Raw genomic sequence first — 144,179 nt, forward strand, 5'->3', positions numbered from 1 at the left:
CGGATCTCAAACCCTAGCCCTCAACATAACCTTAACCCTAGGTCCAATCGGAAATCTAAACGGATATCTAACCCTAGCCCTCAACATAACCCTAACGCTGGTCCAATCGAAACCCTAACCGGATATCTAACCCTAGCCCTCAACATAACCCTAACCCTAGGTCCAATCGGAACCCTAACCGGATCTCTATCCCTAGCCCACAACATATCCCTAACCCTAGGTCCAATCGGAACCCTAACCGGTTCTCTAACCCTAGGCCTCAACATAACCCTAACCCTAGGTCCAATCGGAACCCTAACCGGATCTCTAACCCTAGCCCTCAACATAACCTTAACCCTAGGTCCAATCGGAACCCTAACCGGATCTCTAACCCTAGCCCTCAAAATAACCCTAACCCTAGGTCCAATCGGAACCCTAACCGGATATCTAACCCTAGCACTCAACATAACCCTAACCCTAGGTCAAATCGTAACCCTAACCGGATCTTTAGCCCTAGCCCTCAACATATCCCTAACCCTAGGTCCAATCGGAACCCTAACCGGATCTCGAACCCTAGCCCTCAACATAACCCTAACCCTAGGTCCAATCGGAACCCTAACTGGATTTCTAACCCTAGCCCTCAACATAACCCTAACCCTAGGTCCAATCGGAACCCTAACAGGATCTCTACCCCAGCCCTCAACATAACCCTAACGCTAGGTCCAATCGGAACCCTAACCGGATATCTAACCCTAGCCCTCAACATAACCCTAACCCTATGTCCAATCGGAACCCTAACTGGATTTCTAACCCTAGCCCTCAACATAACCCTAACCCTAGGTCCAATCGGAACCCTAACAGGATCTCTACCCCAGCCCTCAACATAACCCTAACCCTAGGTCCATTCGGAACCCTAACCGCATATCTAACCCTAGCCCTCAACATAACCCTAACCCTAGGTCCAATCGGAACCCTAACCGGATATCTAACCCTAGCCCTCAACATAACCCTAATTCTAGGTCCAATCTGAACCCTAACCGGATCTCTAACCCTAGCCCTCAACATAACCTTAACCCTAGGTCCAATCGAAACCCTAACCGGATCTCTAACCCTAGCCCTCAACATAACCCTAACCCTAGGTCCAATCGGAACCCTAACCGGATCTCTATGCCTAGCCCTCAACATATCCCTAACCCTAGGTCCAATCGGAACCCTAACCGGATCTCTAACCCTAGGCCTCAATATAACCCTAACCCTAGGTCCAATCGGAACCGTAACCGGATATCTAACCCTAGCCCTGAACATAACCTTAACCCTAGGTCCAATCGGAACCCTAACTGGATCTCTAACCCTAGCCCTCAACATAACCCTAACCGTAGGTCCAATCGGAACCCTAACCGGATCTCTAACCCTAGCCCTCAACATAACCCTAACCCTAGGTCCAATCGGAACCCTAACAGGATCTGTACCCCAGCCCTCAACATAACCCTAACCCAAGGTCCAATCGGAACCCTAACCGGATCTCTACCCCTCGCCCTCTTCATAACCCTAAACCTTGGACCAATCGGAACCCTAACCGGATATCTAACCCTAGCCCTCAACATAACCCTAACCCTAGGTCCAATAGGAACCCTAACCGGATCTCTAACCCTAGCTCTCAACATAACCCTAACCCTAGGTCCAATCGGAACCCTAACCAGATCTCTAACCCTAGCCCTAAACATAACCCTAACCCTAGGTCCTATCGGAACACTAAACGGATCTCTAACCCTCGCCCTCAACATAACACTAACCCTAGGTCCTATCGGAACCCTAACCGGATCTCTAACCCTAGCCCTCAACATAACCCTAACCCTAGGTCCAATCGGAACCCAAAACGGATATCTAACCCTAGCCCTCAACATAACCCTAACCCTAGGTCCAATCGGAAACCTAATCGGATATCTAACCCTAGCCCTCAACATAACCCTAACCCTCGGTCCAATCGGAACCCTAACCGGATCTCTACCCCTCGCCCTTCACATAACCCTAACCCTAGGTCCAATCGGAACTCTAACCGCACCTCTAACCCTAGCCCTCAACATAACCCTGACCCTAGGCCCAATCGGAACCCTAACCGGATCTCTAACCCTAGTCCTCAACATAACCCTAACCCTAGGTCCAATCGGAACCCTAACCGGATCTCTAACCCTAGCCTTCAAAATAACCCTAACCCTAGGTCCAATCTGAACCCTAACCAGATCTCTAACCCTAGCCCTAAACATAACCCTAACCCTAGGTCCAATCGGAACCCTAACCGGATCTCAAACCCTAGCCCTCAACATAACCTTAACCCTAGGTCCAATCGGAAATCTAAACGGATATCTAACCCTAGCCCTCAACATAACCCTAACGCTGGTCCAATCGAAACCCTAACCGGATATCTATCCCTAGCCCACAACATATCCCTAACCCTAGGTCCAATCGGAACCCTAACCGGATCTCTAACCCTAGGCCTCAACATAACCCTAACCCTAGGTCCAATGGGAACCCTAACCGGATCTCTAACCCTAGCCCTCAACATAACCTTAACCCTAGGTCCAATCGAACCCTAACTGGATCTCTAACCCTAGCCCTCAACATAACCGTAACCCTAGGTCCAATCGGAACCCAAAACGGATATCTAACCCTAGCCCTCAACATAACCCTAACCCTAGGTCCAATCGGAAACCTATCCGCATATCTAACCCACGCCCTCAACATAAACCTAACCCTAGGTCCAATCGGAACCCTAACCGGATCTCTAACCCTAGCCCTCAAAATAACCCTAACCCTAGGTCCAATCGGAACCCTAACCGGATATCTAACCCTAGCACTCAACATAACCCTAACCCTAGGTCAAATCGGAACCCTAACCGGATCTTTAGCCCTAGCCCTCAACATATCCCTAACCCTAGGTCCAATCGGAACCCTAACCGGATCTCGAACCCTAGCCCTCAACATAACCCTAACCCTAGGTCCAATCGGAACCCTAACTGGATTTCTAACCCTAGCCCTCAACATAACCCTAACCCTAGGTCCAATCGGAACCCTAACAGGATCTCTACCCCAGCCCTCAACATAACCCTAACGCTAGGTCCAATCGGAACCCTAACCGGATATCTAACCCTAGCCCTCAACATAACCCTAACCCTATGTCCAATCGGAACCCTAACTGGATTTCTAACCCTAGCCCTCAACATAACCCTAACCCTAGGTCCAATCGGAACCCTAACAGGATCTCTACCCCAGCCCTCAACATAACCCTAACCCTAGGTCCATTCGGAACCCTAACCGCATATCTAACCCTAGCCCTCAACATAACCCTAACCCTAGGTCCAATCGGAACCCTAACCGGATATCTAACCCTAGCCCTCAACATAACCCTAATTCTAGGTCCAATCTGAACCCTAACCGGATCTCTAACCCTAGCCCTCAACATAACCTTAACCCTAGGTCCAATCGAAACCCTAACCGGATCTCTAACCCTAGCCCTCAACATAACCCTAACCCTAGGTCCAATCGGAACCCTAACCGGATCTCTATGCCTAGCCCTCAACATATCCCTAACCCTAGGTCCAATCGGAACCCTAACCGGATCTCTAACCCTAGGCCTCAATATAACCCTAACCCTAGGTCCAATCGGAACCCTAACCGGATATCTAACCCTAGCCCTGAACATAACCTTAACCCTAGGTCCAATCGGAACCCTAACTGGATCTCTAACCCTAGCCCTCAACATAACCCTAACCGTAGGTCCAATCGGAACCCTAACCGGATCTCTAACCCTAGCCCTCAACATAACCCTAACCCTAGGTCCAATCGGAACCCTAACAGGATCTGTACCCCAGCCCTCAACATAACCCTAACCCAAGGTCCAATCGGAACCCTAACCGGATCTCTACCCCTCGCCCTCTTCATAACCCTAAACCTTGGACCAATCGGAACCCTAACCGGATATCTAACCCTAGCCCTCAACATAACCCTAACCCTAGGTCCAATAGGAACCCTAACCGGATCTCTAACCCTAGCTCTCAACATAACCCTAACCCTAGGTCCAATCGGAACCCTAACCAGATCTCTAACCCTAGCCCTAAACATAACCCTAACCCTAGGTCCAATCGGAACACTAAACGGATCTCTAACCCTCGCCCTCAACATAACACTAACCCTAGGTCCTATCGGAACCCTAACCGGATCTCTAACCCTAGCCCTCAACATAACCCTAACCCTAGGCCCAATCGGAACCCAAAACGGATATCTAACCCTAGCCCTCAACATAACCCTAACCCTAGGTCCAATCGGAAACCTAATCGGATATCTAACCCTAGCCCTCAACATAACCCTAACCCTCGGTCCAATCGGAACCCTAACCGGATCTCTACCCCTCGCCCTTCACATAACCCTAACCCTAGGTCCAATCGGAACTCTAACCGCACCTCTAACCCTAGCCCTCAACATAACCCTGACCCTAGGCCCAATCGGAACCCTAACCGGATCTCTAACCCTAGTCCTCAACATAACCCTAACCCTAGGTCCAATCGGAACCCTAACCGGATCTCTAACCCTAGCCTTCAAAATAACCCTAACCCTAGGTCCAATCTGAACCCTAACCAGATCTCTAACCCTAGCACTAAACATAACCCTAACCCTAGGTCCAATCGGAACCCTAACCGGATCTCAAACCCTAGCCCTCAACATAACCTTAACCCTAGGTCCAATCGGAAATCTAAACGGATATCTAACCCTAGCCCTCAACATAACCCTAACGCTGGTCCAATCGAAACCCTAACCGGATATCTAACCCTAGCCCTCAACATAACCCTAACCCTAGGTCCAATCGGAACCCTAACCGGATCTCTATCCCTAGCCCACAACATATCCCTAACCCTAGGTCCAATCGGAACCCTAACCGGTTCTCTAACCCTAGGCCTCAACATAACCCTAACCCTAGGTCCAATCGGAACCCTAACCGGATCTCTAACCCTAGCCCTCAACATAACCTTAACCCTAGGTCCAATCGGAACCCTAACCGGATCTCTAACCCTAGCCCTCAAAATAACCCTAACCCTAGGTCCAATCGGAACCCTAACCGGATATCTAACCCTAGCACTCAACATAACCCTAACCCTAGGTCAAATCGTAACCCTAACCGGATCTTTAGCCCTAGCCCTCAACATATCCCTAACCCTAGGTCCAATCGGAACCCTAACCGGATCTCGAACCCTAGCCCTCAACATAACCCTAACCCTAGGTCCAATCGGAACCCTAACTGGATTTCTAACCCTAGCCCTCAACATAACCCTAACCCTAGGTCCAATCGGAACCCTAACAGGATCTCTACCCCAGCCCTCAACATAACCCTAACGCTAGGTCCAATCGGAACCCTAACCGGATATCTAACCCTAGCCCTCAACATAACCCTAACCCTATGTCCAATCGGAACCCTAACTGGATTTCTAACCCTAGCCCTCAACATAACCCTAACCCTAGGTCCAATCGGAACCCTAACAGGATCTCTATCCCAGCCCTCAACATAACCCTAACCCTAGGTCCATTCGGAACCCTTACCGCATATCTAACCCTAGCCCTCAACATAACCCTAACCCTAGGTCCAATCGGAACCCTAACCGGATATCTAACCCTAGCCCTCAACATAACCCTAATTCTAGGTCCAATCTGAACCCTAACCGGATCTCTAACCCTAGCCCTCAACATAACCTTAACCCTAGGTCCAATCGAAACCCTAACCGGATCTCTAACCCTAGCTCTCAACATAACCCTAACCCTAGGTCCAATCGGAACCCTAACCGGATCTCTATGCCTAGCCCTCAACATATCCCTAACCCTAGGTCCAATCGGAACCCTAACCCGATCTCTAACCCTAGGCCTCAATATAACCCTAACCCTAGGTCCAATCGGAACCGTAACCGGATATCTAACCCTAGCCCTGAACATAACCTTAACCCTAGGTCCAATCGGAACCCTAACTGGATCTCTAACCCTAGCCCTCAACATAACCCTAACCGTAGGTCCAATCGGAACCCTAACCGGATCTCTAACCCTAGCCCTCAACATAACCCTAACCCTAGGTCCAATCGGAACCCTAACAGGATCTGTACCCCAGCCCTCAACATAACCCTAACCCAAGGTCCAATCGGAACCCTAACCGGATCTCTACCCCTCGCCCTCTTCATAACCCTAAACCTTGGACCAATCGGAACCCTAACCGGATATCTAACCCTAGCCCTCAACATAACCCTAACCCTAGGTCCAATAGGAACCCTAACCGGATCTCTAACCCTAGCTCTCAACATAACCCTAACCCTAGGTCCAATCGGAACCCTAACCAGATCTCTAACCCTAGCCCTAAACATAACCCTAACCCTAGGTCCTATCGGAACACTAAACGGATCTCTAACCCTCGCCCTCAACATAACACTAACCCTAGGTCCTATCGGAACCCTAACCGGATCTCTAACCCTAGCCCTCAACATAACCCTAACCCTAGGTCCAATCGGAACCCAAAACGGATATCTAACCCTAGCCCTCAACATAACCCTAACCCTAGGTCCAATCGGAAACCTAATCGGATATCTAACCCTAGCCCTCAACATAACCCTAACCCTCGGTCCAATCGGAACCCTAACCGGATCTCTACCCCTCGCCCTTCACATAACCCTAACCCTAGGTCCAATCGGAACTCTAACCGCACCTCTAACCCTAGCCCTCAACATAACCCTGACCCTAGGCCCAATCGGAACCCTAACCGGATCTCTAACCCTAGTCCTCAACATAACCCTAACCCTAGGTCCAATCGGAACCCTAACCGGATCTCTAACCCTAGCCTTCAAAATAACCCTAACCCTAGGTCCAATCTGAACCCTAACCAGATCTCTAACCCTAGCCCTAAACATAACCCTAACCCTAGGTCCAATCGGAACCCTAACCGGATCTCAAACCCTAGCCCTCAACATAACCTTAACCCTAGGTCCAATCGGAAATCTAAACGGATATCTAACCCTAGCCCTCAACATAACCCTAACGCTGGTCCAATCGAAACCCTAACCGGATATCTAACCCTAGCCCTCAACATAACCCTAACCCTAGGTCCAATCGGAACCCTAAGCGTATCTCTATCCCTAGCCCACAACATATCCCTAACCCTAGGTCCAATCGGAACCCTAACCGGATCTCTAACCCTAGGCCTCAACATAACCCTAACCCTAGGTCCAATGGGAACCCTAACCGGATCTCTAACCCTAGCCCTCAACATAACCTTAACCCTAGGTCCAATCGAACCCTAACTGGATCTCTAACCCTAGCCCTCAACATAACCGTAACCCTAGGTCCAATCGGAACCCTAACCGGATCTCTAACCCTAGCCCTCAACATAACCCTAACCCTAGGTCCAATCGGAACCCTAACAGTATCTCTACCCCAGCCCTCAACATAACCCTAACCCTAGGTCCTATCGGAACCCTTACTGGATCTCTACCCCTCGGCCTCAACATAACCCTAACCCTAGGTCCAATCGGAACCCTAACCGGAACTCTACACCTCGCCCTCAACATAACTCTAACCCTTGGTCCAATCGGAACCCTAACCGAATATCTAACCCTAGCCCTCAACATAACCCTAACACTAGGTCCAATCGGAACCCTAACCGGATCTCTACCCCTCGCCCTCAACATAACCCTAACCCTAGGTCCAATCGAAACTCTAACCGGAACTCTAAACCTAGCCCTCAACATAACCCTAACCCTAGGTCCAATCGAAACCCAAAATGAATATCTAACCCTAGCCCTCAAAATAACCCTAACCCTAGGTCCAATCGGAACCCTAACCGGATATCTAACCCCAGCCCTCAACATAACCCTAACCCTAGGTCCAATCGGAACCCTTTCTGTATCTCTACCCCTCACCCTCAACATAACCCTAACGCTAGGTCCAATAGGAACCCTAACCGGATCTCTACCCCTCGCCCTCAACATAACTCTAACCCTTGGTCCAATCGGAACCCTAACCGAATATCTAACCCTAGCCCTCAACATAACCCTAACACTAGGTCCAATCGGAACCCTAACCGGATCTCTACCCCTCTCCCTCAACATAACCCTAACCCTAGGTCCAATCGGAACTCTAACCGGAACTCTAAACCTAGCCCTCAACGTAACCGTCACCCTAGGTCCAATCGGAACCCTAACCGGATATCAACCCTAGCCCTCAACATAACCCTAACCCTAGGTCCAATCGGAACCCTAACCGGATCTCTATCCCTAGCCCTCAACATAACCCTAAACCTAGGTCCAATCGAAACCCTAACCGGATCTCTAACCCTAGCCCTCAACATAACCTTAACCCTAGGTCCAATCGGAACCCTAACCGGATCTCTAACCCTAGCCCTCAAAATAACCCTAACCCTAGGTCCAATCGGAACCCTAACCGGATATCTAACCCTAGCACTCAACATAACCCTAACCCTAGGTCAAATCGTAACCCTAACCGGATCTTTAGCCCTAGCCCTCAACATATCCCTAACCCTAGGTCCAATCGGAACCCTAACCGGATCTCGAACCCTAGCCCTCAACATAACCCTAACCCTAGGTCCAATCGGAACCCTAACTGGATTTCTAACCCTAGCCCTCAACATAACCCTAACCCTAGGTCCAATCGGAACCCTAACAGGATCTCTACCCCAGCCCTCAACATAACCCTAACGCTAGGTCCAATCGGAACCCTAACCGGATATCTAACCCTAGCCCTCAACATAACCCTAACCCTATGTCCAATCGGAACCCTAACTGGATTTCTAACCCTAGCCCTCAACATAACCCTAACCCTAGGTCCAATCGGAACCCTAACAGGATCTCTACCCCAGCCCTCAACATAACCCTAACCCTAGGTCCATTCGGAACCCTTACCGCATATCTAACCCTAGCCCTCAACATAACCCTAACCCTAGGTCCAATCGGAACCCTAACCGGATATCTAACCCTAGCCCTCAACATAACCCTAATTCTAGGTCCAATCTGAACCCTAACCGGATCTCTAACCCTAGCCCTCAACATAACCTTAACCCTAGGTCCAATCGAAACCCTAACCGGATCTCTAACCCTAGCCCTCAACATAACCCTAACCCTAGGTCCAATCGGAACCCTAACCGGATCTCTATGCCTAGCCCTCAACATATCCCTAACCCTAGGTCCAATCGGAACCCTAACCCGATCTCTAACCCTAGGCCTCAATATAACCCTAACCCTAGGTCCAATCGGAACCGTAACCGGATATCTAACCCTAGCCCTGAACATAACCTTAACCCTAGGTCCAATCGGAACCCTAACTGGATCTCTAACCCTAGCCCTCAACATAACCCTAACCGTAGGTCCAATCGGAACCCTAACCGGATCTCTAACCCTAGCCCTCAACATAACCCTAACCCTAGGTCCAATCGGAACCCTAACAGGATCTGTACCCCAGCCCTCAACATAACCCTAACCCAAGGTCCAATCGGAACCCTAACAGGATCTCTACCCCTCGCCCTCTTCATAACCCTAAACCTTGGACCAATCGGAACCCTAACCGGATATCTAACCCTAGCCCTCAACATAACCCTAACCCTAGGTCCAATAGGAACCCTAACCGGATCTCTAACCCTAGCTCTCAACATAACCCTAACCCTAGGTCCAATCGGAACCCTAACCAGATCTCTAACCCTAGCCCTAAACATAACCCTAACCCTAGGTCCTATCGGAACACTAAACGGATCTCTAACCCTCGCCCTCAACATAACACTAACCCTAGGTCCTATCGGAACCCTAACCGGATCTCTAACCCTAGCCCTCAACATAACCCTAACCCTAGGTCCAATCGGAACCCAAAACGGATATCTAACCCTAGCCCTCAACATAACCCTAACCCTAGGTCCAATCGGAAACCTAATCGGATATCTAACCCTAGCCCTCAACATAACCCTAACCCTCGGTCCAATCGGAACCCTAACCGGATCTCTACCCCTCGCCCTTCACATAACCCTAACCCTAGGTCCAATCGGAACTCTAACCGCACCTCTAACCCTAGCCCTCAACATAACCCTGACCCTAGGCCCAATCGGAACCCTAACCGGATCTCTAACCCTAGTCCTCAACATAACCCTAACCCTAGGTCCAATCGGAACCCTAACCGGATCTCTAACCCTAGCCTTCAAAATAACCCTAACCCTAGGTCCAATCTGAACCCTAACCAGATCTCTAACCCTAGCCCTAAACATAACCCTAACCCTAGGTCCAATCGGAACCCTAACCGGATCTCAAACCCTAGCCCTCAACATAACCTTAACCTTAGGTCCAATCGGAAATCTAAACGGATATCTAACCCTAGCCCTCAACATAACCCTAACGCTGGTCCAATCGAAACCCTAACCGGATATCTAACCCTAGCCCTCAACATAACCCTAACCCTAGGTCCAATCGGAACCCTAAGCGTATCTCTATCCCTAGCCCACAACATATCCCTAACCCTAGGTCCAATCGGAACCCTAACCGGATCTCTAACCCTAGGCCTCAACATAACCCTAACCCTAGGTCCAATGGGAACCCTAACCGGATCTCTAACCCTAGCCCTCAACATAACCTTAACCCTAGGTCCAATCGAACCCTAACTGGATCTCTAACCCTAGCCCTCAACATAACCGTAACCCTAGGTCCAATCGGAACCCTAACCGGATCTCTAACCCTAGCCCTCAACATAACCCTAACCCTAGGTCCAATCGGAACCCTAACAGTATCTCTACCCCAGCCCTCAACATAACCCTAACCCTAGGTCCTATCGGAACCCTTACTGGATCTCTACCCCTCGGCCTCAACATAACCCTAACCCTAGGTCCAATCGGAACCCTAACCGGAACTCTACACCTCGCCCTCAACATAACTCTAACCCTTGGTCCAATCGGAACCCTAACCGAATATCTAACCCTAGCCCTCAACATAACCCTAACACTAGGTCCAATCGGAACCCTAACCGGATCTCTACCCCTCGCCCTCAACATAACCCTAACCCTAGGTCCAATCGAAACTCTAACCGGAACTCTAAACCTAGCCCTCAACATAACCCTAACCCTAGGTCCAATCGAAACCCAAAACGAATATCTAACCCTAGCCCTCAAAATAACCCTAACCCTAGGTCCAATCGGAACCCTAACCGGATATCTAACCCCAGCCCTCAACATAACCCTAACCCTAGGTCCAATCGGAACCCTTTCTGTATCTCTACCCCTCACCCTCAACATAACCCTAACGCTAGGTCCAATAGGAACCCTAACCGGATCTCTACCCCTCGCCCTCAACATAACTCTAACCCTTGGTCCAATCGGAACCCTAACCGAATATCTAACCCTAGCCCTCAACATAACCCTAACACTAGGTCCAATCGGAACCCTAACCGGATCTCTACCCCTCTCCCTCAACATAACCCTAACCCTAGGTCCAATCGGAACTCTAACCGGAACTCTAAACCTAGCCCTCAACGTAACCGTCACCCTAGGTCCAATCGGAACCCTAACCGGATATCAACCCTAGCCCTCAACATAACCCTAACCCTAGGTCCAATCGGAACCCTAACCGGATCTCTATCCCTAGCCCTCAACATAACCCTAAACCTAGGTCCAATCGAAACCCTAACCGGATCTCTAACCCTAGCCCTCAACATAACCCTAACCCTAGGTCCAATCGGAACCCTAACCGGATCTCTAACCCTAGCCCTCAACATAACCTTAACCCTAGGTCCAATCGGAACCCTAACCGGATCTCTAACCCCAGCCCTCAACATAACCATAACCCTAGGTCCAATCGGAACCGTAACCGGATATCTAACCCTAGCCCTGAACATAACCTTAACCCTAGGTCCAATCGGAACCCTAACTGGATCTCTAACCCTAGCCCTCAACATAACCCTAAACGTAGGTCCAATCGGAACCCTAACCGGATCTCTAACCCTAGCCCTCAACATAACCCTAACCCTAGGTCCAATCGGAACCCTAACAGGATCTGTACCCCAGCCCTCAACATAACCCTAACCCAAGGTCCAATCGGAACCCTAACCGGATCTCTACCCCTCGCCCTCTTCATAACCCTAAACCTTGGACCAATCGGAACCCTAACCGGATATCTAACCCTAGCCCTCAACATAACCCTAACCCTAGGTCCAATAGGAACCCTAACCGGATCTCTAACCCTAGCTCTCAACATAACCCTAACCCTAGGTCCAATCGGAACCCTAACCAGATCTCTAACCCTAGCCCTAAACATAACCCTAACCCTAGGTCCAATCGGAACACTAAACGGATCTCTAACCCTCGCCCTCAACATAACACTAACCCTAGGTCCTATCGGAACCCTAACCGGATCTCTAACCCTAGCCCTCAACATAACCCTAACCCTAGGTCCAATCGGAACCCAAAACGGATATCTAACCCTAGCCCTCAACATAACCCTAACCCTAGGTCCAATCGGAAACCTAATCGGATATCTAACCCTAGCCCTCAACATAACCCTAACCCTCGGTCCAATCGGAACCCTAACCGGATCTCTACCCCTCGCCCTTCACATAACCCTAAACCTAGGTCCAATCGGAACTCTAACCGCACCTCTAACCCTAGCCCTCAACATAACCCTGACCCTAGGCCCAATCGGAACCCTAACCGGATCTCTAACCCTAGTCCTCAACATAACCCTAACCCTAGGTCCAATCGGAACCCTAACCGGATCTCTAACCCTAGCCTTCAAAATAACCCTAACCCTAGGTCCAATCTGAACCCTAACCAGATCTCTAACCCTAGCCCTAAACATAACCCTAACCCTAGGTCCAATCGGAACCCTAACCGGATCTCAAACCCTAGCCCTCAACATAACCTTAACCCTAGGTCCAATCGGAAATCTAAACGGATATCTAACCCTAGCCCTCAACATAACCCTAACGCTGGTCCAATCGAAACCCTAACCGGATATCTAACCCTAGCCCTCAACATAACCCTAACCCTAGGTCCAATCGGAACCCTAAGCGTATCTCTATCCCTAGCCCACAACATATCCCTAACCCTAGGTCCAATCGGAACCCTAACCGGATCTCTAACCCTAGGCCTCAACATAACCCTAACCCTAGGTCCAATGGGAACCCTAACCGGATCTCTAACCCTAGCCCTCAACATAACCTTAACCCTAGGTCCAATCGAACCCTAACTGGATCTCTAACCCTAGCCCTCAACATAACCGTAACCCTAGGTCCAATCGGAACCCTAACCGGATCTCTAACCCTAGCCCTCAACATAACCCTAACCCTAGGTCCAATCGGAACCCTAACAGTATCTCTACCCCAGCCCTCAACATAACCCTAACCCTAGGTCCTATCGGAACCCTTACTGGATCTCTACCCCTCGGCCTCAACATAACCCTAACCCTAGGTCCAATCGGAACCCTAACCGGAACTCTACACCTCGCCCTCAACATAACTCTAACCCTTGGTCCAATCGGAACCCTAACCGAATATCTAACCCTAGCCCTCAACATAACCCTAACACTAGGTCCAATCGGAACCCTAACCGGATCTCTACCCCTCGCCCTCAACATAACCCTAACCCTAGGTCCAATCGAAACTCTAACCGGAACTCTAAACCTAGCCCTCAACATAACCCTAACCCTAGGTCCAATCGAAACCCAAAACGAATATCTAACCCTAGCCCTCAAAATAACCCTAACCCTAGGTCCAATCGGAACCCTAACCGGATATCTAACCCCAGCCCTCAACATAACCCTAACCCTAGGTCCAATCGGAACCCTTTCTGTATCTCTACCCCTCACCCTCAACATAACCCTAACGCTAGGTCCAATAGGAACCCTAACCGGATCTCTACCCCTCGCCCTCAACATAACTCTAACCCTTGGTCCAATCGGAACCCTAACCGAATATCTAACCCTAGCCCTCAACATAACCCTAACACTAGGTCCAATCGGAACCCTAACCGGATCTCTACCCCTCTCCCTCAACATAACCCTAACCCTAGGTCCAATCGGAACTCTAACCGGAACTCTAAACCTAGCCCTCAACGTAACCGTCACCCTAGGTCCAATCGGAACCCTAACCGGATATCAACCCTAGCCCTCAACATAACCCTAACCCTAGGTCCAATCGGAACCCTAACCGGATCTCTATCCCTAGCCCTCAACATAACCCTAAACCTAGGTCCAATCGAAACCCTAACCGGATCTCTAACCCTAGCCCTCAACATAACCCTAACCCTAGGTCCAATCGGAACCCTAACCGGATCTCTAACCCTAGCCCTCAACATAACCTTAACCCTAGGTCCAATCGGAACCCTAACCGGATCTCTAACCCCAGCCCTCAACATAACCATAACCCTAGGTCCAATCGGAACCCTAAACGGATATCTAACCCTAGCCCTCAACATAACCCTAACCCTAGGTCCAATCGGAAACCTATCCGCATATCTAACCCACGCCCTCAACATAAACCTAACCCTAGGTCCAATCGGAACCCTAACCGGATCTCTAACCCTAGCCCTCAAAATAACCCTAACCCTAGGTCCAATCGGAACCCTAACCAGATATCTAACCCTAGCACTCAACATAACCCTAACCCTAGGTCAAATCGGAACCCTAACCGGATCTTTAGCCCTAGCCCTCAACATATCCCTAACCCTAGGTCCAATCGGAACCCTAACCGGATCTCGAACCCTAGCCCTCAAAATAACCCTAACCCTAGGTCCAATCGGAACCCTAACTGGATTTCTAACCCTAGCCCTCAACATAACCCTAACCCTAGGTCCAATCGGAACCCTAACAGGATCTCTACCCCAGCCCTCAACATAACCCTAACGCTAGGTCCAATCGGAACCCTAACCGGATATCTAACCCTAGCAATCAACATAACCCTAACCCTATGTCCAATCGGAACCCTAACTGGATTTCTAACCCTAGCCCTCAACATAACCCTAACCCTAGGTCCAATCGGAACCCTAACCGGATATCTAACCCTAGCCCTGAACATAACCTTAACCCTAGGTCCAATCGGAACCCTAACTGGATCTCTAACCCTAGCCCTCAACATAACCCTAACCGTAGGTCCAATCGGAACCCTAACCGGATCTCTAACCCTAGCCCTCAACATAACCCTAACCCTAGGTCCAATCGGAACCCTAACAGGATCTGTACCCCAGCCCTCAACATAACCCTAACCCAAGGTCCAATCGGAACCCTAACCGGATCTCTACCCCTCTCCCTCAACATAACCCTAACCCTAGGTCCAATCGGAACTCTAACCGGAACTCTAAACCTAGGCCTCAACGTAACCGTAACCCTAGGTCCAATCGGAACCCTAACCGGATATCTAACCCTAGCACTCAACATAACCCTAACCCTAGGTCAAATCGGAACCCTAACCGGATCTTTAGCCCTAGCCCTCAACATATCCCTAACCCTACGTCCAATCGGAACCCTAACCGGATCTCGAACCCTAGCCCTCAACATAACCCTAACCCTAGGTCCAATCGGAACCCTAACTGGATTTCTAACCCTAGCCCTCAACATAACCCTAACCCTAGGTCCAATCGGAACCCTAACAGGATCTCTACCCCAGCAATCAACATAACCCTAACGCTAGGTCCAATCGGAACCCTAACCGGATATCTAACCCTAGCCCTCAACATAACCCTAACCCTATGTCCAATCGGAACCCTAACTGGATTTCTAACCCTAGCCCTCAACATAACCCTAACCCTAGGTCCAATCGGAACCCTAACAGGATCTCTACCCCAGCCCTCAACATAACCCTAACCCTACGTCCATTCGGAACCCTAACCGCATATCTAACCCTAGCCCTCAACATAACCCTAACCCTAGGTCCAATCGGAACCCTAACCGGATATCTAACCCTAGCCCTCAACATAACCCTAATTCTAGGTCCAATCTGAACCCTAACCGGATCTCTAACCCTAGCCCTCAACATAACCTTAACCCTAGGTCCAATCGAAACCCTAACCGGATCTCTAACCCTAGCCCTCAACATAACCCTAACCCTAGGTCCAATCGGAACCCTAACCGGATCTCTATGCCTAGCCCTCAACATATCCCTAACCCTAGGTCCAATCGGAACCCTAACCGGATCTCTAATCCTAGGCCTCAATATAACCCTAACCCTAGGTCCAATCGGAACCCTAACCGGATATCTAACCCTAGCCCTGAACATAACCTTAACCCTAGGTCCAATCGGAACCCTAACTGGATCTCTAACCCTAGCCCTCAACATAACCCTAACCGTAGGTCCAATCGGAACCCTAACCGGATCTCTAACCCTAGCCCTCAACATAACCCTAACCCTAGGTCCAATCGGAACCCTAACAGGATCTGTACGCCAGCCCTCAACATAACCCTAACCCAAGGTCCAATCGGAACCCTAACCGGATCTCTACCCCTCGCCCTCTTCATAACCCTAAACCTTGGACCAATCGGAACCCTAACCGGATATCTAACCCTAGCCCTCAACATAACCCTAACCCTAGGTCCAATAGGAACCCTAACCGGATCTCTAACCCTAGCTCTCAACATAACCCTAACCCTAGGTCCAATCGGAACCCTAACCGGATCTCAAATCCTAGCCCTCAACATAACCTTAACCCTAGGTCCAATCGGAAATCTAAACGGATATCTAACCCTAGCCCTCAACATAACCCTAACGCTGGTCCAATCGAAACCCTAACCGGATATCTAACCCTAGCCCTCAACATAACCCTAACCCTAGGTCCAATCGGAACCCTAACCGGATCTCTATCCCTAGCCCACAACATATCCCTAACCCTAGGTCCATTCGGAACCCTAACCGGTTCTCTAACCCTAGGCCTCAACATAACCCTAACCCTAGGTCCAATCGGAACCCTAACCGGATCTCTAACCCTAGCCCTCAACATAACCTTAACCCTAGGTCCAATCGGAACCCTAACCGGATCTCTAACCCTAGCCCTCAAAATAACCCTAACCCTAGGTCCAATCGGAACCCTAACCGGATATCTAACCCTAGCACTCAACATAACCCTAACCCTAGGTCAAATCGGAACCCTAACCGGATCTTTAGCCCTAGCCCTCAACATATCCCTAACCCTAGGTCCAATCGGAACCCTAACCGGATCTCGAACCCTAGCCCTCAACATAACCCTAACCCTAGGTCCAATCGGAACCCTAACTGGATTTCTAACCCTAGCCCTCAACATAACCCTAACCCTAGGTCCAATCGGAACCCTAACAGGATCTCTACCCCAGCCCTCAACATAACCCTAACGCTAGGTCCAATCGGAACCCTAACCGGATATCTAACCCTAGCCCTCAACATAACCCTAACCCTATGTCCAATCGGAACCCAAACTGGATTTCTAACCCTAGCCCTCAACATAACCCTAACCCTAGGTCCAATCGGAACCCTAACAGGATCTCTACCCCAGCCCTCAACATAACCCTAACCCTAGGTCCATTCGGAACCCTAACCGCATATCTAACCCTAGCCCTCAACATAACCCTAACCCTAGGTCCAATCGGAACCCTAACCGGATATCTAACCCTAGCCCTCAACATAACCCTAATTCTAGGTCCAATCTGAACCCTAACCGGATCTCTAACCCTAGCCCTGAAAATAACCTTAACCCTAGGTCCAATGGAAACCCTAACCGGATCTCTAACCCTAGCCCTCAACATAACCCTAACCCTAGGTCCAATCGGAACCCTAACCGGATCTCTATGCCTAGCCCTCAACATATCCCTAACCCTAGGTCCAATCGGAACCCTAACCGGATCTCTAACCCTAGGCCTCAATATAACCCTAACCCTAGGTCCAATCGGAACCGTAACCGGATATCTAACCCTAGCCCTGAACATAACCTTAACCCTAGGTCCAATCGGAACCCTAACTGGATCTCTAACCCTAGCCCTCAACATAACCCTAACCGTAGGTCCAATCGGAACCCTAACCGGATCTCTAACCCTAGCCCTCAACATAACCCTAACCCTAGGTCCAATCGGAACCCTAACAGGATCTGTACCCCAGCCCTCAACATAACCCTAACCCAAGGTCCAATCAGAACCCTAACCGGATCTCTACCCCTCGCCCTCTTCATAACCCTAAACCTTGGACCAATCGGAACCCTAACCGGATATCTAACCCTAGCCCTCAACATAACCCTAACCCTAGGTCCAATAGGAACCCTAACCGGATCTCTAACCCTAGCTCTCAACATAACCCTAACCCTAGGTCCAATCGGAACCCTAACCAGATCTCTAACCCTAGCCCTAAACATAACCCTAACCCTAGGTACAATCGGAACCCTAACCGGATCTCTAACCCTCGCTCTCAACATAACCCTAACCCTAGGTCCAATCGGAACCCTAACCGGATCTCTAACCCTAGCCTTCAAAATAACCCTAACCCTAGGTCCAATCTGAACCCTAACCAGATCTCTAACCCTAGCCCTAAACATAACCCTAACCCTAGGTCCAATCGGAACCCTAACCGGATCTCAAACCCTAGCCCTCAACATAACCTTAACCCTAGGTCCAATCGGAAATCTAAACGGATATCTAACCCTAGCCCTCAACATAACCCTAACGCTGGTCCAATCGAAACCCTAACCGGATATCTAACCCTAGCCCTCAACATAACCCTAACCCTAGGTCCAATCGGAACCCTAAGCGTATCTCTATCCCTAGCCCACAACATATCCCTAACCCTAGGTCCAATCGGAACCCTAACCGGATCTCTAACCCTAGGCCTCAACATAACCCTAACCCTAGGTCCAATGGGAACCCTAACCGGATCTCTAACCCTAGCCCTCAACATAACCTTAACCCTAGGTCCAATCGAACCCTAACTGGATCTCTAACCCTAGCCCTCAACATAACCGTAACCCTAGGTCCAATCGGAACCCTAACCGGATCTCTAACCCTAGCCCTCAACATAACCCTAACCCTAGGTCCAATCGGAACCCTAACAGTATCTCTACCCCAGCCCTCAACATAACCCTAACCCTAGGTCCTATCGGAACCCTTACTGGATCTCTACCCCTCGGCCTCAACATAACCCTAACCCTAGGTCCAATCGGAACCCTAACCGGAACTCTACACCTCGCCCTCAACATAACTCTAACCCTTGGTCCAATCGGAACCCTAACCGAATATCTAACCCTAGCCCTCAACATAACCCTAACACTAGGTCCAATCGGAACCCTAACCGGATCTCTACCCCTCGCCCTCAACATAACCCTAACCCTAGGTCCAATCGAAACTCTAACCGGAACTCTAAACCTAGCCCTGAACATAACCCTAACCCTAGGTCCAATCGAAACCCAAAACGGATATCTAACCCTAGCCCTCAACATAACCCTAACCCTAGGTCCAATCGGAACCCTAACCGGATCTCTAACCCTAGCCCTCAAAATAACCCTAACCCTAGGTCCAATCGGAACCCTAACCAGATATCTAACCCTAGCACTCAACATAACCCTAACCCTAGGTCAAATCGGAACCCTAACCGGATCTTTAGCCCTAGCCCTCAACATATCCCTAACCCTAGGTCCAATCGGAACCCTAACCGGATCTCGAACCCTAGCCCTCAAAATAACCCTAACCCTAGGTCCAATCGGAACCCTAACTGGATTTCTAACCCTAGCCCTCAACATAACCCTAACCCTAGGTCCAATCGGAACCCTAACAGGATCTCTACCCCAGCCCTCAACATAACCCTAACGCTAGGTCCAATCGGAACCCTAACCGGATATCTAACCCTAGCCCTCAACATAACCCTAACCCTATGTCCAATCGGAACCCTAACTGGATTTCTAACCCTAGCCCTCAACATAACCCTAACCCTAGGTCCAATCGGAACCCTAACCGGATATCTAACCCTAGCCCTGAACATAACCTTAACCCTAGGTCCAATCGGAACCCTAACTGGATCTCTAACCCTAGCCCTCAACATAACCCTAACCGTAGGTCCAATCGGAACCCTAACCGGATCTCTAACCCTAGCCCTCAACATAACCCTAACCCTAGGTCCAATCGGAACCCTAACAGGATCTGTACCCCAGCCCTCAACATAACCCTAACCCAAGGTCCAATCGGAACCCTAACCGGATCTCTACCCCTCTCCCTCAACATAACCCAAACCCTAGGTCCAATCGGAACTCTAACCGGAACTCTAAACCTAGCCCTCAACGTAACCGTAACCCTAGGTCCAATCGGAACCCTAACCGAATATCAACCCTAGCCCTCAACATAACCCTAACCCTAGGTCCAATCGGAAGCCTAACCGGATCTCTATCCCTAGCCCTCAACATAACCCTAAACCTAGGTCCAATCGAAACCCTAACCGGATCTCTAACCCTAGCCCTCAACATAACCCTAACCCTAGGTCCAATCGGAACCCTAACCGGATCTCTAACCCTAGCCCTCAACATAACCTTAACCCTAGGTCCAATCGGAACCCTAACCGGATCTCTAAACCCAGCCCTCAACATAACCATAACCCTAGGTCCAATCGGAACCCTAAACGGATATCTAAACCTAGCCCTCAACATAACCCTAACCCTAGGTCCAATCGGAACCCAAAACGGATATCTAACCCTAGCCCTCAACATAACCCTAACCCTAGGTCCAATCGGAAACCTATCCGCATATCTAACCCACGCCCTCAACATAAACCTAACCCTAGGTCCAATCGGAACCCTAACCGGATCTCTAACCCTAGCCCTCAAAATAACCCTAACCCTAGGTCCAATCGGAACCCTAACCGGATATCTAACCCTAGCACTCAACATAACCCTAACCCTAGGTCAAATCGGAACCCTAACCGGATCTTTAGCCCTAGCCCTCAACATATCCCTAACCCTAGGTCCAATCGGAACCCTAACCGGATCTCGAACCCTAGCCCTCAACATAACCCTAACCCTAGGTCCAATCGGAACCCTAACTGGATTTCTAACCCTAGCCCTCAACATAACCCTAACCCTAGGTCCAATCGGAACCCTAACAGGATCTCTACCCCAGCCCTCAACATAACCCTAACGCTAGGTCCAATCGGAACCCTAACCGGATATCTAACCCTAGCCCTCAACATAACCCTAACCCTATGTCCAATCGGAACCCTAACTGGATCTCTAACCCTAGCCCTCAACATAACCCTAACCCTAGGTCCAATCGGAACCCTAACAGGATCTCTACCCCAGCCCTCAACATAACCCTAACCCTAGGTCCATTCGGAACCCTAACCGCATATCTAACCCTAGCCCTCAACATAACCCTAACCCTAGGTCCAATCGGAACCCTAACCGGATATCTAACCCTAGCCCTCAACATAACCCTAATTCTAGGTCCAATCTGAACCCTAACCGGATCTCTAACCCTAGCCCTCAACATAACCTTAACCCTAGGTCCAATCGAAACCCTAACCGGACCTCTAACCCTAGCCCTCAACATAACCCTAACCCTAGGTCCAATCGGAACCCTAACCGGATCTCTATGCCTAGCCCTCAACATATCCCTAACCCTAGGTCCAATCGGAACCCTAACCGGATCTCTAACCCTAGGCCTCAATATAACCCTAACCCTAGGTCCAATCGGAACCCTAACCGGATATCTAACCCTAGCCCTGAACATAACCTTAACCCTAGGTCCAATCGGAACCCTAACTGGATCTCTAACCCTAGCCCTCAACATAACCCTAACCGTAGGTCCAATCGGAACCCTAACCGGATCTCTAACCCTAGCCCTCAACATAACCCTAACCCTAGGTCCAATCGGAACCCTAACAGGATCTGTACCCCAGCCCTCAACATAACCCTAACCCAAGGTCCAATCGGAACCCTAACCGGATCTCTACCCCTCGCCCTCTTCATAACCCTAAACCTTGGACCAATCGGAACCCTAACCGGATATCTAACCCTAGCCCTCAACATAATCCTAACCCTAGGTCCAATCGGAACCCTAACCGGATCTCTAACCCTAGCTCTCAACATAACCCTAACCCTAGGTCCAATCGGAACCCTAACCAGATCTCTAACCCTAGCCCTAAACATAACCCTAACCCTAGGTCCAATCGGAACACTAAACGGATCTCTAACCCTCGCCCTCAACATAACACTAACCCTAGGTCCTATCGGAACCCTAACCGGATCTCTAACCCTAGCCCTCAACATAACCCTAACCCTAGGTCCAATCGGAACCCAAAACGGATATCTAACCCTAGCCCTCAACATAACCCTAACCCTAGGTCCAATCGGAAACCTAATCGGATATCTAACCCTAGCCCTCAACATAACCCTAACCCTCGGTCCAATCGGAACCCTAACCGGATCTCTACCCCTCGCCCTTCACATAACCCTAACCCTAGGTCCAATCGGAACTCTAACCGCACCTCTAACCCTAGCCCTCAACATAACCCTGACCCTAGGCCCAATCGGAACCCTAACCGGATCTCTAACCCTAGTCCTCAACATAACCCTAACCCTAGGTCCAATCGGAACCCTAACCGGATCTCTAACCCTAGCCTTCAAAATAACCCTAACCCTAGGTCCAATCTGAACCCTAACCAGATCTCTAACCCTAGCACTAAACATAACCCTAACCCTAGGTCCAATCGGAACCCTAACCGGATCTCAAACCCTAGCCCTCAACATAACCTTAACCCTAGGTCCAATCGGAAATCTAAACGGATATCTAACCCTAGCCCTCAACATAACCCTAACGCTGGTCCAATCGAAACCCTAACCGGATATCTAACCCTAGCCCTCAACATAACCCTAACCCTAGGTCCAATCGGAACCCTAACCGGATCTCTATCCCTAGCCCACAACATATCCCTAACCCTAGGTCCAATCGGAACCCTAACCGGTTCTCTAACCCTAGGCCTCAACATAACCCTAACCCTAGGTCCAATCGGAACCCTAACCGGATCTCTAACCCTAGCCCTCAACATAACCTTAACCCTAGGTCCAATCGGAACCCTAACCGGATCTCTAACCCTAGCCCTCAAAATAACCCTAACCCTAGGTCCAATCGGAACCCTAACCGGATATCTAACCCTAGCACTCAACATAACCCTAACCCTAGGTCAAATCGGAACCCTAACCGGATCTTTAGCCCTAGCCCTCAACATATCCCTAACCCTAGGTCCAATCGGAACCCTAACCGGATCTCGAACCCTAGCCCTCAACATAACCCTAACCCTAGGTCCAATCGGAACCCTAACTGGATTTCTAACCCTAGCCCTCAACATAACCCTAACCCTAGGTCCAATCGGAACCCTAACAGGATCTCTACCCCAGCCCTCAACATAACCCTAACGCTAGGTCCAATCGGAACCCTAACCGGATATCTAACCCTAGCCCTCAACATAACCCTAACCCTATGTCCAATCGGAACCCTAACTGGATCTCTAACCCTAGCCCTCAACATAACCCTAACCCTAGGTCCAATCGGAACCCTAACAGGATCTCTACCCCAGCCCTCAACATAACCCTAACCCTAGGTCCATTCGGAACCCTAACCGCATATCTAACCCTAGCCCTCAACATAACCCTAACCCTAGGTCCAATCGGAACCCTAACCGGATATCTAACCCTAGCCCTCAACATAACCCTAATTCTAGGTCCAATCTGAACCCTAACCGGATCTCTAACCCTAGCCCTGAAAATAACCTTAACCCTAGGTCCAATGGAAACCCTAACCGGATCTCTAACCCTAGCCCTCAACATAACCCTAACCCTAGGTCCAATCGGAACCCTAACCGGATCTCTATGCCTAGCCCTCAACATATCCCTAACCCTAGGTCCAATCGGAACCCTAACCGGATCTCTAACCCTAGGCCTCAATATAACCCTAACCCTAGGTCCAATCGGAACCGTAACCGGATATCTAACCCTAGCCCTGAACATAACCTTAACCCTAGGTCCAATCGGAACCCTAACTGGATCTCTAAGCCTAGCCCTCAACATAACCCTAACCGTAGGTCCAATCGGAACCCTAACCGGATCTCTAACCCTAGCCCTCAACATAACCCTAACCCTAGGTCCAATCGGAACCCTAACAGGATCTGTACCCCAGCCCTCAACATAACCCTAACCCAAGGTCCAATCGGAACCCTAACCGGATCTCTACCCCTCGCCCTCTTCATAACCCTAAACCTTGGACCAATCGGAACCCTAACCGGATATCTAACCCTAGCCCTCAACATAACCCTAACCCTAGGTCCAATAGGAACCCTAACCGGATCTCTAACCCTAGCTCTCAACATAACCCTAACCCTAGGTCCAATCGGAACCCTAACCAGATCTCTAACCCTAGCCCTAAACATAACCCTAACCCTAGGTCCAATCGGAACACTAAACGGATCTCTAACCCTCGCCCTCAACATAACACTAACCCTAGGTCCTATCGGAACCCTAACCGGATCTCTAACCCTAGCCCTCAACATAACCCTAACCCTAGGTCCAATCGGAACCCAAAACGGATATCTAACCCTAGCCCTCAACATAACCCTAACCCTAGGTCCAATCGGAAACCTAATCGGATATCTAACCCTAGCCCTCAACATAACCCTAACCCTCGGTCCATTCGGAACCCTAACCGGATCTCTACCCCTCGCCCTTCACATAACCTTAACCCTAGGTCCAATCGGAACTCTAACCGCACCTCTAACCCTAGCCCTCAACATAACCCTGACCCTAGGCCCAATCGGAACCCTAACCGGATCTCTAACCCTAGTCCTCAACATAACCCTAACCCTAGGTCCAATCGGAACCCTAACCGGATCTCTAACCCTAGCCTTCAAAATAACCCTAACCCTAGGTCCAATCTGAACCCTAACCAGATCTCTAACCCTAGCCCTGAACATAACCCTAACCCTAGGTCCAATCGGAACCCTAACCGGATCTCAAACCCTAGCCCTCAACATAACCTTAACCCTAGGTCCAATCGGAAATCTAAACGGATATCTAACCCTAGCCCTCAACATAACCCTAACGCTGGTCCAATCGAAACCCTAACCGGATATCTAACCCTAGCCCTCAACATAACCCTAACCCTAGGTCCAATCGGAACCCTAACCGGATCTCTATCCCTACCCCACAACATATCCCTAACCCTAGGTCCAATCGGAACCCTAACCGGATCTCTAACCCTAGGCCTCAACATAACCCTAACCCTAGGTCCAATCGGAACCCTAACCGGATCTCTAACCCTAGCCCTCAACATAACCTTAACCCTAGGTCCAATCGGAACCCTAACTGGATCTCTAACCCTAGCCCTCAACATAACCCTAACCCTAGGTCAAATCGGAACCCTAACCGGATCTCTAACCCTAGCCCTAAACATAACCCTAACCCTAGGTCCAATCGGAACCCTAACAGTATCTCTTCTCCAGCCCTCAACCTAACCCTAACCCTAGGTCCTATCGGAACCCTTACTGGATCTCTACCCCTCGGCCTCAACATAACCCTAACCCTAGGTCCAATCGGAACCCTAACCGGAACTCTACCCCTCGCCCTCAACATAACCCTAACCCTTGGTCCAATCGGAACCCTAACCGAATATCTAACCCTAGCCCTCAACATAACCCTAACCCTAGGTCCAATCGGAACTCTAACCGGAACTCTAAACCTAGCCCTAAACATAACCCTAACCCTAGGTCAAATCGGAACCCTAACCGGATATCTAACCCTAGCCCTCAACATAACCCTAACCCTAGGTCCAATCGGAACCCTAACCGGATCTCTATCCGAGCCCTCAACATAACCCTAACCCTAGGTCCAATCGGAACCCTAACCGGATCTCTAACCCTACCCCTCAACATAACCCTAACCCTAGGTCCAATCAGAACCCTAACCGGATCTCTAACCCTAGCCCTCAACATAACCTTAACCCTAGGTCCAATCGGAACCCAAAACGGATATCTAACCCTAGCCCTCAACATAACCCTAACCCTAGGTCCAATCGCAAACCTAACCGCATATCTAACCCTAGCCCTCAACACAACCCTAACCCTAGGTCCAATCGGAACCCTAACCGGATCTTTATCCCTAGCCCTCAACATATCCCTAACCCTAAGTCCAATCGGAACCCTAACCGGATCTCTAACCCTAGCCCTCAACATAACCCTAACACTATGTCCAATCGGAACCCACACCGGATCTCTAACCCTAGTCCTCAACATAACCTTAACCCTAGGTCCAATCGGAACCCTAACCGGATCTCTAACCCTAGCCCTCAACATAACCCTAACCCTAGCTCCAATCGGAATCCTAACTGGATTTCTAACCCTAGCCCTCAACCTAACCCTAACCCTAGGTCCAATCGCAACCCTAACAGGATCTCTACCCCAGCCCTCAACATAACCCTAACACTAGGTCCAATCGGAACCCTAACCGGATCTCTAACCCTAGCTCTCAACATAACCCTAACCCTAGGTCCAATCGGAACCCTAACCAGATCTCTAACCCTAGCCCTAAACATAACCCTAACCCTAGGTACAATCGGAACCCTAACCGAATCTCTAACCCTCGCCCTCAACATAACACTAACCCTAGGTCCTATCGGAACCCTAACCGGATCTCTAAACCTAGCCCTCAAAATAACCCTAACCCTAGGTCCAATCGGAACCCTAACCGGATCTCTAACCCTAGCCCTCAACATAACCCTAACCCTAGGTCCAATCGGAACCCAAAACTGATATCTAACCCTAGCCCTCAACATAACCCTAACCCTAGGGCCAATCGGAACCCTAACCGGATCTCTATCCCTAGCCCTCAACATATCCCTAACCCTAGGTCCAATCGGAACCCTAACCGGATCTCTATCCCTAGCCCTCAACATAACCTTAACCCTAGGTCCAATCGGAACCCTAACCGGATCTCTAACCCTAGCCCTCAACATAACCCTAACCCTAGGTCCAATCTGAACCCTAACCGGATCTCTAACCCTAGCCCTCAACATAACCTTAACCCTAGGTCCAATCGGAACCCTAACCGGATCTCTAACCCCAGCCCTCAACATAACCCTAACCCTAGGTCCAATCGGAACCCTAAACGGATATCTAAACCTAGCCCTCAACATAACCCTAACCCTAGGTCTAATCGGAACCCAAAACGGATATCTAACCCTAGCCCTCAACATAACCCTAACCCTAGGTCCAATCGGAAACCTAACCGCATATCTAACCCACGCCCTCAACATAACCATAATCCTAGGTCCAATCGGAACCCTAAACGGATATATAAACCTAGCCCTCAACATATCCCTAAGCCTAGGTCCAATCGGAACCCTAACCGGATCTCTAACCCTAGCCCTCAACATAACCCTAACACTATGTCCAATCGGAACGCTAACCGGATCTCTAACCCTAGTCCTCAACATAACCTTAACCCTAGGTACAATCGGAACCCTAACCGGATCTCTAACCCTAGCCCTCAACATAACCCTAACCCTAGGTCCAATCGGAACCCTAACAGGATCTCTACCCCAGCCCTCAACATAACCCTAACCCTAGGTACAATCGGAACCCTAACCGGATCTCTAACCCTAGCCCTCAACATAACCCTAACCCTAGGTCCAATCGGAACCCTAACCGGATCTCTAACCCTAGCCCTCAACATAACCCTAACCCTAGGTCCAATCGGAACCCTAACCGGATCTCTAACCCTAGCTCTCAACATAACCCTAACCCTAGGTCCAATCGGAACCCTAACCAGATCTCTAACCCTAGCCCTAAACATAACCCTAACCCTAGGTACAATCGGAACCCTAACCGGATCTCTAACCCTCGCTCTCAACATAACACTAACCCTAGGTCCTATCGGAACCCTAACCGGATCTCTAAACCTAGCCCTCAAAATATCCCTAACCCTAGGTCCATTCGGAACTCTAACCGGATCTCTACCCCTCGCCCTCAACATAACCCTAACCCTAGGTCCAATCGGAACTCTAACCGGAACTCTAAACCTAGCCCTCAACATAACCCTAACCCTAGGTCCAATCGGAACCCTAACCGGATATCTAACCCTAGCCCTCAACATACCCCTAACCCTAGGTCCAATCGGAACCCTAACCGGATCTCTAACCCTAGCCCTCAACATAACCCTAACCCTAGGTCCAAACGGAACCCTAACTGGATTTCTAACCCTAGCCCTCAACATAACCCTAACCCTAGGTCCAATCCGAACCCTAACAGGATCTCTACCCCAGCCCTCAACATAACCCTAACCCTAGGTCCAATCGGAACCCTTACTGGATCTCTACCCATCGCCCTCAACATAACCCTAACCCTAGGTCCAATCGGAACCCTAACCGCATCTCTACCCCTCGCCCTCAACATAACCCTAACCCTTGGTCCAATCGGAACCCTAACCGGATATCTAACCCTAGCCCTCAGCATAACCCTAACCCTAGGTCCAATGGGAACCCTAACCCGATCTATAACCCTAGCTCTCAACATAACCCTAACCCTAGGTCCAATCGGAACCCTAACCAGATCTCTAACCCTAGCCCTAAACATAACCCTAACCCTAGGTCCAATCGGAACCCTAACAGGATCTCTAACCCTCGCCCTCAACATAACACAAACCCTAGGTCCTATCGGAACCCTAACCGGATCTCTAAACCTAGCCCTCAACATAACCCTAACCCTAGGTCCAATCGGAACCCTAACCGGATCTCTAACCCTAGCCCTCAACATAACCCTAACCCTAGGTCCAATCGGAACCCAAAACGGATATCTAACCTTAGCCCTCAACATAACCCTAACCCTAGGTCCAATCGGAAACCTAACCGGATATCTAACCCTCGCCCTCAACATAACCCTAACCCTAGGTCCAATCGGAACCCTAACCGGATCTCTAACCCTAGCCCTCAAAATAACCCTAACCCTAGGTCCAATCGAAACCCTAACCGGATATCTAACCCTAGCCCTCAACATAACCCTAACCCTAGGTCTAATCGAAACCCTAACCGGATCTCTATCCTTAGCCCTCAACATATCCCTAACCCTAGGTCCAATCGGAACCCTAACTGGATCTCTAACCCTAGGCCTCAACATAACCCTAACCCTAGGTCCAATCGGAACCCTAACCGGATCTCTAACCCTCGCCCTCAACATAACACAAACCCTAGGTCCTATCGGAACCCTAACCGGATCTCTAAACCTAGCCCTCAACATAACCCTAACCCTAGGTCCAATCGGAACCCTAACCGGATCTCTAACCCTAGCCCTCAACATAACCCTAACCCTAGGTCCAATCGGAACCCAAAACGGATATCTAACCTTAGCCCTCAACATAACCCTAACCCTAGGTCCAATCGGAAACCTAACCGGATATCTAACCCTCGCCCTCAACATAACCCTAACCCTAGGTCCAATCGGAACCCTAACCGGATCTCTAACCCTAGCCCTCAAAATAACCCTAACCCTAGGTCCAATCGAAACCCTAACCGGATATCTAACCCTAGCCCTCAACATAACCCTAACCCTAGGTCTAATCGGAACCCTAACCGGATCTCTATCCTTAGCCCTCAATATATCCCTAACCCTAGGTCCAATCGGAACCCTAACTGGATCTCTAACCCTAGGCCTCAACATAACCCTAACCCTAGGTCCAATCGGAACCCTAACCGGATCTCTAACCCTAGCCCTCAGCATAACCTTAACCCTAGGTCAAATCGGAACCCTAACCGGATCTCTATCCCTAGCCCTCAACCTAACCCTAACCCTAGGTCCAATCGGAACCCTAACCGGATCTCTAACCCTAGCCCTCAACATAACCCTAACCCTAGGTTCAATCTGAACCCTAACCGCACCTCTAACCTAGGCCTCTACATAACCCTAACCCTAGGCCCAATCGGAACCCTAACCTGATATCTAACCCTAGCCCTCAACATAACCCTAACCCTAGGTCCAATCGGAACCCTAACCGGATCTCTAACCCTAGCCCTCAAAATAACCCTAACCCTAGGTCCAATCGGAACCCTAACCGGATATCTAACCCTAGCACTCAACATAACCCTAACCCTAGGTCAAATCGGAACCCTAACCGGATCTTTAGCCCTAGCCCTCAACATATCCCTAACCCTAGGTCCAATCGGAACCCTAACCGGATCTCGAACCCTAGCCCTCAACATAACCCTAACCCTAGGTCCAATCGGAACCCTAACTGGATTTCTAACCCTAGCCCTCAACATAACCCTAACCCTAGGTCCAATCGGAACCCTAACAGGATCTCTACCCCAGCCCTCAACATAACCCTAACGCTAGGTCCAATCGGAACCCTAACCGGATATCTAACCCTAGCCCTCAACATAACCCTAACCCTATGTCCAATCGGAACCCTAACTGGATCTCTAACCCTAGCCCTCAACATAACCCTAACCCTAGGTCCAATCGGAACCCTAACAGGATCTCTACCCCAGCCCTCAACATAACCCTAACCCTAGGTCCATTCGGAACCCTAACCGCATATCTAACCCTAGCCCTCAACATAACCCTAACCCTAGGTCCAATCGGAACCCTAACCGGATATCTAACCCTAGCCCTCAACATAACCCTAATTCTAGGTCCAATCTGAACCCTAACCGGATCTCTAACCCTAGCCCTGAAAATAACCTTAACCCTAGGTCCAATGGAAACCCTAACCGGATCTCTAACCCTAGCCCTCAACATAACCCTAACCCTAGGTCCAATCGGAACCCTAACCGGATCTCTATGCCTAGCCCTCAACATATCCCTAACCCTAGGTCCAATCGGAACCCTAACCGGATCTCTAACCCTAGGCCTCAATATAACCCTAACCCTAGGTCCAATCGGAACCGTAACCGGATATCTAACCCTAGCCCTGAACATAACCTTAACCCTAGGTCCAATCGGAACCCTAACTGGATCTCTAACCCTAGCCCTCAACATAACCCTAACCGTAGGTCCAATCGGAACCCTAACCGGATCTCTAACCCTAGCCCTCAACATAACCCTAACCCTAGGTCCAATCGGAACCCTAACAGGATCTGTACCCCAGCCCTCAACATAACCCTAACCCAAGGTCCAATCGGAACCCTAACCGGATCTCTACCCCTCGCCCTCTTCATAACCCTAAACCTTGGACCAATCGGAACCCTAACCGGATATCTAACCCTAGCCCTCAACATAACCCTAACCCTAGGTCCAATAGGAACCCTAACCGGATCTCTAACCCTAGCTCTCAACATAACCCTAACCCTAGGTCCAATCGGAACCCTAACCAGATCTCTAACCCTAGCCCTAAACATAACCCTAACCCTAGGTCCAATCGGAACACTAAACGGATCTCTAACCCTCGCCCTCAACATAACACTAACCCTAGGTCCTATCGGAACCCTAACCGGATCTCTAACCCTAGCCCTCAACATAACCCTAACCCTAGGTCCAATCGGAACCCAAAACGGATATCTAACCCTAGCCCTCAACATAACCCTAACCCTAGGTCCAATCGGAAACCTAATCGGATATCTAACCCTAGCCCTCAACATAACCCTAACCCTCGGTCCATTCGGAACCCTAACCGGATCTCTACCCCTCGCCCTTCACATAACCTTAACCCTAGGTCCAATCGGAACTCTAACCGCACCTCTAACCCTAGCCCTCAACATAACCCTGACCCTAGGCCCAATCGTAACCCTAACCGGATCTCTAACCCTAGTCCTCAACATAACCCTAACCCTAGGTCCAATCGGAACCCTAACCGGATCTCTAACCCTAGCCTTCAAAATAACCCTAACCCTAGGTCCAATCTGAACCCTAACCAGATCTCTAACCCTAGCCCTGAACATAACCCTAACCCTAGGTCCAATCGGAACCCTAACCGGATCTCAAACCCTAGCCCTCAACATAACCTTAACCCTAGGTCCAATCGGAAATCTAAACGGATATCTAACCCTAGCCCTCAACATAACCCTAACGCTGGTCCAATCGAAACCCTAACCGGATATCTAACCCTAGCCCTCAACATAACCCTAACCCTAGGTCCAATCGGAACCCTAACCGGATCTCTATCCCTAGCCCACAACATATCCCTAACCCTAGGTCCAATCGGAACCCTAACCGGATCTCTAACCCTAGGCCTCAACATAACCCTAACCCTAGGTCCAATCGGAACCCTAACCGGATCTCTAACCCTAGCCCTCAACATAACCTTAACCCTAGGTCCAATCGGAACCCTAACTGGATCTCTAACCCTAGCCCTCAACATAACCCTAACCCTAGGTCAAATCGGAACCCTAACCGGATCTCTAACCCTAGCCCTAAACATAACCCTAACCCTAGGTCCAATCGGAACCCTAACAGTATCTCTTCTCCAGCCCTCAACCTAACCCTAACCCTAGGTCCTATCGGAACCCTTACTGGATCTCTACCCCTCGGCCTCAACATAACCCTAACCCTAGGTCCAATCGGAACCCTAACCGGAACTCTACCCCTCGCCCTCAACATAACCCTAACCCTTGGTCCAATCGGAACCCTAACCGAATATCTAACCCTAGCCCTCAACATAACCCTAACCCTAGGTCCAATCGGAACTCTAACCGGAACTCTAAACCTAGCCCTAAACATAACCCTAACCCTAGGTCAAATCGGAACCCTAACCGGATATCTAACCCTAGCCCTCAACATAACCCTAACCCTAGGTCCAATCGGAACCCTAACCGGATCTCTATCCGAGCCCTCAACATAACCCTAACCCTAGGTCCAATCGGAACCCTAACCGGATCTCTAACCCTACCCCTCAACATAACCCTAACCCTAGGTCCAATCAGAACCCTAACCGGATCTCTAACCCTAGCCCTCAACATAACCTTAACCCTAGGTCCAATCGGAACCCAAAACGGATATCTAACCCTAGCCCTCAACATAACCCTAACCCTAGGTCCAATCGCAAACCTAACCGCATATCTAACCCTAGCCCTCAACACAACCCTAACCCTAGGTCCAATCGGAACCCTAACCGGATCTTTATCCCTAGCCCTCAACATATCCCTAACCCTAAGTCCAATCGGAACCCTAACCGGATCTCTAACCCTAGCCCTCAACATAACCCTAACACTATGTCCAATCGGAACCCACACCGGATCTCTAACCCTAGTCCTCAACATAACCTTAACCCTAGGTCCAATCGGAACCCTAACCGGATCTCTAACCCTAGCCCTCAACATAACCCTAACCCTAGCTCCAATCGGAATCCTAACTGGATTTCTAACCCTAGCCCTCAACCTAACCCTAACCCTAGGTCCAATCGCAACCCTAACAGGATCTCTACCCCAGCCCTCAACATAACCCTAACACTAGGTCCAATCGGAACCCTAACCGGATCTCTAACCCTAGCTCTCAACATAACCCTAACCCTAGGTCCAATCGGAACCCTAACCAGATCTCTAACCCTAGCCCTAAACATAACCCTAACCCTAGGTACAATCGGAACCCTAACCGAATCTCTAACCCTCGCCCTCAACATAACACTAACCCTAGGTCCTATCGGAACCCTAACCGGATCTCTAAACCTAGCCCTCAAAATAACCCTAACCCTAGGTCCAATCGGAACCCTAACCGGATCTCTAACCCTAGCCCTCAACATAACCCTAACCCTAGGTCCAATCGGAACCCAAAACTGATATCTAACCCTAGCCCTCAACATAACCCTAACCCTAGGGCCAATCGGAACCCTAACCGGATCTCTATCCCTAGCCCTCAACATATCCCTAACCCTAGGTCCAATCGGAACCCTAACCGGATCTCTATCCCTAGCCCTCAACATAACCTTAACCCTAGGTCCAATCGGAACCCTAACCGGATCTCTAACCCTAGCCCTCAACATAACCCTAACCCTAGGTCCAATCTGAACCCTAACCGGATCTCTAACCCTAGCCCTCAACATAACCTTAACCCTAGGTCCAATCGGAACCCTAACCGGATCTCTAACCCCAGCCCTCAACATAACCCTAACCCTAGGTCCAATCGGAACCCTAAACGGATATCTAAACCTAGCCCTCAACATAACCCTAACCCTAGGTCTAATCGGAACCCAAAACGGATATCTAACCCTAGCCCTCAACATAACCCTAACCCTAGGTCCAATCGGAAACCTAACCGCATATCTAACCCACGCCCTCAACATAACCATAATCCTAGGTCCAATCGGAACCCTAAACGGATATCTAAACCTAGCCCTCAACATATCCCTAAGCCTAGGTCCAATCGGAACCCTAACCGGATCTCTAACCCTAGCCCTCAACATAACCCTAACACTATGTCCAATCGGAACGCTAACCGGATCTCTAACCCTAGTCCTCAACATAACCTTAACCCTAGGTCCAATCGGAACCCTAACCGGATCTCTAACCCTAGCCCTCAACATAACCCTAACCCTAGGTCCAATCGGAACCCTAACAGGATCTCTACCCCAGCCCTCAACATAACCCTAACCCTAGGTACAATCGGAACCCTAACCGGATCTCTAACCCTAGCCCTCAACATAACCCTAACCCTAGGTCCAATCGGAACCCTAACCGGATCTCTAACCCTAGCCCTCAACATAACCCTAACCCTAGGTCCAATCGGAACCCTAACCGGATCTCTAACCCTAGCTCTCAACATAACCCTAACCCTAGGTCCAATCGGAACCCTAACCAGATCTCTAACCCTAGCCCTAAACATAACCCTAACCCTAGGTACAATCGGAACCCTAACCGGATCTCTAACCCTCGCTCTCAACATAACACTAACCCTAGGTCCTATCGGAACCCTAACCGGATCTCTAAACCTAGCCCTCAAAATATCCCTAACCCTAGGTCCATTCGGAACTCTAACCGGATCTCTACCCCTCGCCCTCAACATAACCCTAACCCTAGGTCCAATCGGAACTCTAACCGGAACTCTAAACCTAGCCCTCAACATAACCCTAACCCTAGGTCCAATCGGAACCCTAACCGGATATCTAACCCTAGCCCTCAACATACCCCTAACCCTAGGTCCAATCGGAACCCTAACCGGATCTCTAACCCTAGCCCTCAACATAACCCTAACCCTAGGTCCAAACGGAACCCTAACTGGATTTCTAACCCTAGCCCTCAACATAACCCTAACCCTAGGTCCAATCCGAACCCTAACAGGATCTCTACCCCAGCCCTCAACATAACCCTAACCCTAGGTCCAATCGGAACCCTTACTGGATCTCTACCCATCGCCCTCAACATAACCCTAACCCTAGGTCCAATCGGAACCCTAACCGCATCTCTACCCCTCGCCCTCAACATAACCCTAACCCTTGGTCCAATCGGAACCCTAACCGGATATCTAACCCTAGCCCTCAGCATAACCCTAACCCTAGGTCCAATGGGAACCCTAACCGGATCTATAACCCTAGCTCTCAACATAACCCTAACCCTAGGTCCAATCGGAACCCTAACCAGATCTCTAACCCTAGCCCTAAACATAACCCTAACCCTAGGTCCAATCGGAACCCTAACAGGATCTCTAACCCTCGCCCTCAACATAACACAAACCCTAGGTCCTATCGGAACCCTAACCGGATCTCTAAACCTAGCCCTCAACATAACCCTAACCCTAGGTCCAATCGGAACCCTAACCGGATCTCTAACCCTAGCCCTCAACATAACCCTAACCCTAGGTCCAATCGGAACCCAAAACGGATATCTAACCTTAGCCCTCAACATAACCCTAACCCTAGGTCCAATCGGAAACCTAACCGGATATCTAACCCTCGCCCTCAACATAACCCTAACCCTAGGTCCAATCGGAACCCTAACCGGATCTCTAACCCTAGCCCTCAAAATAACCCTAACCCTAGGTCCAATCGAAACCCTAACCGGATATCTAACCCTAGCCCTCAACATAACCCTAACCCTAGGTCTAATCGAAACCCTAACCGGATCTCTATCCTTAGCCCTCAACATATCCCTAACCCTAGGTCCAATCGGAACCCTAACTGGATCTCTAACCCTAGGCCTCAACATAACCCTAACCCTAGGTCCAATCGGAACCCTAACCGGATCTCTAACCCTCGCCCTCAACATAACACAAACCCTAGGTCCTATCGGAACCCTAACCGGATCTCTAAACCTAGCCCTCAACATAACCCTAACCCTAGGTCCAATCGGAACCCTAACCGGATCTCTAACCCTAGCCCTCAACATAACCCTAACCCTAGGTCCAATCGGAACCCAAAACGGATATCTAACCTTAGCCCTCAACATAACCCTAACCCTAGGTCCAATCGGAAACCTAACCGGATATCTAACCCTCGCCCTCAACATAACCCTAACCCTAGGTCCAATCGGAACCCTAACCGGATCTCTAACCCTAGCCCTCAAAATAACCCTAACCCTAGGTCCAATCGAAACCCTAACCGGATATCTAACCCTAGCCCTCAACATAACCCTAACCCTAGGTCTAATCGGAACCCTAACCGGATCTCTATCCTTAGCCCTCAATATATCCCTAACCCTAGGTCCAATCGGAACCCTAACTGGATCTCTAACCCTAGGCCTCAACATAACCCTAACCCTAGGTCCAATCGGAACCCTAACCGGATCTCTAACCCTAGCCCTCAGCATAACCTTAACCCTAGGTCAAATCGGAACCCTAACCGGATCTCTATCCCTAGCCCTCAACCTAACCCTAACCCTAGGTCCAATCGGAACCCTAACCGGATCTCTAACCCTAGCCCTCAACATAACCCTAACCCTAGGTTCAATCTGAACCCTAACCGCACCTCTAACCTAGGCCTCTACATAACCCTAACCCTAGGCCCAATCGGAACCCTAACCTGATATCTAACCCTAGCCCTCAACATAACCCTAACCCTAGGTCCAATCGGAACCCTAACCGGATCTTTATCCCTAGCCCTCAACATATTCCTAACCCTAGGTCCAATCGGAACCCTAACTGGATTTCTAACCCTAGCCCTCAACATAACCCTAACCCTAGGTCCAATCAGAACCCAAATAGGATCTCTACCCCAGCCCTCAACATAACCCTAACCCTAGGTCCAATCTGAACCCTAACCGGATCTCTACCCCTCGCCCTCAACATAACCCTAACCCTTGGTCCAATCGGAACCCAAACCGGATATCTAACCCTAGCCCTCAACATAACCCTAACCGAAGGTCCAATAGGAACCCTAACCGGATCCCTAACCCTAGCTCTCAACGTAACCCTAACCCTATGTCCAATCGGAACCCTAACCAGATGTCTAACCCTAGCCCTAAACATAACCCTAACCCTAGGTCCAATCGGAACCCTAACCGGATCTCTAACCCTAGCCCTCAACATAACCCTAACACTAGGTCCAATCGGAACCCTAACCGGATCTCTAACCCTAGTCCTCAACATAACTTTAACCCTAGGTCCAATAGGAACCCTAACCGGATCTCTAACCCTAGCCCTCAACATAACCCTAACCCTAGGTCCAATCGGAACCCTAACCGTATATCTAACCCTAGCCCTCAACATAACCCTAACCCTAGGTCCAATCGGAACCCTAACAGGATATCTAACCCTAGCCCTCAACATAACCCTAACCCTAGGTCCAATCTGAACCCTAACCGAATCTCTAACCCTAGCCCTCAACATAATCTTAACCCTAGGTCCAATCGGAACCCTAACCGGTTCTCTAACCCTAGCCCTCAACATTACCCTAACCCTAGGTCCAATCGGAACCCTAAACGGATATCTAAACCTAGCCCTCAACATAACCCTAACCCTTGTTCCAATCGGAACCCAAAACGGATATCTAACCCTAGCCCTCAACATAACCCTAACCCTAGGTCCAATCGGAAACCTATCCGCATATCTAACCCACGCCCTCAACATAACCCTAACCCTAGGTCCAATCGGAAACCTAACCGCATATCTAACCCACGCCCTCAACATAACCCTAACCCTAGGTCCAATCGGAAACCTAACCGCATATCAAACCCACGCCCTCAACATAACCCTAACCCTAGGTCCAATGGGAACCCTAACCGGATCTCTAACCCTAGCCCTCAATATAACCCTAACCCTAGGTCCAATCGGAACCCTAACCGGATCTCTACCCCTCGCCCTCAAGATAACCCTAACCCTAGGTCCAATCGGAACCCTAACCGGATCTCTATCCCTAGCCCTCAACATATCCCTAACCCTAGGTCCAATCGGAACCCTAACCGGATCTCTACCCCTCGCCCTCAACATAACCCTAACCCTAGGTCCAATCGGAACTCTAACCGGAACTCTAAACCTAGCCCTCAACATAACCCTAACCCTAGGTCCAATCGGAACCCTAACCGTATATCTAACCCTAGCCCTCAACATAACCCTAACCCTAGGTCCAATCGGAACCCTAACAGGATATCTAACCCTAGCCCTCAACATAACCCTAACCCTAGGTCCAATCTGAACCCTAACCGGATCTCTAACCCTAGCCCTCAACATAACCTTAACCCTAGGTCCAATCGGAACCCTAACCGGATCTCTAACCCTAGCCCTCAACATTACCCTTACCCTAGGTCCAATCAGAACCCTAAACGGATATCTAAACCTAGCTCTCAACATAACCCTAACCCTTGGTCCAATCGGAACCCAAAACGGATATCTAACCCTAACCCTCAACATAACCCTAACCCTAGGTCCAATCGGAAACCTAACAGCATATCTAACCCACGCCCTCAACATAACCCTAACCCTAGGTCCAATCGGAACCCTACCCGGATCTCTAACCCTAGCCCTCAATATAACCCTAACCCTAGGTCCAATCGGAACCCTAACCGGATATCTAACCCTAGCCCTCAACATAACCCTAACCCTAGGTCCAATCGGAACCCTAACCGGATCTTTATCCCTAGCCCTCAACATATCCCTAACCCTAGGTCCAATCGGAACCCTAAATGGATTTCTAACCCTAGCTCTCAACATAACCCTAACCCTAGGTCCAATCAGAACCCAAAAAGGATCTCTACCCCAGCCCTCAACATAACCCTAACCCTAGGTCCAATCGGAACCCTAACCGGATCTCTACCCCTCGCCCTCAACATAACCATAACCCTTGGTCCAATCGGAACCCTAACGGGATATCTAACCCTAGCCCTCAACATAACCCTAACCCTAGGTCCAATAGGAACCCTAACTGGATCCCTAACCCTAGCTCTCAACGTAACCCTAACCCTAGGTCCAATCGGAACCCTAACCAGATCTCTAACCCTAGCCCTAGACATAACCCTAACCCTAGGTCCAATCGGAACCCTAACCGGATCTCTAACCCTAGCCCTCAACATAACCCTAACACTAGGTCCAATCGGAACCCTAACCGGATCTCTACCCCTCGCCCTCAACATAACCCTAACCCTAGGTCCAATCGGAACTCTAACCGGAACTCTAAACCTAGCCCTCAACATAACCCTAACCCTAGGTCCAATCGGAACCCTAACCGTATATCTAACCCTAGCCCTCAACATAACCCTAACCCTAGGTCCAATCGGAACCCTAACAGCATATCTAACCCTATCCCTCAACATAACCCTAACCCTAGGTCCAATCTGAACCCTAACCGGATCTCTAACCCTAGCCCTCAACATAACCCTAACCCTAGGTCCAATCGGAACCCTAAACGGATATCTAACCCTAGCCCTCAACATAACCCTAACACTAGGTCCAATCGGAACCCTAACCGGATATCTAACCCTAGCCCTCAACATAACCTTAATCCTAGGTCCAATTGGAACCCTAACAGGATCTCTACCCAGCCCTCAACATAACCCTAACCCTAGGTCCAATCGGAACCCTAACCGGATCTCTACCCCTCGCCCTCCACATAACCCTAACCCTAGGTCCAATCGGAACTCTAACCGCACCTCTAACCCTAGCCTTCTACATAACCCTAACCCTAGGCCCAATCGGAACCCTAACCGGATATCTAACCCTAGCCCTCAACATAACCCTAACCCTAGGTCCAATCGGAACCCTAACCGGATCTCTATCCCTAGCCCGCAACATAACCTTAACCCTAGGTCCAATCGGAACCCTAACTGGATCTCTAACCCTAGCCCTTAACATAACCCTAACCCTAGGTCCAATCGGAACCCTAACCGGATCTCTAACCCTAGCCCTCAACATAACCCTAACCCTAGGTCCAATGGGAACCCTAACAGGATCTCTACCCCAGCCCTCAACATAACCCTAACCCTAGGTCCAATCGGAACCCTTACTGGATCTGTACCCCTCGCACTCAACATAACCCTAACCCTAGGTCCAATCGGAACCCTAACCGGATCTCTACCCCTCGCCCTCAACATAACTCTAACCCTTGGTCCAATCGAAACCCTAACCGAATATCTAAACCTAGCCCTCAACATAACCCTAACCCTAGGTCCAATCGGAACCCTAACCAGATCTCTACCCCTCGCCCTCAACATAACCCTAACCCTAGGTCCAATCGGAACCCAAACAGGATCTCTAAACCTAGCCCTGAACATAACCCTAACCCTAGGTCCATTCTGAACCCTAACCGGATCTCTATCCCTAGCCCTCAACATAACCTTAACCCTAGGTCCAATCGGAACCCTAACCGGATCTCTAACCCTAGCACTCAACATAACCCTAACCCTAGGTCCAATCGGAACCCTAAACGGATAACTAAACCTAGCCCTCAACATAACCCTAACCCTAGGTCCAATCGGAACCCAAAACGGATATCTAACCCTAGCCCTCAACAGAACACTAACCCTAGGTCCAATCGGAAACCTAACCGAATATCTAACCCACGCCCTCAACATAACCCTAACCCTAGGTCCAATCGGAACCCTAACCGGATCTCTAACCCTAGCCCTCAACATAACCCTAACCCTAGGTCCATTCGGAACCCTAACCGGATCTCTAACCCTAGCCCTCAAAATAACCCTAACACTAGGTCCAATCGGAACCGTAACCGGATATCTAACCCTAGCCCTCAACATAACCCTAACCCTAGGTCCAATCGGAACCCTAACCGGATCTTCATCCCTAGCCCTCAACATATCCCTAACCCTAGGTCCAATAGGAACCCTAACCGGATCTCTAACCCTAGCCCTCAACATAACCCTAACACTAGGTCCAATCGGAACCCTAACCGGATCTCTAACCCTAGTCCTCAACATAAACTTAACCCTGGGTCCAATAGGAACCGTAACCGGATCCTTACCCTAGCCCTCAACATAACCCTAACCCTAGGTCCAATCGGAACCCTAACTGGATTTCTAACCCTAGCCCTCAACATAACCCTAACCCTAGGTCCAAACAGAACCCTAACAGGATCTCTACCCCAGCCCTCAACATAACCCTAACCCTAGGTCCAATCGGAACCCTAACCGGATCTCTACCCCTCGCCCTCAACATAACCCTAACCCTACGTCCAATCGGAACCCTAACCGGATCTATATCCCTAGCCCTCAACATATCCCTAACCCTAGGTCCAATCGGAACCCTAACCGGATCTCTACCCCTCGCCCTCAACATAACCCTAACCCGAGGTCCAATCGGAACTCTAACCGGAACTCTAAACCTAGCCCTCAACCTAACCCTAACCCTAGGTCCAATCGGAACCCTAAACGTATATCTAACCCTAGCCCTCAACATAACCCTAACCCTAGGTCCAATCGGAACCCTAACAGGATATCTAACCCTAGCCCTCAACATAACCCTAACCCTAGGTCCAATCTGAACCCTAACCGGATCTCTAACCCTAGCCCTCAACATAACCTTAACCCTAGGTCCAATCGGAACCCTAACCGGATCTCTAACCCTAGCCCTCAACATTACCCTACTCCTAGGTCCAATCGGAACCCTAAACGGATATCTAAACCTAGCTCTCAACATAACCCTAACCCTTGGTCCAATCGGAACCCAAAACGGATATCTAACCCTAGCCCTCAACATAACCCTAACCCTAGGTCCAATCGGAAACCTAACCGCATATCTAACCCACGCCCTCAGCATAAGCCTAACCCTAGGTACAATCGGAACCCTAACCGGATCTCTAACCCTAGCCCTCAATATAACCCTAACCCTAGGTCCAATCGGAACCCTAACCGGATATCTAACCCTAGGCCTCAACATAACCCTAACCCTAGGTCCAATCGGAACCCTAACCGGATCTTTATCCCTAGCCCTCAACATATCCCTAACCCTAGGTCCAATCGGAACCCTAACTGGATTTCTAACCCTAGCCCTCAACATAACCGTAACCCTAGGTCCAATCGGAACCCTAACCGGATCTCTACCCCTCGCCCTCAACATAACCCTAACCCTTGGTCCAATCGGAACCCTAACCGGATATCTAACCCTAGCCCTCAACATAACCCTAACCGTAGGTCCAATAGGAACCCTAACCGGATCCCTAACCCTAGCTCTCAACTTAACCCTAACCCTAGGTCCATTAGGAACCCTAACCGGATCTCTAACCCTAGCCCTCAACATAACCCTAACACTAGGTCCAATCGGAACCCTAACCGGATCTCTACCCCTCGCCCTCAACATAACCCTAACCCTAGGTCCAATCGGAACTCTAACCGGAACTCTAAACCTAGCCTTCAACATAACCCTAACCCTAGGTCCAATCGAAACCCTAACAGGATATCTAACCCTAGCCCTCAACATATCCCTAACCCTAGGTCCAATCTGAACCCTAACCGGATCTCTAACCCTAGCCCTCAACATAACCCTAACCCTAGGTCCAATCGGAACCCTAACAGGATATCTAACCCTAGCCCTCAACATATCCCTAACCCTAGGTCCAATCTGAACCCTAACCGGATCTCTAACCCTAGCCCTCAACATAACCCTAACCCTAGGTCCAATCGGAACCCTAAACGGATATCTAACCCTAGCCCTCAACATAACCCTAACACTAGGTCCAATCGGAACCCTAACCGGATATCTAACCCTAGCCCTCAACATAACCTTAATCCTAGGTCCAATTGGAACCCTAACAGGATCTCTACCCAGCGCACAACATAACCCTAACCCTAGGTCCAATCGGAACCCTAACCGGATCTCTACCCCTCGCCCTCCACATAACCCTAACCCTAGGTCTAATCGGAACTCTAACCGCACCTCTAACCCTAGCCCTCTACATAACCCTAACCCTAGGCCCAATGGGAACCCTAACCGGATATCTAACCCTAGCCCTCAACATAACCCTAACCCTAGGTCCAATCGGAACCCTAACCGGATCTCTATCCCTAGCCCGCAACATAACCTTAACCCTAGGTCCAATCGGAACCCTAACTGGATCTCTAACCCTAGCCCTCAGCATAACCCTAACCCTAGGTCCAATCGGAACCCTAACCGGATCTCTAACCCTAGCCCTCAACATAACCCTAACCCTAGGTCCAATGGGAACGCTAACAGGATCTCTACCCCAGCCCTCAACATAACCCTAACCCTAGGTCCAATCGGAACCCTTACTGGATCTGTACCCCTCGCACTCAACATAACCCTAACCCTAGGTCCAATCGGAACCCTAACCGGATCTCTACCCCTCGCCCTCAACATAACTCTAACCCTTGGTCCAATCGGAACCCTAACCGAATATCTAACCCTAGCCCTCAACATAACCCTAACCCTAGGTCCAATCGGAACCCTAACCGGATCTGTACCCCTCGCCCTCAACATAACCCTAACCCTAGGTCCAATCGGAACTCTAACCGGAACTCTAAACCTAGCCCTCAACATAACCCTAACCCTAGGTCCAATCGGAACCCTAACCGGATCTCTAAACCTAGCCCTGAACATAACCCTAACCCTAGGTCCAATCTGAACCCTACCCGGATCTCTAACCCTAGCCCTCAACATAACCTTAACCCTAGGTCCAATCGGAACCCTACCCGGATCTCTAACCCTAGCACTCAACATAACCCTAACCCTAGGTCCAATCGGAATCCTAAACGGATAACTAAACCTAGCCCTCAACATAACCCTAACCCCAGGTCCAATCGGAACCCAAAACGGATATCTAACCCTAGCCCTCAACATAACCCTAACCCTAGGTCCAATTGGAACCCTAACCGGATCTCTAACCCTATCCCTCAACATAACCCTAACCCTAGGTCCAATCGGAACCCTAACCGGATCTCTAACCCTAGCCCTCAAAATAACCCTAACACTAGGTCCAATCGGAACCGTAACCGGATATCTAACCCTAGCCCTCAACATAACCCTAACCTTGGTCCAATCGGAACCCTAACCGGATCTTCATCCCTAGCCCTCAACATATCCCTAACCCTAGGTCCAATCGGAACCCTAACCGGATCTCTAACCCTAGCCCTCAACATAACCCTAACACTAGGTCCAATCGGAACCCTAACCGGATCTCTAACCCTAGTCCTCAACATAACCTTAACCCTGGGTCCAATAGGAGCCCTAACCGGATCTCTAACCCTAGCCCTCAACATAACCCTAACCCTAGGTCCAATCGGAACCCTAACTGGATTTCTAACCCTAGCCCTCAACATAACCCTAACCCTAGGTCCAAACAGAACCCAAACAGGATCTCTACCCCAGCCCTCAACATAACCCTAACCCTAGGTCCAATCGGAGCCCTAACCGGATCTCTACCCCTCGCCCTCAACATAACCCTAACCCTAGGTCCAATCGGAACCCTAACCGGATCTCTATCCCTAGCCCTCAACATATCCCTAACCCTAGGTCCAATCGGAACCCTAACCGGACCTCTACCCCTCGGCCTCAACATAACCCTAACCCGAGGTCCAATCGGAACTCTAACCGGAACTCTAAACCTAGCCCTCAACATAACCCTAACCCTAGGTCCAATCGGAACCCTAACCGTATATCTAACCCTAGCCCTCAACATAACCCTAACCCTAGGTCCAATCGGAACCCTAACAGGATATCTAACCCTAGCCCTCAACATAACCCTAACCCTAGGTCCAATCTGAACCCTAACCGGATCTCTAACCCTAGCCCTCATCATAACCTTAACCCTAGGTCCAATCGGAACCCTAACCGGATCTCTAACCCTAGCCCTCAATATAACCCTAACCCTAGGTCCAATAGGAACCCTAACCGGATCTTTATTCCTAGCCCTCAACATATCCCTAACCCTAGGTCCAATCGGAACCCTAACCGGATCTCTAACCCTAGCCCTCAATATAACCCTAACCCTAGGTCCAATCGGAACCCTAACCGGATATCTAACCCTAGCCCTCAACATAACCCTAACCCTAGGTCCAATCGGAACACTAACCGGATCTTTATCCCTAGCCCTCAACATATCCCTAACCCTAGGTCCAATCGGAACCCTAACTGGATTTCTAACCCTAGCCCTCAACATAACCCTAACCCTAGGTCCAATCAGAACCCAAATAGGATCTCTGCCCCAGCCCTCAACATAACCCTAACCCTAGGTCCAATCGGAACCCTAACCGGATCTCTACCCCTCGCCCTCAACATAACCCTAACCCTTGGTCCAATCGGAACCCTAACCGGATATCTAACCCTAGCCGTCAACATAACCCTAACCGTATGTCCAATAGGAACCCTAACCGGATCCCTAACCCTAGCTCTCAACGTAAACCTAACCCTAGGTCCAATCGGAACCCTAACCAGATGTCTAACCCTAGCCCTAAACATAACCCTAACCCTAGTTCCAATCGGAACCCTAACCAGATCTCTAAACCTAGCCCTCAACATAACCCTAACACTAGGTCCAATCGGAACCCTAACCGGATCTCTAACCCTAGTCCTCAACATAACCTTAACCCTAGGTCCAATAGGAACCCTAACCGGATCTCTAACCCTAGCCCTCAACATAACCCTAACCCTAGGTCCAATCGGAACCCTAACTGGATTTCTAACCCTAGCCCTCAACATAACCCTAACCCTAGGTCCAAACGAAACCCTACAGGATCTCTACCCCAGCCCTCAACATAACCCTAACCCTAGGTCCAATCGGAACCCTAACCGGACCTCTACCCCTCGCCCTCAACATAACCCTAACCCTAGGTCCAATCGGAACCCTAACCGGATCTCTATCCCTAGCCCTCAACATATCCCTAACCCTAGGTCCAATCGGAACCCTAACCAGATCTCTACCCCTCGCCCTCAACATAACCCTAACCCTAGGTCCAATCGGAACTCTAACCGGAACTCTAAACCTAGCCCTCAACATAACCCTAACCCTAGGTCCAATCGGAACCCTAACCGTATATCTAACCCTAGCCCTCAACATAACCCTAACCCTAGGTCCAATCGGAACCCTAACAGGATATCTAACCCTAGCCCTCAACATAACCCTAACGTAGGTCCAATCTGAACCCTAACCGGATCTCTAACCCTAGCCCTCAACATAATCTTAACCCTGGGTCCAATCGGAACCCTAACCGGATCTCTAACCCTAGCCCTGAACATTACCCTAACCCTAGGTCCAATCGGAACCCTAAACGGATATCTAAACCTAGCCCTCAACATAACCCTAACCCTTGGTAAAATCGGAACCCAAAACGGATATCTAACCCTAGCCCTCAACATAACCCTAACCCTAGGTCCAATCGGAAACCTAACCGCATATCTAACCCACGCCCTCAACATAACCCTAACCCTAGGTCCAATCGGAACCCTAACCGGATCTCTAACCCTAGCCCTCAATATAACCCTAACCCTAGGTTCAATCGGAACCCTAACCGGATATCTAACCCTAGCCCTCAACATAACCCTAACTCTAGGTCCAATCGGAACCCTAACCGGATCTTTATCCCTAGCCCTCAACATATCCCTAACCCTAGGTCCAATCGGAACCCTAACTGGATTTCTAACCCTAGCCCTCAACATAACCCTAACCCTAGGTCCAATCAGAACCCAGATAGGATCTCTACCCCAGCCCTCAACATAACCCTAACCCTATGTTTAATCGGAACCCTAACCGGATCTCTACCCCTCGCCCTCAACATAACCCTAACCCTTGGTCCAATCGGAACCCTAACCGGATATCTAACCCTAGCCCTCAACATAACCCTAACCGTAGGTCCAATAGGAACCCTAACCAGATCCCTAACCCTAGCTCTCAACGTAACCCTAACCCTAGGTCCAATCGTAACCCTAACCAAATCTCTAACCCTAGCCCTAAACATAACCCTAACCCTAGGTCCAATCGGAACCCTAACCGGATCTCTAACCCTCGCCCTCAACATAACACTAACCCTAGGTCCATTCGGAACCCTAACCGGATCTCTAACCCTAGCCCTCAACATAACCCTAACACTAGGTCCAATCGGAACCCTAACCGGATCTCTACCCCTCGCCCTCAACATAACCCTAACCCTAGGTCCAATCGGAACTCTAACCGGAACTCTAAACCTAGCCCTCAACATAACCCTAACCCTAGGTCCAATCGGAACCCTAACCGTATATCTAACCCTAGCCCTCAACATAACTCTAACCCTAGGTCCAATCGGAACCCTAACAGGATATCTAACCCTAGCCCTCAACATAACCCTAACCCTAGGTCCAATCTGAACCCTAACCGGATCTCTAAACCTAGCCCTCAACATAACCCTAACCCTAGGTCCAATCGGAACCCTAAACGGATATCTAACCCTAGCCCTCAACATAACCCTAACACTAGGTCCAATCGGAACCCTAACCGGATATCTAACCCTAGCCCTCAACATAACCTTAATCCTAGGTCCAATCGGAACCCTAACCGGATCTCTATCCCTAGCCCGCAACATAACCTTAACCCTAGGTCCAATCGGAACCCTAACTGGATCTCTAACACTAGCCCTCAACATAACCCTAACCCTAGGTCTAATCGGAACCCTAACCGGATCTCTAACCCTAGCCCTCAACATAACCCTAACCTTAGGTCCAATGGGAACCCTAACAGGATCTCTACCCCAGCCCTCAACATAACCCTAACCCTAGGTCCAGTCGGAACCCTTACTGGATCTGTACCCCTCGCACTCAACATAACCCTAACCCTAGGTCCAATCGGAACCCTAACCGGATCTCTACCCCTCGCCCTCAACATAACTCTAACCCTTGGTCCAATCGGAACCCTAACCGAATATCTAACCCTAGCCCTCAACATAACCCTAACCCTACGTCCAATCGGAACCCTAACCGGATCTCTACCCCTCGCCCTCAAGATAACCCTAACCCTAGGTCCAATCGGAACCCTAACCGGATCTCTATCCCTAGCCCTCAACATATCCCTAACCCTAGGTCCAATCGGAACCCTAACCGGATCTCTACCCCTCGCCCTCAACATAACCCTAACCCTAGGTCCAATCGGAACTCTAACCGGAACTCTAAACCTAGCCCTCAACATAACCCTAACCCTAGGTCCAATCGGAACCCTAACCGTATATCTAACCCTAGCCCTCAACATAACCCTAACCCTAGGTCCAATCGGAACCCTAACCGGATCTCTAACCCTAGCCCTCAACATAACCTTAACCCTAGGTCCAATCGGAACCCTAACCGGATCTCTAACCCTAGCCCTCAACATTACCCTTACCCTAGGTCCAATCAGAACCCTAAACGGATATCTAAACCTAGCTCTCAACATAACCCTAACCCTTGGTCCAATCGGAACCCAAAACGGATATCTAACCCTAACCCTCAACATAACCCTAACCCTAGGTCCAATCGGAAACCTAACCGCATATCTAACCCACGCCCTCAACATAACCCTAACCCTAGGTCCAATCGGAACCCTACCCGGATCTCTAACCCTAGCCCTCAATATAACCCTAACCCTAGGTCCAATCGGAACCCTAACCGGATATCTAACCCTAGCCCTCAACATAACCCTAACCCTAGGTCCAATCGGAACCCTAACCGGATCTTTATCCCTAGCCCTCAACATATCCCTAACCCTAGGTCCAATCGGAACCCTAAATGGATTTCTAACCCTAGCTCTCAACATAACCCTAACCCTAGGTCCAATCAGAACCCAAAAAGGATCTCTACCCCAGCCCTCAACATAACCCTAACCCTAGGTCCAATCGGAACCCTAACCGGATCTCTACCCCTCGCCCTCAACATAACCATAACCCTTGGTCCAATCGGAACCCTAACGGGATATCTAACCCTAGCCCTCAACATAACCCTAACCCTAGGTCCAATAGGAACCCTAACTGGATCCCTAACCCTAGCTCTCAACGTAACCCTAACCCTAGGTCCAATCGGAACCCTAACCAGATCTCTAACCCTAGCCCTAAACATAACCCTAACCCTAGGTCCAATCGGAACCCTAACCGGATCTCTAACCCTAGCCCTCAACATAACCCTAACACTAGGTCCAATCGGAACCCTAACCGGATCTCTACCCCTCGCCCTCAACATAACCCTAACCCTAGGTCCAATCGGAACTCTAACCGGAACTCTAAACCTAGCCCTCAACATAACCCTAACCCTAGGTCCAATCGGAACCCTAACCGTATATCTAACCCTAGCCCTCAACATAACCCTAACCCTAGGTCCAATCGGAACCCTAACAGCATATCTAACCCTATCCCTCAACATAACCCTAACCCTAGGTCCAATCTGAACCCTAACCGGATCTCTAACCCTAGCCCTCAACATAACCCTAACCCTAGGTCCAATCGGAACCCTAAACGGATATCTAACCCTAGCCCTCAACATAACCCTAACACTAGGTCCAATCGGAACCCTAACCGGATATCTAACCCTAGCCCTCAACATAACCTTAATCCTAGGTCCAATTGGAACCCTAACAGGATCTCTACCCAGCCCTCAACATAACCCTAACCCTAGGTCCAATCGGAACCCTAATCGGATCTCTACCCCTCGCCCTCCACATAACCCTAACCCTAGGTCCAATCGGAACTCTAACCGCACCTCTAACCCTAGCCTTCTACATAACCCTAACCCTAGGCCCAATCGGAACCCTAACCGGATATCTAACCCTAGCCCTCAACATAACCCTAACCCTAGGTCCAATCGGAACCCTAACCGGATCTCTATCCCTAGCCCGCAACATAACCTTAACCCTAGGTCCAATCGGAACCCTAACTGGATCTCTAACCCTAGCCCTTAACATAACCCTAACCCTAGGTCCAATCGGAACCCTAACCGGATCTCTAACCCTAGCCCTCAACATAACCCTAACCCTAGGTCCAATGGGAACCCTAACAGGATCTCTACCCCAGCCCTCAACATAACCCTAACCCTAGGTCCAATCGGAACCCTTACTGGATCTGTACCCCTCGCACTCAACATAACCCTAACCCTAGGTCCAATCGGAACCCTAACCGGATCTCTACCCCTCGCCCTCAACATAACTCTAACCCTTGGTCCAATCGAAACCCTAACCGAATATCTAACCCTAGCCCTCAACATAACCCTAACCCTAGGTCCAATCGGAACCCTAACCAGATCTCTACCCCTCGCCCTCAACATAACCCTAACCCTAGGTCCAATCGGAACTCTAACCGGAACTCTAAACCTAGCCCTCAACATAACCCTAACCCTAGGTCCAATCGGAACCCAAACAGGATCTCTAAACCTAGCCCTGAACATAACCCTAACCCTAGGTCCAATCTGAACCCTAACCGGATCTCTATCCCTAGCCCTCAACATAACCTTAACCCTAGGTCCAATCGGAACCCTAACCGGATCTCTAACCCTAGCACTCAACATAACCCTAACCCTAGGTCCAATCGGAACCCTAAACGGATAACTAAACCTAGCCCTCAACATAACCCTAACCCTAGGTCCAATCGGAACCCAAAACGGATATCTAACCCTAGCCCTCAACATAACACTAACCCTAGGTCCAATCGGAAACCTAACCGAATATCTAACCCACGCCCTCAACATAACCCTAACCCTAGGTCCAATCGGAACCCTAACCGGATCTCTAACCCTAGCCCTCAACATAACCCTAACCCTAGGTCCAATCGGAACCCTAACCGGATCTCTAACCCTAGCCCTCAAAATAACCCTAACACTAGGTCCAATCGGAACCGTAACCGGATATCTAACCCTAGCCCTCAACATAACCCTAACCCTAGGTCCAATCGGAACCCTAACCGGATCTTCATCCCTAGCCCTCAACATATCCCTAACCCTAGGTCCAATAGGAACCCTAACCGGATCTCTAACCCTAGCCCTCAACATAACCCTAACACTAGGTCCAATCGGAACCCTAACCGGATCTCTAACCCTAGTCCTCAACATAAACTTAACCCTGGGTCCAATAGGAACCGTAACCGGATCCTTACCCTAGCCCTCAACATAACCCTAACCCTAGGTCCAATCGGAACCCTAACTGGATTTCTAACCCTAGCCCTCAACATAACCCTAACCCTAGGTCCAAACAGAACCCTAACAGGATCTCTACCCCAGCCCTCAACATAACCCTAACCCTAGGTCCAATCGGAACCCTAACCGGATCTCTACCCCTCGCCCTCAACATAACCCTAACCCTACGTCCAATCGGAACCCTAACCGGATCTATATCCCTAGCCCTCAACATATCCCTAACCCTAGGTCCAATCAGAACCCTAACCGGATCTCTACCCCTCGCCCTCAACATAACCCTAACCCGAGGTCCAATCGGAACTCTAACCGGAACTCTAAACCTAGCCCTCAACATAACCCTAACCCTAGGTCCAATCGGAACCCTAAACGTATATCTAACCCTAGCCCTCAACATAACCCTAACCCTAGGTCCAATCGGAACCCTAACAGGATATCTAACCCTAGCCCTCAACATAACCCTAACCCTAGGTCCAATCTGAACCCTAACCGGATCTCTAACCCTAGCCCTCAACATAACCTTAACCCTAGGTCCAATCGGAACCCTAACCGGATCTCTAACCCTAGCCCTCAACATTACCCTACTCCTAGGTCCAATCGGAACCCTAAACGGATATCTAAACCTAGCTCTCAACATAACCCTAACCCTTGGTCCAATCGGAACCCAAAACGGATATCTAACCCTAGCCCTCAACGTAACCCTAACCCTAGGTCCAATCGGAAACCTAACCGCATATCTAACCCACGCCCTCAGCATAAGCCTAACCCTAGGTACAATCGGAACCCTAACCGGATCTCTAACCCTAGCCCTCAATATAACCCTAACCCTAGGTCCAATCGGAACCCTAACCGGATATCTAACCCTAGGCCTCAACATAACCCTAACCCTAGGTCCAATCGGAACCCTAACCGGATCTTTATCCCTAGCCCTCAACATATCCCTAACCCTAGGTCCAATCGGAACCCTAACCGGATCTCTAACCCTAGCCCTCAACATAACCCTAAACCTAGGTCCAATCGGAACCCTAACCGGATCCCTAAACCTAGCCCTAAACATAACCCTAACCCTAGGTCTAATCGGAACCCTAACCGTATCTCTAACCCTAGTCCTCAACATAACCCTAACCCTAGGTCCAATCGGAACCCTAACCGGATCCTAACCCTAGCCCTCAACATAACCCTAACCCTAGGTCCAATCGGAACGCTAACCAGATCTCTAACCCTAGCCCTCAACATAACCCTAACCCTAGGTCCAATCGGAACCCTAACCGGATCTCTAACCCTAGCCCTACACATAACCCTAACCCTAGGTCCAATCGGAACCCTAAGCGGATCTCTAACCCTAGCCCTACACATAACCCTAACCCAAGTCTATTCGGAACCCTAATCGTATCTCTAACCCTAGCCCTCAACATAACCCTAACCCTAGGTCCAATCGGAACCGTAACAGGATCTCTAACCCTAGCCCTCAACATAACCCTAACCCTAGCTCCAATGGGAACGCTAACCAGATCTCTAAACCTAGCCCTCAACATAACCCTAACCCTAGGTCCAATCGGAACCCTAACCGGATCTTTAACCCTAGCCCTACACATAACCCTAACACTAGGTCCAATCGGAACCCTAAGCGGATCTCTAACCCTAGCCCTACACATAACCCTAACCCTAGGTCCATTAGGAACCCTAACCGGATCTCTAAGCTTAGCCCTCAACATAAACCTAACCCTAGGTCGATTCGGAACCGTAACCGGATCTCTAACCCTAGCCCTACACATAACCCTAACCCCAGGTCCATTAGGAACCCTAACCGGATCTCTAAGCCTAGCCCTCAACATAAACCTAACCCTAGGCCTAATCGTTACCCTAACCGGATCTCTAACCCTAGCCCTATACATAACCCTAACCCTAGGTCCAATCGGATCCCTAACCGGATCTCTAACCCTAGCCCTCAACTTAACCCTAACCGTAGGTCCAATCGTAACCCTAACCGGATCTCTAACCCTTGCACTCAACATAACCCTAACCCTAGGTCTAATTGTTACCCTAACCGGATCTCTAACCCTAGCCCTATACATAACCCTAACCCTAGGTCCAGTCGGAACCCTAACCGGATCTATAAGACTAGCCCTCAACATAACCCTAACCCTAGGTCCAATCGGATCCCTAACCGGATCTCTAACCCTAGCCCTCAACTTAACCCTAACCGTAGGTCCAATCGTAACCCTAACCGGATCTCTAACCCTTGCACTCAACATAACCCTAACCCTAGGTCTAATTGTTACCCTAACCGGATCTCTAACCCTAGCCCTATACATAACCCTAACCCTAGGTCCAGTCGGAACCCTAACCGGATCTATAAGACTAGCCCTCAACTTAACCCTAACCCTAGGTCGATTCGGAACCCTGACCGGATCTCTAAACCTAGCCCTCAACATAACCCTAACCCTAGGTCCAATCGGAACCCTAACCGGATCTCTAACCCTAGTCGTCAACATAACCCTAACCCTACGTCCACTCGGAACCCTAACCGGATCTCTAATATTAGCCCTCAACATAACCCTAACCCTAGGTCCAATCGGAATCCTAACAGGATCTCTAAACCTAGCCCTATACATAACCCTAACTCTAGGTCCAATCGGAACCCTAACCGGATCTCTAACCCTAGCCCTCAACATAACCCTAACCCTAGGTCCAATCGTAACCCTTACCGGATCTCTAACCGTAGCTCTCAACATAACCCTAACCCTAGGTCCAATCGGAAGCCTAAGCGGATCTCCAACCCTAATCCTCAACATAACCCTACCCTAGGTCCAATCGGAACCCTAACCGGATCTCAAACCATAGCCCTCAACATAACCCTAACCCTAGGTCCAATCGGAACCCTAACCGGATCTCTAACCCTAGCCCTCAACCTAACCCTAACCCTAGGACCAATCGTAACCCTAACCGGATCTCTAACCCTAGTCCTCAACATAACCCTAACTCTAGGTCCAATCGGAACCCTAACCGGATCTCTAACATTAGCCCTCAACATAACCCAAACCCTAGGTCCAATCGGAACCCTAACAGGATCTCTAACCCTAGCCCTCAACATAACCCTAACCCTAGGTCCAATCGGAACCCTATCCGGATCTCCAACCCTAGCCCTCAACATAACCCTAACCCTAGGTCCAATCGGAACCCGAACCAGATCTCTAACATTAGACCTCAACATAACCGTAACCCTAGGTCCAATCGGAACCCTAACCGGATCGCTATCCCTAGCCCTACACATAACCCTAACCCTAGGTCCAATCGGAACCCTAAGCGGATCTCTAACCCTAGCCCTACACATAACCCTAACCCTAGGTCCAATAGGAACCCTAACCGGATCTCTAAACCTATCCCTAAAAATAAACCTAACCCTAGGTCGATTCGGAACCCTAACCGGATCTCTAACCCTAGCCCTCAACATAACCCTAACCCTAGGTCCAATCGGAACCCTAACAGGTTCTCTAACCCTAGCCCTCAACATAAACCTAAGCCTAGGTCCAATCGTAACCCTAACCGGATCTTTATCCCTAGCCCTCAACATAACCCTAACCCTTGGTCCAATCGGAACCCTAACCGGATATCTAACCCTAGCCCTCAACATAACCCTAACCGTAGGTCCAATAGGAACCCTAACCGGATCCCTAACCCTAGCTCTCAACTTAACCCTAACCCTAGGTCCAATCGGAACCCTAACCAGATCTCTAACCCTAGCCCTAAACATAACCCTAACCCTAGGTCCATTAGGAACCCTAACCGGATCTCTAACCCTAGCCCTCAACATAACCCTAACACTAGGTCCAATCGGAACCCTAACCGGATCTCTACCCCTCGCCCTCAACATAACCCTAACCCTAGGTCCAATCGGAACTCTAACCGGAACTCTAAACCTAGCCTTCAACATAACCCTAACCCTAGGTCCAATCGAAACCCTAACCGTATATCTAAGCCTAGCCCTCAACATAACCCTAACCCTAGGTCCAATCGGAACCCTAACAGGATATCTAACCCTAGCCCTCAACATATCCCTAACCCTAGGTCCAATCTGAACCCTAACCCGATCTCTAACCCTAGCCCTCAACATAACCCTAACCCTAGGTCCAATCGGAACCCTAAACGGATATCTAACCCTAGCCCTCAACATAACCCTAACACTAGGTCCAATCGGAACCCTAACGGATATCTAACCCTAGCCCTCAACATAACCTTAATCCTAGGTCCAATTGGAACCCTAACAGGATCTCTACCCAGCGCACAACATAACCCTAACCCTAGGTCCAATCGGAACCCTAACCGGATCTCTACCCCTCGACCTCCACATAACCCTAACCCTAGGTCTAATCGGAACTCTAACCGCACCTCTAACCCTAGCCCTCTACATAACCCTAACCCTAGGCCCAATGGGAACCCTAACCGGATATCTAACCCTAGCCCTCAACATAACCCTAACCCTAGGTCCAATCGGAACCCTAACCGGATCTCTATCCCTAGCCCGCAACATAACCTTAACCCTAGGTCCAATCGGAACCCTAACTGGATCTCTAACCCTAGCCCTCAACATAACCCTAACCCTAGGTCCAATCGGAACCCTAACCGGATCTCTAACCCTAGCCCTCAACATAACCCTAACCCTAGGTCCAATGGGAACGCTAACAGGATCTCTACCCCAGCCCTCAACATAACCCTAACCCTAGGTCCAATCGGAACCCTTACTGGATCTGTACCCCTCGCACTCAACATAACCCTAACCCTAGGTCCAATCGGAACCCTAACCGGATCTCTACCCCTCGCCCTCAACATAACTCTAACCCTTGGTCCAATCGGAACCCTAACCGAATATCTAACCCTAGCCCTCAACATAACCCTAACCCTAGGTCCAATCGGAACCCTAACCGGATCTGTACCCCTCGCCCTCAACATAACCCTAACCCTAGGTCCAATCGGAACTCTAACCGGAACTCTAAACCTAGCCCTCAACATAACCCTAACCCTAGGTCCAATCGGAACCCTAACCGGATCTCTAAACCTAGCCCTGAACATAACCCTAACCCTAGGTCCAATCTGAACCCTACCCGGATCTCTAACCCTAGCCCTCAACATAACCTTAACCCTAGGTCCAATCGGAACCCTACCCGGATCTCTAACCCTAGCACTCAACATAACCCTAACCCTAGGTCCAATCGGAATCCTAAACGGATAACTAAACCTAGCCCTCAACATAACCCTAACCCCAGGTCCAATCGGAACCCAAAACGGATATCTAACCCTAGCCCTCAACATAACCCTAACCCTAGGTCCAATTGGAACCCTAACCGGATCTCTAACCCTATCCCTCAACATAACCCTAACCCTAGGTCCAATCGGAACCCTAACCGGATCTCTAACCCTAGCCCTCAAAATAACCCTAACACTAGGTCCAATCGGAACCGTAACCGGATATCTAACCCTAGCCCTCAACATAACCCTAACCCTAGGTCCAATCGGAACCCTAACCGGATCTTCATCCCTAGCCCTCAACATATCCCTAACCCTAGGTCCAATCGGAACACTAACCGGATCTCTAACCCTAGCCCTCAACATAACCCTAACACTAGGTCCAATCGGAACCCTAACCGGATCTCTAACCCTAGTCCTCAACATAACCTTAACCCTGGGTCCAATAGGAGCCCTAACCGGATCTCTAACCCTAGCCCTCAACATAACCCTAACCCTAGGTCCAATCGGAACCCTAACTGGATTTCTAACCCTAGCCCTCAACATAACCCTAACCCTAGGTCCAAACAGAACCCAAACAGGATCTCTACCCCAGCCCTCAACATAACCCTAACCCTAGGTCCAATCGGAGCCCTAACCGGATCTCTACCCCTCGCCCTCAACATAACCCTAACCCTAGGTCCAATCGGAACCCTAACCGGATCTCTATCCCTAGCCCTCAACATATCCCTAACCCTAGGTCCAATCGGAACCCTAACCGGACCTCTACCCCTCGGCCTCAACATAACCCTAACCCGAGGTCCAATCGGAACTCTAACCGGAACTCTAAACCTAGCCCTCAACATAACCCTAACCCTAGGTCCAATCGGAACCCTAACCGTATATCTAACCCTAGCCCTCAACATAACCCTAACCCTAGGTCCAATCGGAACCCTAACAGGATATCTAACCCTAGCCCTCAACATAACCCTAACCCTAGGTCCAATCTGAACCCTAACCGGATCTCTAACCCTAGCCCTCATCATAACCTTAACCCTAGGTCCAATCGGAACCCTAACCGGATCTCTAACCCTAGCCCTCAATATAACCCTAACCCTAGGTCCAATAGGAACCCTAACCGGATCTTTATTCCTAGCCCTCAACATATCCCTAACCCTAGGTCCAATCGGAACCCTAACCGGACCTCTACCCCTCGGCCTCAACATAACCCTAACCCGAGGTCCAATCGGAACTCTAACCGGAACTCTAAACCTAGCCCTCAACATAACCCTAACCCTAGGTCCAATCGGAACCCTAACCGTATATCTAACCCTAGCCCTCAACATAACCCTAACCCTAGGTCCAATCGGAACCCTAACAGGATATCTAACCCTAGCCCTCAACATAACCCTAACCCTAGGTCCAATCTGAACCCTAACCGGATCTCTAACCCTAGCCCTCATCATAACCTTAACCCTAGGTCCAATCGGAACCCTAACCGGATCTCTAACCCTAGCCCTCAATATAACCCTAACCCTAGGTCCAATCGGAACCCTAACCGGATATCTAACCCTAGCCCTCAACATAACCCTAACCCTAGGTCCAATCGGAACCCTAACCGGATCTTTATCCCTAGCCCTCAACATATCCCTAACCCTAGGTCCAATCGGAACCCTAACTGGAATATCTAACCCTAGCCCTCAACATAACCCCAACCCTAGGTCCAATCAGAACCCAAATAGGATCTCTACCCCAGCCCTCAACATAACCCTAACCCTAGGTCCAATCGGAACCCTAACCGGATCTCTACCCCTCGCCCTCAACATAACCCTAACCCTTGGTCCAATCGGAACCCTAACCGGATATCTAACCCTAGCCGTCAACATAACCCTAACCGTAGGTCCAATAGGAACCCTAACCGGATCCCTAACACTAGCTCTCAACGTAAACCTAACCCTAGGTCCAATCGGAACCCTAACCAGATGTCTAACCCTAGCCCTAAACATAACCCTAACCCTAGTTCCAATCGGAACCCTAACCAGATCTCTAAACCTAGCCCTCAACATAACCCTAACACTAGGTCCAATCGGAACCCTAACCGGATCTCTAACCCTAGTCCTCAACATAACCTTAACCCTAGGTCCAATAGGAACCCTAACCGGATCTCTAACCCTAGCCCTCAACATAACCCTAACCCTAGGTCCAATCGGAACCCTAACCAGATCCCTAACCCTAGCCCTAAACATAACCCTAACCCTAGGTCCAATCGGAACCCTAACCGGATCTCTAACCCTCGCCCTCAACATAACACTAACCCTAGGTCCATTCGGAACCCTAACCGGATCTCTAACCCTAGCCCTCAACATAACCCTAACACTAGGTCCAATCGGAACCCTAACCGGATCTCTACCCCTCGCCCTCAACATAACCCTAACCCTCGGTCCAATCGGAACTCTAACCGGAACTCTAAACCTAGCCCTCAACATAACCCTAACCCTAGGTCCAATCGGAACCCTAACCGTATATCTAACCCTAGCCCTCAACATAACCCTAACCCTAGGTCCAATCGGAACCCTAACAGGATATCTAACCCTAGCCCTCAACATAACCCTAACCCTAGGTCCAATCTGAACCCTAACCGGATCTCTAAACCTAGCCCTCAACATAACCCTAACCCTAGGTCCAATCGGAACCCTAAACGGATATCTAACCCTAGCCCTCAACATAACCCTAACACTAGGTCCAATCGGAACCCTAACCGGATATCTAACCCTAGCCCTCAACATAACCTTAATCCTAGGTCCAATCGGAAACCTAACCGGATCTCTATCCCTAGCCCGCAACATAACCTTAACCCTAGGTCCAATCGGAACCCTAACTGGATCTCTAACACTAGCCCTCAACATAACCCTAACCCTAGGTCCAATCGGAACCCTAACCGGATCTCTAACCCTAGCCCTCAACATAACCCTAACCTTAGGTCCAATGGGAACCCTAACAGGATCTCTACCCCAGCCCTCAACATAACCCTAACCCTAGGTCCAATCGGAACCCTTACTGGATCTGTACCCCTCGCACTCAACATAACCCTAACCCTAGGTCCAATCGGAACCCTAACAGGATATCTAACCCTAGCCCTCAACATATCCCTAACCCTAGGTCCAATCTGAACCCTAACCGGATCTCTAACCCTAGCCCTCAACATAACCCTAACCCTAGGTCCAATCGGAACCCTAAACGGATATCTAACCCTAGCCCTCAACATAACCCTAACACTAGGTCCAATCGGAACCCTAACCGGATATCTAACCCTAGCCCTCAACATAACCTTAATCCTAGGTCCAATTGGAACCCTAACAGGATCTCTACCCAGCGCACAACATAACCCTAACCCTAGGTCCAATCGGAACCCTAACCGGATCTCTACCCCTCGACCTCCACATAACCCTAACCCTAGGTCTAATCGGAACTCTAACCGCACCTCTAACCCTAGCCCTCTACATAACCCTAACCCTAGGCCCAATGGGAACCCTAACCGGATATCTAACCCTAGCCCTCAACATAACCCTAACCCTAACCCAATCGGAACCCTAACCGGATCTCTATCCCTAGCCCGCAACATAACCTTAACCCTAGGTCCAATCGGAACCCTAACTGGATCTCTAACCCTAGCCCTCAACATAACCCTAACCCTAGGTCCAATCGGAACCCTAACCGGATCTCTAACCCTAGCCCTCAACATAACCCTAACCCTAGGTCCAATGGGAACGCTAACAGGATCTCTACCCCAGCCCTCAACATAACCCTATCCCTAGGTCCAATCGGAACCCTTACTGGATCTGTACCCCTCGCACTCAACATAACCCTAACCCTAGGTCCAATCGGAACCCTAACCGGATCTCTACCCCTCGCCCTCAACATAACTCTAACCCTTGGTCCAATCGGAACCCTAACCGAATATCTAACCCTAGCCCTCAACATAACCCTAACCCTAGGTCCAATCGGAACCCTAACCGGATCTGTACCCCTCGCCCTCAACATAACCCTAACCCTAGGTCCAATCGGAACTCTAACCGGAACTCTAAACCTAGCCCTCAACATAACCCTAACCCTAGGTCCAATCGGAACCCTAACCGGATCTCTAAACCTAGCCCTGAACATAACCCTAACCCTAGGTCCAATCTGAACCCTACCCGGATCTCTAACCCTAGCCCTCAACATAACCTTAACCCTAGGTCCAATCGGAACCCTACCCGGATCTCTAACCCTAGCACTCAACATAACCCTAACCTTGGTCCAATCGGAATCCTAAACGGATAACTAAACCTAGCCCTCAACATAACCCTAACCCCAGGTCCAATCGGAACCCAAAACGGATATCTAACCCTAGCCCTCAACATAACCCTAACCCTAGGTCCAATTGGAACCCTAACCGGATCTCTAACCCTTTCCCTCAACATAACCCTAACCCTAGGTCCAATCGGAACCCTAACCGGATCTCTAACCCTAGCCCTCAAAATAACCCTAACACTAGGTCCAATCGGAACCGTAACCGGATATCTAACCCTAGCCCTCAACATAACCCTAACCCTAGGTCCAATCGGAACCCTAACCGGATCTTCATCCCTAGCCCTCAACATATCCCTAACCCTAGGTCCAATCGGAACCCTAACCGGATCTCTAACCCTAGCCCTCAACATAACCCTAACACTAGGTCCAATCGGAACCCTAACCGGATCTCTAACCCTAGTCCTCAACATAACCTTAACCCTGGGTCCAATAGGAGCCCTAACCGGATCTCTAACCCTAGCCCTCAACATAACCCTAACCCTAGGTCCAATCGGAACCCTAACTGGATTTCTAACCCTAGCCCTCAACATAACCCTAACCCTAGGTCCAAACAGAACCCAAACAGGATCTCTACCCCAGCCCTCAACATAACCCTAACCCTAGGTCCAATCGGAGCCCTAACCGGATCTCTACCCCTCGCCCTCAACATAACCCTAACCCTAGGTCCAATCGGAACCCTAACCGGATCTCTATCCCTAGCCCTCAACATATCCCTAACCCTAGGTCCAATCGGAACCCTAACCGGACCTCTACCCCTCGGCCTCAACATAACCCTAACCCGAGGTCCAATCGGAACTCTAACCGGAACTCTAAACCTAGCCCTCAACATAACCCTAACCCTAGGTCCAATCGGAACCCTAACCGTATATCTAACCCTAGCCCTCAACATAACCCTAACCCTAGGTCCAATCGGAACCCTAACAGGATATCTAACCCTAGCCCTCAACATAACCCTAACCCTAGGTCCAATCTGAACCCTAACCGGATCTCTAACCCTAGCCCTCATCATAACCTTAACCCTAGGTCCAATCGGAACCCTAACCGGATCTCTAACCCTAGCCCTCAATATAACCCTAACCCTAGGTCCAATAGGAACCCTAACCGGATCTTTATTCCTAGCCCTCAACATATCCCTAACCCTAGGTCCAATCGGAACCCTAACCGGATCTCTAACCCTAGCCCTCAATATAACCCTAACCCTAGGTCCAATCGGAACCCTAACCGGATCTCTAACCCTAGCCCTCAACATAACCCTAACCCTAGGTCCAATCGGAACCCTAACCGGATCTTTATCCATAGCCCTCAACATATCCCTAACCCTAGGTCCAATCGGAACCCTAACTGGAATATCTAACCCTAGCCCTCAACATAACCCTAACCCTAGGTCCAATCAGAACCCAAATAGGATCTCTACCCCAGCCCTCAACATAACCCTAACCCTAGGTCCAATCGGAACCCTAACCGGATCTCTACCCCTCGCCCTCAACATAACCCTAACCCTTGGTCCAATCGGAACCCTAACCGGATATCTAACCCTAGCCGTCAACATAACCCTAACCGTAGGTCCAATAGGAACCCTAACCGGATCCCTAACACTAGCTCTCAACGTAAACCTAACCCTAGGTCCAATCGGAACCCTAACCAGATGTCTAACCCTAGCCCTAAACATAACCCTAACCCTAGTTCCAATCGGAACCCTAACCAGATCTCTAAACCTAGCCCTCAACATAACCCTAACACTAGGTCCAATCGGAACCCTAACCGGATCTCTAACCCTAGTCCTCAACATAACCTTAACCCTAGGTCCAATAGGAACCCTAACCGGATCTCTAACCCTAGCCCTCAACATAACCCTAACCCTAGGTCCAATCGGAACCCTAACCAGATCCCTAACCCTAGCCCTAAACATAACCCTAACCCTAGGTCCAATCGGAACCCTAACCGGATCTCTAACCCTCGCCCTCAACATAACACTAACCCTAGGTCCATTCGGAACCCTAACCGGATCTCTAACCCTAGCCCTCAACATAACCCTAACACTAGGTCCAATCGGAACCCTAACCGGATCTCTACCCCTCGCCCTCAACATAACCCTAACCCTAGGTCCAATCGGAACTCTAACCGGAACTCTAAACCTAGCCCTCAACATAACCCTAACCCTAGGTCCAATCGGAACCCTAACCGTATATCTAACCCTAGCCCTCAACATAACCCTAACCCTAGGTCCAATCGGAACCCTAACAGGATATCTAACCCTAGCCCTCAACATAACCCTAACCCTAGGTCCAATCTGAACCCTAACCGGATCTCTAAACCTAGCCCTCAACATAACCCTAACCCTAGGTCCAATCGGAACCCTAAACGGATATCTAACCCTAGCCCTCAACATAACCCTAACACTAGGTCCAATCGGAACCCTAACCGGATATCTAACCCTAGCCCTCAACATAACCTTAATCCTAGGTCCAATCGGAACCCTAACCGGATCTCTATCCCTAGCCCGCAACATAACCTTAACCCTAGGTCCAATCGGAACCCTAACTGGATCTCTAACACTAGCCCTCAACATAACCCTAACCCTAGGTCCAATCGGAACCCTAACCGGATCTCTAACCCTAGCCCTCAACATAACCCTAACCTTAGGTCCAATGGGAACCCTAACAGGATCTCTACCCCAGCCCTCAACATAACCCTAACCCTAGGTCCAATCGGAACCCTTACTGGATCTGTACCCCTCGCACTCAACATAACCCTAACCCTAGGTCCAATCGGAACCCTAACCGGATCTCTACCCCTCGCCCTCAACATAACTCTAACCCTTGGTCCAATCGGAACCCTAACCGAATATCTAACCCTAGCCCTCAACATAACCCTAACCCTAGGTCCAATCGGAACCCTAACCGGATCTCTACCCCTCGCCCTCAACATAACCCTAACCCTAGGTCCAATCGGAACTCTAACCGGAACTCTAAACCTAGCCCTCAACATAACCCTAACCCTAGGTCCAATCGGAACCCTAACCGTATCTCTAAACCTAGCCCTGACCATAACCCTAACCCTAGGTCCAATCTGAACCCTACCCGGATCTCTAACCCTAGCCCTCAACATAACCTTAACCCTAGGTCCAATCGGAACCCTAACCGGATCTCTAACCCTAGCACTCAACATAACCCTAACCCTAGGTCCAATCGGAACCCTAAACGGATAACTAAACCTAGCCCTCAACATAACCCTAACCCCAGGTCCAATCGGAACCCAAAACGGATATATAACCCTAGCCCTCAACATAACACTAACCCTAGATCCAATCGGAAACCTAACCGAATATCTAACCCACGCCCTCAACATAACCCTAACCCTAGGTCCAATTGGAACCCTAACCGGATCTCTAACCCTAGCCCTCAACATAACCCTAACCCTAGGTCCAATCGGAACCCTAACCGGATCTCTAACCCTAGCCCTCAAAATAACCCTAACACTAGGTCCAATCGGAACCGTAACCGGATCTCTAACCCTAGCCCTCAACATAACCCTAACCCTAGGTCCAATCGGAACCCTAACCGGATCTTCATCCCTAGCCCTCAACATATCCCTAACCCTAGGTCCAATCGGAACCCTAACCGGATCTCTAACCCTAGCCCTCAACATAACCCTAACACTAGGTCCAATCGGAACCCTAACCGGATCTCTAACCCTAGTCCTCAACATAACCTTAACCCTGGGTCCAATAGGAACCCTAACCGGATCTCTAACCCTAGCCCTCAACATAACCCAAACCCTAGGTCCAATCGGAACCCTAACTGGATTTCTAACCCTAGCCCTCAACATAACCCTAACCCTAGGTCCAAACAGAACCCAAACAGGATCTCTACCCCAGCCCTCAACATAACCATAACCCTAGGTCCAATCGGAACCCTAACCGGATCTCTACCCCTCGCCCTCAACATAACCCTAACCCTAGGTCCAATCGGAACCCTAACCGGATCTCTATCCCTAGCCCTCAACATATCCCTAACCCTAGGTCCAATCGGAACCCTAACCGGATCTCTACCCCTCGGCCTCAACATAACCCTAACCCGAGGTCCAATCGGAACTCTAACCGGAACTCTAAACCTAGCCCTCAACATAACCCTAACCCTAGGTCCAATCGGAACCCTAACCGTATATCTAACCCTAGCCCTCAACATAACCCTAACCCTAGGTCCAATCGGAACCCTAACAAGATATCTAACCCTAGCCCTCAACATAACCCTAACCCTAGGTCCAATCTGAACCCTAACCGGATCTCTAACCCTAGCCCTCATCATAACCTTAACCCTAGGTCCAATCGGAACCCTAACCGGATCTCTAACCCTAGCCCTCAACATTACCCTAACCCTAGGTCCAATCGGAACCCTAAACGGATATCTAAACCTAGCCCTCAACATAACCCTAACCCTTGGTCCAATCGGAACCCTAACCATATATCTAACCCTAGCCATCAACATAACCCTAACCCTAGGTCCAATCGGAACCCTAACAGGATATCTAACCCTAGCCCTCAACATAACCCTAACCCTAGGTCCAATCGGAAACCTAACCGCATATCTAACCCACGCCCTCAACATAACCCTAACCCTAGGTCCAATCGGAACCCTAACCGGATCTCTAACCCTAGCCCTCAATATAACCCTAACCCTAGGTTCAATCGGAACCCTAACCGGATATCTAACCCTAGCCCTCAACATAACCCTAACTCTAGGTCCAATCGGAACCCTAACCGGATCTTTATCCCTAGCCCTCAACATATCCCTAACCCTAGGTCCAATCGGAACCCTAATTGGATTTCTAACCCTAGCCCTCAACATAACCCTAACCCTAGGTCCAATCAGAACCCAGATAGGATCTCTACCCCAGCCCTCAACATAACCCTAACCCTATGTTTAATCGGAACCCTAACCGGATCTCTACCCCTCGCCCTCAACATAACCCTAACCCTTGGTCCAATCGGAACCCTAACCGGCTATCTAACCCTAGCCCTCAACATAACCCTAACCGTAGGTCCAATAGGAACCCTAACCGGATCCCTAACCCTAGCTCTCAACGTAACCCTAACCCTAGGTCCAATCGTAACCCTAACCAGATCTCTAACCCTAGCCCTAAACATAACCCTAACCCTAGGTCCAATCGGAACCCTAACCGGATCTCTAACCCTCGCCCTCAACATAACACTAACCCTAGGTCCTATCGGAAAACTAACCGGATCTCTAAACCTAGCCCTGAACATAACCCTAACCCTAGGTCCAATCGGAACCCTAACCGGATCTCTAACCCTAGCCCTCAACATAACCCTAACCCTAGGTCCAATCAGAACCCAAATAGGATCTCTACCCCAGCCCTCAACATAACCCTAACCCTAGGTCCAATCGGAACCCTAACCGGATCTCTATCCCTAGCCCTCAACATAACCTTAACCCTAGGTTCAATCGGAACCCTAACTGGATCTCTAACCCTAGCCCTCAACATAACCCTAACCCTAGGTCCAATCGGAACCCTAACCGGATCCCTAACCCTAGCCCTCAACATAACCCTAACCCTAGGTCCAATCGGAACCCTAACAGGATCTCTAAACCAGCCCGCAACATAACCCTAACCCTAGGTCCAATCGGAACCCTTACTGGATCTGTACCCCTCGCACTCAACATAACCCTAACCCTAGGCCCAATCGGATCCCTAACCGGATCTCTACCCCTCGCACTCAACATAACTCTAACCCTTGGTCCAATCGGAACCCTAACCTAATATCTAACCCTAGCCCTCAACATAACCCTAACACTAGGTCCAATCGGAAACCTAACCTGATCTCTACCCCTCGCCCTCAACATAACCCTAACCCTAGGTCCAATCGGAACTCTAACCGGAACTCTAAACCTAGCCCTCAACATAACCCTAACCCTAGGTCCAATCGAAACCCTAACCGGATATCTAACGCTAGCCCTCAACATAACGCTAACCCTAGGTCCAATCGGAACCCTAACCGGATCTCTAAACCTAGCCCTGAACATAACCCTAACCCTAGGTCCAATCGGAACCCTAACCGGATCCCTAACCCTAGCCCTCAACATAACCTTAACCCTAGGTCCAATCGGAACCCTAACCGGATCTCTAACCCTAGCACTCAACATAACCCTAACCCTAGGTCCAATCGGAACCCTAAACGGATATCTAAACCTAGCCCTCAACATAACCCTAACCCTAGGTCCAATCGGAACCCAAAACGGATATCTAACCCTAGCCCTCAACATAACCCTAACCCTAGGTCCAATCGGAAACCTAACCGAATATCTAACCCACGCCCTCATCATAACCCTAACCCTAGATCCAATCGGAACCCTAACCGGATCTCTAACCCTAGCCCTCAACATAACCCTAAGCCTAGGTCCAATCGGAACCCAAAACGGATATCTAACCCTAACCCTCAACATAACCCTAACCCTAGGTCCAATCGGAAACCTAACCGCATATCTAACCCACGCCCTCAACATAACCCTAAACCTAGGTCCAATCGGAACCCTAACCGGATCTCTAACCCTAGCCCTCAATATAACCCTAACCCTAGGTCCAATCGGAACCCTAACCGGATATCTAACCCTAGCCCTCAACATAGCCCTAACCCTAGGTCCAATCGGAACCCTAACCGGATCTTTATCCCTAGCCCTCAACATATCCCTAACCCTAGGTCCAATCGGAACCCTAACCGGATCTCTAACCCTAGTCCTCAACATAACCCTAACACTAGGTCCAATCGGAATCCTAACCGGATCTCTAACCCTAGTCCTCAACATAACTCTAACTCTAGGTCCAATCGGAGCCGTAACCGGATCTTTATCCCTAGCCCTCAACATATCCCTAACCCTAGGTCCAATCGGAACCCTAACTGGATTTCTAACCCTAGCCCTCAACATAACCCTAATCCTAGGTCCAATCAGAACCCAGATAGGATCTCTACCCCAGCCCTCAACATAACCCTAACCCTATGTTTAATCGGAACCCTAACCGGATCTCTACCCCTCGCCCTCAACATAACCCTAACCCTTGGTCCAATCGGAACCCTAACCGGATATCTAACCCTAGCCCTCAACATAACCCTAACCGTAGGTCCAATAGGAACCCTAACCGGATCCCTAACCCTAGCTCTCAACGTAACCCTAACCCTAGGTCCAATCGTAACCCTAACCAGATCTCTAACCCTAGCCCTAAACATAACCCTAACCCTAGGTCCAATCGGAACCCTAACCGGATCTCTAACCCTCGCCCTCAACATAACACTAACCCTAGGTCCTATCGGAAAACTAACCGGATCTCTAAACCTAGCCCTGAACATAACCCTAACCCTAGGTCCAATCGGAACCCTAACCGGATCTCTAACCCTAGCCCTCAACATAACCCTAACCCTAGGTCCAATCGGAACCCTAACGGGATCCCTAACCCTAGCCCTCAACATAACCCTAACCCTAGGTCCAATCGGAACCCTAACAGGATCTCTACCCCAGCCCGCAACATAACCCTAACCCTAGGTCCAATCGGAACCCTTACTGGATCTGTACCCCTCGCACTCAACATAACCCTAACCCTAGGCCCATTCGGAACCCTAACCGGATCTCTAACCCTCGCACTCAACATAACTCTAACCCTTGGTCCAATCGGAACCCTAACCTAATATCTAACCCTAGCCCTCAACATAACCCTAACACTAGGTCCAATCGGAAACCTAACCTGATCTCTACCCCTCGCCCTCATCATAACCCTAACCCTAGGTCCAATCGGAACTCTAACCGGAACTCTAAACCTAGCCCTCAACATAACCCTAACCCTAGGTCCAATCGGAACCCTAACCGGATATCTAACGCTAGCCTCAACATAACGCTAACCCTAGGTCCAATCGGAACCCTAACCGGATCTCTAAACCTAGCCCTGAACATAACCCTAACCCTAGGTCCAATCGGAACCCTAACCGGATCCCTAACCCTAGCCCTCAACATAACCCTAACCCTAGGTCCAATCTGAACCCTAACCGGATCTCTAACCCTAGCCCTCAACATAACCTTAACCCTAGGTCCAATCGGAACCCTAACCGGATCTCTAACCCTAGCACTCAACATAACCCTAACCCTAGGTCCAATCGGAACCCTAAACGGATATCTAAACCTAGCCCTCAACATAACCCTAACCCTAGGTCCAATCGGAACCCAAAACGGATATCTAACCCTAGCCCTCAACATAACCCTAACCCTAGGTCCAATCGGAAACCTAACCGAATATCTAACCCACGCCCTCATCATAACCCTAACCCTAGATCCAATCGGAACCCTAACCGGATCTCTAACCCTAGCCCTCAACATAACCCTAACCCTAGGTCCAATCGGAACCCAAAACGGATATCTAACCCTAACCCTCAACATAACCCTAACCCTAGGTCCAATCGGAAACCTAACCGCATATCTAACCCACGCCCTCAACATAACCCTAACCCTAGGTCCAATCGGAACCCTAACCGGATCTCTAACCCTAGCCCTCAATATAACCCTAACCCTAGGTCCAATCGGAACCCTAACCGGATATCTAACCCTAGACCTCAACATAGCCCTAACCCTAGGTCCAATCGGAACCCTAACCGGATCTTTATCCCTAGCCCTCAACATATCCCTAACCCTAGGTCCAATCGGAACCCTAACCGGATCTCTAACCCTAGTCCTCAACATAACCCTAACACTAGGTCCAATCGGAATCCTAACCGGATCTCTAACCCTAGTCCTCAACATAACCTTAACCCTAGGTCCAATAGGAACCCTAACCGGATCTCTAACCCTAGCCCTCAACATAACCCTAACCCTAGGTCCAATCGGAACCCTAACTGGATTTCTAACCCTAGCCCTCAACATAACCCTAACCCTAGGTCCAAACGGAACCCTAACAGGATCTCTACCCCAGCCCTCAACATAACCCTAACCCTAGGTCCAATCGGAACCCTAACCGGATCTCTACCCCTCGCCCTCAACATAACCCTAACCCTAGGTCCAATCGGAACCCTAACCGGATCTCTATCCCTAGCCCTCAACATATCCCTAACCCTAGGTCCAATCGGAACCCTAACCGGATCTCTACCCCTCGCCCTCAACATAACCCTAACCCTAGGTCCAATCGGAACTCTAACCGGAACTCTAAACCTAGCCCTCAACATAACCCTAACCCTAGGTCCAATCGGAACCCTAACCGTATATCTAACCCTAGCCCTCAACATAACCCTAACCCTAGGTCCAATCGGAACCCTAAACGGATATCTAAACCTAGCCCTCAACATAACCCTAACCCTAGGTCCAATCGGAACCCAAAACGGATATCTAACCCTAGCCCTCAACATAACCCTAACCCTAGGTCCAATCGGAAACCTAACCGAATATCTAACCCACGCCCTCATCATAACCCTAACCCTAGATCCAATCGGAACCCTAACCGGATCTCTAACCCTAGCCCTCAACATAACCCTAAGCCTAGGTCCAATCGGAACCCAAAACGGATATCTAACCCTAACCCTCAACATAACCCTAACCCTAGGTCCAATCGGAAACCTAACCGCATATCTAACCCACGCCCTCAACATAACCCTAACCCTAGGTCCAATCGGAACCCTAACCGGATCTCTAACCCTAGCCCTCAATATAACCCTAACCCTAGGTCCAATCGGAACCCTAACCGGATATCTAACCCTAGCCCTCAACATAGCCCTAACCCTAGGTCCAATCGGAACCCTAACCGGATCTTTATCCCTAGCCCTCAACATATCCCTAACCCTAGGTCCAATCGGAACCCTAACCGGATCTCTAACCCTAGTCCTCAACATAACCCTAACACTAGGTCCAATCGGAATCCTAACCGGATCTCTAACCCTAGTCCTCAACATAACCCTAACTCTAGGTCCAATCGGAGCCGTAACCGGATCTTTATCCCTAGCCCTCAACATATCCCTAACCCTAGGTCCAATCGGAACCCTAACTGGATTTCTAACCCTAGCCCTCAACATAACCCTAACCCTAGGTCCAATCAGAACCCAGATAGGATCTCTACCCCAGCCCTCAACATAACCCTAACCCTATGTTTAATCGGAACCCTAACCGGATCTCTACCCCTCGCCCTCAACATAACCCTAACCCTTGGTCCAATCGGAACCCTAACCGGATATCTAACCCTAGCCCTCAACATAACCCTAACCGTAGGTCCAATAGGAACCCTAACCGGATCCCTAACCCTAGCTCTCAACGTAACCCTAACCCTAGGTCCAATCGTAACCCTAACCAGATCTCTAACCCTAGCCCTAAACATAACCCTAACCCTAGGTCCAATCGGAACCCTAACCGGATCTCTAACCCTCGCCCTCAACATAACACTAACCCTAGGTCCTATCGGAAAACTAACCGGATCTCTAAACCTAGCCCTGAACATAACCCTAACCCTAGGTCCAATCGGAACCCTAACCGGATCTCTAACCCTAGCCCTCAACATAACCCTAACCCTAGGTCCAATCGGAACCCTAACGGGATCCCTAACCCTAGCCCTCAACATAACCCTAACCCTAGGTCCAATCGGAACCCTAACAGGATCTCTACCCCAGCCCGCAACATAACCCTAACCCTAGGTCCAATCGGAACCCTTACTGGATCTGTACCCCTCGCACTCAACATAACCCTAACCCTAGGCCCAATCGGAACCCTAACCGGATCTCTAACCCTCGCACTCAACATAACTCTAACCCTTGGTCCAATCGGAACCCTAACCTAATATCTAACCCTAGCCCTCAACATAACCCTAACACTAGGTCCAATCGGAAACCTAACCTGATCTCTACCCCTCGCCCTCAACATAACCCTAACCCTAGGTCCAATCGGAACTCTAACCGGAACTCTAAACCTAGCCCTCAACATAACCCTAACCCTAGGTCCAATCGGAACCCTAACCGGATATCTAACGCTAGCCCTCAACATAACGCTAACCCTAGGTCCAATCGGAACCCTAACCGGATCTCTAAACCTAGCCCTGAACATAACCCTAACCCTAGGTCCAATCGGAACCCTAACCGGATCCCTAACCCTAGCCCTCAACATAACCCTAACCCTAGGTCCAATCTGAACCCTAACCGGATCTCTAACCCTAGCCCTCAACATAACCTTAACCCTAGGTCCAATCGGAACCCTAACCGGATCTCTAACCCTAGCACTCAACATAACCCTAACCCTAGGTCCAATCGGAACCCTAAACGGATATCTAAACCTAGCCCTCAACATAACCCTAACCCTAGGTCCAATCGGAACCCAAAACGGATATCTAACCCTAGCCCTCAACATAACCCTAACCCTAGGTCCAATCGGAAACCTAACCGAATATCTAACCCACGCCCTCATCATAACCCTAACCCTAGATCCAATCGGAACCCTAACCGGATCTCTAACCCTAGCCCTCAACATAACCCTAACCCTAGGTCCAATCGGAACCCAAAACGGATATCTAACCCTAACCCTCAACATAACCCTAACCCTAGGTCCAATCGGAAACCTAACCGCATATCTAACCCACGCCCTCAACATAACCCTAACCCTAGGTCCAATCGGAACCCTAACCGGATCTCTAACCCTAGCCCTCAATATAACCCTAACCCTAGGTCCAATCGGAACCCTAACCGGATATCTAACCCTAGACCTCAACATAGCCCTAACCCTAGGTCCAATCGGAACCCTAACCGGATCTTTATCCCTAGCCCTCAACATATCCCTAACCCTAGGTCCAATCGGAACCCTAACCGGATCTCTAACCCTAGTCCTCAACATAACCCTAACACTAGGTCCAATCGGAATCCTAACCGGATCTCTAACCCTAGTCCTCAACATAACCTTAACCCTAGGTCCAATAGGAACCCTAACCGGATCTCTAACCCTAGCCCTCAACATAACCCTAACCCTAGGTCCAATCGGAACCCTAACTGGATTTCTAACCCTAGCCCTCAACATAACCCTAACCCTAGGTCCAAACGGAACCCTAACAGGATCTCTACCCCAGCCCTCAACATAACCCTAACCCTAGGTCCAATCGGAACCCTAACCGGATCTCTACCCCTCGCCCTCAACATAACCCTAACCCTAGGTCCAATCGGAACCCTAACCGGATCTCTATCCCTAGCCCTCAACATATCCCTAACCCTAGGTCCAATCGGAACCCTAACCGGATCTCTACCCCTCGCCCTCAACATAACCCTAACCCTAGGTCCAATCGGAACTCTAACCGGAACTCTAAACCTAGCCCTCAACATAACCCTAACCCTAGGTCCAATCGGAACCCTAACCGTATATCTAACCCTAGCCCTCAACATAACCCTAACCCTAGGTCCAATCGGAACCCTAACAGGATATCTAACCCTAGCCCTCAACATAACCCTAACGTAGGTCCAATCTGAACCCTAACCGGATCTCTAACCCTAGCCCTCAACATAATCTTAACCCTAGGTCCAATCGGAACCCTAACCGGATCTCTAACCCTAGCCCTCAACATTACCCTAACCCTAGGTCCAATCGGAACCCTAAACGGATATCTAAACCTAGCCCTCCACATAACCCTAACCCTTGGTCCAATCGGAACCCAAAACGGATATCTAACCCTAGCCCTCAACATAACCCTAAACCTAGGTCCAATCGAAAACCTAACCGCATATCTAACCCACGCCCTCAACATAACCCTAACCCTAGGTCCAATCGGAACCCTAACCGGATCTCTAACCCTAGCCCTCAATATAACCCTAACCCTAGGTTCAATCGGAACCCTAACCGGATATCTAACCCTAGCCCTCAACATAACCCTAACTCTAGGTCCAATCGGAACCCTAACTGGATCTTTATCCCTAGCCCTCAACATATCCCTAACCCTAGGTCCAATCGGAACCCTAACTGGATTTCTAACCCTAGCCCTCAACATAACCCTAACCCTAGGTCCAATCAGAACCCAGATAGGATCTCTACCCCAGCCCTCAACATAACCCTAACCCTATGTTTAATAGGAACCCTAACCGGATCTCTACCCCTCGCCCTCAACATAACCCTAACCCTTGGTCCAATCGGAACCCTAACCGGATATCTAACCCTAGCCCTCAACATAACCCTAACCCTAGGTCCAATCGGAACCCTAACCGGATCTCTATCCCTAGCCCTCAACATATCCCTAACCCTAGGTCCAATCGGAACCCTAACCGGATCTCTACCCCTCGGCCTCAACATAACCCTAACCCGAGGTCCAATCGGAACTCTAACCGGAACTCTAAACCTAGGCCTCAACATAACCCTAACCCTAGGTCCAATCGGAACCCTAACCGTATATCTAACCCTAGCCCTCAACATAACCCTAACCCTAGGTCCAATCGGAACCCTAACAAGATATCTAACCCTAGCCCTCAACATAACCCTAACCCTAGGTCCAATCGGAACTCTAACCGGAACTCTAAACCTAGCCCTCAACATAACCCTAACCCTAGGTCCAATCAGAACCCTAACCATATATCTAACCCTAGCCATCAACATAACCCTAACCCTAGGTCCAATCGGAACCCTAACAGGATATCTAACCCTAGCCCTCAACATAACCCTAACCCTAGGTCCAATCGGAAACCTAACCGCATATCTAACCCACGCCCTCAACATAACCCTAACCCTAGGTCCAATCGGAACCCTAACCGGATCTCTAACCCTAGCCCTCAATATAACCCTAACCCTAGGTTCAATCGGAACCCTAACCGGATATCTAACCCTAGCCCTCAACATAACCCTAACTCTAGGTCCAATCGGAACCCTAACCGGATCTTTATCCCTAGCCCTCAACATATCCCTAACCCTAGGTCCAATCGGAACCCTAATTGGATTTCTAACCCTAGCCCTCAACATAACCCTAACCCTAGGTCCAATCAGAACCCAGATAGGATCTCTACCCCAGCCCTCAACATAACCCTAACCCTATGTTTAATCGGAACCCTAACCGGATCTCTACCCCTCGCCCTCAACATAACCCTAACCCTTGGTCCAATCGGAACCCTAACCGGATATCTAACCCTAGCCCTCAACATAACCCTAACCGTAGGTCCAATAGGAACCCTAACCGGATCCCTAACCCTAGCTCTCAACGTAACCCTAACCCTAGGTCCAATCGTAACCCTAACCAGATCTCTAACCCTAGCCCTAAACATAACCCTAACCCTAGGTCCAATCGGAACCCTAACCGGATCTCTAACCCTCGCCCTCAACATAACACTAACCCTAGGTCCTATCGGAAAACTAACCGGATCTCTAAACCTAGCCCTGAACATAACCCTAACCCTAGGTCCAATCGGAACCCTAACCGGATCTCTAACCCTAGCCCTCAACATAACCCTAACCCTAGGTCCAATCAGAACCCAAATAGGATCTCTACCCCAGCCCTCAACATAACCCTAACCCTAGGTCCAATCGGAACCCTAACCGGATCTCTATCCCTAGCCCTCAACATAACCTTAACCCTAGGTTCAATCGGAACCCTAACTGGATCTCTAACCCTAGCCCTCAACATAACCCTAACCCTAGGTCCAATCGGAACCCTAACCGGATCCCTAACCCTAGCCCTCAACATAACCCTAACCCTAGGTCCAATCGGAACCCTAACAGGATCTCTAAACCAGCCCGCAACATAACCCTAACCCTAGGTCCAATCGGAACCCTTACTGGATCTGTACCCCTCGCACTCAACATAACCCTAACCCTAGGCCCAATCGGATCCCTAACCGGATCTCTACCCCTCGCACTCAACATAACTCTAACCCTTGGTCCAATCGGAACCCTAACCTAATATCTAACCCTAGCCCTCAACATAACCCTAACACTAGGTCCAATCGGAAACCTAACCTGATCTCTACCCCTCGCCCTCAACATAACCCTAACCCTAGGTCCAATCGGAACTCTAACCGGAACTCTAAACCTAGCCCTCAACATAACCCTAACCCTAGGTCCAATCGAAACCCTAACCGGATATCTAACGCTAGCCCTCAACATAACGCTAACCCTAGGTCCAATCGGAACCCTAACCGGATCTCTAAACCTAGCCCTGAACATAACCCTAACCCTAGGTCCAATCGGAACCCTAACCGGATCCCTAACCCTAGCCCTCAACATAACCTTAACCCTAGGTCCAATCGGAACCCTAACCGGATCTCTAACCCTAGCACTCAACATAACCCTAACCCTAGGTCCAATCGGAACCCAAAACGGATATCTAACCCTAGCCCTCAACATAACCCTAACCCTAGGTCCAATCGGAAACCTAACCGAATATCTAACCCACGCCCTCATCATAACCCTAACCCTAGATCCAATCGGAACCCTAACCGGATCTCTAACCCTAGCCCTCAACATAACCCTAAGCCTAGGTCCAATCGGAACCCAAAACGGATATCTAACCCTAACCCTCAACATAACCCTAACCCTAGGTCCAATCGGAAACCTAACCGCATATCTAACCCACGCCCTCAACATAACCCTAACCCTAGGTCCAATCGGAACCCTAACCGGATCTCTAACCCTAGCCCTCAATATAACCCTAACCCTAGGTCCAATCGGAACCCTAACCGGATATCTAACCCTAGCCCTCAACATAGCCCTAACCCTAGGTCCAATCGGAACCCTAACCGGATCTTTATCCCTAGCCCTCAACATATCCCTAACCCTAGGTCCAATCGGAACCCTAACCGGATCTCTAACCCTAGTCCTCAACATAACCCTAACACTAGGTCCAATCGGAATCCTAACCGGATCTCTAACCCTAGTCCTCAACATAACCCTAACTCTAGGTCCAATCGGAGCCGTAACCGGATCTTTATCCCTAGCCCTCAACATATCCCTAACCCTAGGTCCAATCGGAACCCTAACTGGATTTCTAACCCTAGCCCTCAACATAACCCTAACCCTAGGTCCAATCAGAACCCAGATAGGATCTCTACCCCAGCCCTCAACATAACCCTAACCCTATGTTTAATCGGAACCCTAACCGGATCTCTACCCCTCGCCCTCAACATAACCCTAACCCTTGGTCCAATCGGAACCCTAACCGGATATCTAACCCTAGCCCTCAACATAACCCTAACCGTAGGTCCAATAGGAACCCTAACCGGATCCCTAACCCTAGCTCTCAACGTAACCCTAACCCTAGGTCCAATCGTAACCCTAACCAGATCTCTAACCCTAGCCCTAAACATAACCCTAACCCTAGGTCCAATCGGAACCCTAACCGGATCTCTAACCCTCGCCCTCAACATAACACTAACCCTAGGTCCTATCGGAAAACTAACCGGATCTCTAAACCTAGCCCTGAACATAACCCTAACCCTAGGTCCAATCGGAACCCTAACCGGATCTCTAACCCTAGCCCTCAACATAACCCTAACCCTAGGTCCAATCGGAACCCTAACGGGATCCCTAACCCTAGCCCTCAACATAACCCTAACCCTAGGTCCAATCGGAACCCTAACAGGATCTCTACCCCAGCCCGCAACATAACCCTAACCCTAGGTCCAATCGGAACCCTTACTGGATCTGTACGCCTCGCACTCAACATAACCCTAACCCTAGGCCCAATCGGAACCCTAACCGGATCTCTAACCCTCGCACTCAACATAACTCTAACCCTTGGTCCAATCGGAACCCTAACCTAATATCTAACCCTAGCCCTCAACATAACCCTAACACTAGGTCCAATCGGAAACCTAACCTGATCTCTACCCCTCGCCCTCAACATAACCCTAACCCTAGGTCCAATCGGAACTCTAACCGGAACTCTAAACCTAGCCCTCAACATAACCCTAACCCTAGGTCCAATCGGAACCCTAACCGGATATCTAACGCTAGCCCTCAACATAACGCTAACCCTAGGTCCAATCGGAACCCTAACCGGATCTCTAAACCTAGCCCTGAACATAACCCTAACCCTAGGTCCAATCGGAACCCTAACCGGATCCCTAACCCTAGCCCTCAACATAACCCTAACCCTAGGTCCAATCTGAACCCTAACCGGATCTCTAACCCTAGCCCTCAACATAACCTTAACCCTAGGTCCAATCGGAACCCTAACCGGATCTCTAACCCTAGCACTCAACATAACCCTAACCCTAGGTCCAATCGGAACCCTAAACGGATATCTAAACCTAGCCCTCAACATAACCCTAACCCTAGGTCCAATCGAAACCCAAAACGGATATCTAACCCTAGCCCTCAACATAACCCTAACCCTAGGTCCAATCGGAAACCTAACCGAATATCTAACCCACGCCCTCATCATAACCCTAACCCTAGATCCAATCGGAACCCTAACCGGATCTCTAACCCTAGCCCTCAACATAACCCTAACCCTAGGTCCAATCGGAACCCAAAACGGATATCTAACCCTAACCCTCAACATAACCCTAACCCTAGGTCCAATCGGAAACCTAACCGCATATCTAACCCACGCCCTCAACATAACCCTAACCCTAGGTCCAATCGGAACCCTAACCGGATCTCTAACCCTAGCCCTCAATATAACCCTAACCCTAGGTCCAATCGGAACCCTAACCGGATATCTAACCCTAGACCTCAACATAGCCCTAACCCTAGGTCCAATCGGAACCCTAACCGGATCTTTATCCCTAGCCCTCAACATATCCCTAACCCTAGGTCCAATCGGAACCCTAACCGGATCTCTAACCCTAGTCCTCAACATAACCCTAACACTAGGTCCAATCGGAATCCTAACCGGATCTCTAACCCTAGTCCTCAACATAACCTTAACCCTAGGTCCAATAGGAACCCTAACCGGATCTCTAACCCTAGCCCTCAACATAACCCTAACCCTAGGTCCAATCGGAACCCTAACTGGATTTCTAACCCTAGCCCTCAACATAACCCTAACCCTAGGTCCAAACGGAACCCTAACAGGATCTCTACCCCAGCCCTCAACATAACCCTAACCCTAGGTCCAATCGGAACCCTAACCGGATCTCTACCCCTCGCCCTCAACATAACCCTAACCCTAGGTCCAATCGGAACCCTAACCGGATCTCTATCCCTAGCCCTCAACATATCCCTAACCCTAGGTCCAATCGGAACCCTAACCGGATCTCTACCCCTCGCCCTCAACATAACCCTAACCCTAGGTCCAATCGGAACTCTAACCGGAACTCTAAACCTAGCCCTCAACATAACCCTAACCCTAGGTCCAATCGGAACCCTAACCGTATATCTAACCCTAGCCCTCAACATAACCCTAACCCTAGGTCCAATCGGAACCCTAACAGGATATCTAACCCTAGCCCTCAACATAACCCTAACGTAGGTCCAATCTGAACCCTAACCGGATCTCTAACCCTAGCCCTCAACATAATCTTAACCCTAGGTCCAATCGGAACCCTAACCGGATCTCTAACCCTAGCCCTCAACATTACCCTAACCCTAGGTCCAATCGGAACCCTAAACGGATATCTAAACCTAGCCCTCAACATAACCCTAACCCTTGGTCCAATCGGAACCCAAAACGGATATCTAACCCTAGCCCTCAACATAACCCTAAACCTAGGTCCAATCGAAAACCTAACCGCATATCTAACCCACGCCCTCAACATAACCCTAACCCTAGGTCCAATCGGAACCCTAACCGGATCTCTAACCCTAGCCCTCAATATAACCCTAACCCTAGGTTCAATCGGAACCCTAACCGGATATCTAACCCTAGCCCTCAACATAACCCTAACTCTAGGTCCAATCGGAACCCTAACTGGATCTTTATCCCTAGCCCTCAACATATCCCTAACCCTAGGTCCAATCGGAACCCTAACTGGATTTCTAACCCTAGCCCTCAACATAACCCTAACCCTAGGTCCAATCAGAACCCAGATAGGATCTCTACCCCAGCCCTCAACATAACCCTAACCCTATGTTTAATAGGAACCCTAACCGGATCTCTACCCCTCGCCCTCAACATAACCCTAACCCTTGGTCCAATCGGAACCCTAACCGGATATCTAACCCTAGCCCTCAACATAACCCTAACCCTAGGTCCAATCGGAACCCTAACCGGATCTCTATCCCTAGCCCTCAACATATCCCTAACCCTAGGTCCAATCGGAACCCTAACCGGATCTCTACCCCTCGGCCTCAACATAACCCTAACCCGAGGTCCAATCGGAACTCTAACCGGAACTCTAAACCTAGCCCTCAACATAACCCTAACCCTAGGTCCAATCGGAACCCTAACCGTATATCTAACCCTAGCCCTCAACATAACCCTAACCCTAGGTCCAATCGGAACCCTAACAAGATATCTAACCCTAGCCCTCAACATAACCCTAACCCTAGGTCCAATCTGAACCCTAACCGGATCTCTAACCCTAGCCCTCATCATAACCTTAACCCTAGGTCCAATCGGAACCCTAACCGGATCTCTAACCCTAGCCCTCAACATTACCCTAACCCTAGGTCCAATCGGAACCCTAAACGGATATCTAAACCTAGCCCTCAACATAACCCTAACCCTTGGTCCAATCGGAACCGAAAACGGATATCTAACCCTAGCCCTCAACATAACCCTTACCCTAGGTCCAATCGGAACCCTAACCGGATCTCTAACCCTAGCCCTCAACATAACCCTAACCGTAGGTCCAATAGGAACCCTAACCGGATCCCTAACCCTAGCTCTCAACGTAACCCTAACCCTAGGTCCAATCGGAACCCTAACCAGATGTCTAACCCTAGCCCTAAACATAACCCTAACCCTAGGTCCAATCGGAACCCTAACCGGATCTCTAACCCTAGCCCTCAACATAACCCTAACACTAGGTCCAATCGGAACCCTAACCGGATCTCTAACCCTAGTCCTCAACATAACCTTAACCCTAGGTCCAATAGGAACCCTAACCGGATCTCTAACCCTAGCCCTCAACATAACCCTAACCCTAGGTCCAATCGGAACCCTAACTGGATTTCTAACCCTAGCCCTCAACATAACCCTAACCCTAGGTCCAAACGGAACCCTACAGGATCTCTACCCCAGCCCTCAACATAACCCTAACGCTAGGTCCAATCGGAACCCTAACCGGATCTCTACCCCTCGCCCTCAACATAACCCTAACCCTAGGTCCAATCGGAACCCTAACCGGATCTCTATCCCTAGCCCTCAACATATCCCTAACCCTAGGTCCAATCGGAACCCTAACCAGATCTCTACCCCTCGCCCTCAACATAACCCTAACCCTAGGTCCAATCGGAACTCTAACCGGAACTCTAAACCTAGCCCTCAACATAACCCTAACCCTAGGTCCAATCAGAACCCTAACCATATATCTAACCCTAGCCATCAACATAACCCTAACCCTAGGTCCAATCGGAACCCTAACAGGATATCTAACCCTAGCCCTCAACATAACCCTAACCCTAGGTCCAATCGGAAACCTAACCGCATATCTAACCCACGCCCTCAACATAACCCTAACCCTAGGTCCAATCGGAACCCTAACCGGATCTCTAACCCTAGCCCTCAATATAACCCTAACCCTAGGTTCAATCGGAACCCTAACCGGATATCTAACCCTAGCCCTCAACATAACCCTAACTCTAGGTCCAATCGGAACCCTAACCGGATCTTTATCCCTAGCCCTCAACATATCCCTAACCCTAGGTCCAATCGGAACCCTAATTGGATTTCTAACCCTAGCCCTCAACATAACCCTAACCCTAGGTCCAATCAGAACCCAGATAGGATCTCTACCCCAGCCCTCAACATAACCCTAACCCTATGTTTAATCGGAACCCTAACCGGATCTCTACCCCTCGCCCTCAACATAACCCTAACCCTTGGTCCAATCGGAACCCTAACCGGATATCTAACCCTAGCCCTCAACATAACCCTAACCGTAGGTCCAATAGGAACCCTAACCGGATCCCTAACCCTAGCTCTCAACGTAACCCTAACCCTAGGTCCAATCGTAACCCTAACCAGATCTCTAACCCTAGCCCTAAACATAACCCTAACCCTAGGTCCAATCGGAACCCTAACCGGATCTCTAACCCTCGCCCTCAACATAACACTAACCCTAGGTCCTATCGGAAAACTAACCGGATCTCTAAACCTAGCCCTGAACATAACCCTAACCCTAGGTCCAATCGGAACCCTAACCGGATCTCTAACCCTAGCCCTCAACATAACCCTAACCCTAGGTCCAATCAGAACCCAAATAGGATCTCTACCCCAGCCCTCAACATAACCCTAACCCTAGGTCCAATCGGAACCCTAACCGGATCTCTATCCCTAGCCCTCAACATAACCTTAACCCTAGGTTCAATCGGAACCCTAACTGGATCTCTAACCCTAGCCCTCAACATAACCCTAACCCTAGGTCCAATCGGAACCCTAACCGGATCCCTAACCCTAGCCCTCAACATAACCCTAACCCTAGGTCCAATCGGAACCCTAACAGGATCTCTAAACCAGCCCGCAACATAACCCTAACCCTAGGTCCAATCGGAACCCTTACTGGATCTGTACCCCTCGCACTCAACATAACCCTAACCCTAGGCCCAATCGGATCCCTAACCGGATCTCTACCCCTCGCACTCAACATAACTCTAACCCTTGGTCCAATCGGAACCCTAACCTAATATCTAACCCTAGCCCTCAACATAACCCTAACACTAGGTCCAATCGGAAACCTAACCTGATCTCTACCCCTCGCCCTCAACATAACCCTAACCCTAGGTCCAATCGGAACTCTAACCGGAACTCTAAACCTAGCCCTCAACATAACCCTAACCCTAGGTCCAATCGAAACCCTAACCGGATATCTAACGCTAGCCCTCAACATAACGCTAACCCTAGGTCCAATCGGAACCCTAACCGGATCTCTAAACCTAGCCCTGAACATAACCCTAACCCTAGGTCCAATCGGAACCCTAACCGGATCCCTAACCCTAGCCCTCAACATAACCTTAACCCTAGGTCCAATCGGAACCCTAACCGGATCTCTAACCCTAGCACTCAACATAACCCTAACCCTAGGTCCAATCGGAACCCAAAACGGATATCTAACCCTAGCCCTCAACATAACCCTAACCCTAGGTCCAATCGGAAACCTAACCGAATATCTAACCCACGCCCTCATCATAACCCTAACCCTAGATCCAATCGGAACCCTAACCGGATCTCTAACCCTAGCCCTCAACATAACCCTAAGCCTAGGTCCAATCGGAACCCAAAACGGATATCTAACCCTAACCCTCAACATAACCCTAACCCTAGGTCCAATCGGAAACCTAACCGCATATCTAACCCACGCCCTCAACATAACCCTAACCCTAGGTCCAATCGGAACCCTAACCGGATCTCTAACCCTAGCCCTCAATATAACCCTAACCCTAGGTCCAATCGGAACCCTAACCGGATATCTAACCCTAGCCCTCAACATAGCCCTAACCCTAGGTCCAATCGGAACCCTAACCGGATCTTTATCCCTAGCCCTCAACATATCCCTAACCCTAGGTCCAATCGGAACCCTAACCGGATCTCTAACCCTAGTCCTCAACATAACCCTAACACTAGGTCCAATCGGAATCCTAACCGGATCTCTAACCCTAGTCCTCAACATAACCCTAACTCTAGGTCCAATCGGAGCCGTAACCGGATCTTTATCCCTAGCCCTCAACATATCCCTAACCCTAGGTCCAATCGGAACCCTAACTGGATTTCTAACCCTAGCCCTCAACATAACCCTAACCCTAGGTCCAATCAGAACCCAGATAGGATCTCTACCCCAGCCCTCAACATAACCCTAACCCTATGTTTAATCGGAACCCTAACCGGATCTCTACCCCTCGCCCTCAACATAACCCTAACCCTTGGTCCAATCGGAACCCTAACCGGATATCTAACCCTAGCCCTCAACATAACCCTAACCGTAGGTCCAATAGGAACCCTAACCGGATCCCTAACCCTAGCTCTCAACGTAACCCTAACCCTAGGTCCAATCGTAACCCTAACCAGATCTCTAACCCTAGCCCTAAACATAACCCTAACCCTAGGTCCAATCGGAACCCTAACCGGATCTCTAACCCTCGCCCTCAACATAACACTAACCCTAGGTCCTATCGGAAAACTAACCGGATCTCTAAACCTAGCCCTGAACATAACCCTAACCCTAGGTCCAATCGGAACCCTAACCGGATCTCTAACCCTAGCCCTCAACATAACCCTAACCCTAGGTCCAATCGGAACCCTAACGGGATCCCTAACCCTAGCCCTCAACATAACCCTAACCCTAGGTCCAATCGGAACCCTAACAGGATCTCTACCCCAGCCCGCAACATAACCCTAACCCTAGGTCCAATCGGAACCCTTACTGGATCTGTACCCCTCGCACTCAACATAACCCTAACCCTAGGCCCAATCGGAACCCTAACCGGATCTCTAACCCTCGCACTCAACATAACTCTAACCCTTGGTCCAATCGGAACCCTAACCTAATATCTAACCCTAGCCCTCAACATAACCCTAACACTAGGTCCAATCGGAAACCTAACCTGATCTCTACCCCTCGCCCTCAACATAACCCTAACCCTAGGTCCAATCGGAACTCTAACCGGAACTCTAAACCTAGCCCTCAACATAACCCTAACCCTAGGTCCAATCGGAACCCTAACCGGATATCTAACGCTAGCCCTCAACATAACGCTAACCCTAGGTCCAATCGGAACCCTAACCGGATCTCTAAACCTAGCCCTGAACATAACCCTAACCCTAGGTCCAATCGGAACCCTAACCGGATCCCTAACCCTAGCCCTCAACATAACCCTAACCCTAGGTCCAATCTGAACCCTAACCGGATCTCTAACCCTAGCCCTCAACATAACCTTAACCCTAGGTCCAATCGGAACCCTAACCGGATCTCTAACCCTAGCACTCAACATAACCCTAACCCTAGGTCCAATCGGAACCCTAAACGGATATCTAAACCTAGCCCTCAACATAACCCTAACCCTAGGTCCAATCGGAACCCAAAACGGATATCTAACCCTAGCCCTCAACATAACCCTAACCCTAGGTCCAATCGGAAACCTAACCGAATATCTAACCCACGCCCTCATCATAACCCTAACCCTAGATCCAATCGGAACCCTAACCGGATCTCTAACCCTAGCCCTCAACATAACCCTAACCCTAGGTCCAATCGGAACCCAAAACGGATATCTAACCCTAACCCTCAACATAACCCTAACCCTAGGTCCAATCGGAAACCTAACCGCATATCTAACCCACGCCCTCAACATAACCCTAACCCTAGGTCCAATCGGAACCCTAACCGGATCTCTAACCCTAGCCCTCAATATAACCCTAACCCTAGGTCCAATCGGAACCCTAACCGGATATCTAACCCTAGACCTCAACATAGCCCTAACCCTAGGTCCAATCGGAACCCTAACCGGATCTTTATCCCTAGCCCTCAACATATCCCTAACCCTAGGTCCAATCGGAACCCTAACCGGATCTCTAACCCTAGTCCTCAACATAACCCTAACACTAGGTCCAATCGGAATCCTAACCGGATCTCTAACCCTAGTCCTCAACATAACCTTAACCCTAGGTCCAATAGGAACCCTAACCGGATCTCTAACCCTAGCCCTCAACATAACCCTAACCCTAGGTCCAATCGGAACCCTAACTGGATTTCTAACCCTAGCCCTCAACATAACCCTAACCCTAGGTCCAAACGGAACCCTAACAGGATCTCTACCCCAGCCCTCAACATAACCCTAACCCTAGGTCCAATCGGAACCCTAACCGGATCTCTACCCCTCGCCCTCAACATAACCCTAACCCTAGGTCCAATCGGAACCCTAACCGGATCTCTATCCCTAGCCCTCAACATATCCCTAACCCTAGGTCCAATCGGAACCCTAACCGGATCTCTACCCCTCGCCCTCAACATAACCCTAACCCTAGGTCCAATCGGAACTCTAACCGGAACTCTAAACCTAGCCCTCAACATAACCCTAACCCTAGGTCCAATCGGAACCCTAACCGTATATCTAACCCTAGCCCTCAACATAACCCTAACCCTAGGTCCAATCGGAACCCTAAACGGATATCTAAACCTAGCCCTCAACATAACCCTAACCCTAGGTCCAATCGGAACCCAAAACGGATATCTAACCCTAGCCCTCAACATAACCCTAACCCTAGGTCCAATCGGAAATCTAACCGAATATCTAACCCACGCCCTCATCATAACCCTAACCCTAGATCCAATCGGAACCCTAACCGGATCTCTAACCCTAGCCCTCAACATAACCCTAAGCCTAGGTCCAATCGGAACCCAAAACGGATATCTAACCCTAACCCTCAACATAACCCTAACCCTAGGTCCAATCGGAAACCTAACCGCATATCTAACCCACGCCCTCAACATAACCCTAACCCTAGGTCCAATCGGAACCCTAACCGGATCTCTAACCCTAGCCCTCAATATAACCCTAACCCTAGGTCCAATCGGAACCCTAACCGGATATCTAACCCTAGCCCTCAACATAGCCCTAACCCTAGGTCCAATCGGAACCCTAACCGGATCTTTATCCCTAGCCCTCAACATATCCCTAACCCTAGGTCCAATCGGAACCCTAACCGGATCTCTAACCCTAGTCCTCAACATAACCCTAACACTAGGTCCAATCGGAATCCTAACCGGATCTCTAACCCTAGTCCTCAACATAACCCTAACTCTAGGTCCAATCGGAGCCGTAACCGGATCTTTATCCCTAGCCCTCAACATATCCCTAACCCTAGGTCCAATCGGAACCCTAACTGGATTTCTAACCCTAGCCCTCAACATAACCCTAACCCTAGGTCCAATCAGAACCCAGATAGGATCTCTACCCCAGCCCTCAACATAACCCTAACCCTATGTTTAATCGGAACCCTAACCGGATCTCTACCCCTCGCCCTCAACATAACCCTAACCCTTGGTCCAATCGGAACCCTAACCGGATATCTAACCCTAGCCCTCAACATAACCCTAACCGTAGGTCCAATAGGAACCCTAACCGGATCCCTAACCCTAGCTCTCAACGTAACCCTAACCCTAGGTCCAATCGTAACCCTAACCAGATCTCTAACCCTAGCCCTAAACATAACCCTAACCCTAGGTCCAATCGGAACCCTAACCGGATCTCTAACCCTCGCCCTCAACATAACACTAACCCTAGGTCCTATCGGAAAACTAACCGGATCTCTAAACCTAGCCCTGAACATAACCCTAACCCTAGGTCCAATCGGAACCCTAACCGGATCTCTAACCCTAGCCCTCAACATAACCCTAACCCTAGGTCCAATCGGAACCCTAACGGGATCCCTAACCCTAGCCCTCAACATAACCCTAACCCTAGGTCCAATCGGAACCCTAACAGGATCTCTACCCCAGCCCGCAACATAACCCTAACCCTAGGTCCAATCGGAACCCTTACTGGATCTGTACCCCTCGCACTCAACATAACCCTAACCCTAGGCCCAATCGGAACCCTAACCGGATCTCTAACCCTCGCACTCAACATAACTCTAACCCTTGGTCCAATCGGAACCCTAACCTAATATCTAACCCTAGCCCTCAACATAACCCTAACACTAGGTCCAATCGGAAACCTAACCTGATCTCTACCCCTCGCCCTCAACATAACCCTAACCCTAGGTCCAATCGGAACTCTAACCGGAACTCTAAACCTAGCCCTCAACATAACCCTAACCCTAGGTCCAATCGGAACCCTAACCGGATATCTAACGCTAGCCCTCAACATAACGCTAACCCTAGGTCCAATCGGAACCCTAACCGGATCTCTAAACCTAGCCCTGAACATAACCCTAACCCTAGGTCCAATCGGAACCCTAACCGGATCCCTAACCCTAGCCCTCAACATAACCCTAACCCTAGGTCCAATCTGAACCCTAACCGGATCTCTAACCCTAGCCCTCAACATAACCTTAACCCTAGGTCCAATCGGAACCCTAACCGGATCTCTAACCCTAGCACTCAACATAACCCTAACCCTAGGTCCAATCGGAACCCTAAACGGATATCTAAACCTAGCCCTCAACATAACCCTAACCCTAGGTCCAATCGGAACCCAAAACGGATATCTAACCCTAGCCCTCAACATAACCCTAACCCTAGGTCCAATCGGAAACCTAACCGAATATCTAACCCACGCCCTCATCATAACCCTAACCCTAGATCCAATCGGAACCCTAACCGGATCTCTAACCCTAGCCCTCAACATAACCCTAACCCTAGGTCCAATCGGAACCCAAAACGGATATCTAACCCTAACCCTCAACATAACCCTAACCCTAGGTCCAATCGGAAACCTAACCGCATATCTAACCCACGCCCTCAACATAACCCTAACCCTAGGTCCAATCGGAACCCTAACCGGATCTCTAACCCTAGCCCTCAATATAACCCTAACCCTAGGTCCAATCGGAACCCTAACCGGATATCTAACCCTAGACCTCAACATAGCCCTAACCCTAGGTCCAATCGGAACCCTAACCGGATCTTTATCCCTAGCCCTCAACATATCCCTAACCCTAGGTCCAATCGGAACCCTAACCGGATCTCTAACCCTAGTCCTCAACATAACCCTAACACTAGGTCCAATCGGAATCCTAACCGGATCTCTAACCCTAGTCCTCAACATAACCTTAACCCTAGGTCCAATAGGAACCCTAACCGGATCTCTAACCCTAGCCCTCAACATAACCCTAACCCTAGGTCCAATCGGAACCCTAACTGGATTTCTAACCCTAGCCCTCAACATAACCCTAACCCTAGGTCCAAACGGAACCCTAACAGGATCTCTACCCCAGCCCTCAACATAACCCTAACCCTAGGTCCAATCGGAACCCTAACCGGATCTCTACCCCTCGCCCTCAACATAACCCTAACCCTAGGTCCAATCGGAACCCTAACCGGATCTCTATCCCTAGCCCTCAACATATCCCTAACCCTAGGTCCAATCGGAACCCTAACCGGATCTCTACCCCTCGCCCTCAACATAACCCTAACCCTAGGTCCAATCGGAACTCTAACCGGAACTCTAAACCTAGCCCTCAACATAACCCTAACCCTAGGTCCAATCGGAACCCTAACCGTATATCTAACCCTAGCCCTCAACATAACCCTAACCCTAGGTCCAATCGGAACCCTAACAGGATATCTAACCCTAGCCCTCAACATAACCCTAACGTAGGTCCAATCTGAACCCTAACCGGATCTCTAACCCTAGCCCTCAACATAATCTTAACCCTAGGTCCAATCGGAACCCTAACCGGATCTCTAACCCTAGCCCTCAACATTACCCTAACCCTAGGTCCAATCGGAACCCTAAACGGATATCTAAACCTAGCCCTCAACATAACCCTAACCCTTGGTCCAATCGGAACCCAAAACGGATATCTAACCCTAGCCCTCAACATAACCCTAAACCTAGGTCCAATCGAAAACCTAACCGCATATCTAACCCACGCCCTCAACATAACCCTAACCCTAGGTCCAATCGGAACCCTAACCGGATCTCTAACCCTAGCCCTCAATATAACCCTAACCCTAGGTTCAATCGGAACCCTAACCGGATATCTAACCCTAGCCCTCAACATAACCCTAACTCTAGGTCCAATCGGAACCCTAACTGGATCTTTATCCCTAGCCCTCAACATATCCCTAACCCTAGGTCCAATCGGAACCCTAACTGGATTTCTAACCCTAGCCCTCAACATAACCCTAACCCTAGGTCCAATCAGAACCCAGATAGGATCTCTACCCCAGCCCTCAACATAACCCTAACCCTATGTTTAATAGGAACCCTAACCGGATCTCTACCCCTCGCCCTCAACATAACCCTAACCCTTGGTCCAATCGGAACCCTAACCGGATATCTAACCCTAGCCCTCAACATAACCCTAACCGTAGGTCCAATAGGAACCCTAACCGGATCCCTAACCCTAGCTCTCAACGTAACCCTAACCCTAGGTCCAATCGTAACCCTAACCAGATCTCTAACCCTAGCCCTAAACATAACCCTAACCCTAGGTCCAATCGGAACCCTAACCGGATCTCTAACCCTCGCCCTCAACATAACCCTAACCCTAGGTCCAATCAGAACCCAAATAGGATCTCTACCCCAGCCCTCAACATAACCCTAACCCTAGGTCCAATCGGAACCCTAACCGGATCTCTATCCCTAGCCCTCAAAATAACCTTAACCCTAGGTTCAATCGGAACCCTAACTGGATCTCTAAACCTAGCCCTCAACATAACCCTAACCCTAGGTCCAATCGGAACCCTAACCGGATCTCTAACCCTAGCCCTCAACATAACCCTAACCCTAGGTCCAATCGGAACCCTAACAGGATCTCTACCCCAGCCCGCAACATAACCCTAACCCTAGGTCCAATCGGAACCCTTTCTGGATCTGTACCCCTCGCACTCAACATAACCCTAACCCTAGGCCCAATCGGAACCCTAACCGGATCTCTACCCCTCGCCCTCAACATAACTCTAACCCTTGGTCCAATCGGAACCCTAACCGAATATCTAACCCTAGCCCTCAACATAACCCTAACCCTAGGTCCAATCGGAACCCTAACCTTATCTCTACCCCTCGCCCTCAACATAACCCTAACCCTAGGTCCAATCGGAACTCTAACCGGAACTCTAAACCTAGCCCTCAACATAACCCTAACCCTAGGTCCAATCGGAACCCTAACCGGATATCTAACGCTAGCCCTCAACATAACGCTAACCCTAGGTCCAATCGGAACCCTAACCGGATCTCTAAACCTAGCCCTGAACATAACCCTAACCCTAGGTCCAATCGGAACCCTAACCGGATCTCTAACCCTAGCCCTCAACATAACCCTAACCCTAGGTCCAATCTGAACCCTAACCGGATCTCTAACCCTAGCCCTCAACATAACCTTAACCCTAGGTCCAATCGGAACCCTAACCGGATCTCTAACCCTAGCACTCAACATAACCCTAACCCTAGGTCCAATCGGAACCCTAACCGTATATCTAACCCTAGCCCTCAACATAACCCTAACCCTAGGTCCAATCGGAACCCTAACAGGATATCTAACCCTAGCCCTCAACATAACCCTAACGTAGGTCCAATCTGAACCCTAACCGGATCTCTAACCCTAGCCCTCAACATAACCCTAACCATAGGTCCAATCAGAACCCTAACTTGATTTCTAACCCTAGCCCTCAACATAACCCTAACCCTAGGTCCAAACGGAACCCTAACAGGATCTCTACCCCAGCCCTCAACATAACCCTAACCCTAGGTCCGATCGGAACCCTAACCGGATCTCTACACCTCGCCCTCAACATAAGCCTAACCCTAGGTCCAATCGGAACCCTAACCGGATCTCTATCCCTAGCCCTCAACATAACCCTAACCCTAGGTCCAATCGGAACCCTAACCGTATATCTAACCCTAGCCCTCAACATAACCCTAACCCTAGGTCCAATCGGAACCCTAACAGGATATCTAACCCTAGCCCTCAACATAACCCTAACCCTAGGTCCAATCTGAACCCTAACCGGATCTCTAAACCTAGCCCTCAACATAACCTTAACCCTAGGTCCAATCGGAACCCTAACCGGATCTCTAACCCTAGCCGTCAACATTACCCTAACCCTAGGTCCAATCGGAACCCTAAACGGATATCTAAACCTAGCTCTCAACATAACCCTAACCCTTGGTCCAATCGGAACCCAAAACGGATATCTAACCCTAACCCTCAACATAACCCTAACCCTAGGTCCAATCGGAAACCTAACCGCATATCTAACCCACGCCCTCAACATAACCCTAACCCTAGGTCCAATCGGAACCCTAACCGGATCTCTAACCCTAGCCCTCAATATAACCCTAACCCTAGGTCCAATCGGAACCCTAACCGGATATCTAACCCTAGCCCTCAACATAGCCCTAACCCTAGGTCCAATAGGAACCCTAACCGGAACTTTATCCCTAGCCCTCAACATATCCCTAACCCTAGGTCCAATCGGAACCCTAACTGGATTTCTAACCCTAGCCCTCAACATAACCCTAACCCTAGGTCCAATCAGAACCCAAATACGATCTCTACCCCAGCCCTCAACATAACCCTAACCCTAGGTCCAATCGGAACCCTAACCGGATATCTAACCCTAGCCCTCAACATAACCCTAACCCTAGGTCCAATAGGAACCCTAACCGGATCCCTAACCCTAGCTCTCAACGTAAGCCTAACCCTAGGTCCAATCGGAACCCTAACCGGAACTCTAACCCTAGCCCTCAACATAAGCCTAACACTAGGTCCGATCGGAACGCTAACCGGATCTCTAACCCTAGTCCTCAACATAACCTTAACCCTAGGTCCAATAGGAACCCTAACCGGATCTCTAACCCTAGCACTCAACATAACCCTAACCCTAGGTCCAATCGGAACCCTAACTGGATTTCTAACCCTAGGCCTCAACATAACCCTAACCCTGGGTCCAAACGGAACCCTAACAGGATCTCTACCCCAGCCCTCAACATAACCCTAACCCTAGGTCCAATCGGAACCCTAACCGGATCTCTACCCCTCGCCCTCAACATAACCCTAAAACTAGGTCCAATCGGAACCCTAACCGGATCTCTATCCCTAGCCCTCAACATATCCCTAACCCTAGGTCCAATCGGAACCCTAACCGGATCTCTACCCCTCGCCCTCAACATAACCCTAACCCTAGGTCGAATCGGAACTCTAACCGGAACTCTAAACCTAGCCCTCAACATAACCCTAACCCTAGGTCCAATCGGAACCCTAACCGTATATCTAACCCTAGCCCTCAACATAACCCTAACCCTAGGTCCAATCGGAACCCTAACAGGATATCTAACCCTAGCCCTCAACATAACCCTAACCCTAGGTCCAATCTGAACCCTAACCGGATCTCTAACCCTAGCCCTCAACATAACCTTAACCCTAGGTCCAATCGGAACCCTAACCGGATCTCTAACCCTAGCCCTCAACATTACCCTAACCCTAGGGCCAATCGGAACCCTAAACGGATATCTAAACCTAGCCCTCAACATAACCCTAACCCTTGGTCCAATCGGAACTCAAAACGGATATCTAACCCACGCCCTCAACATAACCCTAACCCTAGGTCCAATCGGAACCCTAACCGGATCTCTAACCCTAGCCCTCAATATAACCCTAACCCTAGGTCCAATCGGAACCCTAACCGGATATCTAACCCTAACCCTCAACATAACCCTAACCCTAGGTCCAATCGCAACCCTAACCGGATCTTTATCCCTCGCCCTCAACATATCCCTAACCCTAGGTCCAATCGGAACCCTAACTGGATTTCTAACCCTAGCCCTCAACATAACCATAACCCTAGGTCCAATCGGAACCGTAACCGGATCTCTACCCCTCGCCCTCAACATAACCCTAACCCTTGGTCCAATCGGAACCCTAACCGGATATCTAACGCTAGCCCTCAACATAACCCTAACCGTAGGTCCAATAGGAACCCTAACCGGATCCCTAACCCTAGCTCTCAACGTAACCCTAACCCTAGGTCCAATCGGAACCCAAAACGGATATCTAACCCTAGCCCTCAACATAACCCTAACCCTAGGTCCAATCGGAACCCTAACCGGATCTCTAACCCTAGTCCTCAACATAACCTTAACCCTAGGTCCAATAGGAACCCTAACCGCATCTCTAACCCTAGCCCTCAACATAACCCTAACCATAGGTCCAATCGGAACCCTAACTTGATTTCTAACCCTAGCCCTCAACATAACCCTAACCCTAGGTCCAAACGGAACCCTAACAGGATCTCTACCCCAGCCCTCAACATAACCCTAACCCTAGGTCCGATCGGAACCCTAACCGGATCTCTACACCTCGCCCTCAACATAACCCTAACCCTAGGTCCAATCGGAACCCTAACCGGATCTCTATCCCTAGCCCTCAACATATCCCTAACCCTAGGTCCAATCGGAACCCTAACCGGATCTCTACCCCTCGCCCTCAACATAACCCTAACCCTAGGTCCAATCGGAACTCTAACCGGAACTCTAAACCTAGCCCTCAACATAACCCTAACCCTAGGTCCAATCGGAACCCTAACCGTATATCTAACCCTAGCCCTCAACATAACCCTAACCCTAGGTCCAATCGGAACCCTAACAGGATATCTAACCCTAGCCCTCAACATAACCCTAACCCTAGGTCCAATCTGAACCCTAACCGGATCTCTAAACCTAGCCCTCAACATAACCTTAACCCTAGGTCCAATCGGAACCCTAACCGGATCTCTAAACCTAGCCGTCAACATTACCCTAACCCTAGGTCCAATCGGAACCCTAAACGGATATCTAAACCTAGCTCTCAACATAACCCTAACCCTTGGTCCAATCGGAACCCAAAACGGATATCTAACCCTAACCCTCAACATAACCCTAACCCTAGGTCAAATCGGAAACCTAACCGCATATCTAACCCACGCCCTCAACATAACCCTAACCCTAGGTCCAATCGGAACCCTAACCGGATCTCTAACCCTAGCCCTCAATATAACCCTAACCCTAGGTCCAATCGGAACCCTAACCGGATATCTAACCCTAGCCCTCAACATAGCCCTAACCCTAGGTCCAATAGGAACCCTAACCGGATCTTTATCCCTAGCCCTCAACATATCCCTAACCCTAGGTCCAATCGGAACCCTAACTGGATTTCTAACCCTAGCCCTCAACATAACCCTAACCCTAGGTCCAATCAGAACCCAAATACGATCTCTACCCCAGCCCTCAACATAACCCTAACCCTAGGTCCAATCGGAACCCTAACCGGATTTCTACCCCTCGCCCTCAACATAACCCTAACCCTTGGTCCAATCGGAACCCTAACCGGATATCTAACCCTAGCCCTCAACATAACCCTAACCCTAGGTCCAATAGGAACCCTAACCGGATCCCTAACCCTAGCTCTCAACGTAAGCCTAACCCTAGGTCCAATCGGAACCCTAACCGGAACTCTAACCCTAGCCCTCAACATAAGCCTAACACTAGGTCCGATCGGAACGCTAACCGGATCTCTAACCCTAGTCCTCAACATAACCTTAACCCTAGGTCCAATAGGAACCCTAACCGGATCTCTAACCCTAGCCCTCAACATAACCCTAACCCTAGGTCCAATCGGAACCCTAACTGGATTTCTAACCCTAGGCCTCAACATAACCCTAACCCTGGGTCCAAACGGAACCCTAACAGGATCTCTACCCCAGCCCTCAACATAACCCTAACCCTAGGTCCAATCGGAACCCTAACCGGATCTCTACCCCTCGCCCTCAACATAACCCTAAACCTAGGTCCAATCGGAACCCTAACCGGATCTCTATCCCTAGCCCTCAACATATCCCTAACCCTAGGTCCAATCGGAACCCTAACCGGATCTCTACCCCTCGCCCTCAACATAACCCTAACCCTAGGTCGAATCGGAACTCTAACCGGAACTCTAAACCTAGCCCTCAACATAACCCTAACCCTAGGTCCAATCGGAACCCTAACAGGATATCTAACCCTAGCCCTCAACATAACCCTAACCCTAGGTCCAATCTGAACCCTAACCGGATCTCTAACCCTAGCCCTCAACATAACCTTAACCCTAGGTCCAATCGGAACCCTAACCGGATCTCTAACCCTAGCCCTCAACATTACCCTAACCCTAGGGCCAATCGGAACCCTAAACGGATATCTAAACCTAGCCCTCAACATAACCCTAACCCTTGGTCCAATCGGAACTCAAAACGGATATCTAACCCACGCCCTCAACATAACCCTAACCCTAGGTCCAATCGGAACCCTAACCGGATCTCTAACCCTAGCCCTCAATATAACCCTAACCCTAGGTCCAATCGGAACCCTAACCGGATATCTAACCCTAACCCTCAACATAACCCTAACCCTAGGTCCAATCGCAACCCTAACCGGATCTTTATCCCTCGCCCTCAACATATCCCTAACCCTAGGTCCAATCGGAACCCTAACTGGATTTCTAACCCTAGCCCTCAACATAACCCTAACCCTAGGTTCAATCAGAACCCAAATAGGATCTCTACCCGAGCCCTCAACATAACCATAACCCTAGGTCCAATCGGAACCGTAACCGGATCTCTACCCCTCGCCCTCAACATAACCCTAACCCTTGGTCCAATCGGAACCCTAACCGGATATCTAACCCTAGCCCTCAACATAACCCTAACCGTAGGTCCAATAGGAACCCTAACCGGATCCCTAACCCTAGCTCTCAACGTAACCCTAACCCTAGGTCCAATCGGAACCCTAACCAGATCTCTAACCCTAGCCCTAAACATAACCCTAACCCTAGGTCCAATCGGAACCCTAACCGGATCTCTAACCCTCGCCCTCAACATAACACTAACCCTAGGTCCTATCGGAACCCTAACCGGATCTCTAAACCTAGCCCTGTACATAACCCTAATGCTAGGTCCAATCGGAACCCTAACCGGATCTCTAACCCTAGCACTCAACATAACCCTAACCCTAGGTCCAATCGGAACCCAAAACGGATATCTAACCCTAGCCCTCAACATAACCCTAACCCTAGGTCCAATCGGAAACATAACCGGATATCTAACCCTAGCCTCAACATAACCCTAACCCTAGGTCCAAACGGAACCCTAACAGGATCTATAACCCTAGCGCTCAACATAAGCCCAACCCGAGGTCCAATCGGAACCCTAACCGGATCTCTAACCCTAGCCTTCAACATAACCCTAACCCTAGGTCCAATCGGAACCCTAACCAGATCTCTAACCCTAGCCCTAAACATAACCCTAACCCTAGGTCCAATCGGAACCCTAACCGGATCTCTAACCCTCGCCCTCAACATAACACTAACCCTAGGTCCTATTGGAACCCTAACCGGATCTCTAAACCTAGCCCTGAACATAACCCTAATGCTAGGTCCAATCGGAACCCTAACCGGATCTCTAACCCTAGCCCTCAAAATAACCCTAACCCTAGGTCCAATCGGAACCCAAAACGGATATCTAACCCTAGCCCTCAACATAACCCTAACCCTAGGTCCAATCGGAAACATAACCGGATATCTAACCCTAGCCCTCAACATAACCCTAACCCTAGGTCCAATCTGAACCCTAACCGGATCTCTAACCCTAGCCCTCAACATAACCTTAACCCTAGGTCCAATCGGAACCCTAACCGGATCTCTAACCCTAGCACTCAACATAACCCTAACCCTAGGTCCAATCGGAACCCTAACCGTATATCTAACCCTAGCCCTCAACATAACCCTAACCCTAGGTCCAAACGGAACCCTAACAGGATATCTAACCCTAGCCCTCAACATAACCCTAACGTAGGTCCAATCTGAACCCTAACCGGATCTCTAACCCTAGCCCTCAACATAATCTTAACCCTAGGTCCAATCGGAACCCTAACCGGATCTCTAACCCTAGCCCTCAACATTACCCTAACCCTAGGTCCAATCGGAACCCTAAACGGATATCTAAACCTAGCCCTCAACATAACCCTAACCCTTGGTCCAATCGGAACCCAAAACGGATATCTAACCCTAGCCCTCAACATAACCCTAACCCTAGGTCCAATCGGAAACCTAACCGCATATCTAACCCACGCCCTCAACATAACCCTAACCCTAGGTCCAATAGGAACCCTAACCGGATCTCTAACCCTAGCCCTCAACATAACCCTAACACTAGGTCCAATCGGAACCCTAACCGGATCTCTAACCCTAGTCCTCAACATAACCTTAACCCTAGGTCCAATAGGAACCCTAACCGCATCTCTAACCCTAGCCCTCAACATAACCCTAACCATAGGTCCAATCGGAACCCTAACTTGATTTCTAACCCTAGCCCTCAACATAACCCTAACCCTAGGTCCAAACGGAACCCTAACAGGATCTCTACCCCAGCCCTCAACATAACCTTAACCCTAGGTCCGATCGGAACCCTAACCGGATCTCTACACCTCGCCCTCAACATAACCCTAACCCTAGGTCCAATCGGAACCCTAACCGGATCTCTATCCCTAGCCCTCAACATATCCCTAACCCTAGGTCCAATCGGAACCCTAACCGGATCTCTATCCCTAGCCCTCAACATATCCCTAACCCTAGGTCCAATCGGAACCCTAACCGGATCTCTACACCTCGCCCTCAACATAACCCTAACCCTAGGTCCAATCGGAACCCTAACCGGATCTCTATCCCTAGCCCTCAACATATCCCTAACCCTAGGTCCAATCGGAACCCTAACCGGATCTCTATCCCTAGCCCTCAACATATCCCTAACCCTAGGTCCAATCGGAACCCTAACCGGATCTCTATCCCTAGCCCTCAACATAACCCTAACCCTAGGTCCAATCGGAACTCTAACCGGAACTCTAAACCTAGCCCTCAACATAACCCTAACCCTAGGTCCAATCGGAACCCTAACCGTATATCTAACCCTAGCCCTCAACATAACCCTAACCCTAGGTCCAATCGGAACCCTAACAGGATATCTAACCCTAGCCCTCAACATAACCCTAACCCTAGGTCCAATCTGAACCCTAACCGGATCTCTAACCCTAGCCCTCAACATAACCTTAACCCTAGGTCCAATCGGAACCCTAACCGGATCTCTAACCCTAGCCGTCAACATTACCCTAACCCTAGGTCCAATCGGAACCCTAAACGGATATCTAAACCTAGCTCTCAACATAACCCTAACCCTTGGTCCAATCGGAACCCAAAACGGATATCTAACCCTAACCCTCAACATAACCCTAACCCTAGGTCCAATCGGAAACCTAACCGCATATCTAACCCACGCCCTCAACATAACCCTAACCCTAGGTCCAATCGGAACCCTAACCGGATCTCTAATCCTAGCCCTCAATATAACCCTAACCCTAGGTCCAATCGGAACCCTAACCGGATATCTAACCCTAGCCCTCAACATAGCCCTAAGCCTAGGTCCAATAGGAACCCTAACCGGATCTTTATCCCTAGCCCTCAACATATCCCTAACCCTAGGTCCAATCGGAACCCTAACTGGATTTCTAACCCTAGCCCTCAACATAACCCTAACCCTAGGTCCAATCAAAACCCAAATACGATCTCTACCCCAGCCCTCAACATAACCCTAACCGTAGGTCCAATCGGAACCCTAACCGGATCTCTACCCCTCGCCCTCAACATAACCCTAACCCTTGGTCCAATCGGAACCCTAACTGGATTTCTAACCCTAGCCCTCAACATAACCCTAACCCTGGGTCCAAACGGAACCCTAACAGGATCTCTACCCCAGCCCTCAACATAACCCTAACCCTAGGTCCAATCGGAACCCTAACCGGATCTCTACCCCTCGCCCTCAACATAACCCTAAACCTAGGTCCAATCGGAACCCTAACCGGATCTCTATCCCTAGCCCTCAACATATCCCTAACCCTAGGTCCAATCGGAACCCTAACCGGATCTCTACCCCTCGCCCTCAACATAACCCTAACCCTAGGTCGAATCGGAACTCTAACCGGAACTCTAAACCTAGCCCTCAACATAACCCTAACCCTAGGTCCAATCGGAACCCTAACCGTATATCTAACCCTAGCCCTCAACATAACCCTAACCCTAGGTCCAATCGGAACCCTAACAGGATATCTAACCCTAGCCCTCAACATAACCCTAACCCTAGGTCCAATCTGAACCCTAACCGGATCTCTAACCCTAGCCCTCAACATAACCTTAACCCTAGGTCCAATCGGAACCCTAACCGGATCTCTAACCCTAGCCCTCAACATTACCCTAACCCTAGGGCCAATCGGAACCCTAAACGGATATCTAAACCTAGCCCTCAACATAACCCTAACCATTGGTCCAATCGGAACTCAAAACGGATATCTAACCCACGCCCTCAACATAACCCTAACCCTAGGTCCAATCGGAACCCTAACCGGATCTCTAACCCTAGCCCTCAATATAACCCTAACCCTAGGTCCAATCGGAACCCTAACCGGATATCTAACCCTAACCCTCAACATAACCCTAACCCTAGGTCCAATCGCAACCCTAACCGGATCTTTATCCCTCGCCCTCAACATATCCCTAACCCTAGGTCCAATCGGAACCCTAACTGGATTTCTAACCCTAGCCCTCAACATAACCCTAACCCTAGGTTCAATCAGAACCCAAATAGGATCTCTACCCCAGCCCTCAACATAACCATAACCCTAGGTCCAATCGGAACCGTAACCGGATCTCTACCCCTCGCCCTCAACATAACCCTAACCCTTGGTCCAATCGGAACCCTAACCGGATATCTAACCCTAGTCCTCAACATAATCCTAACCGTAGGTCCAATAGGAACCCTAACCGGATCCCTAACCCTAGCTCTCAATGTAACCCTAACCCTAGGTCCAATCGGAACCCTAACCAGATCTCTAACCCTAGCCCTAAACATAACCCTAACCCTAGGTCCAATCGGAAACATAACCGGATTTCTAACCCTAGCCTCAACATAACCCTAACCCTAGGTCCAAACGGAACCCTAACAGGATCTCTAACCCTAGCGCTCAACATAAGCCCAACCCGAGGTCCAATCGGAACCCTAACCGGATCTCTAACCCTAGCCTTCAACATAACCCTAACCCTAGGTCCAATCGGAAACCTAACCAGATCTCTAACCCTAGCCCTAAACATAACCCTAACCCTAGGTCCAATCGGAACCCTAACCGGATCTCTAACCCTCGCCCTTAACATAACACTAACCCTAGGTCCTATTGGAACCCTAACCGGATCTCTAAACCTAGCCCTGAACATAACCCTAATGCTAGGTCCAATCGGAACCCTAACCGGATCTCTAACCCTAGCCCTCAACATAACCCTAACCCTAGGTCCAATCGGAACCCAAAACGGATATCTAACCCTAGCCCTCAACATAACCCTAACCCTAGGTCCAATCGGAAACATAACCGGATATCTAACCCTAGCCTCAACATAACCCTAACCCTAGGTCCAAACGGAACCCTAACAGGATCTCTAACCCTAGCGCTCAACATAAGCCCAACCCGAGGTCCAATCGGAACCCTAACCGGATCTCTAACCCTAGCCCTCAACATAACCCTAACCCTAGGCCAATCGGAACCCTAACCAGAACTCTAACCCAAGCCCTCAAAATAACCCTAACCCTAGGTCCAATCGGAACCCTAACCGGATCTCTACCCCTCGCCCGCAACATAACCCTAAACCTTGGTCCAATCGGAACCCTAACCGGATATCTAACCCTAGCCCTCAACATAACCCTAACCGTAGGTCCAATAGGAACCCTAACCGGATCCCTAACCCTAGCTCTCAACGTAACCCTAACCCTAGGTCCAATCGGAACCCTAACCAGATCTCTAACCCTAGCCCTAAACATAACCCTAACCCTAGGTCCATTCGGAACCCTAACCGGATCTCTAACCCTCGCCCTCAACATAACACTAACCCTAGGTCCTATCGGAAACCTAACCGGATCTCTAAACCTAGCCCTGAACATAACCCTAACCCTAGGTCCAATCGGAACCCTAACCGGATCTCTAACCCTAGCCCTCAACATAAACCTAACCCTAGGTCCAATCAGAACCCAAATAGGATCTCTACCCCAGCCCTCAACATAACCCTAACCCTAGGTCCAATCGGAACCCTAACCGGATCTCTATCCCTAGCCCTCAACATAACCTTAACCCTAGGTTCAATCGGAACCCTAACTGGATCTCTAACCCTAGCCCTCAACATAACCCTAACCCTAGGTCCAATCGGAACCCTAACCGGATCTCTAACCCTAGCCCTCAACATAACCCTAACCCTAGGTCCAATCGGAACCCTAACAGGATCTCTACCCCAGCCCTCAACATAACCCTAACCCTAGGTCCAATCGGAACCCTTACTGGATCTGTACCCCTCGCACTCAACATAACCCTAACCCTAGGTCCAATCGGAACCCTAACCGGATCTCTACCCCTCGCCCTCAACATAACTCTAACCCTTGGTCCAATCGGAACCCTAACCGAATATCTAACCCTAGCCCTCAACATAACCCTAACCCTAGGTCCAATCGGAACCCTAACCGGATCTCTACCCCTCGCCCTCAACATAACCCTAACCCTAGGTCCAATCGGAACTCTAACCGGAACTCTAAACCTAGCCCTCAACATAACCCTAACCCTAGGTCCAATCGGAACCCTAACCGGATCTCTAAACCTAGCCCTGAACATAACCCTAACCCTAGGTCCAATCGGAACCCTAACCGGATCTCTAACCCTAGCCCTCAACATAACCCTAACCCTAGGTCCAATCTGAACCCTAACCGGATCTCTAACCCTAGCCCTCAACATAACCTTAACCCTAGGTCCAATCGGAACCCTAACCGGATCTCTAACCCTAGCACTCAACATAACCCTAACCCTAGGTCCAATCGGAACCCTAAAAGGATATCTAAACCTAGCCCTCAACATAACCCTAACCCTAGGTCCAATCGGAACCCAAAACGGATATCTAACCCTAGCCCTCAACATAACCCTAACCCTAGGTCCAATCGGAAACCTAACCGAATATCTAACCCACGCCCTCAACATAACCCTAACCCTAGGTCCAGTCGGAACCCTAACTGGATTTCTAACCCTAGCCCTAAACATAACCCTAACCCTAGGTACAATCAGAACCCAAATAGGATCTCTACCCCAGCCCTCAACATAACCCTAACCCTAGGTCCAATCGGAACTCTAACCGGAACTCTAAACCTATCCCTCAACATAACCCTAACCCTAGGTCCAATCGGAACCCTAACCGGATATCTAACGCTAGCCCTCAACATAACGCTAACCCTAGGTCCAATCGGAACCCTAAACGGATCTCTAAACCTAGCCCTGAACATAACCCTAACCCTAGGTCCAATCGGAACCCTAACGGGATCTCTAACCCTAGCCCTCAACATAACCCTAACCCTAGGTCCAATCTGAACCCTAACCGGATCTCTAACCCTAGCCCTCAACATAACCTTAACCCTAGGTCCAATCGGAACCCTAACCGGATCTCTAACCCTAGCACTCAACATAACCCTAACCCTAGGTCCAATCGGAACCCTAACCGGATCTCTAACCCTAGCCCTCAACATTACCCTAACCCTAGGTCCAATCGGAACCCTAAACGGATATCTAAACCTAGCCCTCAACATAACCCTAACCCTTGGTCCAATCGGAACCCAAAACGGATATCTAACCCTAGCCCTCAACATAACCCTAACCCTAGGTCCAATCGGAAACCTAACCGCATATCTAACCCACGCCCTCAACATAACCCTAACCCTAGGTCCAATAGGAACCCTAACCGGATCTCTAACCCTAGCCCTCAACATAACCCTAACACTAGGTCCAATCAGAACCCTAACCGGATCTCTAACCCTAGTCCTCAACATAACCTTAACCCTAGGTCCAATAGGATCCCTAACCGGATCTCTAACCCTAGCCCTCAACATAACCCTAACCATAGGTCCAATCGGAACCCTAACTTGATTCCTAACCCTAGCCCTCAACATAACCCTAACCCTAGGTCCGATCGGAACCCTAACCGGATCTCTACCCCTCGCCCTCAACATAACCCTAACCCTAGGTCCAATCGGAACCCTAACCGGATCTCTATCCCTAGCCCTCAACATATCCCTAACCCTAGGTCCAATCGGAACCCTAACCGGATCTCTACCCCTCGCCCTCAACATAACCCTAACCCTAGGTCCAATCTGAACTCTAACCGGAACTCTAAACCTAGCCCTCAACATAACCCTAACCCTAGGTCCAATCGGAACCCTAACCGTATATCTAACCCTAGCCCTCAACATAACCCTAACCCTAGGTCCAATCGGAACCCTAACAGGATATCTAACCCTAGCCCTCAACATAACCCTAACCCTAGGTCCAATCGGAACCCTAACCGGATCTCTAACCCTAGCCGTCAACATTACCCTAACCCTAGGTCCCATCGGAACCCTAAACGGATATCTAAACCTAGCTCTCAACATAACCCTAACCCTTGGTCCAATCGGAACCCAAAACGGATATCTAACCCTAACCCTCAACATAACCCTAACCCTAGGTCCAATCGGAAACCTAACCGCATATCTAACCCACGCCCTCAACATAACCCTAACCCTAGGTCCAATCGGAACCCTAACCGGATCTCTAACCCTAGCCCTCAATATAACCCTAACCCTAGGTCCAATCGGAACCCTAACCGGATATATAACCCTAGCCCTCAACATAGCCCTAACCCTAGGTCCAATAGGAACCCTAACCGGATCTTTATCCCTAGCCCTCAACATATCCCTAACCCTAGGTCCAATCGGAACCCGAACTGGATTTCTAACCCTAGCCCTCAACATAACCCTAACCCTAGGTCCAATCAGAACCCAAATACGATCTCTACCCCAGCCCTCAACATAACCCTAACACTAGGTCCAATCGGAACCCTAACCGGATCTCTACCCCTCGCCCTCAACATAACCCTAACCCTTGGTCCAATCGGAACCATAACCGGATATCTAACCCTAGCCCTCAACATAACCCTAACCCTAGGTCCAATAGGAACCCTAACCGGATCCCTAACCCTAGCTCTCAACGTAAGCCTAACCCTAGGTCCAATCGGAACCCTAACCAGATCTCTAACCCTAGCCCTAAACATAACCCTAACCCTAGGTCCAATCGGAACCCTAACAGGATCTCTAACCCTAGCCCTCAACATAAGCCTAACACTAGGTCCGACCGGAACCCTAACCGGATCTCTAACCCTAGTCCTCAACATAACCTTAACCCTAGGTCCAATAGGAACCCTAACCGGATCTCTAACCCTAGCCCTCAACATAACCCTAACCCTAGGTCCAATCGGAACCCTAACTGGATTTCTAACCCTAGCCCTCAACATAACCCTAACCCTGGGTCCAAACGGAACCCTAACAGGATCTCTACCCCAGCCCTCAACATAACCCTAACCCTAGGTCCAATCGGAACCCTAACCGGATCTCTACCCCTCGCCCTCAACATAACCCTAACCCTAGGTCCAATCGGAACCCTAACCGGATCTCTATCCCTAGCCCTCAACATATCCCTAACCCTAGGTCCAATCGGAACCCTAACCGGATCTCTACCCCTCGCCCTCAACATAACCCTAACCTTAGGTCGAATCGGAACTCTAACCGGAACTCTAAACCTAGCCCTCAACATAACCCTAACCCTAGGTCCAATCGGAACCCTAACCGTATATCTAACCCTAGCCCTCAACATAACCCTAACCCTAGGTCCAATCGGAACCCTAACAGGATATCTAACCCTAGCCCTCAACATAACCCTAACCCTAGGTCCAATCTGAACCCTAACCGGATCTCTAACCCTAGCCCTCAACATAACCTTAACCCTAGGTCCAATCGGAACCCTAACTGGATCTCTAACCCTAGCCCTCAACATTACCCTAACCCTAGGGCCAATCGGAACCCTAAACGGATATCTAAACCTAGCCCTCAACATAACCCTAACCCTAGTCCAATCGGAACTCAAAACGGATATCTAACCCTAGCCCTCAACATAACCCTAACCCTAGGTCCAATCGGAACCCTAACCAGATCTCTAACCCTAGCCCTAAACATAACCCTAACCCTAGGTCCAATCGGAACCCTAACCGGATCTCTAACCCTCGCCCTTAACATAACACTAACCCTAGGTCCTATTGGAACCCTAACCGGATCTCTAAACCTAGCCCTGAACATAACCCTAATGCTAGGTCCAATCGGAACCCTAACCGGATCTCTAACCCTAGCCCTCAACATAACCCTAACCCTAGGTCCAATCGGAACCCAAAACGGATATCTAACCCTAGCCCTCAACATAACCCTAACCCTAGGTCCAATCGGAAACATAACCGGATATCTAACCCTAGCCTCAACATAACCCTAACCCTAGGTCCAAACGGAACCCTAACAGGATCTCTAACCCTAGCGCTCAACATAAGCCCAACCCGAGGTCCAATCGGAACCCTAACCGGATCTCTAACCCTAGCCCTCAACATAACCCTAACCCTAGGCCAATCGGAACCCTAACCAGAACTCTAACCCAAGCCCTCAAAATAACCCTAACCCTAGGTCCAATCGGAACCCTAACCGGATCTCTACCCCTCGCCCGCAACATAACCCTAAACCTTGGTCCAATCGGAACCCTAACCGGATATCTAACCCTAGCCCTCAACATAACCCTAACCGTAGGTCCAATAGGAACCCTAACCGGATCCCTAACCCTAGCTCTCAACGTAACCCTAACCCTAGGTCCAATCGGAACCCTAACCAGATCTCTAACCCTAGCCCTAAACATAACCCTAACCCTAGGTCCAATCGGAACCCTAACCGGATCTCTAACCCTCGCCCTCAACATAACACTAACCCTAGGTCCTATCGGAAACCTAACCGGATCTCTAAACCTAGCCCTGAACATAACCCTAACCCTAGGTCCAATCGGAACCCTAACCGGATCTCTAACCCTAGCCCTCAACATAAACCTAACCCTAGGTCCAATCAGAACCCAAATAGGATCTCTACCCCAGCCCTCAACATAACCCTAACCCTAGGTCCAATCGGAACCCTAACCGGATCTCTATCCCTAGCCCTCAACATAACCTTAACCCTAGGTTCAATCGGAACCCTAACTGGATCTCTAACCCTAGCCCTCAACATAACCCTAACCCTAGGTCCAATCGGAACCCTAACCGGATCTCTAACCCTAGCCCTCAACATAACCCTAACCCTAGGTCCAATCGGAACCCTAACAGGATCTCTACCCCAGCCCTCAACATAACCCTAACCCTAGGTCCAATCGGAACCCTTACTGGATCTGTACCCCTCGCACTCAACATAACCCTAACCCTAGGTCCAATCGGAACCCTAACCGGATCTCTACCCCTCGCCCTCAACATAACTCTAACCCTTGGTCCAATCGGAACCCTAACCGAATATCTAACCCTAGCCCTCAACATAACCCTAACCCTAGGTCCAATCGGAACCCTAACCGGATCTCTACCCCTCGCCCTCAACATAACCCTAACCCTAGGTCCAATCGGAACTCTAACCGGAACTCTAAACCTAGCCCTCAACATAACCCTAACCCTAGGTCCAATCGGAACCCTAACCGGATCTCTAAACCTAGCCCTCAACATAACCCTAACCCTAGGTCCAATCGGAACCCTAACCGGATCTCTAACCCTAGCCCTCAACATAACCCTAACCCTAGGTCCAATCTGAACCCTAACCGGATCTCAAACCCTAGCACTCAACATAACCCTAACCCTAGGTCCAATCGGAACCCTAAACGGATATCTAAACCTAGCCCTCAACATAACCCTAACCCTAGGTCCAATCGGAACCCAAAACGGATATCTAACCCTAGCCCTCAACATAACCCTAACCCTAGGTCCAATCGGAAACCTAACCGAATATCTAACCCACGCCCTCAACATAACCCTAACCCTAGGTCCAGTCGGAACCCTAACTGGATTTCTAACCCTAGCCCTAAACATAACCCTAACCCTAGGTACAATCAGAACCCAAATAGGATCTCTACCCCAGCCCTCAACATAACCCTAACCCTAGGTCCAATCGGAACTCTAACCGGAACTCTAAACCTATCCCTCAACATAACCCTAACCCTAGGTCCAATCGGAACCCTAACCGGATATCTAACGCTAGCCCTCAACATAACGCTAACCCTAGGTCCAATCGGAACCCTAACCGGATCTCTAAACCTAGCCCTGAACATAACCCTAACCCTAGGTCCAATCGGAACCCTAACGGGATCTCTAACCCTAGCCCTCAACATAACCCTAACCCTAGGTCCAATCTGAACCCTAACCGGATCTCTAACCCTAGCCCTCAACATAACCTTAACCCTAGGTCCAATCGGAACCCTAACCGGATCTCTAACCCTAGCACTCAACATAACCCTAACCCTAGGTCCAATCGGAACCCTAACCGGATCTCTAACCCTAGCCCTCAACATTACCCTAACCCTAGGTCCAATCGGAACCCTAAACGGATATCTAAACCTAGCCCTCAACATAACCCTAACCCTTGGTCCAATCGGAACCCAAAACGGATATCTAACCCTAGCCCTCAACATAACCCTAACCCTAGGTCCAATCGGAAACCTAACCGCATATCTAACCCACGCCCTCAACATAACCCTAACCCTAGGTCCAATAGGAACCCTAACCGGATCTCTAACCCTAGCCCTCAACATAACCCTAACACTAGGTCCAATCGGAACCCTAACCGGATCTCTAACCCTAGTCCTCAACATAACCTTAACCCTAGGTCCAATAGGATCCCTAACCGGATCTCTAACCCTAGCCCTCAACATAACCCTAACCATAGGTCCAATCGGAACCCTAACTTGATTCCTAACCCTAGCCCTCAACATAACCCTAACCCTAGGTCCGATCGGAACCCTAACCGGATCTCTACCCCTCGCCCTCAACATAACCCTAACCCTAGGTCCAATCGGAACCCTAACCGGATCTCTATCCCTAGCCCTCAACATATCCCTAACCCTAGGTCCAATCGGAACCCTAACCGGATCTCTACCCCTCGCCCTCAACATAACCCTAACCCTAGGTCCAATCTGAACTCTAACCGGAACTCTAAACCTAGCCCTCAACATAACCCTAACCCTAGGTCCAATCGGAACCCTAACCGTATATCTAACCCTAGCCCTCAACATAACCCTAACCCTAGGTCCAATCGGAACCCTAACAGGATATCTAACCCTAGCCCTCAACATAACCCTAACCCTAGGTCCAATCGGAACCCTAACCGGATCTCTAACCCTAGCCGTCAACATTACCCTAACCCTAGGTCCCATCGGAACCCTAAACGGATATCTAAACCTAGCTCTCAACATAACCCTAACCCTTGGTCCAATCGGAACCCAAAACGGATATCTAACCCTAGCCCTCAACATAACCCTAACCCTAGGTCCAATCGGAAACCTAACCGCATATCTAACCCACGCCCTCAACATAACCCTAACCCTAGGTCCAATCGGAACCCTAACCGGATCTCTAACCCTAGCCCTCAATATAACCCTAACCCTAGGTCCAATCGGAACCCTAACCGGATATATAACCCTAGCCCTCAACATAGCCCTAACCCTAGGTCCAATAGGAACCCTAACCGGATCTTTATCCCTAGCCCTCAACATATCCCTAACCCTAGGTCCAATCGGAACCCGAACTGGATTTCTAACCCTAGCCCTCAACATAACCCTAACCCTAGGTCCAATCAGAACCCAAATACGATCTCTACCCCAGCCCTCAACATAACCCTAACACTAGGTCCAATCGGAACCCTAACCGGATCTCTACCCCTCGCCCTCAACATAACCCTAACCCTTGGTCCAATCGGAACCCTAACCGGATATCTAACCCTAGCCCTCAACATAACCCTAACCCTAGGTCCAATAGGAACCCTAACCGGATCCCTAACCCTAGCTCTCAACGTAAGCCTAACCCTAGGTCCAATCGGAACCCTAACCAGATCTCTAACCCTAGCCCTAAACATAACCCTAACCCTAGGTCCAATCGGAACCCTAACAGGATCTCTAACCCTAGCCCTCAACATAAGCCTAACACTAGGTCCGACCGGAACCCTAACCGGATCTCTAACCCTAGTCCTCAACATAACCTTAACCCTAGGTCCAATAGGAACCCTAACCGGATCTCTAACCCTAGCCCTCAACATAACCCTAACCCTAGGTCCAATCGGAACCCTAACTGGATTTCTAACCCTAGCCCTCAACATAACCCTAACCCTGGGTCCAAACGGAACCCTAACAGGATCTCTACCCCAGCCCTCAACATAACCCTAACCCTAGGTCCAATCGGAACCCTAACCGGATCTCTACCCCTCGCCCTCAACATAACCCTAACCCTAGGTCCAATCGGAACCCTAACCGGATCTCTATCCCTAGCCCTCAACATATCCCTAACCCTAGGTCCAATCGGAACCCTAACCGGATCTCTACCCCTCGCCCTCAACATAACCCTAACCTTAGGTCGAATCGGAACTCTAACCGGAACTCTAAACCTAGCCCTCAACATAACCCTAACCCTAGGTCCAATCGGAACCCTAACCGTATATCTAACCCTAGCCCTCAACATAACCCTAACCCTAGGTCCAATCGGAACCCTAACAGGATATCTAACCCTAGCCCTCAACATAACCCTAACCCTAGGTCCAATCTGAACCCTAACCGGATCTCTAACCCTAGCCCTCAACATAACCTTAACCCTAGGTCCAATCGGAACCCTAACCGGATCTCTAACCCTAGCCCTCAACATTACCCTAACCCTAGGGCCAATCGGAACCCTAAACGGATATCTAAACCTAGCCCTCAACATAACCCTAACCCTAGTCCAATCGGAACTCAAAACGGATATCTAACCCTAGCCCTCAACATAACCCTAACCCTAGGTCCAATCGGAAACCTAACCGCATATCTAACCCACGCCCTCAACATAACCCTAACCCTAGGTCCAATCGGAACCCTAACCGGATCTCTAACCCTAGCCCTCAATATAACCCTAACCCTAGGTCCAATCGGAACCCTAACCGGATATCTAACCCTAGCCCTCAACATAACCCTAACCCTAGGTCCAATCGGAACCCTAACCGGATCTTTATCCCTCGCCCTCAACATATCCCTAACCCTAGGTCCAATCGGAACCCTAACTGGATTTCTAACCCTAGCCCTCAACATAACCCTAACCTTAGGTCCAATCAGAACCCAAATTGGATCTCTACCCCAGCCCTCAACATAACCCTAACCCTAGGTCCAATCGGAACCCTAACCGGATCTCTACCCCTCGCCCTCAACATAACCCTAACCCTTGGTCCAATCGGAACCCTAACCGGATATCTAACCCTAGCCCTCAACATAACCCTAACCGTAGGTCCAATAGGAACCCTAACCGGATCCCTAACCCTAGCTCTCAACGTAACCCTAACCCTAGGTCCAATCGGAACCCTAACCAGATCTCTAACCCTAGCCCTAAACATAACCCTAACCCTAGGTCCAATCGGAACCCTAACCGGATCTCTAACCCTCGCCCTCAACATAACACTAACCCTAGGTCCTATCGGAACCCTAACCGGATCTCTAAACCTAGCCCTGAACATAACCCTAATGCTAGGTCCAATCGGAACCCTAACCGGATCTCTAACCCTAGCCCTCAACATAACCCTAACCCTAGGTCCAATCGGAACCCAAAACGGATATCTAACCCTAGCCCTCAACATAACCCTAACCCTAGGTCCAATCGGAAACATAACCGGATATCTAACCCTAGCCTCAACATAACCCTAACCCTAGGTCCAAACGGAACCCTAACAGGATCTCTAACCCTAGCGCTCAATATAAGCCCAACCCGAGGTCCAATCGGAACCCTAACCGGATCTCTAACCCTAGCCTTCAACATAACCCTAACCCTAGGTCCAATCGGAACCCTAACCAGATCTCTAACCCTAGCCCTAAACATAACCCTAACCCTAGGTCCAATCGGAACCCTAACCGGATCTCTAACCCTCGCCCTCAACATAACACTAACCCTAGGTCCTATCGGAACCCTAACCGGATCTCTAAACCTAGCCCTGAACATAAACCTAATGCTAGGTCCAATCGGAACCCTAACCGGATCTCTAACCCTAGCCCTCAACATAACCCTAACCCTAGGTCCAATCGGAACCCAAAACGGATATCTAACCCTAGCCCTCAACATAACCCTAACCCTAGGTCCAATCGGAAACATAACCGGATATCTAACCCTAGCCTCAACATAACCCTAACCCTAGGTCCAAACGGAACCCTAACAGGATCTCTAACCCTAGCGCTCAACATAAGCCCAACCCGAGGTCCAATCGGAACCCTAACCGGATCTCTAACCCTAGCCCTCAACATAACCCTAACCCTAGGTCCAATCGGAACCCTAACCAGAACTCTAACCCAAGCCCTCAAAATAACCCTAACCCTAGGTCCAATCGGAACCCTAACCGGATCTCTACCCCTCGCCCGCAACATAACCCTAAACCTTGGTCCAATCGGAACCCTAACCGGATATCTAACCCTAGCCCTCAACATAACCCTAACCGTAGGTCCAATAGGAACCCTAACCGGATCCCTAACCCTAGCTCTCAACGTAACCCTAACCCTAGGTCCAATCGGAACCCTAACCAGATCTCTAACCCTAGCCCTAAACATAACCCTAACCCTAGGTCCAATCGGAACCCTAACCGGATCTCTAACCCTCGCCCTCAACATAACACTAACCCTAGGTCCTATCGGAAACCTAATCGGATCTCTAAACCTAGCCCTGAACATAACCCTAACCCTAGGTCCAATCGGAACCCTAACCGGATCTCTAACCCTAGCCCTCAACATAACCCTAACCCTAGGTCCAATCAGAACCCAAATAGGATCTCTACCCCAGCCCTCAACATAACCCTAACCCTAGGTCCAATCGGAACCCTAACCGGATCTCTATCCCTAGCCCTCAACATAACCTTAACCCTAGGTTCAATCGGAACCCTAACTGGATCTCTAACCCTAGCCCTCAACATAACCCTAACCCTAGGTCCAATCGGAACCCTAACCGGATCTCTAACCCTAGCCCTCAACATAACCCTAACCCTAGGTCCAATCGGAACCCTAACAGGATCTCTACCCCAGCCCTCAACATAACCCTAACCCTAGGTCCAATCGGAACCCTTACTGGATCTGTACCCCTCGCACTCAACATAACCCTAACCCTAGGTCCAATCGGAACCCTAACCGGATCTCTACCCCTCGCCCTCAACATAACTCTAACCCTTGGTCCAATCGGAACCCTAACCGAATATCTAACCCTAGCCCTCAACATAACCCTAACCCTAGGTCCAATCGGAACCCTAACCTGATCTCTACCCCTCGCCCTCAACATAACCCTAACCATAGGTCCAATCGGAACTCTAACCGGAACTCTAAACCTAGCCCTCAACATAACCCTAACCCTAGGTCCAATCGGAACCCTAACCGGATATCTAACCCTATCCCTCAACATAACGCTAACCCTAGGTCCAATCGGAACCCTAACCGGATCTCTAAACCTAGCCCTGAACATAACCCTAACCCTAGGTCCAATCGGAACCCTAACCGGATCTCTAACCCTAGCCCTCAACATAACCCTAACCCTAGGTCCAATCTGAACCCTAACCGGATCTCTAACCCTAGCCCTCAACATAACCTTAACCCTAGGTCCAATCGGAACCCTAAACGGATATCTAAACCTAGCCCTCAACATAACCCTAACCCTAGGTCCAATCGGAACCCAAAACGGATATCTATCCCTAGCCCTCAACATAACCCTAACCCTAGGTCCAATCGGAAACCTAACCGAATATCTAACCCACGCCCTCAACATAACCCTAACCCTAGGTCCAGTCGGAACCCTAACTGGATTTCTAACCCTAGCCCTCAACATAACCCTAACCCTAGGTCCAATCAGAACCCAAATAGGATCTCTACCCCAGCCCTCAACATAACCCTAACCCTAGGTCCAATCGGAACCCAAAACGGATATCTAACCCTAGCCCTCAACATAACCCTAACCCTAGGTCCAATCGGAAACCTAACCGAATATCTAACCCACGCCCTCAACATAACCCTAACCCTAGGTCCAATCGGAACCCTAACTGGATTTCTAACCCTAGCCCTCAACATAACCCTAACCCTAGGTCCAATCAGAACCCAAATAGGATCTCTACCCCAGCACTCAACATAACCCTAACCCTAGGTCCAATCGGAACCCTAACCGGATCCCTACCCCTCGCCCTCAACATAACCCTAACCCTTGGTCCAATCGGAACCCTAACCGGATATCTAACCCTAGCCCTCAACATAACCCTAACCCTAGGTCCAATAGGAACCCTAACCAGATCCCTAACCCTAGCTCTCAACGTAACCCTAACCCTAGGTCCAATCGGAACCCTAACCAGATCTCTAAACCTAGCCCTAAACATAACCCTAACCCTAGGTCCAATCGGAACCCTAACCGGATCTCTAACCCTAGCCCTCAACATAACCCTAACACTAGGTCCAATCGGAACCCTAACCGGATCTCTAACCCTAGTCCTCAACATAACCTTAACCCTAGGTCCAATACGAACCCTAACCGGACCTCTAACCCTAGCCCTCAACATAACCCTAACCCTAGGTCCAATCGGAACCCTAACTGGATTTCTAACCCTAGCCCTCAACATAACCCTAACCCTAGGTCCAAACGGAACCCGAACAGAATCTCTACCCCAGCCCTCAACATAACCCTAACCCTAGGTCCAATCGGAACCCTAACCGGATCTCTATCCCTAGCCCTCAACATATCCCTAACCCTAGGTCCAATCGGAACGCTAACCGGATCTCTACCCCTCGCCCTCAACATAACCCTAACCCTAGGTCCAATCGGAACTGTAACCGGAACTCTAAACCTAGCCCTCAACATAACCCTAACCCTAGGTCCAATCGGAACCCTAACCGTATATCTAACCCTAGCCCTCAACATAACCCTAACCCTAGGTCCAATCGGAACCCTAACATGATATCTAACCCTAGCCCTCAACATAACCCTAACCCTAGGTCCAATCTGAACCCTAACCGGATCTCTAACCCTAGCCCTCAACATAACCTTAACCCTAGGTCCAATCGGAACCCTAACCGGATCTCTAACCCTAGCCCTCAACATTACCCTAACCCTAGGTCCAATCGGAACCCTAAACGGATATCTAAACCTAGCTCTCAAAATAACCCTAACCCTTGGTCCAATCGGAACCCAAAACGGATATCTAACCCTAACCCTCAACATAACCCTAACCCTAGGTCCAATCGGAAACCTAACCGCATATCTAACCCACGCCCTCAACATAACCCTAACCCTAGGTCCAATCGGAACCCTACCCGGATCTCTAACCCTAGCCCTCAATATAAACCTAACCCTAGGTCCAATCGGAACCCTAACCGGATATCTAACCCTAACCCTCAACATAACCCTAACCCTAGGTCCAATCGGAACCCTAACCGGATCTTTATCCCTAGCCCTCAACATATCCCTAACCCTAGGTCCAATCGGAACCCTAACTGGATTTCTAACCCTAGCCCTCAACATAACCCTAACCCTAGGTCCAATCAGAACCCAAAAAGGATCTCTACCCCAGCCCTCAACATAACCCTAACCCTAGGTCCAATCGGAACCCTAACCGGATCTCTACCCCTCGCCCTCAACATAACCATAACCCTTGGTCCAATCGGAACCCTAACGGGATATCTAACCCTAGCCCTCAACATAACCCTAACCCTAGGTCCAATAGGAACCCTAACCGGATCCCTAACCCTAGCTCTCAACGTAACCCTAACCCTAGGTCCAACCGGAACCCTAACCAGATCTCTAACCCTAGCCCTAAACATAACCCTAACCCTAGGTCCAATCGGAACCCTAACCGGATCTCTAACCCTAGCCCTCAACATAACCCTAACACTAGGTCCAATCGGAACCCTAACCGGATATCTACCCCTCGCCCTCAACATAACCCTAACCCTAGGTCCAATCGGAACTCTAACCGGAACTCTAAACCTAGCCCTCAACATAACCCTAACCCTAGGTCCAATCGGAACCCTAACCGTATATCTAACCCTAGCCCTCAACATAACCCTAAGCCTAGGTCCAATCGGAACCCTAACAGGATATCTAACCCTAGCCCTCAACATAACCCTAACCCTAGGTCCAATCAGAACCCTAACCGGATCTCTAACCCTAGCCCTCAACATAACCCTAACCCTAGCTCCAATCGGAACCCTAACCGGATATCTAACCCTAGCCCTCAACATAACCTTAATCCTAGGTCCAATTGGAACCCTAACAGTATCTCTACCCAGCCCTCAACATAACCCTAACCCTAGGTCCAATCGGAACCCTAACCGGATCTCTACCCCTCGCCCTCCACATAACCCTAACCCTAGGTCCAATCGGAACTCTAACCGCACCTCTAACCCTAGCCCTCTACATAACCCTAACCCTAGGCCCAATCGGAACCCTAACCGGATATCTACCTTAGCCCTCAACATAACCCTAACCCTAGGTCCAATCGGAACCCTAACCGGATCTCTATCCCTAGCCCGCAACATAACCTTAACCCTAGGTCCAATCGGAACCCTAACTGGATCTCTAACCCTAGCCCTTAACATAACCCTAACCCTAGGTCCAATCGGAACCCTAACCGGATCTCTAACCCTAGCCCTCAACATAACCCTAACCCTAGGTCCAATCTGAACCCTAACCGGATCTCTAACCCTAGCCCTCAACATAACCTTAACCCTAGGTCCAATCGGAACCCTAAACGGATATCTAAACCTAGCCCTCAACATAACCCTAACCCTAGGTCCAGTCGGAACCCTAACTGGATTTCTAACCCTAGCCCTCAACATAACCCTAACCCTAGGTCCAATCAGAACCCAAATAGGATCTCTACCCCAGCCCTCAACATAACCCTAACCCTAGGTCCAATCGGAACCCAAAACGGATATCTAACCCTAGCCCTCAACATAACCCTAACCCTAGGTCCAATCGGAAACCTAACCGAATATCTAACCCACGCCCTCAACATAACCCTAACCCTAGGTCCAATCGGAACCCTAACTGGATTTCTAACCCTAGCCCTCAACATAACCCTAACCCTAGGTCCAATCAGAACCCAAATAGGATCTCTACCCCAGCACTCAACATAACCCTAACCCTAGGTCCAATCGGAACCCTAACCGGATCCCTACCCCTCGCCCTCAACATAACACTAACCCTTGGTCCAATCGGAACCCTAACCGGATATCTAACCCTAGCCCTCAACATAACCCTAACCCTAGGTCCAATAGGAACCCTAACCAGATCCCTAACCCTAGCTCTCAACGTAACCCTAACCCTAGGTCCAATCGGAACCCTAACCAGATCTCTAAACCTAGCCCTAAACATAACCCTAACCCTAGGTCCAATCGGAACCCTAACCGGATCTCTAACCCTAGCCCTCAATATAACCCTAACACTAGGTCCAATCGGAACCCTAACCGGATCTCTAACCCTAGTCCTCAACATAACCTTAACCCTAGGTCCAATAGGAACCCTAACCGGACCTCTAACCCTAGCCCTCAACATAACCCTAACCCTAGGTCCAATCGGAACCCTAACTGGATTTCTAACCCTAGCCCTCAACATAACCCTAACCCTAGGTCCAAACGGAACCCTAACAGAATCTCTACCCCAGCCCTCAACATAACCCTAACCCTAGGTCCAATCGGAAACCTAACCGGATCTCTATCCCTAGCCCTCAACATATCCCTAACCCTAGGTCCAATCGGAACCCTAACCGGATCTCTACCCCTCGCCCTCAACATAACCCTAACCCTAGGTCCAATCGGAACTGTAACCGGAACTCTAAACCTAGCCCTCAACATAACCCTAACCCTAGGTCCAATCGGAACCCTAACCGTATATCTAATCCTAGCCCTCAACATAACCCTAACCCTAGGTCCAATCGGAACCCTAACATGATATCTAACCCTAGCCCTCAACATAACCCTAACCCTAGGTCCAATCTGAACCCTAACCGGATCTCTAACCCTAGCCCTCAACATAACCTTAACCCTAGGTCCAATCGGAACCGTAACCGGATCTCTAACCCTAGCCCTCAACATTACCCTAACCCTAGGTCCAATCGGAACCCTAAACGGATATCTAAACCTAGCTCTCAAAATAACCCTAACCCTTGGTCCAATCGGAACCCAAAACGGATATCTAACCCTAACCCTCAACATAACCCTAACCCTAGGTCCAATCGGAAACCTAACCGCATATCTAACCCACGCCCTCAACATAACCCTAACCCTAGGTCCAATCGGAACCCTACCCGGATCTCTAACCCTAGCCCTCAATATAAACCTAACCCTAGGTCCAATCGGAACCCTAACCGGATATCTAACCCTAACCCTCAACATAACCCTAACCCTAGGTCCAATCGGAACCCTAACCGGATCTTTATCCCTAGCCCTCAACATATCCCTAACCCTAGGTCCAATCGGAACCCTAACTGGATTTCTAACCCTAGCCCTCAACATAACCCTAACCCTAGGTCCAATCAGAACCCAAAAAGGATCTCTACCCCAGCCCTCAACATAACCCTAACCCTAGGTCCAATCGGAACCCTAACCGGATCTCTACCCCTCGCCCTCAACATAACCATAACCCTTGGTCCAATCGGAACCCTAACGGGATATCTAACCCTAGCCCTCAACATAACCCTAACCCTAGGTCCAATAGGAACCCTAACCGGATCCCTAACCCTAGCTCTCAACGTAACCCTAACCCTAGGTCCAATCGGAACCCTAACCAGATCTCTAACCCTAGCCCTAAACATAACCCTAACCCTAGGTCCAATCGGAACCCTAACCGGATCTCTAACCCTAGCCCTCAACATGACCCTAACACTAGGTCCAATCGGAACCCTAACCGGATATCTACCCCTCGCCCTCAACATAACCCTAACCCTAGGTCCAATCGGAACTCTAACCGGAACTCTAAACCTAGCCCTCAACATAACCCTAACCCTAGGTCCAATCGGAACCCTAACCGTATATCTAACCCTAGCCCTCAACATAACCCTAACCCTAGGTCCAATCGGAACCCTAACAGGATATCTAACCGTAGCCCTCAACATAACCCTAACCCTAGGTCCAATCTGAACCCTAACCGGATCTCTAACCCTAGCCCTCAACATAACCTTAACCCTAGGTCCAATCGGAACCCTAAACGGATATCTAACCATAGCCCTCAACATAACCCTAACACTAGGTCCAATCGGAACCCTAACCGAATATCTAACCCTAGCCCTCAACATAACCTTAATCCTAGGTCCAATTGGAACCCTAACAGGATCTCTACCCAGCCCTCAACATAACCCTAACCCTAGGTCCAATCGGAACCCTAACCGGATCTCTACCCCTCGCCCTCCACATAACCCTAACCCTAGGTCCAATCGGAACTCTAACCGCACCTCTAACCCTAGCCCTCTACATAACCCTAACCCTAGGCCCAATCGGAACCCTAACCGGATATCTACCTTAGCCCTCAACATAACCCTAACCCTAGGTCCAATCGGAACCCTAACCGGATCTCTATCCCTAGCCCGCAACATAACCTTAACCCTAGGTCCAATCGGAACCCTAACTGGATCTCTAACCCTAGCCCTTAACATAACCCTAACCCTAGGTCCAATCGGAACCCTAACCGGATCTCTAACCCTAGCCCTCAACATAACCCTAACCCTAGGTCCAATCTGAACCCTAACCGGATCTCTAACCCTAGCCCTCAACATAACCTTAACCCTAGGTCCAATCGGAACCCTAAACGGATATCTAAACCTAGCCCTCAACATAACCCTAACCCTAGGTCCAATCGGAACCCAAAACGGATATCTAACCCTAGCCCTCAACATAACCCTAACCCTAGGTCCAATCGGAAACCTAACCGAATATCTAACCCACGCCCTCAACATAACCCTAACCCTAGGTCCAGTCGGAACCCTAACTGGATTTCTAACCCTAGCCCTCAACATAACCCTAACCCTAGGTCCAATCAGAACCCAAATAGGATCTCTACCCCAGCCCTCAACATAACCCTAACCCTAGGTCCAATCGGAACCCAAAACGGATATCTAACCCTAGCCCTCAACATAACCCTAACCCTAGGTCCAATCGGAAACCTAACCGAATATCTAACCCACGCCCTCAACATAACCCTAACCCTAGGTCCAATCGGAACCCTAACTGGATTTCTAACCCTAGCCCTCAACATAACCCTAACCCTAGGTCCAATCAGAACCCAAATAGGATCTCTACCCCAGCACTCAACATAACCCTAACCCTAGGTCCAATCGGAACCCTAACCGGATCCCTACCCCTCGCCCTCAACATAACCCTAACCCTTGGTCCAATCGGAACCCTAACCGGATATCTAACCCTAGCCCTCAACATAACCCTAACCCTAGGTCCAATAGGAACCCTAACCAGATCCCTAACCCTAGCTCTCAACGTAACCCTAACCCTAGGTCCAATCGGAACCCTAACCAGATCTCTAAACCTAGCCCTAAACATAACCCTAACCCTAGGTCCAATCGGAACCCTAACCGGATCTCTAACCCTAGCCCTCAACATAACCCTAACACTAGGTCCAATCGGAACCCTAACCGGATCTCTAACCCTAGTCCTCAACATAACCTTAACCCTAGGTCCAATAGGAACCCTAACCGGATCTCTAACCCTAGCCCTCAACATAACCCTAACCCTAGGTCCAATCGGAACCCTAACTGGATTTCTAACCCTAGCCCTCAACATAACCCTAACCCTAGGTCCAAACGGAACCCTAACAGAATCTCTACCCCAGCCCTCAACATAACCCTAACCCTAGGTCCAATCGGAACCCTAACCGGATCTCTATCCCTAGCCCTCAACATATCCCTAACCCTAGGTCCAATCGGAACGCTAACCGGATCTCTACCCCTCGCCCTCAACATAACCCTAACCCTAGGTCCAATCGGAACTGTAACCGGAACTCTAAACCTAGCCCTCAACATAACCCTAACCCTAGGTCCAATCGGAACCCTAACCGTATATCTAACCCTAGCCCTCAACATAACCCTAACCCTAGGTCCAATCGGAACCCTAACATGATATCTAACCCTAGCCCTCAACATAACCCTAACCCTAGGTCCAATCTGAACCCTAACCGGATCTCTAACCCTAGCCCTCAACATAACCTTAACCCTAGGTCCAATCGGAACCCTAACCGGATCTCTAACCCTAGCCCTCAACATTACCCTAACCCTAGGTCCAATCGGAACCCTAAACGGATATCTAAACCTAGCTCTCAAAATAACCCTAACCCTTGGTCCAATCGGAAACCAAAACGGATATCTAACCCTAACCCTCAACATAACCCTAACCCTAGGTCCAATCGGAAACCTAACCGCATATCTAACCCACGCCCTCAACATAACCCTAACCCTAGGTCCAATCGGAACCCTACCCGGATCTCTAACCCTAGCCCTCAATATAAACCTAACCCTAGGTCCAATCGGAACCCTAACCGGATATCTAACCCTAACCCTCAACATAACCCTAACCCTAGGTCCAATCGGAACCCTAACCGGATCTTTATCCCTAGCCCTCAACATATCCCTAACCCTAGGTCCAATCGGAACCCTAACTGGATTTCTAACCCTAGCCCTCAACATAACCCTAACCCTAGGTCCAATCAGAACCCAAAAAGGATCTCTACCCCAGCCCTCAACATAACCCTAACCCTAGGTCCAATCGGAACCCTAACCGGATCTCTACCCCTCGCCCTCAACATAACCATAACCCTTGGTCCAATCGGAACCCTAACGGGATATCTAACCCTAGCCCTCAACATAACCCTAACCCTAGGTCCAATAGGAACCCTAACCGGATCCCTAACCCTAGCTCTCAACGTAACCCTAACCCTAGGTCCAATCGGAACCCTAACCAGATCTCTAACCCTAGCCCTAAACATAACCCTAACCCTAGGTCCAACCGGAACCCTAACCAGATCTCTAACCCTAGCCCTAAACATAACCCTAACCCTAGGTCCAATCGGAACCCTAACCGGATCTCTAACACTAGCCCTCAACATAACCCTAACACTAGGTCCAATCGGAACCCTAACCGGATATCTACCCCTCGCCCTCAACATAACCCTAACCCTAGGTCCAATCGGAACTCTAACCGGAACTCTAAACCTAGCCCTCAACATAACCCTAACCCTAGGTCCAATCGGAACCCTAACCGTATATCTAACCCTAGCCCTCAACATAACCCTAAGCCTAGGTCCAATCGGAACCCTAACAGGATATCTAACCCTAGCCCTCAACATAACCCTAACCCTAGGTCCAATCTGAACCCTAACCGGATCTCTAACCCTAGCCCTCAACATAACCCTAACCCTAGCTCCAATCGGAACCCTAACCGGATCTCTAACCCTAGCCCTCAACATAACCCTAACCCTAGGTCCAATCTGAACCCTAACCGGATCTCTAACCCTAGCCCTCAACATAACCTTAACCCTAGGTCCAATCGGAACCCTAAACGGATATCTAAACCTAGCCCTCAACATAACCCTAACCCTAGGTCCAGTCGGAACCCTAACTGGATTTCTAACCCTAGCCCTCAACATAACCCTAACCCTAGGTCCAATCAGAACCCAAATAGGATCTCTACCCCAGCCCTCAACATAACCCTAACCCTAGGTCCAATCGGAACCCAAAACGGATATCTAACCCTAGCCCTCAACATAACCCTAACCCTAGGTCCAATCGGAAACCTAACCGAATATCTAACCCACGCCCTCAACATAACCCTAACCCTAGGTCCAATCGGAACCCTAACTGGATTTCTAACCCTAGCCCTCAACATAACCCTAACCCTAGGTCCAATCAGAACCCAAATAGGATCTCTACCCCAGCACTCAACATAACCCTAACCCTAGGTCCAATCGGAACCCTAACCGGATCCCTACCCCTCGCCCTCAACATAACACTAACCCTTGGTCCAATCGGAACCCTAACCGGATATCTAACCCTAGCCCTCAACATAACCCTAACCCTAGGTCCAATAGGAACCCTAACCAGATCCCTAACCCTAGCTCTCAACGTAACCCTAACCCTAGGTCCAATCGGAACCCTAACCAGATCTCTAAACCTAGCCCTAAACATAACCCTAACCCTAGGTCCAATCGGAACCCTAACCGGATCTCTAACCCTAGCCCTCAATATAACCCTAACACTAGGTCCAATCGGAACCCTAACCGGATCTCTAACCCTAGTCCTCAACATAACCTTAACCCTAGGTCCAATAGGAACCCTAACCGGACCTCTAACCCTAGCCCTCAACATAACCCTAACCCTAGGTCCAATCGGAACCCTAACTGGATTTCTAACCCTAGCCCTCAACATAACCCTAACCCTAGGTCCAAACGGAACCCTAACAGAATCTCTACCCCAGCCCTCAACATAACCCTAACCCTAGGTCCAATCGGAACCCTAACCGGATCTCTATCCCTAGCCCTCAACATATCCCTAACCCTAGGTCCAATCGGAACCCTAACCGGATCTCTACCCCTCGCCCTCAACATAACCCTAACCCTAGGTCCAATCGGAACTGTAACCGGAACTCTAAACCTAGCCCTCAACATAACCCTAACCCTAGGTCCAATCGGAACCCTAACCGTATATCTAACCCTAGCCCTCAACATAACCCTAACCCTAGGTCCAATCGGAACCCTAACATGATATCTAACCCTAGCCCTCAACATAACCCTAACCCTAGGTCCAATCTGAACCCTAACCGGATCTCTAACCCTAGCCCTCAACATAACCTTAACCCTAGGTCCAATCGGAACCGTAACCGGATCTCTAACCCTAGCCCTCAACATTACCCTAACCCTAGGTCCAATCGGAACCCTAAACGGATATCTAAACCTAGCTCTCAAAATAACCCTAACCCTTGGTCCAATCGGAACCCAAAACGGATATCTAACCCTAACCCTCAACATAACCCTAACCCTAGGTCCAATCGGAAACCTAACCGCATATCTAACCCACGCCCTCAACATAACCCTAACCCTAGGTCCAATCGGAACCCTACCCGGATCTCTAACCCTAGCCCTCAATATAAACCTAACCCTAGGTCCAATCGGAACCCTAACCGGATATCTAACCCTAACCCTCAACATAACCCTAACCCTAGGTCCAATCGGAACCCTAACCGGATCTTTATCCCTAGCACTCAACATATCCCTAACCCTAGGTCCAATCGGAACCCTAACTGGATTTCTAACCCTAGCCCTCAACATAACCCTAACCCTAGGTCCAATCAGAACCCAAAAAGGATCTCTACCCCAGCCCTCAACATAACCCTAACCCTAGGTCCAATCGGAACCCTAACCGGATCTCTACCCCTCGCCCTCAACATAACCATAACCCTTGGTCCAATCGGAACCCTAACGGGATATCTAACCCTAGCCCTCAACATAACCCTAACCCTAGGTCCAATAGGAACCCTAACCGGATCCCTAACCCTAGCTCTCAACGTAACCCTAACCCTAGGTCCAATCGGAACCCTAACCAGATCTCTAACCCTAGCCCTAAACATAACTCTAACCCTAGGTCCAATCGGAACCCTAACCGGATCTCTAACCCTAGCCCTCAACATGACCCTAACACTAGGTCCAATCGGAACCCTAACCGGATATCTACCCCTCGCCCTCAACATAACCCTAACCCTAGGTCCAATCGGAACTCTAACCGGAACTCTAAACCTAGCCCTCAACATAACCCTAACCCTAGGTCCAATCGGAACCCTAACCGTATATCTAACCCTAGCCCTCAACATAACCCTAACCCTAGGTCCAATCGGAACCCTAACAGGATATCTAACCGTAGCCCTCAACATAACCCTAACCCTAGGTCCAATCTGAACCCTAACCGGATCTCTAACCCTAGCCCTCAACATAACCTTAACCCTAGGTCCAATCGGAACCCTAAACGGATATCTAACCATAGCCCTCAACATAACCCTAACACTAGGTCCAATCGGAACCCTAACCGAATATCTAACCCTAGCCCTCAACATAACCTTAATCCTAGGTCCAATTGGAACCCTAACAGGATCTCTACCCAGCCCTCAACATAACCCTAACCCTAGGTCCAATCGGAACCCTAACCGGATCTCTACCCCTCGCCCTCCACATAACCCTAACCCTAGGTCCAATCGGAACTCTAACCGCACCTCTAACCCTAGCCCTCTACATAACCCTAACCCTAGGCCCAATCGGAACCCTAACCGGATATCTACCTTAGCCCTCAACATAACCCTAACCCTAGGTCCAATTGGAACCCTAACCGGATCTCTATCCCTAGCCCGCAACATAACCTTAACCCTAGGTCCAATCGGAACCCTAACTGGATCTCTAACCCTAGCCCTTAACATAACCCTAACCCTAGGTCCAATCGGAACCCTAACCGGATCTCTAACCCTAGCCCTCAACATAACCCTAACCCTAGGTCCAATCTGAACCCTAACCGGATCTCTAACCCTAGCCCTCAACATAACCTTAACCCTAGGTCCAATCGGAACCCTAAACGGATATCTAAACCTAGCCCTCAACATAACCCTAACCCTAGGTCCAATCGGAACCCAAAACGGATATCTAACCCTAGCCCTCAACATAACCCTAACCCTAGGTCCAATCGGAAACCTAACCGAATATCTAACCCACGCCCTCAACATAACGCTAACCCTAGGTCCAGTCGGAACCCTAACTGGATTTCTAAACCTAGCCCTCAACATAACCCTAACCCTAGGTCCAATCAGAACCCAAATAGGATCTCTACCCCAGCCCTCAACATAACCCTAACCCTAGGTCCAATCGGAACCCTAACCGGATATCTAACCCTAGCCCTCAACATAACCCTAACCCTAGGTCCAATCGGAAACCTAACCGAATATCTAACCCACGCCCTCAACATAACCCTAACCCTAGGTCCAATCGGAACCCTAACTGAATTTCTAACCCTAGCCCTCAACATAACCCTAACCCTAGGTCCAATCAGAACCCAAATAGGATCTCTACCCCAGCACTCAACATAACCCTAACCCTAGGTCCAATCGGAACCCTAACCGGATCCCTACCCCTCGCCCTCAACATAACCCTAACCCTTGGTCCAATCGGAACCCTAACCGGATATCTAACCCTAGCCCTCAACATAACCCTAACCCTAGGTCCAATAGGAACCCTAACCAGATCCCTAACCCTAGCTCTCAACGTAACCCTAACCCTAGGTCCAATCGGAACCCTAACCAGATCTCTAACCCTAGCCCTAAACATAACCCTAACCCTAGGTCCAATCGGAACCCTAACCGGATCTCTAACCCTAGCCCTCAACATAACCCTAACACTAGGTCCAATCGGAACCCTAACCGGATCTCTAACCCTAGTCCTCAACATAACCTTAACCCTAGGTCCAATAGGAACCCTAACCGGATCTCTAACCCTAGCCCTCAACATAACCCTAACCCTAGGTCCAATCGGAACCCTAACTGGATTTCTAACCCTAGCCCTCAACATAACCCTAACCCTAGGTCCAAACGGAACCCTAACAGAATCTCTACCCCAGCCCTCAACATAACCCTAACCCTAGGTCCAATCGGAACCCTAACCGGATCTCTATCCCTAGCCCTCAACATATCCCTAACCCTAGGTCCAATCGGAACCCTAACCGGATCTCTACCCCTCGCCCTCAACATAACCCTAACCCTAGGTCCAATCGGAACTCTAACCGGAACTCTAAACCTAGCCCTCAACATAACCCTAACCCTAGGTCCAATCGGAACCCTAACCGTATATCTAACCCTAGCCCTCAACATAACCCTAACCCTAGGTCCAATCGGAACCCTAACATGATATCTAACCCTAGCCCTCAACATAACCCTAACCCTAGGTCCAATCTGAACCCTAACCGGATCTCTAACCCTAGCCCTCAACATAACCTTAACCCTAGGTCCAATCGGAACACTAACCGGATCTCTAACCCTAGCCCTCAACATTACCCTAACCCTAGGTCCAATCGGAACCCTAAACGGATATCTAAACCTAGCTCTCAAAATAACCCTAACCCTTGGTCCAATCGGAACCCAAAACGGATATCTAACCCTAACCCTCAACATAACCCTAACCCTAGGTCCAATCGGAAACCTAACCGCATATCTAACCCACGCCCTCAACATAACCCTAACCCTAGGTCCAATCGGAACCCTACCCGGATCTCTAACCCTAGCCCTCTATATAACCCTAACCCTAGGTCCAATCGGAACCCTAACCGGATATCTAACCCTAGCCCTCAACATAACCCTAACCCTAGGTCCAATCGGAACCTTAACCGGATCTTTATCCCTAGCCCTCAACATATCCCTAACCCTAGGTCCAATCGGAACCCTAACTGGATTTCTAACCCTAGCCCTCAACATAACCCTAACCCTAGGTCCAATCAGAACCCAAAAAGGATCTCTACCCCAGCCCTCAACATAACCCTAACCCTAGGTCCAATCGGAACCCTAACCGGATCTCTACCCCTCGCCCTCAACATAACCATAACCCTTGGTCCAATCGGAACCCTAACGGGATATCTAACCCTAGCCCTCAACATAACCCTAACCCTAGGTCCAATAGGAACCCTAACAGGATCCCTAAACCTAGCTCTCAACGTAACCCTAACCCTAGGTCCAATCGGAACCCTAACCAGATCTCTAACCCTAGCCCTAAACATAACCCTAACCCTAGGTCCAATCGGAACCCTAACCGGATCTCTAACCCTAGCCCTCAACATAACCCTAACACTAGGTACAATCGGAACCCTAACCGGATCTCTACCCCTCGCCCTCAACATAACCCTAACCCTAGGTCCAATCGGAACTCTAACCGGAACTCTAAACCTAGCCCTCAACATAACCCTAACCCTAGGTCCAATCGGAACCCTAACCGTATATCTAACCCTAGCCCTCAACATAACCCTAACCCTAGGTCCAATCGGAACCCTAACATGATATCTAACCCTAGCCCTCAACATAACCCTAACCCTAGGTCCAATCTGAACCCTAACTGGATCTCTAACCCTAGCCCTCAACATAACCCTAACCCTAGGTCCAATCGGAACCCTAACCGTATATCTAACCCTAGCCCTCAACATAACCCTAACACTAGGTCCAATCGGAACCCTAACCGGATATCTACCCCTCGCCCTCAACATAACCCTAACCCTAGGTCCAATCGGAACCCTAACCGTATATCTAACCCTAGCCCTCAACATAACCCTAACCCTAGGTCCAATCGGAACCCTAACAGGATATCTAACCGTATCCCTCAACATAACCCTAACCCTAGGTCCAATCTGAACCCTAACCGGATCTCTAACCCTAGCCCTCAACATAACCTTAACCCTAGGTCCAATCGGAACCCTAAACGGATATCTAACCATAGCCCTCAACATAACCCTAACACTAGGTCCAATCGGAACCCTAACCGAATATCTAACCCTAGCCCTCAACATAACCTTAATCCTAGGTCCAATTGGAACCCTAACAGGATCTCTACCCAGCCCTCAACATAACCCTAACCCTAGGTCCAATCGGAACCCTAACCGGATCTCTACCCCTCGCCCTCCACATAACCCTAACCCTAGGTCCAATCGGAACCCTAAACGGATATCTAAACCTAGCTCTCAAAATAACCCTAACCCTTGGTCCAATCGGAACCCAAAACGGATATCTAACCCTAACCCTCAACATAACCCTAACTCTAGGTCCAATCGGAAACCTAACCGCATATCTAACCCACGCCCTCAACATAACCCTAACCCTAGGTCCAATCGGAACCCTACCCGGATCTCTAACCCTAGCCCTCTATATAACCCTAACCCTAGGTCCAATCGGAACCCTAACCGGATATCTAACCCTAGCCCTCAACATAACCCTAACCCTAGGTCCAATCGGAACCTTAACCGGATCTTTATCCCTAGCCCTCAACATATCCCTAACCCTAGGTCCAATCGGAACCCTAACTGGATTTCTAACCCTAGCCCTCAACATAACCCTAACCCTAGGTCCAATCAGAACCCAAAAAGGATCTCTACCCCAGCCCTCAACATAACCCTAACCCTAGGTCCAATCGGAACCCTAACCGGATCTCTACCCCTCGCCCTCAACATAACCATAACCCTTGGTCCAATCGGAACCCTAACGGGATATCTAACCCTAGCCCTCAACATAACCCTAACCCTAGGTCCAATAGGAACCCTAACAGGATCCCTAACCCTAGCTCTCAACGTAACCCTAACCCTAGGTCCAATCGGAACCCTAACCAGATCTCTAACCCTAGCCCTAAACATAACCCTAACCCTAGGTCCAATCGGAACCCTAACCGGATCTCTAACCCTAGCCCTCAACATAACCCTAACACTAGGTACAATCGGAACCCTAACCGGATCTCTACCCCTCGCCCTCAACATAACCCTAACCCTAGGTCCAATCGGAACTCTAACCGGAACTCTAAACCTAGCCCTCAACATAACCCTAACCCTAGGTCCAATCGGAACCCTAACCGTATATCTAACCCTAGCAATCAACATAACCCTATCCCTAGGTCCAATCGGAACCCTAACAGGATATCTAACCCTAGCCCTCAACATAACCCTAACCCTAGGTCCAATCTGAACCCTAACCGGATCTCTAACCCTAGCCCTCAACATAACCCTAACCCTAGGTCCAATCGGAACCCTAAACGGATATCTAACCCTAGCCCTCAACATAACCCTAACACTAGGTCCAATCGGAACCCTAACCGGATCTCTATCCCTAGCCCGCAACATAACCTTAACCCTAGGTCCAATCGGAACCCTAACTGGATCTCTAACCCTAGCCCTTAACATAACCCTAACCCTAGGTCCAATCGGAACCCTAACCGGATCTCTAACCCTAGCCCTCAACATAACCCTAACCCTAGGTCCAATGGGAACCCTAACAGGATCTCTACCCCAGCCCTCAACATAACCCTAACCCTAGGTCCAATCGGAACCCTAACCGGATCTCTACCCCTCGCCCTCAACATAACTCTAACCCTTGGTCCAATCGGAACGCTAACCGAATATCTAACCCTAGCCCTCAACATAACCCTAACCCTAGGTCCAATCGGAACCCTAACCAGATCTGTACCCCTCGCCCTCAACATAACCCTAACCCTAGGTCCAATCGGAACTCTAACCGGAACTCTAAACCTAGCCCTCAACATAACCCTAACCCTAGGTCCAATCGGAACCCTAACCGGATCTCTAAACCTAGCCCTGAACATAACCCTAACCCTAGGTCCAATCTGAACCCTAACCGGATCTCTAACCCTAGCCCTCAACATAACCTTAACCCTAGGTCCAATCGGAACCCTAAACGGATATCTAACCATAGCCCTCAACATAACCCTAACACTAGGTCCAATCGGAACCCTAACCGAATATCTAACCCTAGCCCTCAACATAACCTTAATCCTAGGTCCAATTGGAACCCTAACAGGATCTCTACCCAGCCCTCAATATAACCCTAACCCTAGGTCCAATCGGAACCCTAACCGGATCTCTACCCCTCGCCCTCCACATAACCCTAACCCTAGGTCCAATCGGAACCCTAAACGGATATCTAAACCTAGCTCTCAAAATAACCCTAACCCTTGGTCCAATCGGAACCCAAAACGGATATCTAACCCTAACCCTCAACATAACCCTAACCCTAGGTCCAATCGGAAACCTAACCGCATATCTAACCCACGCCCTCAACATAACCCTAACCCTAGGTCCAATCGGAACCCTACCCGGATCTCTAACCCTAGCCCTCTATATAACCCTAACCCTAGATCCAATCGGAACCCTAACCGGATATCTAACCCTAGCCCTCAACATAACCCTAACCCTAGGTCCAATCGGAACCTTAACCGGATCTTTATCCCTAGCCCTCAACATATCCCTAACCCTAGGTCCAATCGGAACCCTAACTGGATTTCTAACCCTAGCCCTCAACATAACCCTAACCCTAGGTCCAATCAGAACCCAAAAAGGATCTCTACCCCAGCCCTCAACATAACCCTAACCCTAGGTCCAATCGGAACCCTAACCGGATCTCTACCCCTCGCCCTCAACATAACCATAACCCTTGGTCCAATCGGAACCCTAACGGGATATCTAACCCTAGCCCTCAACATAACCCTAACCCTAGGTCCAATAGGAACCCTAACAGGATCCCTAACCCTAGCTCTCAACGTAACCCTAACCCTAGGTCCAATCGGAAACCTAATCAGATCTCTAACCCTAGCCCTAAACATAACCCTAACCCTAGGTCCAATCGGAACCCTAACCGGATCTCTAACCCTAGCCCTCAACATAACCCTAACACTAGGTACAATCGGAACCCTAACCGGATCTCTACCCCTCGCCCTCAACATAACCCTAACCCTAGGTCCAATCGGAACTCTAACCGGAACTCTAAACCTAGCCCTCAACATAACCCTAACCCTAGGTCCAATCGGAACCCTAACCGTATATCTAACCCTAGCAATCAACATAACCCTATCCCTAGGTCCAATCGGAACCCTAACAGGATATCCAACCCTAGCCCTCAACATAACCCTAACCCTAGGTCCAATCTGAACCCTAACCGGATCTCTAACCCTAGCCCTCAACATAACCCTAACCCTAGGTCCAATCGGAACCCTAAACGGATATCTAACCCTAGCCCTCAACATAACCCTAACACTAGGTCCAATCGGAACCCTAACCGGATCTCTATCCCTAGCCCGCAACATAACCTTAACCCTAGGTCCAATCGGAACCCTAACTGGATCTCTAACCCTAGCCCTTAACATAACCCTAACCCTAGGTCCAATCGGAACCCTAACCGGATCTCTAACCCTAGCCCTCAACATAACCCTAACCCTAGGTCCAATGGGAACCCTAACAGGATCTCTACCCCAGCCCTCAACATAACCCTAACCCTAGGTCCAATCGGAACCCTAACCGGATCTCTACCCCTCGCCCTCAACATAACTCTAACCCTTGGTCCAATCGGAACGCTAACCGAATATCTAACCCTAGCCCTCAACATAACCCTAACCCTAGGTCCAATCGGAACCCTAACCAGATCTGTACCCCTCGCCCTCAACATAACCCTAACCCTAGGTCCAATCGGAACTCTAACCGGAACTCTAAACCTAGCCCTCAACATAACCCTAACCCTAGGTCCAATCGGAACCCTAACCGGATCTCTAAACCTAGCCCTGAACATAACCCTAACCCTAGGTCCAATCTGAACCCTAACCGGATCTCTATCCCTAGCCCTCAACATAACCTTAACCCTAGGTCCAATCGGAACCCTAACCGGATCTCTAACCCTAGTACTCAACATAACCCTAACCCTAGGTCCAATCGGAACCCTAAACGGATAACTAAACCTAGCCCTCAACATAACCCTAACCCTAGGTCCAATCGGAACCCAAAACGGATATCTAACCCTAGCCCTCAACATAACACTAACCCTAGGTCCAATCGGAAACCTAACCGAATATCTAACCCACGCCCTCAACATAACCCTAACCCTAGGTCCAATCGGAACCCTAACCGGATCTCTAACCCTAGCCCTCAACATAACCCTAACCCTAGGTCCAATCAGAACCCTAACCGGATCTCTAACCCTAGCCCTCAAAATAACCCTAACACTAGGTCCAATCGGAACCGTAACCGGATATCTAACCCTAGCCCTCAACATAACCCTAACCCTAGGTCCAATCGGAACCCTAACCGGATCTCTAACCCTAGCCCTCAACATAACCCTAACACTAGGTCCAATCGGAACCCTAACCGGATCTCTAACCCTAGTCCTCAACATAACCTTAACCCTGGGTCCAATAGGAACCCTAACCGGATCCTAACCCTAGCCCTCAACATAACCCTAACCCTAGGTCGAATCGGAACCCTAACTGGATTTCTAACCCTAGCCCTCAACATAACCCTAACCCTAGGTCCAAACAGAACCCTAACAGGATCTCTACCCCAGCCCTCAACATAACCCTAACCCTAGGTCCAATCGGAACCCTAACCGGATCTCTACCCCTCGCCCTCAACATAACCCTAACCCTAGGTCCAATCGGAACCCTAACCGGATCTCTATCCCTAGCCCTCAACATATCCCTAACCCTAGGTCCAATCGGAACCCTAACCGGATCTCTACCCCTCGCCCTCAACATAACCCTAACCCGAGGTCCAATCGGAACTCTAACCGGAACTCTAAACCTAGCCCTCAACATAACCCTAACCCTAGGTCCAATCGGAACCCTAACCGTATATCTAACCCTAGCCCTCAACATAACCCTAACCCTAGGTCCAATCGGAACCCTAACAGGATATCTAACCCTAGCCCTCAACATAACCCTAACCCTAGGTCCAATTGGAACCCTAACCGGATATCTAACCCTAGGCCTCAACATAACCCTAACCCTAGGTCCAATCGGAACCCTAACCGGATCTTTATCCCTAGCCCCCAACATATCCCTAAACCTAGGTCCAATCGGAACCCTAACTGGATTTCTAACCCTAGCCCTCAACATAACCCTAACCCTAGGTCCAATCAGAACCCAAATAGGATCTCTACCCCAGCCCTCAACATAACCCTAACCCTAGGTCCAATCGGAACCCTAACCGGATCTCTACCCCTCGCCCTCAACATAACCCTAACCGTTGGTCCAATAGGAACCCTAACCGGATCCCTAACCCTAGCTCTCAAAGTAACCCTAACCCTAGGTCCAATCGGAACCCTAACCAGATCTCTAACCCTAGCCCTAAACATAACCCTAACCCTAGGTCCATTCGGAACCCTAACCGGATCTCTAACCCTAGCCCTCAACATAACCCTAACACTAGGTCCAATCGGAACCCTAACCGGATCTCTACCCCTCGCCCTCAACATAACCCTAACCCTAGGTCCAATCGGAACTCTAACCGGAACTCTAAACCTAGCCCTCAACATAACCCTAACCCTAGGTCCAATCGGAACCCTAACCGTATATCTAACCCTAGCCCTCAACATAACCCTAACCCTAGGTCCAATCGGAACCCTAACAAGATATCTAACCCTAGCCCTCAACATAACCCTAACCCTAGGTCCAATCTGAACCCTAACCGGATCTCTAACCCTAGCGCTCAACATAACCCTAACCCTAGGTCCAATCGGAACCCTAAACGGATATCTAACCCTAACCCTCAACATAACCCTAACACTAGGTCCAATCGGAACCCTAACCGGATATCTAACCCTAGCCCTCAACATAACCTTAATCCTAGGTCCAATTGGAACCCTAACAGGATCTCTACCCAGCCCTCAACATAACCCTAACCCTAGGTCCAATCGGAACCCTAACCGGATCTCTACCCCTCGCCCTCCACATAACCCTAACCCTAGGTCTAATCGGAACTCTAACCGCACCTCTAACCCTAGCCCTCTACATAACCCTAACCCTAGGCCCAATGGGAACCCTAACCGGATCTCTAACCCTAGCCCTCAACATAACCCTAACCCTAGGTCCAATGGGAACCCTAACAGGATCTCTACCCCAGCCCTCAACATAACCCTAACCCTAGGTCCAATCGGAACCCTTACTGGATCTGTACCCCTCGCACTCAACATAACCCTAACCCTAGGTCCAATCGGAACCCTAACCGGATCTCTAACCCTAGCCCTCAACATAACCCTAACCCTAGGTCCAATCTGAACCCTAACCGGATCTCTAACCCTAGCCCTCATCATAACCTTAACCCTAGGTCCAATCGGAACCCTAACCGGATCTCTAACCCTAGCCCTCAACATTACCCTAACCCTAGGTCCAATCGGAACCCTAAACGGATATCTAAACCTAGCTCTCAACATAACCCTAACCCTTGGTCCAATCGGAACCCAAAACGGATATCTAACCCTAGCCCTCAACATAACCCTAACCCTAGGTCCAATCGGAAACCTAACCGCATATCTAACCCACGCCCTCAGCATAAGCCTAACCATAGGTCCAATCGGAACCCTAACCGGATCTCTAACCCTAGCCCTCAATATAACCCTAACCCTAGGTCCAATCGGAACCCTAACCGGATATCTAACCCTAGCCCTCAACATAACCCTAACCCTAGGTCCAATCGGAACCCTAACCGGATTTTTATCCCTAGCCCTCAACATATCCCTAACCCTAGGTCCAATCGGAACCCTAACTGGATTTCTAACCCTAGCCCTCAACATAACCCTAACCCTAGGTCCAATCAGAACCCAAATAGGATCTCTACCCCAGCCCTCAACATAACCCTAACCCTAGGTCCAATCGGAACCCTAACCGGATTTCTACCCCTCGCCCTCAACATAACCCTAACCCTTGGTCCAATCGGAACCCTAACCGGATATCTAACCCTAGCCGTCAACATAACCCTAACCGTAGGTCCAATAGGAACCCTAACCGGATCCCTAACCCTAGCTCTCAACGTAACCCTAACCCTAGGTCCAATCGGAACCCTAACCAGATGTCTAACCCTAGCCCTAAACATAACCCTAACCCTAGGTCCAATCGGAACCCTAACCGGATCTCTAACCCTAGCCCTCAACATAACCCTAACACTAGGTCCAATCGGAACCCTAACCGGATCTCTAACCCTAGTCCTCAACATAACATTAACCCTAGGTCCAATAGGAACCCTAACCGGATCTCTAACCCTAGCCCTCAACATAACCCTAACCCTAGGTCCAATCGGAACCCTAACTGGATTTCTAACCCTAGCCCTCAACATAACCCTAACCCTAGGTCCAAACGGAACCCTAACAGGATCTCTACCCCAGCCCTCAACATAACCCTAACCCTAGGTTCAATCGGAACCCTAACCGGATCTCTACCCCTCGCCCTCAACATAACCCTAACCCTAGGTCCAATCGGAACCCTAACCGGAACTCTATCCCTAGCCCTCAACATATCCCTAACCCTAGGTCCAATCGGAACCCTAACCGGATCTCTACCCCTAGCTCTCAACATAATCTTAACCCTAGGTCCAATCGGAACCCTAACCGGATCTCTAACCCTAGCCCTCAACATTACCCTAACCCTAGGTCCAATCGGAACCCTAACCGTATATCTAACCCTAGCCCTCAACATAACCCTAACCCTAGGTCCAATCGGAACCCTAACAGGATATCTAACCCTAGCCCTCAACATAACCCTAACGTAGGTCCAATCTGAACCCTAACCGGATCTCTAACCCTAGCTCTCAACATAATCTTAACCCTAGGTCCAATCGGAACCCTAACCGGATCTCTAACCCTAGCCCTCAACATTACCCTAACCCTAGGTCCAATCGGAACCCTAAACGGATATCTAAACCTAGCCCTCAACATAACCCTAACCCTTGGTCCAATCGGAACCCAAAACGGATATCTAACCCTAGCCCTCAACATAACCCTAACCCTAGGTCCAATCGGAAACCTAACCGCATATCTAACCCACGCCCTCAACATAACCCTAACCCTAGGTCCAATCGGAACCCTAAACGGATATCTACCCCTCGCCCTCAACATAACTCTAACCCTTGGTCCAATCGGAACCCTAACCGAATATCTAACCCTAGCCCTCAACATAACCCTAACCCTAGGTCCAATCGGAACCCTAACCGGATCTCTACCCCTCGCCCTCAACATAACCCTAACCCTAGGTCCAATCGGAACTCTAACCGGAACTCTAAACCTAGCCCTCAACATAACCCTAACCCTAGGTCCAATCGGAACCCTAACCGGATCTCTAAACCTAGCCCTGAACATAACCCTAACCCTAGGTCCAATCTGAACCCTACCCGGATCTCTAACCCTAGCCCTCAACATAACCTTAACCCCAGGTCCAATCCGAACCCTAACAGGATCTCTAACCCTAGCACTCAACATAACCCTAACCATAGGTCCAATCGGAACCCTAAACGGATAACTAAACCTAGCCCTCAACATAACCCTAACCCTAGGTACAATCGGAACCCAAAACGGATATCTAACCCTAGCCCTCAACATAACACTAACCCTAGATCCAATCGGAAACCTAACCGAATATCTAACCCACGCCCTCAACATAACCCTAACCCTAGGTCCAATTGGAACCCTAACCGGATCTCTAACCCTAGCCCTCAACATAACCCTAACCCTAGGTCCAATCGGAACCCTAACCGGATCTCTAACCCTAGCCCTCAAAATAACCCTAACACTAGGTCCAATCGGAACCGTAACCGGATATCTAACCCTAGCCCTCAACATAACCCTAACCCTAGGTCCAATCGGAACCCTAACCGGATCTCTAACCCTAGCCCTCAACATAACCCTAACACTAGGTCCAATCGGAACCCTAACCGGATCTCTAACCCTAGTCCTCAACATAACCTTAACCCTGGGTCCAATAGGAACCCTAACCGGATCCTAACCCTAGCCCTCAACATAACCCTAACCCTAGGTCGAATCGGAACCCTAACTGGATTTCTAACCCTAGCCCTCAACATAACCCTAACCCTAGGTCCAAACAGAACCCTAACAGGATCTCTACCCCAGCCCTCAACATAACCCTAACCCTAGGTCCAATCGGAACCCTAACCGGATCTCTACCCCTCGCCCTCAACATAACCCTAACCCTAGGTCCAATCGGAACCCAAACCGGATCTCTACCCCTCGCCCTCAACATAACCCTAACCCGAGGTCCAATCGGAACTCTAACCGGAACTCTAAACCTAGCCCTCAACATAACCCTAACCCTAGGTCCAATCGGAACCCTAACCGTATATCTAACCCTAGCCCTCAACATAACCCTAACCCTAGGTCCAATCGGAACCCTAACAGGATATCTAACCCTAGCCCTCAACATAACCCTAACCCTAGGTCCAATTGGAACCCTAACCGGATATCTAACCCTAGGCCTCAACATAACCCTAACCCTAGGTCCAATCGGAACCCTAACCGGATCTTTATCCCTAGCCCCCAACATATCCCTAAACCTAGGTCCAATCGGAACCCTAACTGGATTTCTAACCCTAGCCCTCAACATAACCCTAACCCTAGGTCCAATCAGAACCCAAATAGGATCTCTACCCCAGCCCTCAACATAACCCTAACCCTAGGTCCAATCGGAACCCTAACCGGATCTCTACCCCTCGCCCTCAACATAACCCTAACCGTTGGTCCAATAGGAACCCTAACCGGATCCCTAACCCTAGCTCTCAAAGTAACCCTAACCCTAGGTCCAATCGGAACCCTAACCAGATCTCTAACCCTAGCCCTAAACATAACCCTAACACTAGGTCCAATCGGAACCCTAACCGGATCTCTACCCCTCGCCCTCAACATAACCCTAACCCTAGGTCCAATCGGAACTCTAACCGGAACTCTAAACCTAGCCCTCAACATAACCCTAACCCTAGGTCCAATCTGAACCCTAACCGGATCTCTAACCCTAGCCCTCATCATAACCTTAACCCTAGGTCCAATCGGAACCCTAACCGGATCTCTAACCCTAGCCCTCAACATTACCCTAACCCTAGGTCCAATCGGAACCCTAAACGGATATCTAAACCTAGCTCTCAACATAACCCTAACCCTTGGTCCAATCGGAACCCAAAACGGATATCTAACCCTAGCCCTCAACATAACCCTAACCCTAGGTCCAATCGGAAACCTAACCGCATATCTAACCCACGCCCTCAGCATAAGCCTAACCATAGGTCCAATCGGAACCCTAACCGGATCTCTAACCCTAGCCCTCAATATAACCCTAACCCTAGGTCCAATCGGAACCCTAACCGGATATCTAACCCTAGCCCTCAACATAACCCTAACCCTAGGTCCAATCGGAACCCTAACCGGATTTTTATCCCTAGCCCTCAACATATCCCTAACCCTAGGTCCAATCGGAACCCTAACTGGATTTCTAACCCTAGCCCTCAACATAACCCTAACCCTAGGTCCAATCAGAACCCAAATAGGATCTCTACCCCAGCCCTCAACATAACCCTAACCCTAGGTCCAATCGGAACCCTAACCGGATTTCTACCCCTCGCCCTCAACATAACCCTAACCCTTGGTCCAATCGGAACCCTAACCGGATATCTAACCCTAGCCGTCAACATAACCCTAACCGTAGGTCCAATAGGAACCCTAACCGGATCCCTAACCCTAGCTCTCAACGTAACCCTAACCCTAGGTCCAATCGGAACCCTAACCAGATGTCTAACCCTAGCCCTAAACATAACCCTAACCCTAGGTCCAATCGGAACCCTAACCGGATCTCTAACCCTAGCCCTCAACATAACCCTAACACTAGGTCCAATCGGAACCCTAACCGGATCTCTAACCCTAGTCCTCAACATAACATTAACCCTAGGTCCAATAGGAACCCTAACCGGATCTCTAACCCTAGCACTCAACATAACCCTAACCCTAGGTCCAATCGGAACCCTAACTGGATTTCTAACCCTAGCCCTCAACATAACCCTAACCCTAGGTCCAAACGGAACCCTAACAGGATCTCTACCCCAGCCCTCAACATAACCCTAACCCTAGGTTCAATCGGAACCCTAACCGGATCTCTACCCCTCGCCCTCAACATAACCCTAACCCTAGGTCCAATCGGAACCCTAACCGGAACTCTATCCCTAGCCCTCAACATATCCCTAACCCTAGGTCCAATCGGAACCCTAACCGGATCTCTACCCCTAGCTCTCAACATAATCTTAACCCTAGGTCCAATCGGAACCCTAACCGGATCTCTAACCCTAGCCCTCAACATTACCCTAACCCTAGGTCCAATCGGAACCCTAACCGTATATCTAACCCTAGCCCTCAACATAACCCTAACCCTAGGTCCAATCGGAACCCTAACAGGATATCTAACCCTAGCCCTCAACATAACCCTAACGTAGGTCCAATCTGAACCCTAACCGGATCTCTAACCCTAGCTCTCAACATAATCTTAACCCTAGGTCCAATCGGAACCCTAACCGGATCTCTAACCCTAGCCCTCAACATTACCCTAACCCTAGGTCCAATCGGAACCCTAAACGGATATCTAAACCTAGCCCTCAACATAACCCTAACCCTTGGTCCAATCGGAACCCAAAACGGATATCTAACCCTAGCCCTCAACATAACCCTAACCCTAGGTCCAATCGGAAACCTAACCGCATATCTAACCCACGCCCTCAACATAACCCTAACCCTAGGTCCAATCGGAACCCTAACCGGATCTCTACTCCTCGCCCTCAACATAACTCTAACCCTTGGTCCAATCGGAACCCTAACCGAATATCTAACCCTAGCCCTCAACATAACCCTAACCCTAGGTCCAATCGGAACCCTAACCGGATCTCTACCCCTCGCCCTCAACATAACCCTAACCCTAGGTCCAATCGGAACTCTAACCGGAACTCTAAACCTAGCCCTCAACATAACCCTAACCCTAGGTCCAATCGGAACCCTAACCGGATCTCTAAACCTAGCCCTGAACATAACCCTAACCCTAGGTCCAATCTGAACCCTACCCGGATCTCTAACCCTAGCCCTCAACATAACCTTAACCCCAGGTCCAATCCGAACCCTAACAGGATCTCTAACCCTAGCACTCAACATAACCCTAACCATAGGTCCAATCGGAACCCTAAACGGATAACTAAACCTAGCCCTCAACATAACCCTAACCCTAGGTACAATCGGAACCCAAAACGGATATCTAACCCTAGCCCTCAACATAACACTAACCCTAGATCCAATCGGAAACCTAACCGAATATCTAACCCACGCCCTCAACATAACCCTAACCCTAGGTCCAATTGGAACCCTAACCGGATCTCTAACCCTAGCCCTCAACATAACCCTAACCCTAGGTCCAATCGGAACCCTAACCGGATCTCTAACCCTAGCCCTCAAAATAACCCTAACACTAGGTCCAATCGGAACCGTAACCGGATATCTAACCCTAGCCCTCAACATAACCCTAACCGTAGGTCCAATCGGAACCCTAACCGGATCTTCATCCCTAGCCCTCAACATATCCCTAACCCTAGGTCCAATCGGAACCCTAACCGGATCTCTAACCCTAGCCCTCAACATAACCCTAACACTAGGTCCAATCGGAACCCTAACCGGATCTCTAACCCTAGTCCTCAACATAACCTTAACCGTGGGTCCAATAGGAACCCTAACCGGATCTCTAACCCTAGCCCTCAACATAACCCTAACCTTGGGTCCAATCGGAACCCTAACTGGATTTCTAACCCTAGCCCTCAACATAACCCTAACCCTAGGTCCAAACAGAACCCAAACAGGATCTCTACCCCATCCCTCAACATAACCCTAACCCTAGGTCCAATCGGAACCCTAACCGGATCTCTACCCCTCGCCCTCAACATAACCCTAAACCTAGGTCCAATCGGAACCCTAACCGGATCTCTATCCCTAGCCCTCAACATATCCTTAACCCTAGGTCCAATCGGAACCCTAACCGGATCTCTACCCCTCGGCCTCAACATAACCCTAACCCGAGGTCCAATCGGAACTCTAACCGGAACTCTAAACCTAGCCCTCAACATAACCCTAACCCTAGGTCCAATCGGAACCCTAACCGTATATCTAACCCTAGCCCTCAACATAACCCTAACCCTAGGACCAATCGGAACCCTAACAGGATATCTAACCCTAGCCCTCAACATAACCCTAACCCTAGGTCCAATCTGAACCCTAACCGGATCTCTAACCCTAGCCCTCATCATAACCTTAACCCTAGGTCCAATCGGAACCCTAACCGGATCTCTAACCCTAGCCCTCAACATTACCCTAACCCTAGGTCCAATCGGAACCCTAAACGGATATCTAAACCTAGCTCTCAACATAACCCTAACCCTTGGTCCAATCGGAACCCAAAACGGATATCTAACCCTAGCCCTCAACATAACCCTAACCCTAGGTCCAATCGGAAACCTAACCGCATATCTAACCCACGCCCTCAGCATAAGCCTAACCCTAGGTCCAATCGGAACCCTAACCGGATCTCTAACCCTAGCCCTCAATATAACCCTAACCCTAGGTCCAATCGGAACCCTAACCGGATATCTAACCCTAGCCCTCAACATAACCCTAACCCTAGGTCCAATCGGAACCCTAACCGGATCTTTATCCCTAGCCCTCAACATATCCCTAACCCTAGGTCCAATCGGAACCCTAACTTGATTTCTAACCCTAGCCCTCAACATAACCCTAACCCTAGGTCCAATCAGAACCCAAATAGGATCTCTACCCCAGCCCTCAACATAACACTAACCCTAGGTCCAATCGGAACCCTAACCGGATCTCTACCCCTCGCCCTCAACATAACCCTAACCCTTGGTCCAATCGGAACCCTAACCGGATATCTAACCCTAGCCGTCAACATAACCCTAACCGTAGGTCCAATAGGAACCCTAACCGGATCCCTAACCCTAGCTCTCAACGTAACCCTAACCCTAGGTCCAATCGGAACCCTAACCAGATGTCTAACCCTAGCCCTAAATATAACCCTAACCCTAGGTCCAATCGGAACCCTAACCGGATCTCTAACCCTAACCCTCAACATAACCGTAACACTAGGTCCAATCGGAACCCTAACCGAATCTCTAACCCTAGTCCTCAGCATAACCTTAACCCTAGGTCCAATAGGAACCCTAACCGGATCTCTAACCCTAGCCCTCAACATAACCCTAACCCTAGGTCCAATCGGAACCCTAACTGGATTTCTAACCCTAGCCCTCAACATAACCCTAACCCTAGGTCCAAACAGAACCCTAACAGGATCTCTACCCCAGCCCTCAACATAACCCTAACCCTAGGTCCAATCGGAACCCTAACCGGATCTCTACCCCTCGCCCTCAACATAACCCTAACCCTAGGTCCAATCGGAACCCTAACCGGATCTCTATCCCTAGCCCTCAACATATCCCTAACCCTAGGTCCAATCGGAACCCTAACAGGATATCTAACCCCAGCCCTCAACATAACCCTAACGTAGGTCCAATCTGAACCCTAACCGGTTCTCTAACCCTAGCCCTCAACATAATCTTAACCCTAGGTCCAATCGGAACCCTAACCGGATCTCTAACCCTAGCCCTCAACATTACCCTAACCCTAGGTCCAATCGGAACCCTAAACGGATATCTAAACCTAGCCCTCAACATAACCCTAACCCTTGGTCCAATCGGAACCCAAAACGGATATCTAACCCTAGCCCTCAACATAACCCTAACCCTAGGTCCAATCGGAACCCTAACCGGATCTTCATCCCTCGCCCTCAACATATCCCTAACCCTAGGTCCAATCGGAACCCTAACCGGATCTTTATCCCTCGCCCTCAACATATCCCTAACCCTAGGTCCAATCGGAACCCTAACTGGATTTCTAACCCTAGCCCTCAACATAACCCTAACCTTAGGTCCAATCAGAACCCAAATTGGATCTCTACCCCAGCCCTCAACATAACCCTAACCTTAGGTCCAATCGGAACCCTAACCGGATCTCTACCCCTCGCCCTCAACATAACCCTAACCCTTGGTCCAATCGGAACCCTAACCGGATATCTAACCCTAGCCCTCAACATAACCCTAACCGTAGGTCCAATAGGAACCCTAACCGGATCCCTAACCCTAGCTCTCAAAGTAACCCTAACCCTAGGTCCAATCGGAACCCTAACCAGATCTCTAACCCTAGCCCTAAACATAACCCTAACCCTAGGTCCAATCGGATCTCTAACCCTCGCCCTCAACATAACACTAACCCGAGGTCCTATCGGAACCCTAACCGGATCTCTAAACCTAGCCCTGAACATAACCCTAATGCTAGGTCCAATCGGAACCCTAACCGGATCTCTAACCCTAGCCCTCAACATAACCCTAACCCTAGGTCCAATCGGAACCCAAAACGGATATCTAACCCTAGCCCTCAACATAACCCTAACCCTAGGTCCAATCGGAAACATAACCGGATATCTAACCCTAGCCTCAACATAACCCAAACCCTAGGTCCAAACGGAACCCTAACAGGATTTCTAACCCTAGCGCTCAACATAAGCCCAACCCGAGGTCCAATCGGAACCCTAACCGGATCTCTAACCCTAGCCTTCAACATAACCCTAACCCTAGGTCCAATCGGAACCCTAACCAGATCTCT

The sequence above is a fragment of the Miniopterus natalensis genome, chromosome 11 (assembly GCF_054644295.1).
Source record: "Miniopterus natalensis isolate mMinNat1 chromosome 11, mMinNat1.hap1, whole genome shotgun sequence".
NCBI classification, from domain to species: domain Eukaryota; kingdom Metazoa; phylum Chordata; class Mammalia; order Chiroptera; family Miniopteridae; genus Miniopterus; species Miniopterus natalensis.